The 144,179-nt window shown below is 37.2% G+C and overlaps 1 long non-coding RNA gene across 1 annotated transcript; it reads right to left on the bottom strand.

Moving 5' to 3' along the window:
• Window positions 1–34,752: 34,752 nt before the first annotated feature.
• LOC131493045 (uncharacterized) lies at window positions 34,753–126,201 on the bottom strand. The gene is made up of 3 exons (XR_009252426.1): window positions 125,986–126,201; window positions 118,144–118,236; window positions 34,753–36,178 (listed from the first exon to the last, which is right to left on the bottom strand). It is a non-coding gene; the product is annotated as an uncharacterized LOC131493045 (long non-coding RNA).
• Window positions 126,202–144,179: the final 17,978 nt, after the last annotated feature.

Genomic DNA, 144,179 nt, shown 5'->3' with positions numbered 1-144,179 from the left:
TCGGTATTTAAAAGTCCCTTATGGTTTGCCTCCCTACCTCTCTGTAACTTTTTTTTTCCACTTCTCCTCCCCCCATGGTTCTCTGTTAAGTTTCTCAGGATCCACATATGAGTGTAAACACATGGTAACTGTCTTTCTCTGCCTGACTTATTTCACTTAGCATAATACCCTCCACTTCCATCCACGTTGCTACAAATGGCCAGATTTCATTCTTTCTCATTGCCAAGTAGTATTCCATTGTATATATAAACCACGTCTTCTTGATCCATTTGTCAGTTGATGGACATTTAGGCTCTTTCCATAATTTGGCTATTGTTGAAAGTACTGCTATAAACGTTGAGGTACAAGTGCCCCTATGGATCAGCACTCCTGTATCCCTTGGGTAAATTCCTAGCAGTGCTATTGCTGGGTCATAGGGTAGATCTATTTTAATATTTTTAAACAGATATCCTGAATATTTTTGTTATTTAAGTGTTTTGTTCTTTTCATAGTAGATTTGTAATGAAATTCTTCTTGGTACCACAGTTCCATTCAAATTAAGATTGTACTGTTAACAAAAGTCAGCTTTGGGAACGGGCCTCTTGATGGATGGATCTCTGGAAATGTTGTTTTTATATAATATGCTGAAATATCTTGGCTTTGGAGTGTGTGATTGAGTTGAAGAGATCGCAATTATTTCTTTGAATATTTCTGTGCCAATTTATCTCATTCTCCTCAATGTTCTATGTATAGTGTTTTCTAGAAAAATAAATGTGTCTTGTTTTCTAAGCTACAACTTGCTTTTTAACATTGGTATCCTTCTAAGTAAGTGAGGTTGATGTCCATTTTCCACACCTTCTCAGTACACACTTGGGTATTTCTTTCTCCTGCCATTCTCCACCTCAGTGGAAGAGAGTGTCCTTAAGACTTCTTTATAGCAGATAGTAGGAAAGGAACTACAGCAAGCAGACTTACTTACCACACCCCTTGCTATCTCCAAATTAGATTCATTCTTTGAGGATGAAACAATTCATTAGTATTTCATCAACTGTTTCATTTGTTTATTTATCTGTTTCCAGGAAATACAATTTAATGTCCAATGTAAAACATTGAATCCCTGAACTCCTAATTTTTGGCTTGGCTTTTCTGTGTGTTTTCATTTCCTTCTATTTGGGCAGAATTCTGTAATAACTCAGTCACCCCCTTCTGAGAGGCGCTGATCCTGATATGCTTACACTAATTCGTTTCAGTGTTCACTGGTCCCAACATATATGTAGAAGAATGTAAATGATAGAATGATAAAACTGTGTTTAGTGGAAAAAGTTAGGATACATTCAGAGAACACACGTATTAGGTGACACTTCAAAATTTTCAAAGCGTATCAGTAATGAGTTATTGTTAAAATCATGGTGTAGCTCTTTGTTTTTGATGACCTGTTAGTCCTCTATGTCCTAAATTTCGATTTTACTGATGCTCCACACTCCTGGGAGCTTTCTTGACATGTTTTATCTATTCTATTTTTCTACCTATTCTAATTTCCTTCTAAGTAAATTTTGGTACTGTTCAAGGTAAAGGTATTCTTACTTTCTGTGTTTTTATTGTAGATATTTTGTTCAGTTAGATTGTAATTAATGCCCTTATTTAGTGTTTTCAGTTGCTATTACTACCTAATTATAGGTGACACAGAATGTCTTTTGTGTTTGTATTAAAAAGAACAATTGATTCCAGAGAAAGCGCACCCTTGGATTCTTGCACTGAGGTAGTCAAATACCAAGTAAGTATTTGCATTTTGAAAAGCAAAAATGGATTACGAATGGTAGGATGTGAGACACATATACACACACACATATGCATCCACTTAAGAGTAGAGGGGATCCCTATCTAGGTTAACATTTGTATACGAGAAGCCCATTGGAAATGTTTTGGAAATATTTTCTTTAGAATTACCTTGTCTTTATCCTGCCAGTGCCACATACTGGATATGGTGGGGTATCATATCAAACGTGTATCCCGCAACTCAGGTCTTGAAGATTCAGAAATCTCCCTGACAAGCCCAAATTAGTTATACTGAGAAAGCTTGAAACCAAAATTTAACAGTGGATTTCATATTCTCTGACTTTGGCAGGTTTGAATTTTTTGATGCACTCAAATAACAAAAAATTGTAAAGATAACATAATGTATTATATATAATATAGTATTTAAATGGTTCATGTAAACTTTTTTTAATGTTTATTTATCTGAGAGAGAGAGAGAGAGAGAGAGAGAGAGAGAGAGGAAGCAGGAGAGGGGCAGAGAGAGAGGGAGACACAGAATCTGAAGCAGGCTCCAGGCTCTGAGCTGTCAGCACAGAGTCCAACATGGGGCTTGAACTCACAAACTGAGAGATCAGGACCTGAGCTGAAGTCAGATGCTTACCCACTGAGCCCCAATTCATGTAAAGTTTTTAAAAATATGTTTGGCCCACAATAGGTGTTCAATAAATGTTGGTAATGGTGGAGCACTAATAGTGACTGTGATTTATGATGATGCCGATGATTAGTTCATGGAATCTGATTTTAATTCATGAGAAGCTAATAGTTAAAATAATGCATAGTAATAAAATATTAATAACAAATATAGAATTAGAATATATATAATAGATATGAAGTGCTTCGATCTATAGGCTTAATATATGCTGCAACAGAAATTTTATTCTCATTTTATTTACACTAGAGATCAACCTCAAGAGAACGTTATGTCCGGTCATATAGCAAGTTGTCAATACTTAGGTGAAAATACAAGACCAAAAATCCATTAAATTAGTTTAACTCATTCTAAATTTTAGGTGATAAAATGGCTGCAATATAATTTACCTCTTAATTCATTTTAGGGTATTTTTTTATTGGAAAGAGCATTACATGGATAACTAATATCATGGCCATGTCTGCACAGAGCCAGACCATCTGGGGTAAAGGGGAAGGGAGGGTGGCCATGTCTGGGTCTTTGGTCTTCATGAATGATCCCACGTGTCCAGATACTTAGAAACTTGAATGGGTTTCAATACAATATTTGGATGGTTGCAAACAGTGATCCCTTTACATAGAAATATTTGGATGTTTTTCATAGGTTATCCAAAATACCAGTGGTATAATGTACCGTGGCAAAGACATACTTTGCTTGTGGTATGGTCCGTGTGTTTGCTTGCCTGGCATGACAGTGGCCTTAGTTTCTGAGATACATGGGTACCTAAACCTCCAACTGTGTCAGCAGGGTGGACTTGTGATTCCACTCTGGCAGTCTCACTCACTGCAAACCCATGAAAAACAGCCCCAAAGATTTGCAGAGAATGATAGCATGGTTGCAACAGCACACAAATTCATGCTGCACGTGTTCTCACAAATAAAGTTGCGTGTCTTTACATCTTTCAGTACAGCACCTTTCACTGATACTAAATTTGTGGATCATTTTTGTTTTTAAAAAGGAAGAACTGGGGAAAGAAACAGGGAAATAAGGTGGCTGTGACACCCCCTGTGGAAAGCTACATTACTTATTCTGCTTGAATGAAGTTATATTGGATAAATCTAGTACAAAGTGAAAGCCCTATTTCCAGCTGGGACTTAAAGATGTTTTCCTAAAACATGCTTAAGCAAATGCATTTTGATGGCTCCCAAGCAAGATACACACAGAGCTATCTTTGTAGACGTTCAATACATTGTGTATCGGCAGCTGAAGAAAGATGTTCTCTTTCTGATTTGTACTCATAGATTTGCATTGACTTCATTTAAAATTCATGGTATGCACAGTGGGAATGGTTAAATATGACTTCTGGATGATACCTAACGAGGGAGAGAAACTTTTTCCTTCCTGTTCAGTAGTTAGCCATGCGGCTGAAACTCCACGGGTTCACTCAGAAACCATACTTTTCACAGAAGGTCCCTTCGCCATTGTAAGTCAGTGAAAGACAGTGGAATGGCACCTTCAGCTGGCATCTCTGCACCTTACAGGATCCCCAAAGCTTTCAAATCCACCTCAAGCCCAGGCAGTGGCGACGAGAGAGGAACTGAAAAAGCAAAAATAAATATTAAAGTGCATAAGAATCAAATATTACCTATTTAAATAGCAATTATGCAGTTGAAAACAAGATCATCACACCTGTACAAGAAAAGGCACGCAAGCCAAAAACATCTGCTTGGATCCACCTGCCAGGCACCTGTTTTGCTGTTTCAATGCCATTTGATTGCTGGAGATGTAGAGGCTCTTGTGAGGTAATGAGTGATTTTACATTATGCATGATTGAAAACAGGTGTTCTAATGCTGTACAATTCTATGCATGAATAATTCAGTTTGTTTAGAGCAAGATCTTTAAAAGAAGTACTGCATGGGCTTTATTATTTCTATAAACATGAAGGTTATTTTTTTTAATGTACAACGATTGTTCCTTTTCAGTCAGCTTGTTTATGGCAATTTTTGCGTAATTTTATAGATGAGGAGTAATATCTTGAAAGGTAAAATTGATCATACTTAAAACATGTAAGAAGTAAAATTGAAAGGTCTGTTAGCAAGAGGAAAAGCGGTATTAAAATTCAATGTTCTAAGTGAAAATGCCTGATTATTTCCTTCCTGCTTTGCCTGCTTTCTGATGGTAACAAAACATTCGTCTGAGAGCTATAATTAAGGAGGGGTGAACTATTTGGGAAAATAGAGAAATTGTTTTGTATCTCAGCCCAAACACCGAGCAGAGCCCAGACTTTCTTAAAGATAGAATTGATGCTAGCAGCCTTTCTTTTCTACTTACATATCATGAGTTCACACCCTCTTGTAATCCACTGTAGGCTACCACTGAGAGAGACAACCTCTTTTGCTCCAATTCCTACTTTGAGTTTTGTCCACCCTCGCTTTCTGGTGTCACGAGTGTTATTGTCAGAATGTTGTGTTTCAGATAGTAAGTAGAATCCCTAAACCCCCAATGTTAAGAGTTAGAACCTCACCAAGAAGATATGAGACTTGTTCTCTTAGCGGCTGAAGACACTATGGTGTTTCAGCCACATATCATTACATATTTAAAATTTCTGAGGTGTGACAGATAGAAAACATATCTGCTTCGATTAATGCTCTTTGAGTAACGGCAAGACAAAGGAGATGGAATTATAGTCATAATCACATCACTGTTATTAATTTACATTTGTTGAGTGTTTCGTGCCATATAAACCATAGTATAAGAGAGTTATTGACACATAATAATTCCTTCCTAAAATATACCACCTCAGCAAGTAGTCTTGAGCTTTGAGGTTTGGCTCCCTTCCCTCATTTTAAGAGCTGTGGGGAGCTTCACAGGGGAATCTATTATTGAAAACCTTTTCTGTTAGAAGTGAATTGTAAGACGGGTCCTTCATGTGGGGAGCAACACTGGGAAAGTCACAAAGAAAAATAGAAGATTTGGTATGAAGGAGAACACTTACATTGCTATTGACACAGTGAATTGACCTTATTCCCTCCTATGGGGAAAAGGTTGGAGAGCAGGCCTTTACAAGTATTCACCAAATATAAGCATTGGCCTCATAAACTTAGAGAATCAATGCCAGGAAGGGCTTCAGGGATCGGGACTAAAGGATATAAGTAAGAAGATAGAAATGTTGGTCTGACAATTCTGAGCTAGCATAAAATGACCTTTTTCAATAAAAGTTAAGATAGCAAAGCTTTCTCTCTGATTCTGCTAAATATTTATATAAAATGTTTTTTGGTTTTTTTTACTTCACATCTCAATGTTGATGGACACCTAAAATTTTAAGTTGAATCATGACATTGCAATTCTTGTTGGTCAAAGCTGGTTGAATATTAGACATTTCATATGGTTCAATCTACCTCTGCTAAGCATCTCTCAGTGGAAGGCATTCTGTATTCACGAATACGATAAACCACAACTTTCACTGCATGAAATGCATAACCAGTAATAACAAGCAAACAAACAAACAAAAGCATGTTTCTGGTAGAAGGCAACCACTTTATGAGAAGGCCTTGCACTGTGGTAGAAGTTGGTGCCCCACCTCATACCAAGAGGTGGAGTCTACTCTCCTTGTGAACTAGCTGCTTCGTTTAAATTGTTTTCATGTTTATTTATTTTTGAGAGAGACAGACAGAGTCTGAGTGGGGGAGGGGCAGAGAGAGAGAGGGAGACACAGAATCGGAAGCAGCTTCCAGGCTCCGAGCTGTCAGCACAGAACCCGACATGGGGCTGTAACCCAAAAACTCTGAGATCATGACCTGATCTGAAGTCTGAAGTCGGACACTCAACCGACCGAGCCATCCGGGCGCCCTGTGAATCAGCTGCTCTTAAGGATTGACCACTAAATAGATTGAGGCAGAGATCTGCAGCTTCTGCTGTGTCTCCTGCAATGATAACCGTCAAGATTCTTTGAGAATCCAGCCACCATGCTTGAGATTCTACATAGTGAGATTGTGTATAGGGTAGGCACCCTGGTCAACAGCCTTTCCTGAGCTCTCAACTAATTGCCAATATTAGTTTGCAATCACGTGAAGGAGCCAACTTGGCCGTGCAGCCCAAAGGAGCCTTCAGACGCCTTCAACCCCAGCTGCCACCTGACTACAATTGCTTAATCGATTGAATAGTCTGCAAATACTTAATTGATTGACTATAGCTGCAAATGCTTTGACACTCCTCCCATTGAAAGGTGGCGCCTATTTCCTCTTTGCAAATGTAGGTAGGCAGCCTCTGGCTACTTTGAACATTAAAATGAGGTAAAGTTCCCAGTCTACTTGTAAGAGGAATGCTAGTTTCTGCTCCTTTTCTCTGGGAATACTTGCTCTAAAGTGTCAGCTTTCCACTGTGCTGTGAAAAGCCCAAGTTACATTGGGAGGCTCTGAATGATGAGACACAATATCATCTGCTGAGGCAGCAGGTATGTGAGGGAAAAGTAGATTCTCCAGCCGCTGCTTCTCCATATGATGCCACATGGATCAGAGATGAACCCAGCCAAGCCCTTCCCACGTTCCAGACCTACCAATTTGTGAGTGAAACCAAATGGTTATTTTAGGCCACTAAGTTGTGTGGAAATTTGCTGTGAAGCAATAGATAACCAGAAAGCACTTTAAGAAATAACACACACTCAGCCCTAAACAGGTATGTGGATTTTGAGGAAGTTGGTTAACCTCTCAGCCTCAATTTCACATCTCAAAAATAGAGTACTGATATTATCTGCTTCCAAGGATTGTTTTGAGAATGAAAATGTGAAGTTTTCAGAATTGTGCTTAACACATACGAAACCCCAAAATTTGTGAGCTGTTATAATTCTTGTTATTCAAGGCTTTACACAGAAATAAAATGTGTAGGAAAATTCTTAAGAGAGAATGTCTAAGCCACTGTCTGTAGAAATGCAAAACTCCTTGAGGTGATCCTAGATTGTTACCTTCTGCTTTTTAAGGTGATAACTGTAGGTTTCAGCTAGGAGATATTCACCTTGGGAGATAGAGAGACTGTGCTGGAAAATTGGGCACCATGCAAATGTCAATTATGACTTTAAATGGCAAATTTCACTCAGAGCATGAGTTTAAGGTACTTCTTTGTGCTTGTCTGAGGTGTCCAAAAGGGTAGATATTGTGGAGGGAAATTGAAAGATGGAGAAGTTGACAAAGATATCTTAGTCTTCTTCAGGTCCAGACTCCTTTGAGGCACCTGCTATGTGCCCGTGGGCTGATTATGACCAGTGAGAAGTTTCCTATGGACTAACAAATGGTTCGCAAGCCTATCAAAGTGTCTTTAGTGTGTAATTATAGTCCGCATTTAGGAAAGCTCAATGGCTGTCAGAGGTATGGTCAGTGCTTCGAAGGCATATCATCAGTGGTCAGTTGAAGCAGATGAGTATTATTGATCATTTGACTGTAAGCATCTGTACTAAATTGTCAGCATTTTAACTGTTAGTACTTTAGTACTGACTGACATTGTCAGTGCCTTCAGAGTAGAAACTGTATCGGTTTAACTTAGAAATGCAGAAAGAGTCTAAGCTTGTTTTAACTGGGGAGGCAGCCTTTGTAATGGTCAAGTGCCAGGTGCTGACTCCTAGTTCACAATTTAGTAGCTGTGTGTCCTTGGGCAAATTACTTAACCACTTCATGCCATCGTTTCTTTATAAAGTAGGGATACTAGAAGTATCTACTCCTTGAGACCTTATGAGGATGAACCAAATTAATATTTGTAGAATGCTTAGAACAGAACCCAGCACACTGCAAGTGCCATGCAAGTATTAGTTATATAAATATTTTTTCTTAATATTTGGAGATGAGGAAATTGAGTCTAGAGAAGTTAAGTAGCTTAGCTGTCCTTCATATCCAGGTCATAATAGTACAAGATTTAGAACATGTACTACAGGAAAAATATAATTATCCCAATACTACTAAAAGTATGTGGATATAATAAAAATGAAGCTTGAGGTAAGAAATTAATGATTATATAAAAGTGTTTAAGATCATTGGGAAGTGCTGTTGTATGTTGGTTTATATTAACATATGAAAAGGTAAGATAAAGAAAATTTAGAGCTGCACAAAGTTATGGTTGTTTAAAATGGTTCAAATTAGGGATACCCTGGTGGCTCCGTCCGTTAAGCGTCCGACTTTGGCTCAGGTCATGATCGTGGTCCATGGGTTCCAGCCCTGCGTCGGGCTCTGTGCTGACAGCTGGAGCCTAGAGTCTGCTTCACATTCTGTGTCTCCCTCTGCGCCTTCCCCACTTGTTAGTTGTCTCTATCTCAAAAATAAAGAAGCATTAAATATTTTAAAAATAATAATAAATAAAATGGTTCAAATTAAAGTGGATCCTCAATATTTGCAAACATGGTACTGTTGTTGCAATTCAGAAGCAAATGTCACTACAACCTTCATAGTTTTAAGTTTGGGAAAGCTTAAAGGATGTCAACACAATTGAAAACTTCAGAGAAGTGTTATAAAGTTGAATGATAGCAACACGTTTCTCCAGTAGTGGGTGAGGAACTTCTGCAAAGATAAATAAAATGCCTCATCCTGAATTGATAGGGGTCAGTTGAGGAATGAGGATGTAAATATTTAAGTCAGCCCAAGGATAGAACAGGCAGGGCTAGTTCAAGAAAGGGCTGGAAGAGTTGTCTGGAGCAAATCCACACACGGGATGAGGAGTCTACAAATGGAAAGGAAAGAGTGAGTGTCCTGTAGCTGTCATATACAGAGAGGGTGAAAAAGAAGCACATTTGCTTAAGATTAATTAAGTAAATGTGAAATTCGTAAAGTTTGTGAAATTGCCATCGAGTCTGTTTATGAGACCTGCTCATCAGGCAGGGGTTCATTCTACTCCCCATGCCAGTCTGGCTAACTGCTTCCTTCCGATTCTTGAGTCATCTATCCTTCCCCAGTTGATGGCTTTCTTTGAAATCCATCTCAGACATAGTCCCTTCAGTTTGTTTATACATTGCAGATTATGTCTGTATCTATATCTGGAAAAGTAAACTTTGCTGTATAGTAGGCATGAATGCCAGGTCACAAATTGAGGTGTCTAAGGAATCTAGTTTTTCTATAACTGAATTTATTTTCTCTTTTGAGCTTCCTTTCACTTTGTATTGCAAGTTAAATTCCTATTGAATATAGTTTCCCATCCCTAAACTCTGTTCTTGAGAAAGGAATACCTGGTGTTGAGACAACATGGTAAGAGATGGGTGGGGCAAGAGGAATCTGGTCCAGGTTGTCCTCATCTGATCACAGTGACCTCTTTGTAATGTGACCTCTGCTTCTCAGCAAATGCATGTTGTTCTTTTCTCCTTATTGCGAACCCTAGGCCTCTCCAGTCCAGCTCTCTCTGGATATCGTGCTCTTCTCTGGCTCACAGATTACCTTAATCTGCTTCTGCTATGGAATTCCTGGAAATACACTGCTGCCAAGGTCTTTCTATCTACATGTTCCATGAAGCCGTTTCTATGCTACTGCCCATTTACAAGTCTGGGTAGTGGGGAACACTGGATCTTGCTGGATCACTGGACTTTCTTTAGATTCTAGGGCACATTCACCTTTCTCTGACATCCCAACCCTAGGCAAGGTCTGTATCATCCTTACCTTCCTCTTTGCCCTTCCTCAACCTGTAGAATTTTCTTTGTATTATCCGAGGAGACCTACTCTTACTTATTAGGAATCAGTCCAAGTCTTGTCAAAATTTTATTGCACAATACGTTAGTGTTCACGAACACAATAATCTGATATTCATTGGCATTCCAAAGCCATTTTCAAACTGATGATATTTTCTGTTCTGATTTATCAACCATCTGTTGGCACAACTGATGCCCCATAGCCTAGCAGACAAGGGAGAAGTCACTGATTATAGGAGATAAAAAGGAAAGCACACCCATTAATATTAAAAGCTTATCCAGCTATTTGTGAATCAGCAAATCATAACATTTCTAGATCTGGCTATAATTGACTTCCTGATAATTTCTCCTATATACTTCCCAAACTTTCTAGAGCCCTCAACACGAATCCTATATCACGCCTTTGCACCTTTGCTCATGTGACTCCCCCTATCCCAAACAACTTCCTTTCCCTCTTTGCCTGGGCAATTCCACACTCAACAGTAAAGCTTAATGGAAAAGAGTGTGGTCTGGGTTCAGACCTCAGAGATTTAGCTTTACCACTTACTCCATGTGACGTGATAGACAAATTACTTAACCTCTCCTCACCCCACTTTCTTCAGCTGCAAAAATGGGTATAATAAGAATGCCTTTCTCAAGGGTTTGTTATGGGTATTAAATATATATAATAAATATATAAAAATTACTTAAAATGGTCTATTTACTTAAAATAGTAGTCACTCAATAAGCATTGGCTATTTTTACTCACCTTTCAAGACTTACTCATGCTTACCCTCATACTACACCCATTCATCTGTCCTGGCAGTCATTAAGGCTGGAGGCCATACTGTATCTCCTGAAGATGGAGAAAAAAGGGCCAGGGCATTGACTGGAAAAGGCTTAGGGTGCACTTTCTCAGAAAGCAGACTTTTACATTTCATAGAGTAACCTCTTGCTCCTATATGTGCTGCAGTATCTTATGTTCAACGAGTCTGTTTCCTTCTCCAACCACACATAATATTATAAATCCCACTTCTGCTGCTATGTTAGCACACCAGGAGTGGCGGGGGAGTGAATGTGGAAGGAAGAAAGAGATTTGTACCAAAATACTACTAAAACTAGTACCGCTATCCGTATTTTTTTCAAAGGAAAATAATGGTTAATCGAGACAAAATGACATAGTCAAGTTCATAGGCCACATGATAAGTAGTTAAATCATGACTCTGTTCAGCTCTTAAGACTTCTATCATCTTGGTGTTTAAATGTAATCCCACTTCTCATGGGAGTGTGCCTTCTCTGAAGAATAAAAGTGGTATCTAGGCATAGAAGACAGAGAATATTTTAGTTCTAGAAACTGGACCCTGGCTTCTCTCACTGCGCTGAAGGACCTGCCTGGCTTGTTTGGGTTGTAATCCCACTTCTTAAAGCCTTACTATTAAACTTATTGACTTGAGTTTTGTCCCAAGGTCTCAAATTTCTTTCCTCGGATACAGTTTTTATCTTAAGGCAAATCCTTCATTTTCTTTGCAGAAAATTCCAGGGCCTGGATATCATCTAGTCTTTGGGTAACATCTTCCAGATTTGTTTTAAGCTGATTACATGTTGCTGAACAATCAGATTTTCTGCCCTAAGCAGCACAAAACCAAGTGATGACAGCGCTGGCTCCTGGCCACCAGCAATGTGATGATGCAGCATGGGTCTTTGATAGTCTTGATTTGATCTTGGGTGTTCTCAAATGGCTACATATCCCTAAAGAGCGGGAAAGGGAGTCTCCCTCACGTCCCGACACGTGGTGTGAAAGCTCATCTGTTATGGCTGTTTGTGCCATCCCTGTTCCCCCTCTTCTACACTCGACCTACCTTTTCACATTCCCTTTGCACAAGCCTACGTTTTTATATACTTAAATTTCTAATTGAGGCCCGTTAAGTGTTTTAACAAAACTACTTTACGAAATGGAGTGCCAGTGGAAATGTAGGCAGAACTTGGCATATGTATTTGGGAAATATGAAACCTCGAATGTGAAAAATCTGGAGATAGGTTTTATTTTTCTGGTCTAAGTGTTCCATTCAAGTTTTCCTCTTTCGTTTTGTCAGTCTGTCATTTCCTGAGCTGCAGTTCCCGATGCCGTATGCCAACGCGTGATGGTGATTGCTGAAATTTGATGTTTTCCAATCTACCACAGTAGGGGCTACCTGTAGAGGCAGAAATGCATACCTAGAACAGGCAGCTTTATTCAGCTTCTCAGTACCTGCCTGCAGAATTCTGGGAAGTCCTCGTGGCTTCCACCATACAGAATGGAGCACTACAAAAGAGAATGCAGGGAATGAGAAAATGACAGTCAAGCAAAAGGTTCACTGAGCTTTAGTAAATTCTTACCAGGAGTAGTGTTCTGGGATAGAACATGCAAAGGACACCACATAGAAAAGTGTCAGAACTTCAGTTTGAGGAAAGCCAGCATAATGAAAGCTAACTGGAAATACTGAACATGACATACGAAGTATCAACATAGTTCTGGAGGAAACTATTTCTGGAAAGGATTAGGAAGTAAGGTGGCTTGAAATGATGAGAGGATGCATACGAAATCTGGAACCTAAACTGGGATGTGAAGAGAGAGCAGGAACAAGATATATTAGAAGCAGAGAAAAGGGCATTTCAGGTGAAAGAGAGACCAGAGCAAGATTTCAGAATAGAAAAAAAGTTGAAGGATGAGCATGGGAAAATTGAAGGGATTAAGTGTGGCTAAAGGGCTCGCATAGGTGACAGTGCCTGCCACCCTGTATGATCCAAGAAACATCTCTGAAATCCATGGGCAAGGGTTAAAAAGATGGGTTGATGTAGCATTATGATACATGGCTATTTTCTCTGTCCTTTTTCTAATTGGTTAAAGGTGATTGTTAATGTGATCGAAGCTAAACATGGAATCTTAGTTTAGGCTTTCTAAATACGTCTAAACCTTAATGTGCATCAGCCATGTACAGAAAAGGTGGTATAATCACAAAGGGAATGAGGTAAGATCATGAGAGTGGGTGAGATTAGAGTCATCCGCTTTCACTGGAAAAGAACCAAGGTATGTAAGAAACATCCAGAACACTTGTCTATAAATGGGCCCTGTGAAAGCCAGCACTCTGGAAATGACATTCTTTTCCAGTTTTGCTAATGAGTTTGGCTGCAAAAGTAAGAGGGAATACCCTGCCTTAGACTGGTTTGTTTGACCTTCTTTTCCACTGGGTTCTAAACTCCCCAAGGTAGGAACTAGCCTCAGTGTTGCAACCCTAGCACCTAGCAGAATCCTTACCACATATCGGTGCTCCCTAGATATCTGTTGCTTAAATTGATTTATCAAAATATGTCATGTGGTTCTTTCATCCAGAACAAGTCAAAGTTCTTTAATTGCATCAAGTCAATAAAATGATGAACCGAGACAAACTAAGTACACACAATGGACATGGCTGGATTCCCCTTGTGTGTATTAAACTGTAAACAACTACAACCGAGTGACTTACAATAGTGTCACCAATGTCTGTCTCTTCAGGTATGGGTGAGAGAACAGTATCTAGGTTGGACTTCCCTGCATTTCTCTACTTGATATGTTTTGCGAATTTGCTGATGCTCTGTTTGGTTCAAAAAGGGGTCATTTCCCAGTGTTTGCAGATTTTACAGATTTTTGTAATTGTTCAAAGTTTATTTTTAGAACCATCTTGAAATTCCAAGTCATTTTGTCCTCTCCAATGCCCTGCAATGTGATTTTTATTAATCCTTTATTGTCCTGGAAATGACCAATTTGTTTCTGTATAACAACAGCCTTCACCTGGAATTGGTGTAATTACCAAAGCATCCCTAGTAGTCTGGATTTTGCAGCAGTACCAGGAAGGTTTTGTTATATCTTGATCATTTTCATGACAAAACAATTTCTTGATTGGAGTATAAAGATGATATTTATCCTACTTTAACAGTCGTCTAAAAGTATTTAGAAAAACAAGAGCAAAACAATGAAGAAAACCTGCAAAATATTTTTATACATATAGTCTTTATTATTTGTTTAAAAGATATATTTTATTATAAATACTTAAGAAATAAAGCAAACATAAAAAAATCATACCCCAAAATCAAAGTTTTATATGTGTATATATATGTGTGTGTGTATAAATATGTGTGTATATACATATATATACATATACATATATGTGTAGTCACATGTATATAAAACAAACTATCAAATATAATTTCACTTTAATTTAAGATAAGAATTAAAAAGAAAACCCTGAAAATAATGTTGAAGAAATTGCTGAAGTCCAGATGCATTTTACATTTTATTTCTATTGGGGTATAATTAATATGCAATGTTCTATTCATTTCAGGTATGTACCACAGTGATTTGGTGATTCTATGCATTATTCAATGATCACCATAAATGAAGTCACCATCTGCTACCATACAACACTATTACAATATATTTTTTTAAATTTTTTTCTTTAATCTTTATTTATTTTTGAGACAGAGACAGAGTGAGAGTGGGGAAGGGGACAAAGAGAGAGGGAGACACAGAATCTGAAGCAGGCTCCAGGCTCTGAGCTGTCAGCACAGAGCCTGATGCAGGGCTCAATCTCACGAACCATGAGATCATGACCTGAGCCAAAGTCAGATGCTTAACCGACTGAGCCATTCAGGTACCCCTCCAATATTATTGACTATATTACCTGTGCTGTACTTTTCATGTCCATAACTTATTTATTTTATAAATGGAAGTTTCTAATCCCCATCACCTTTTCACCCAATGCCCACCCACCACCTCTCTGACAACCACCAGTTTGTTCACAGTATTTAAGTGTCTGTTTTTTTGCTTTTTAGATTCCATATATAAGTGAAATCATATGGTATATCTCTTTCTCTGGCTGACTTTACTTAGAATAATATCCTTTGGGTCCATCTATGTTGTCGGAATGCCAAGATTTTGTTCCTTTTTCTGGTTAAATAATATTCCTTGTGTGTACACACACACACACACACACACACACACACACACTAGATTTTCTTTGTCCATTTATCTATCCATGAACAACGGGTTGCTTCCATATTTTGGCTATTGTAAATAATGCTGCCATAAACATAAAACATGTATCTTTTTTATTTAGTGTTTTAATTTTCTTTGGGTAAATATCCTACAGTGGAATTACTGGATCATATGGTATTCCTATTTTTATTTTTTTTTGGAACCTCCATACTGTGTGCACAGTGGTTGTACTAATTTACATTCCTATCAATAGTGCATGAAGATTCCTTTTTCTCCACATTTTCTCCCACATTTATTATTTCTTATTTTTTTGTTTGGTTTTGTTTGATACTAGCCATTCTGACTGGTGTGAGATGATATCTCATTATGGTTTTGATTTGAATTTTCCTGACGATTAATGATACTGAGCATCTTTTCATGTATTTATTAGCCATCTATGTGTCTTCTTTGGGTCTATTCAAATCCTCTGATAATTTTTTAATTAGATTATTTGTGTTTTTTTGGTGTTGAGTTGTATGTTTCTTTGTATATTTTAAATTTTAATTCCTCATCAAATGTATCATTTGCAAATATCTTGTCCATTTCATTAGGTGGCCTTTTCATTTTGTTGATGGTTTCCTTTCCTGTGCAAAAGTTTTTAGTATAGTCTCACTAGTTTATTTTGCTTTTTTTCCCCCTTGCCTGAGAAGACCTATCCATAAATATGCTGCTATGCCAATGTCAAAGAGAATACTGCCAATGTTTTCTTCCAGTTTTCTATTTTCAGGTTTTACATTTAGGTTCTTCATTCACTTTGAGTTTATTTTTATGTATGGGATAAGGAAGTAGTTCAGTTTCAGTCTTTTGCATGTAGCTGTCCAGTGATCCAGCACCATTTACTACTGAATAGAGTGTCTTTTCTCCCTTGTAGATTCTTGCCTACTTTGTTGTAGATTAATTGGCCATATAGGTGCAAGTTTATTTCTGGGCTTTCTATCCTATTCCATTGATCTATAGGTCTATTTTTGTGCCAGGACCACACTGTTTTGATTATTATAGCTTTGTAGTACATCTTAAAATCTGGGATTGTTATACCTCCAGCCTTCTTCTTGCTCATGATTGCTTTGGCTGTTCCAGATCTTTTGTGGTTTTATACAAATTTTAGGATAGTTTGTTCCAGTTCTGTGAAAAATGTTATTGACATTTGGAATTGGATTGAATCTGTACATTGCTTTGGGTAGTATGGACATTTTAACAATATTAATTTTCATACCATGACCATGATATATCTTTTCATTTATTATAAATTGTCTTCAGTTTCTTTCATTATTGTTGTGTCGTTTCAGAATACAAGTCTTTCACCTTTTCAGTTAAGTTTATTCTTACATTCTTTTTGGTGCAATTATAAATGGGATGGTTTTCTTAATCTCTCTGCTACTTCATTATTAGTGTATAGAAATGCAACTGATTTCTACATATTAATTTTATATCCTACAGCTTTACTGAATTTATTCTAATATTTTATCTCATTTAATCTAATATATCTTATTTGAATAATTTTTTTGGTTAAACCTTTAGGATACTGTGTATACTATCATGTCATCTGCAAATTGTGACAGTTTTACTTTTTCTTTACCAAATTTCCTTTCTTTCTTTTACTTGTCTGATTGCTGCATTTAGAACTTCTAGTACTATGTTGATAATAGTGGCAAGAGTGGACATCCTTACCTTGTTCCTGATCTCCGAAAAAAATCTTTTAGCTTTTCATCATTGAATATGTTGTTAGCTCTGTTTTTTTTTTTTTTTTTTTATATGATCTTTATTATGTTAGGGCATGTTCCTTCTATATACTTTCTAGTTTTATCATAAAAATGTACTTTATCAAAAGCTTTTTCCTGCATCTATAGAAATGATTAGAGGACTTTTATAATTTCTTTTATTGTTAATATGATGTTTCCTCTTAACAGATTTGCATTCCTGAAATCAATCCCATTTGGTGAAAGGGTGAATGATTGTTTTATAGCGTGGACATTGTGGTGGATTATTTTTTAATTGTCTTTGAATTTATGTTGCTAATATATTTTTAAGTGTTTTTGCATCTATGTTCGTAAGAGATATTGGTTTGTACTTTTCTTTCTTTTTTTTTTCTTTTTATTTTCTTTTTTTTTTTTTTTCTTTGTAGTGTCTTTCTCTGCTCTAGGTATTAGAAAAATGCTGGTCTCATACACAGAATTTGGAAGTTTTTCTTGTTCTATTTTTTTAGAATAGTTTGAGAAGAACAGGTATTAATTTTTTTAAATGTTTGATAGAATTCAGCTGTCAAGCCATCTGAATCTGGGCTTTTGTTTGTTGGGAAATATTCGATTACTGATTCAATTTCATTACTAATAATTAGTCTGTTCAAATTTTCTATTTCTTCCTGATTCAGTTTTGAGAGATTGTATGTTTCTAGGAATTTATCCATTTATTCTACATTGTCCATTTGTTGGCATATAATTTTTCATGATATTCTTTATAAGTCTGTGATGCCAGTTGTTATTTTTCTTCCTGCATTAAAAAAATTTTTTTTAACGTTTATTTATTTTTGAGACAGAGAGAGACAGAGCATGGACGGGGGAGGGTCAGAGAGAGGGAGACACAGAATCTGAAACAGGCTCCAGGCTCTGAGCTGTCAGCACAGAGCCCGACGCGGGGCTCAAACTCACGGACCGCGAGATCATGACCTGAGCCGAAGTCGGCCGCTCAACCTACTGAGCCACCCAGGCGCCCCTCTTCCTGCATTTTTTAATTTGAGTTCTTTTTTTCTTGACAAGTTTGGCTAAAGGGTTATCAATTTTGTTTATATTTTCAAAGAAACAGCTCTTGCTTTTTTTCTCTTTTGTCCCTATTTCATTTATTTCTGCTCTGATCTTTATTATTTTCTTGTTTCTACTAGTTTTGATCTTTGTTCTTTTCCTAGCTTCCTTGAGTATAAGGTTAGGTTGTTCATTTGAGATTTTTCTTTTTTTCTTGAGGTAGACCTGTATCACTATAAACTTCCCTCTTGGAACTACCTTTACTGCATCACAAAGTTTTGAGACTGTTGTTTTCATTTTCATCTGTCTCCATGTATTTTTTAACATTTTTTTTTTTTTGCTTGGCACATTCATTATTCAGTACCAAGTTGTTTAGCCTCCGTGTGTTTGTATTCTTTCCAGATATTTTCTAGTAATTTCCAGTTTCATATACTATGTGGTCAGAAAAGATACTTGATATGATATGATTTGAATTTTCTTAAATTTGTTGAGACTTGTTTTTTGTTTGTTTATTTTGTTTTGTTTTCCCCTAACATGTGATCTCTCCTGGAGAGTGTTTCATATGCAGTTGAAAAGAATGTGTATTTTACTCTTTCGGACAGAATGTTCTCTGTGTATCTGTTAGGTTCATCTAATCTAATGTGTCATTTGAAACCACTGTTTCCTTGTGATATTCTGTCTGGATGACCTATCCATTGATGTAAGTGGGGTGTTAAAGTCCCCTACTATCACTATCTTACTGTCAATTTCCCCTTTTATGTCTATTAATAAATTGCTTTATATATTTAAATGTTCTAATGTTAGGAACATAGACATTTACCGTTGTTATATCCTCTTGTTGGATTGATATCATTATGTAGTGCCCTTTGTCTCTTGCTACAATCTTTATTTTAAATTTTGTTTTATCTGACATAAGTATTGTTACCCTGCATTTTTTTCTGCATTTTGTTTGTCTTTCACTTTTAGTCTATGTCCTTAGATCTATAGTGAGTCTCTTGTAAGCAGCATATAGCTGGGTTTTGTTTTTTATCCATTGGATCATCCTATGTATTTTGATGGGAGCATTTAGACAGTTTACATTTAAAGTATTTGTTGGTTGACATGTACTTATTGCCATTTTGTTAATTATTTTCTAATTGTGTTTGTAGTTTTTTCCTGTTCCTTCTTCTCTTGTTCTCCTCCCTTGTGGTTTGATGGCTTTTTTTAGTGTTGTGCTTGGATTCCTTTCTCTTTATTTTTTGATTTGCAATTACACTAAGTTCATATATAACATTTTATGTATATAGCAGTATACATTAAGTTAATGGTTATTCACGTTTAAATACATTCCAGAAGCACTAAATTTTTACTCCTACTCTACCTTTTATGTACATTATGTCTTATATTACACCCTTTTATTTTCTGTATCCCTTGACTAATATTTGTAGGTATTATTGTTTTTTGTTTGTTTGCTACTTTTGTGTTTAAACCTCCACACTGGTTTTGTGATTATTCTACCTTTACTATATGTTTGCTTTTACCGTAATTGTTTTATTTTATAATTTTCTTCTAGTTATGTCCTTTTCTTTTAACTTAAGGAATTCCCATTAACATTTCTTGTAAGATTGGTTCAGTGGTGATGGATTACTTTAACATTTGTTTGTCCAGGGAATTCTTTATCTTTCCTTCAGATCTGAATGATAATCTTGTTGGATATTCTTTGCTGTAGGTTAATTCCTTGTAAAACTTTGAATATACCATAACACTCCCTCCTGGCCTGCAATGTTTCTGCTGAAAATCAATTGAAAGCCTTATGAAGTTTCCCTTATTGTAAATGTTCTCTTTTCTCTTGCTGCTTTAAAAATTCCCTTTATCGTTACTTTTTGTCCTTTTACTTATTGTGTCTTGGTGTGGACTTCTTTGGGTTCATCTTGTTGGGGCTTCTCTGTGCCTCCTGGATCTGGATTTTTGTTTCCTTCCCCAAATTAGGGAAATTTCCATTATTTCTTCAAGTAAAATTTCTGCCCCCTTCTGTTTCTTCTCCTTCTAGGAGCCCTATAGTGTAAATGTTTTTAAACTTGATGATGTCACTGAGTTCCCTTAAACTATTCTCATTTCTTTTTTAATTTTAACTTTTTTTTCCAGCTTGGTTGCTTTACATTACCCTGTCTTCCAGATCGCTGATCTGTTCTGCATCCTCTAATTTGCTGATTCCTTTGAGTGCATTTTTTATTTCAGTTATTGAATTCTTCATCTCTGATTGGTTGATTTGTTCTTTTTTATATTTTCTATCTCTTTGTTGAAATTCTCACTGATCAGCATCCACTCTTTTCTCAAGTCCAGTGGGTATACATATGACCATTACTTTGAATTCTTTATTATGCATATTGCTTATCTCCATTTCACTTACCTTCTTTACTGTAATTTTGTTCTATTCTTTCATTTGGGACATATTCCTCTTTCTCCTCATTTTGTCTAACTCTCTGTGTTTGTTTCTATGTATTAGGTAGGTCAGCTATATCCCCTTGTCTTGAAAGTAGTGGCCTTGGGTAGAAGTTCTGTAATGCTCTGTAGCTCAGTCCCCCTGGTCTCCAAAATTAGGTGCTATAGTGGTGTCCCTTGTGTGGACAATGTGTGCCCTACTATTGTGGCTAAACCATGATTACCTTCAGCTCAGCTGGCTGTGATGACCCATTTTGTCTGTGTGGGTGCACTTGGCAAGGTTTTGTCCCTGTACCATCGAGGGGCCTGTCTGGAAGCTCCTTGGTTGGAAGGAACAGCAATCTGACTAGGTATCTGCAGTTAGCCTTCTTGCCACAACTGCAGGTACACCAAAGGGCAGGGCTTATTCCTTGCACAAACAGCTGGATGTAATGCTGGAATTGTAGGCATGCTGGTGTGTGGGGATATTTGCCTTCCTTCCCTGGGCAAGTCACTTTGGTGTGGCACAGTTCACTGCCAAGGCTGCCTGCAGGGTGTGGGAGAGCAGGAGTAGCTCTGGAGGAATGCCTACCAACATGAATAGGTTAGATGGGGCTGGTTCACAGGGGGATGCCAAGGTATGGCACAGCACAGCATGGCATGTGATGCTAGCAAAGTAGAGAAGGTTAGAACTGCCTCAAGCAAGAGTCTGGCTATCTAGGCTGGGGTGTGGAAAGAGAAATGACACCTGGCAGCACTTCTGCTCCTGAAGAAATCTCTTGAAGATCTCTGTCCCTCCAACACACATTCTAAGATTAGTCAATAAATTTCCTTCACTTGTACCATGGGTGCTTTTCAAATTGCTGCTTTTGTTCTGTGTCTAAGGCCAAGTTATTTATTATGCTGACCCGTTAAAGGCAGAGGCTCAGTTTTCTATTGCCTAAAGGCAGAGGCTCAGTTTCTATTGCCTTTTGGTTCTCTCTGGGCATTAAAGTCACTGAATTTTAAAGTTCCTTAAGTTAATACTTACTGGTTTCCAAAGCCAGATGGGGACTTGTCTTCCCAGTGTGAGATCCCAGTGCCAGAGGTGACTGGTGTGAGGTCTGGTCCTCTCTACTTCTCCATGCTTGTGATGTCCATCCCATTTGGAGGTTGCCTTGTGGGTTCACAACCATGTCTCACCCTTCCAACTATTTTTGATGTGTCCTCCTCTCTACGATTCAGTGGGGGAGGTCTGCTCTTCAGGTCATGTTTAGAGTTAATTTTACAGATGTAGATGTTATCTTAGTGTATCTCTGGCACGAGATGGGCTCTGGATCCACCTACTCTGCCATCTTCCCTGGACCACCTCTGAATGCACTTTAAATCACTCACAGACATACACATTACTAAAAATATCTCTCTTAAGGAAGATTATGACAGATATTAAGAAGCTAAGGCCAATATTTTTTAGATACACTATACAAAGAAACATGAAAATGTACTTTTTCTTCCTATCTACTTTGGCTCTTAATGGTTTTTAAATTATAAGTAATCACGTGATGTTAAAATTTATAACGTTATTACATTTCATAATAAAATTCTCAGTTATTTCAAATTAGGTTTACATTTAAATTTATGGAGATGCTTATTCCTGGTTCTTTTATCACAGTTTATTTCTGAGTTAGTTATTTGGAACTAACTCTTGGTTGGCTTGAAACAAAAACGTTCATTGGTGCTTAATTATCTTAGCATTTTCGTGTTTGAAAATGTTTTTTTCTTTTCCTGTTATATTTAAATAGTATCAGATCTGCATTTAATATTTTCAGAACTTTTACACATTGTTCCACTGTCTTCTGTATTGAATTAGTGAGAAGATAAACTCTATGAGGGAAGATAGTTTTGTCTGTTTTGTTTTCTTGTGGTCTGAACAAAGTCTTATTCAGAGTGCTTCATAAGCATTTGTGGAATGAACAAATGAATACTGGTTGATACTAGCCTGAATTTTATTACTGTTCAGGTGCCTAAAAAGTTCTTTAATAATTCTTAAATTTCAATAGCTTAACCAGAATATATTCTAGCATTGATTTTCCTTGTACACTTATTACTGCAACACAAATGGGCCTTTCTTATGTTTCAAGAAAATATTCCTTTATGTTATTGTTAAAAATATAAAGTTAGGGGCAACTGGATGGCTGTTAGTTAAGTGTCCGACTTCGACTCAGGTCATGATCTCATGGTTTGCGGGTTCAAGCCCCACATCGGGCTCTGTGCTGACAGTTCAGAGCCTGGAGCCTGCTTCGAATTCTGTGTCTCCCTCTCTCTCTGCCCCTCCCCTACTTGCGCTCTGTCTCTCTCCACTCCCCTCTCTCAAAAATAAATAAACATTAAAAAATTTAAAAAATAAATTTAGACAAATTCCTCTCTGAAAAATGGGATGGTGATGGTATCTACCCTGTGTATTTAAATGAGTTCATACAAATAAAATATTACACGGTTATAGTTATTTGATCTTATACATCCTTACAATATAATTCTATCACAGATTTCATATTTTTACTATGTGAATGTTATTTAAAAACGATTCACATAAGAAACTATACTTAAGTTTCTTGTATGAACAACTTGTGGTTTTTCCCTGGAGTTAATAGTTATCTTATTGTTTGCTTAGTTTTTTCTTGTATTATTAATTTTTTCCAAAATCTTACCAAGTAGAAACATCATTTCAATATGTCCAAACACATCAATTGTCTTTCTTTGCTTTTTTTTTTTAAATTTTTTAATGTTTATTTATTTTGAGAGAGAGAGAGACACAGCATGAACAGGGGAGGGGCAGAAAGAGAGAGAGACAGAATCTGAGGCAGGATCCAGGCTCTGAGCTGTCAGCACAGAGCCTGATGCAGGGCTCAAACCCACAAACCATGAGATCATGACCTGAGCCAAAGTCAATGATTAACCAATGTAGCCACCCACGTGACGCTCAACTGTCTTCCAATTGTATAATCTTTGGGACATCCCTCCCTGAGCCCACTAATCTGGACTAGATGTTTGTTCTTCATGCTTGCTACACAGCTATTACCCCAGGTCCCCCTCACCATCTGCCTGAAGATTCAATTTGCTTTCTTACGTTATATTTCTGTGTCCTTCTTAGATTACCCTCTTGTTTGCCCATCTTTCAGTAATTTCCCTAAGAGGATGTATTCAAATAGCCTTGTCCACTTTATGTTTGCTTTGTTTGCTAGTTGTCCTTAGTGTTTATGCCTGTAAGTTGCTCAACTGTAGTTGCCTTCAGTTATATTTAATCTATATACAGGATAATCTAGCAATACCCAACATATGCATTTAACTTGCTTCAGTTTACCTTTTTATTGAATTGATAAAACCAGACATAAATTCGTATATATGACTAAACATCGTTAACTGGAAGCTTCTGTTAACTCATTGAGCACTTCTATATGTTCCCATCTCTAATTTGGTAACACTAAGTATTTTTATATTGTCTGTATGTTCATGACTTTGTTAATATTGTTATTTCTTCAGTATCTTTATCTCTTCTCTACAATCACAAAGATTTTATGAAGCCTCCCTTGCTGTTAGGAATATGGGTCATGTGCACATTGTTTTATTTTTTTTTACATTTATTTGTAGTGATGTTCTCTTAGCTACACAAATTTTCAATTAATTCTTTAAGTCCCTCATCTCTGAATAGCTCCAGTTTAAATTCCTCTGCAGTATGAACCACTCATAGGAAACATGATTTTGAACTTTATGTTATTTTGACCTTTGTGTTATATTTTCTTCTAGACTGAGATCTTCATGTGTTTTTTTGCATGTTATATTCCTTTATTTTTTACTTTAAAGTATTTTTACATCTTGTCTTTGTCTTTCTTTTTATTCTCCTTGCTTTGGCTTAACAGAGAATCTTTATTTCAAGCTTTTGTTTTGTTCTAATATGGGTAAGTTCTCCTGTGCCCTTTTGGCATCTTATTTAAGGATAGGTCGTTTTCACCTCAGAACTACAATGTGCTTTTTCCATAGTTGTAATAGATGAAGTATGGGGCTGAAGGGGAGAAAGCAGAGCTCAGCTGGGCTATGTATGTGTTGCTGGAGGTTGTAGATTCTGCTCTTTTCTGAGATTTTGACACCCCAGTAGTTGGGAACATAGGAGGAATGATCCAGAACTTTGAACGAGTCAAACACTCTCTCCTCTTTTCCCCTGTCACCCCTCTATCTTTTCCTGATTAAACTTAAAACATTTGCTTCTATCCCGGAGCCACCACTTATTGATTTTTTTCTGTTTCTTTGCTACTTGAAGTATTTATGGGCCAGCTGAATAAGCATCACATGGAAGCTTGTTAGAAATGCAGAATCTCAGGCCTCACCCCAGATTTCCTGAACCAGAATCTGCATCAAATAGGGAATATGTTAGTATGCCCTATGGCACCCATGTTCACAGCTGGGGGAGAGGAGGTCACGTAGCATCTGGAGTTTCTTATGTGCCCTCCCAATTTTTCTACTTCTAAAGATGTTATCTTATTTATTTTCTCTTTATATTCAATTATAATAAATTCCATTTTACTACCTGAGACATTTAGCTCCATTTGATTTTTTTTTTTTTTTTTTGAGAGAGAAATAGTGTGCACAAGTGTACAAGAGAGAATCTTAAGCAGGCTCCATGCCAAGTGCAGAGCCCAATGTGGAGCTCAATTGTCATGAAACATGAGATCATTACCTGAGCCAAAATCAAGAATTAGATGTTTAACTGACTAAGCCACCAGGCACCCCTGATTTTTTTAAGTGTCTTTATTTTATTTTTAAAGAAACAGTACCAGCAGGGGAGGGGCAGACAGAGGGGGAGAAAGAGAGAATCCTAAGCACATGCCTCACTATCAGCGCAGAGCTCAACGTGAGGCCGAACTGAACTTTGAGATGGTGACCTGAGCTGAGATCAAGAGTCCAATGTCTAACCACTTAACTGACTGAGCCACCTAGGCACTCTTCCCTGATTTTATTTTTAAAGATCTATTTTTAAGTAATCTCTACACCCAAAAAGGGGCTCAAACTCAAAGCTCCAAGATGAAGAGTCCCATGTTCTACCAACTAAGCCAGCCAGGTACCCCTAGCTTCATTTGATTTTAATTATTAGCTGCTACCTCTATGGTTTCACTACTCGGCCCAGAATAGGATCCTTTATGATGGGGAAAGCCCAAGTGATTCTTTCTACCTTGTCCACTGAGATCATGTCACTGTAGCTAGAAACTTCTCCCACTAGCTTTTCTGTGATCACCTCTGACCCAGGCAGCTATTCATGCTTAATCTATTTCTAAGTTGGATAGTTTTCTTTAAATTTTCCCCATTCACACTGTCTCTCCCAAACTATCTCTAGGTAATGAAAACGAAGACTTAGCAGTCCAGCAAAACTACAAGCTACACAAGAATCTTGCGTTTTCTATCCTTGGCTTCTATGTCACGTTTATCTTTTTTCCATTGTTGTTGAGGTAGTCACGGTGTTGGAGGGTATCCTTTTTTATTTTTCCTGAGCAGAAAGGGGAAATTGTGGGGAAAGAGGTACTGTGTTTTAGTTTTACTCTACCTCTATCCTTAGGTCCCATCTAAACTCATTTTAGAATTAATGTTTTGGGGTTTTTTTGTTTTTTTTGTTTTTTTATGGAAGCACAATCTTATTAAGATAAATGAATGTTTGTGAGTGTTGTCCTCTCCCCAAGGAACACTGAAATAAAAGCAACAAAAAGATGCATTGTGAATTTGAAATCTCAGTGTTTTATCTTAAAATGCTTTAGCAATTGGATAATGCTGGTATTTTTAAGACTTAGGTACTGATGGAACTCCATTATTACGGGTTTTGCTGGCAGGTACTTTTTACTTATATCTCCTCACTACATTCCTTTCAGCCTACTCAAAAATGCCCAGTGAGCTGTCCTTACTAAAGTTGTGTTATATTCACAGCTTCCTAAGCTGTGAGCAGTATTAGTGCGAGCTTCCATACATTTCTTTCAACCTTTACCAGGAAGGGCAAACCTCCTAGGGTGAAAGATAATTCTGTTTTTATGATCACTCCTGCTGAATTGTACTGTATTATGTGTGATCTGACTGGAATGGTGCAAGTCAGTAATGTGCCACAATACCTCTAATGCCGAGTAACGGAACACAAAAGGACAAACAAAAAAATATTGTTATTTAGAGAAAGAAAGACCCATGAGCTATATGCTATCGACCTAGCACATACCTGGAATTTTAGCAATTCAGGGTAACATTAAGTAGCTCATGGATTTCATGTTCTTAGTTAAGTTAGGAAAGCAACTAATTTTGAAATATAAAATAAGTGATGTCAGGAAAGGGGGGCAGTGAACGAAAGGAAAAGGTGAAAAGAGGAGGGGACAGGAACAGATAAGGAAGATTAGCATTTTCAAAGCTTATCTGATTGAGTGATGATAGTCCATTTGAGAGTGCAAATAAATTTATGCATAATTCACACTGTGAAATCAAATTGTTCTTATATGGTTACTTCTGGATTAAGCTCAATTTAAAAAAAAAAAATTTTAGGGGCGCCTGGGTGGCTCAGTCTGTTAAGCGTCCGACTTTGTTCAGGTCATGATCTCACGGTCCGTGAGTTCGAGCCCCGCGTCGGGCTCTGTGCTGACAGCTCAGAGCCTGGAGCCTGCTTCAGATTCTGTGTCTCCCTCTCTGACCCTCCCCCATTCATGCTCTGTCTCTCTCTGTCTCAAAAATAAATAAATATTAAAAAAAAATTTTAAAGGAATTTAAAGGAATTTTTTAAAAAAATTATTGAAGTATAGATGTACTGTATACAATTGTACGCAATGTTATGTTAGTTTCAAATGTACAACATAGTGATTTGACAATTCTATACATTATTTAATGCTCGCCATGAGTGTAGTTATAATTTGTCACCATATAACATGATTACAATATTATTGACTATATTTCCTATCCTGCACTTTTAATCTCTGTCATTAATTTTATAACTGGAAGACTTTATTTCTTAATCTCCTTCACCTATTTTGCCCATTACCCCACCCTCCCTTCTCTGGCAACCACTGCTCTGTTCTCTGTACTTATGGGTCTATTTCTGGTTCAGTTTTGGTTTTGGTTTTGTAGATTCCACACATAAGTGAAATTATATGGTATTTGTCTTTCTCTGTCTGAATTCTTTCATTTAGCATTTTACCTTTGAGGTCTATCACTATTAACACAAATGGCAAGCTCTCATGCTTTTTTGTGGCTGAGTACTATTCCACTACATATATAATATGTCTCTATATATTATATAGAGACATACCTATATAGAGAGATATTTAGAGAGACATATCTATATGTAGAGATATAGAGACATATCTATATATAGAGTTATATATAAAACACAACTTCTTCATTCATTTACCAATGAACACTTAGATTGCTTCCATATCTTGGCTATTATAAATAATGCTGCAATAAACATAAGGGGTACATATCTTTTTGAATTTGTGTTTTCATTTCCTTTGGGCAAATACCAAGTAGTGGGATTACTGGATCACATAGTATCTCTACTTTTCAATTTCGGAGGAAGCTCCATACTGTCTTACATAGAGGTTGTACCATTTTACTTTCCTACCAACAATATACAAGGATTCCCTTTTCTTAACATCCCAGCCAACATTTGTTTGTTTGATATTAGTCACCTGACTTGTGTGAAATGATCTCTCACTTACATTTCCCTAATGATTAGCGATATTGAGCATCTTTTTCATAAACACTGAATTTTTCATTTTAGCATCAGAAGGGACATTTTGGTGACATTATTTCCTCTCAAGATTATTTCAATTTTGAAAAGAAAAGTTTATCTATTTTGAGACAGAGATGTAGAAAGAGAGAGAGGAAGCAAGTAAGGGAGGAGCAGAGAGAGGGAAAGCCAGAATCCCAAGCAGGCTGTACACTGATGCAGGGCTCAAGCTTGCAGACCATGAGATCATGAGCTAAGCTGAGATCAAGAGTCAGATTCTGAACCAACTGAGCCACCCAGGTGCACTGTAAAATTATTTCAAATTAATGGTATCTCTCCATTTTGTCGAAATGCATCTTTATTTATTTTTTTTTTTTTAATTTTTTTTTTCAACGTTTTTTATTTTTTTTATTTTTGGGACAGAGAGAGACAGAGCTGAACGGGGGAGGGGCAGAGAGAGAGGGAGACACAGAATCGGAAACAGGCTCCAGGCTCCGAGCCATCAGCCCGGAGCCCGACGCGGGGCTCGAACTCACGGACCGCGAGATCGTGACCTGGCTGAAGTCGGACGCTTAACCGACTGCGCCACCCAGGCGCCCCCGAAATGCATCTTTAGACATGAAATGGTTTGGATTTCTTTTCATGTGGTAAATTTTTTAATACAATAGTGTGTTTCAAGTAGAAGAGTCACAAATCTCCCTATGTATTTAATAAATCAGGAAAAATGTGAGAGTAAAGAGAAGAGGTTTTTAGTAGATTTCATGTAAAGTATGTTTAGATTAGCTTCAATTTTCCCTCTGTGCTCATCTTCCAAATTCTGTTCTTCCCTAAATGGAAGTGTAGCTATCTATGTACAGACCATCTCATCAGTTTAGCCAAAGTTTTCTTACCAAGCAGACAGGTTGCTCAAGCAATTATTACATGAGAGTAGTACTGATTTCACTGACCACTCATCCCTGAGTATTAATATTTCAGAGCTGAGCTTATAGGAAAAGAATTCTACTTGCTTGGAAATATGTCCAGAGTGAAGGGAAGGAAATTCCCTCCCAGAAAATGTATCTAGAAAGAATCACAAAAGGTGATTCCTCAATAACAATGGTAAATATTTTATTTCATATTACAAACATTTACTGAATATCTTTTAGCTTCCAGAAACCATATCAGGAACCAATAAGCTCACCCCTTACATCATCCTTAAATCAGAATATTAGAATAAAAGGGAGAAGTATTATATTTTACATAAATTTAAATCTATCAAGTTGGAACATGTATTGGAAAATCCATACTAATTTACTCTTATGAATTGTTTTGTGTATCAAATTATTCATGTATTTTTTTTTATTGAAGTATAGTTGATATACAATGTTACATTAATTTCAGGTGTACAACATAGTGATTTGACAACTCTATACATGCTTGCCATAATAAATATAGTCACCTTCTGTCACCAAATAATATTATTACAATATCATCATATCACCAATGCTGTAGTTTTCTTTTTTTATGTAAAAGAAAAATTTTAATGTTTATTTATTTTTGAGAAAGAGAGAGAGAGGCAGAGAGCGAGGGAGACAGAATCTGAAGCAGGCTCCAGCCTCTGAGCTGTCGGTGCAGAGCCCAATGTAGGGCTCAGACCCACAAACTGTGAGATCATGATCTGAGCCGAAGTCGGACGCTTAACTCACTGAGCCACCCAGGTGCCCTTGCTGTACTTTTCATCTCAGTGACATATTTACTTTATAACTGGAAGCTTGTACCTTTTAATCCCCTTTATCTATTTCACCCATCCCCCACCCACCTCCCCTCTGGAAACTACCAGTTTGCTCTCTGTATTTAAGTGTCTGTTTGTTCAGTTGCTTTCCTGTCTTGGTTATATAAATAATGCTGTAATTTTTGAATTAGTTTTCATTTTGAGGGGTTAAAGACTCTATAGTATTTATATTTTTATTTTGGGGGGAACCTGCATACTGTTTTCCACTGTTGTACCAATTTACATTCCTACAAATGTTGCACAAGGATTCTCTTTTCTCCACATCCTTGTCAACCCTATTTCTTCTCCTTTTGATATTAGCCATTCCAACAGGAGTAAGGTGATATTGTGATTTTTGTTTTCATTTTTCTAATGATTAGTGATGTTGAATATCCTTTCACGTATTTGGTCATTTTTATGTCTTTGTAAAAATTCTATTTAGGCAGGTCTTCTCATTTTTTAACCAATTTTTTGGAGTCTTTTGGTGTTAAATTTTAAAAAGTACTTTATATATTTTTACATATTAACTCCTTAATGAATATATCAGTTGCAAATATCTTCCCCCATTCCATAGGTTGGCTTTTTGTTTTGCTTTTTTATTTTAATGTAGTCCTAGTAGTTTATCTTTGCCTTTGTTTCCCCTGCCTGATGAGACCTATCTAGATAAGTGTTCCTAAGGCTGATATCAAAGATATTACTGTTTCCTTCTAGGAGTTTTATGGCTTTAGCTCTCACATTTAGATTGTTAATCCATTTTGAGTTTCTTTTGTGTGTGGTGTGAGAAAATGGTCTGGTTTTACTCTGTCCGGTTTTCCCAGCACCATTTATTGAAGGGACTGTCTTTTCTTCCTTGCATATTCTTGCCTCTTTCCTCACAGGTTAATTAACCACATAAGGGTGGGGGGCTCATTTCCTGGCTCTCAGTTCTGTTCTATTGATCCATGCGTCTATATTTGTGCAAGTACCATACTGTTTTGATTATTGTAGCTTTGCAGGATATCTTGAAATCTGGGATAGCGCTACAGCCAGCTTTGTGCTTCTTTCCCAAGAATGCTTTTCTATTTAGACTATTTTGTGATTCCAAAGCAATTTTAGGATTATTTGTTCTAGTTCTGTGACAAATGCCAAAGTATTCTGATAGACATTGCATTGAATCTGTAGATTGTTTTAGGTAATATGGACATTTTGACAATATTAATTCTTCTAATATGGAGCATGGAATATCTTTCCATTTGTTTCTATCATCTTCAGTTGTTTTCATCAGTGTTTTACGGTTTTCAGAGTATGGATCTTTTACTGCCTTGGTTAGGTTTTTCCCCTACGTATTTTATTCTTTTGGTGCAATTACAAATGGAATTATTTTCTTAATTTCTTTCTGCTACTTCATTACTAGGGTATAAAAATACAAGAGATTTCTGTATATTGATTTTGTATCCTGTGACTTCAATGAATTCAGTACTTCTCATTTTTGGTGGAGCCCTTAGAGTTTTCTATGTATTGTATCATGCCATCTGAAATAGTGACAAGTTTTCTTCTTCCTTACCAATTTGGATCCCTTGTCTGATTGCTGTGGCTAAAATTTCCAGTACTATTTTGAATAAAAGTGGTGAGAGTGAATGTCTTTGTTTCCAATCTTGGAAGAAAAGCTGTCAGTTTTTTCCACCACTGAGTATGAGGTTAGCTGTGGATTTTTCATATATGGCTTTTATTATGTTCGGGCACATTCCTTCTAGAGCTTTTGTTTTTATAATGAACGGATATATGTGTGGATTTATTTTGTTATTTATTTCCCCCTTTGTGGATTTCTGTCAAAAATTTGGTAAATACACGAGTCTCGCAATGCCAGAAGTGGAAGGAACCCAAATGATCATCTTATCTAGTCTATTTCAAAAATTGGTTAAGAGATGACACTAACTAGGGACCCAGGAGTAGGGAAGTCTTCATGAGTCCTAAGGTACTCAAAGAACAGATCAGAGAAAGAAGTGCTACAAGATGGAACTGACAAGAAGTAGCCAGTGAGAATGTGGGAAGATAGTGTATTGCCTGTCTGGATTTCATTCGTTAAATATCCAAGCTATGCAAGGTGTCTTTTCTCAGCCTTGCTGGCTAACTTACAATACTTACCTAACTATGCTCTAAGTCAATGATGAAACTATTGACATTTGAGCTGAATAATTATTTGTTATAGGGGCTGTCCTATGCATTGTGAGATGTTTTGTAGCACCCTGGTCTCTACCCACTAGATGCCAGCAACACCACCCCACTCCAGTTGTGACAATAAAAAATGTCTCCAGACATTGCTAAATATCCCTGGAGGACAAAATCACCCCAAATGAGAATCACTGCTCTAAAAAAAACAAACTTAATCTGTAGTTGTATTGATTCCTACTAGCTAAAGGGGTAGAAGAACCTGAAAATAGGTTTCTAGTCTTATAGCAAAATTTATTGAATTATTTTGGAAATGTTTTATGGCTTAATACCATAATATCAATAAATGTGATGTGTACTTTTCTATACACTCAGAAATTGCATTAGTAAACAGTCCTATAAGCTCAGGTAGAATGTTTGGAACATAAGCAAACTACAGCTTTATTTTTGGCTGCCACTATCCCTTTCAAATTTAGTCAAAGAAAGACTTTCCCAGTCACTAGAGAAGTTTCAGCAAGTCCATTTCCCCTCTGGGCCTTCACTGATAAAAGTCCTCTGGGTGCTTTCAGTCACAAACCTAGTCTCAATTCAGAAAACAGAACCTTCATGCTTTGTCATAGTCCTGATCCCTAAATTGACCTGGCACTAAATCTTCTCTCCTCCCAGGCCAGGGCTTACTTGCGGTCAAAGGAAAAAGTAGCACAGCACGGGCTTCTACTTGGTTTTCCCTGCCATCCATTTCTCCTCCTCTAGCATTCTGCTACTTCTGACCCTTCATAGATCAAACTGAGATGCAAAATATCATGGGGAATAGTCTAGCCCGGTGTGGCAGGTACCATTGTCTATCAGCATTGAGACCCTCTTGGGGGGCAGATTTGTAAAGCTGTCATTCCACGGGCATATTTACTAGGTCTTCCTGCCTGCAGGGTTCCTCTGGCAATGCTTTGTGGCATGGATACTGTGTCTTTATTCCTTTGTCATTTCTCCTCACTGCCTAGTCTTCCAAAGTCCACTGCTCCCAAACTCTCCTTGCTGGGGTCCATGCCCTACTGGGACTTGCCCTGGTCTCTGACAGGAATCCCAAAAGCCACGTGTAGGCGCTCTTTTCCAGATGGGTCCCATTGGGTACGCTGGACATCCTCTGGCCCAGGAACACTTTGCAAGTGCAGCCCCAACCTGTACCCAGGCACAAGACTGGGGGACCAACACAGTTACTGAACAGCCACAGGCACCATTGTTCCCTTTCAAAGAAGGATCCTTATGTAAATAAGGTTTTTCGAGGCTTGAGGAACCACACCCAACCCAGCTCCCAGGAGAAGTGTTTAACAGCAGTTCAGAGGCTCTTTTTAAAAACTCACTGTACAATACTATCTTAATTGTGAACTTTGACTCTGTTTTGATTCCCAAAGAAAAGGTGAGTCTCCAAGAATCAGGTAACTGGGTTCTGGATAACCATTTTAAAGGTTTTTGAGTGGCCTGTCACTGACTACATCAAACTGTCATTTTGACCTTTTCATCTGGCTATGTAAGTTTTTGTAACTTTAGTTTTAATTCTAATTATTAGATTATAGACCTTTAGCTCCATGATTTTTAAAAGTTCACTAAAATCTGTCTGATCTCTAGGTAGCAATCTATAAAATGATTGAATTATACCAAATTATTATTCAAGTTCATAAAAGACTTCAAATTGAGTATGTGCTGTAAATTTCAAAACAAGACTGTATAAAAAAATTTCATTGGTTTTCATTAATCTATTTTTTCTTATTAGAAGAAAAATTACATTTTCTTAATATTATGCCCATTCCGGAATTTTAAAGCATGCACAGTAGTTAATCAATACATACTAGTTACTTGCCATGGACCAAGAACTGTGTTTTAGAGTATGTTAATAGTGTGGTACAGTTTAATTTCCTTCTTTCAATGTTTTTTTTAAGAAAATCAATTTCTACAATATTCTCTGGTGCGTAGTAGGATAAATTAACCTACCCTTAAAGCACCTCGCAATGGTAGGAGACATCTTATGTGAAAGTACAATGATCATATTGCCACAGGCTCTGTAAATCTTTAGGACATAGGTAGAGTTGTATTCTTTATTAACTAGAGCTGTCACTGGAAGTTGCTAATTCTTTCTTTAGCTGTGTCTTAGATTTATAACAGTTGCAACAGTTATTCCCCAGTTCAAACAATGTCTCCAGGAAGTTTTTCTAATTTCCCCAGTTTTATTTTTATGTATGTTCTATAGTATCTACTGTCATGATACGTAGTAAGGAGAAACAAAGAATGAAACTAATGGCTTGAATGGCATTACTCAGTGTTCATTAAAAATGAATCCAATTCCATCCCAGGAAAATGACTGACTCAGACATCTTAATCTTTCAAAATAGTTGTATACCAGTTAACCTCTATTTTCCCCAAATACTAAGCAAGCTAAAGAGAATATGATCATTTTATGACACTGAAAATTCTCAACTTGCCATTCAGAAGGACTTCAGATTTTAGAGAAAGATGGGTTGTCTTTGGGAGAGAAAAAGGAAAGTTGTCATGTCTAAAATTTTAATTTTTATACTGATCCACAAGATTCCTCATATCATTCTACATCATTCCTCATACACATTTCCTAAATAATAAAAACTATAACAATAGCACAGCAGCTGGGTGGTGCAGTCAGTTATGCAACTGACTTCAGCTCCGGTCATGGTCTCACAGTTCGTGAGATTGATCCCTGTATGGGGCTCTATGCTGAGAGCTTGGAGCTTGGAGCCTGCTTCAGCTTTTGTCTCCTTCTCTCTCTGCCGATCCCCTGCTCACACTCTCTCTCTCTCTCTCAAAAATAAACATTAAAAAAAAAAATTAGCAATAGCTAATATGTATTTAATGCTTAATATTTTATAACAGCATTTTGTAGATATTATGACAAATTCCATTCTGTCTTCAGTTATTCAGTTCACTTGTTTCCATGTTGATGTCACATTTACACACCTAACCAGTGTGTATGACAATGCAATCAGCACAGCATTAGGCTGAGACTTCACTGAGGAATCCCTTCTATGGATTCCATGGAGTTCTCTATTTTGAAGGGAGTTGTGGCAGCCAGCAGCTATGGATTCATAAGTGTGTAGAGTAACATAATGCAGGAGGGAATAGAAATGTTGAAGCTTTGGCCCTTTGTGATGCTATCTACAGAAGAAACCCCAAAATATATGCATAAAGATCATATTTGCTAGATTTGCTTTCTGTTTACATATTAATATCCTTTTTTGACCCCTGAGGAAATTATAGTTAGAAAATAGGAGATGACCTAAATAAAAAAAGTACCAAGACATTGGCTCATTTTGTTAATAATTAAGATATTTAAGGATTTCACACAGACCTCTTGGATGTACCTCTAGTCTGCCTATAAAAATTACTGCCATCGATTTCATTCCCCTTGGTAGTCTGTTGTTGATGACGGTGCTAATGACTATGCTGTCACACCTTGTATACAAGGGCTGGTCTGTGGGTTGGGGAGTAAACAAGAACCCTGACAAGGACCGCTTTAACCACTTTTAAGTCCATGTATTTCCATGAGCAGATAGAGAAAAGGGGTGGGATGTTGGTTGTGGAAAAGAGAAAACTCTAAATTCGTGATAATTTCGTGTTGGCATATGGATCATCAGAATCTGCCCATCTGTCTTCTCACAACCTGTCCCCACTTCCTCTTTGGAGTTTTTTAAATTAATCATTTTTTGTTTTTTGCACCTTGATTACTCTCTTCCCTTCCTCTCTCCCTTTCTTTCTTCTTCCTCCTCCTCTTTCTTCTCCATTAAGCTCCTTCCCTTCCCCTGCCTTTACTTATCTCCTATGGATAGTCATAATTTGTTCTTTGAACACTTTCTCCCCCGTCCACTAATTTATTTTTAGACTTTGCCTCGGCAGTAGATGAAATTCATTCTATTTAAGAGCACATCAGTCTTAAGCAGAGCATGTAGAACAGTGGCTCTACTCTGGAAAAGAACAAGAACAGAATTTCTTCCAGGGCAGGTAGGCAGATTAACTTGGTTGCTGAAAAATTAGTAGCTCAGGGCCTTCTTTTCTCTGAACAGAATCTTGATTTCTCTCCAGAAATGCTTCCCCACCACATAATGGAAACAATGTGTTCAATTAGGAATTGATAAGTGAATGTATTCCATAATTTATTTGTTATGAGTAAACAAAGGCTCTCTCCAGTGGAAACCTTGATTCCTCTCCTGTATGGATTTGGATTCTTGTGCCAGAGGCATTCATTCTTCTTCTTGAACACACTGGTAACCAAGATCAGTACTTCTATTTCTTGTGCACTGTTGGAAAAATAGACCACACATGTGAGAAACAGGTTACAGAACACTTTGCAAGGCAACATGTCAACAAGTTGAAATCAATTTGGCACAGTACAAATTGAATACAGAAATGCCCCTTACCTGCATTATTTACAACTACATAGCTCCATGAAGTCAGAAGTATAGTAAAGGTTACAATTATTGCATTAGTTAGGGTTAATATTTATTGCAGGGAAGATAACTGAATTTGGTATCAGAAGTGCCATGTTCAAATCCTGCTTAGCTATGCAAACTTTGGTAATTTACTTAAATTTCAATTTGATAATTGGTGAAATGAAAGTAATAACAGCAATACTGATAAAGTAATGTCTTTATTTCTAATGTGGAATAAAGGAGATAATTTTAAAACGTTGATTTAAGAAATGATGAGTAAATGCACCTCATCTAAAGGTGATAGTGAGCCTTTATTCTTTTCAACAGACTTGGTATTTAAATTTTAATCTTAATGGCCTTTTAAACAAAATAGTATTAAATTTCACAAAGTTCTGTCTATTTACTCAACTTTGTCATATGGGAAAGTTTACCTAAAATGTGGGTAAATGTTTGCTTTACTCTATAAAGTAAATAAATTACAGCCACCAGGAATTAATATTTTTATTATAAAGAATCCTATGGTGAAGCTTTTTATAAAACAAGCCTACTGTTTTTTGTTTTTTGTTTTTAATTTCTATAGATCTTTTCTCCAAGCTATTGCAAAGCTAATACTGCAACACCTATAAACAGCTTCACAACAATTAAAAAAAAAAAAAAAAAAAAAAGCAACTACCAATTTGCCACCACATAGGCTCTGGTGTTAAAGGAAATGGGTTAATTGTAAATAGTATTTACAAAATCACCATGTATCAACTTTTCAAAATCGGTTCCTCTGGCTTCAAACCTTTCTACCTAATATTCAGACATATAGATAAAACTGGCATCATACAAGGGAAAAAAAAAAAAAAAGTCTAGTTGGAATCCTTACTGAACATTGTGGGAGGAGACTGCAACTCTTCAGGTAATCAGGTTTAAATGTAGTTAAACAGATCATTGTACATTCAGCATGAAGGTGGCTCCCTTTAGATCCCTAACAGGGACAGTACTGCAATATAGTGGCAAATAGCAACTTGATCAAGTTTTTTTCTTAAGCATCTCCACTTAAAATAGCACCATCCATTGCATGTACAATTCATGTGCCCAGTGTCTTTCTTGATATATTGCATATCAAGTATGTATAGTTTCAGCGGGAAACCATAATGGATTTTTTCTAATGTTCATTTATTTATTTGAGACAGAGAGTGAGCAGGGGAAGGACAGAGAGAGAGGGAGAGAGAGAATCCCAAGCAGGTTCCTGTACCATCGGCACAGAGCCTGATGCAAGGCTCCATCCCACAAACAGTGACATCAGGACCTGAGCTGAAATCAAGAGTCATACGTTAAACCTCCTGAGTCACCACGGTGCCCTGGAGTTTTTTGTTTGTTTGTTTTTTAAAGATCAAGCAGTTAAAGTTGTGGTTAAAAGGAATGGTGGTGTATCAAGACCTTTATAATCAGATACTGATTTTGTATCCTGCACTGTGTAGAAAGCATTTTGTAGCATTTCTTCTTAATAGTAGGATTTCCTCAGAGATCTAGTTTGAAAGCCAGAAAAAGGGCTTATAATGGGGGATGTAGGGGAGATGTCATTTGTAACTAAGACACTCATGTTTATAACATGCATACTTTTAGATGTTGCTAAGTGTTCCAGTCTAAAATTCAGAATAGATTCAAGTTCTTCTAGTAAGTTTTAGAAAAAAATGGCAATAGTCTAGAAGTTCAGCGAAATACATGGATAGCCAGAGAAAAGTCAGCCTGCTTAAAATTTGTTGTGCTAATTCTGAAAAGGGGGTTATGTCTGTAAGATTAGTATTATCACATTGAAAGTCAGGGATGTCCATTACTGTTTGATGCAATTTTTTTAATGTTTTAATGCAATTTGCTTATGTAGGATAAAGTTTTTGGTGCAGTTCAATATTCTGAGAAGAATTATCTGAACGTCTCACCTCCATTTTTGGTAACAAGTTAACAGACCAGGGTCATTTGCTTCCTGACTCGGACTCTGTCCAGATGGGCTTTTGCCATCATGCAGATTTGTTCCAAAGGGTCAGACACTGAGCACTCAGACTGATGGCGAGAACCAGGTGTTAAAAATGGAGGCCATGTGTGTCGTTGAGCTCTTGAATGCAATGGCTATTTCTGTCAGCTGCTGTGATTGACTCTGCTACTTGTTTAAGTTGTTCTTTCCCAGAAGGCTCCTTGAGGATTACTTTGTGGTCCTTATTGACACCTTTAAACTTTCAATAGCCATTATATTTACACTTTTTTTTATCCTGTCATAACATTTTCCATCAGAATTATATTGATTTCTTTTTGTGAAAAATAATCCTCATAGTGACTGAATTTTTTCTATTTCTGCCAGGAAAAAAAAAGCTATTAAAACGCTTACACATCTCTCTCAAAGTGATCCTGTGCATTTAAAATACTTTTGTAATAATAAATACCACACAGACATATGTATCCAGTAAAGGGTTTCCATTTTTATGACACTTGCTTCTCAAGAACAGACATATTCTTTAAAGGAAAAAAAAAGAAAGTTGCCAGCTCTGAATTGATTGACATTTGTTTACTTAACTCTCTCCTTTTGAAATCCTGCACACCTATTTCAACCTTGAACAGTTTCCAACTGTGGTATACTGGAACATTTTTTCATTTATTAAGTTCAGTGTTGCCAACCCAAACAAAGTATAATCAGCGATGATCCGAGCAGACCAAGCTGTCTAGCACCATACAATGTATCTGCATACTAATTTCCAAATTCCCTCACATTTCCAGAGAACTAATGGGATCATTTTCATTCTGTTACAGCAACTCAACAGTTACTGAATCACCATCTGTGTTTTCGTTAACCTGAATCAGATATGAATTCTGTTATTGCAAGGTAGAGCAGCTTGTTTAATGATTCTTAATCTTTTCTTTAATTAAATCATGCAGCCAACCTGAAAAATCTATCTTAATGCAAATTAGGAGGTTTTTTGGCATTCGCTTACAGTAATGCACTAATAAGGTTAATTTATGAAGGTTCTCTTCCAGTCTGTACAGATGATATTTGTTCACTGCATATTTTTAGCATATTGTCCCTTTTTGTAATATTTTAAGTAATAAAAACAGAGTTATTTTTCACTTACACAAATGAGAGATACTGTAAGCAGCACTCTCTGTTAACCAAAACTAAGTACAAAAAACAAAGAATTCTAGGTAAGGGGAGAATTCATTTTGTTGAATTTCAAATGCCAGTTCTCTGGAAATAATGGTCTCTCTTTAACCATTTTCAGTTTCTTAGGAGAAGAGAGCTGAATAATTAGGTGAGGAGGTCCCCTGAACTTTTTAAAAAACCTTTTGGATGGCAGTAATATAAAAAGTGAAGAAAATAATTTTATCTAAACTTATCAAAATGCAATTCATTGACAGTTATGTAACTGATAATTTCAAACGACCTTGTCTAAATTCTTTTCAGTTAGGTATTTATATTTTCATAATGCTAGATTCAGGATAAACATAATTTTGGAGCTGGAAAAGACTATAAAAAATAGTATGGGATAAAATGAAATAGCAACTTCTAAGAACAGTGGGATTAAAAGTTAATAAATGAAAGAATGATACTAACTTTATCATTCTAATTACCTATGAGGCTTTCCTTCATGACCTGGCTCTAATCATCTTATGTGGCAAATCATGTCATGTCATGATCAAGACTTATAGTTAGTTCCTGTATCTACGGAGTCTCTTCTAAATCTACATGGAACAAAAGTCATTTGCATGAGTTTGTCATGGTAACTATATGAATTTCAGGGCCACATATATGCAAAGTATGTTACATACATGTAAAACTGTAAATATAAACAAGGTAGTAGATTTACGGTCAGAAACTAAAATTTACTGAAGGGATTATTAGCTTTGCTCAAAAGGTTTTCTAATGTGATTTCAAGTGGAGTATCAGTATTTCAGGAAGCATTTGTATTTCCCTTGCATGCTTTGGCCAATTTGCATGATTTCTCTCTAGTTAGACTGCTGTTCGCAAAGAATGGACTAAACTTTTAATAAGATTAATTTCTGTTTCACATTACACTTTGAAATGTTCTGTATAGGATAACATGTTTTCTTGTTTTGATCTCATCATTTATTCCTATGACATTTAAGCACAATCTCTAAATGATCGTCTGATTAAATACATTTTTTTTTTTTTAACGTTTATTTAATTTTGAGAGACAGACAGACACAGAGCATGAGCAGGGGACGGGTAGAGAGAGGGGGAGACACAGAATCCAAAGCAGGCTCCAGGCTCTGAGCTGTCAGCGCACAGCCCGACGCGGGGCTCGAACTCCCAAACTGTGAGATCATGACCCGAGCCCAAGTCCGTCCCCCAACAACTGAGCCACCCAGGCACCCCTGATTATATACATTTTAATGTCACAACCTATTTCTTTAGAACATAACTAGGTATGAGCTATTTCCAAAATGAAATTTCCTTGTTTGTTACTTATGAGGAAAATTAAAGTTAACTTTTCTTTAAATGCATTTTGGGAGATTTCATTATGGAATTCTGTGGTATGAGTATGTCATCTATCGCCCAAAGCACTGAGAAATAGTATAAGTAAAAGATGAGTGCTGTGGCCTTAAAAAAAGTAATAAATTGCAGAATACATTGCTTTGGTTACGACTAGGCCCCTAAGCTTTACCTCCTTTATCTATAGTATAAATATATGCAAATCTTGACCCATGGTTTTATTTCTCCTAGACTTTGAAAAGATAAAAACAAGCTGATTAATGAGGTAACAAATGTATTATTGCCTTTAACTTCCAAAGTCCAGTATGGCTGTTGACTATATTTATTATACCTCCAGGTAAAATTCAGTCCACAGGGAACTGAGCCCAACAGAAAGCATCAGTCATTTGAAGAATAATTACATAGCTTAATTATAATTAGAATCAAAGCAAGACACTGGTAGTCAACTGCCACCAGCAAGTGGAATAAAGTATTTCAAATACTTCGGGTCAGAGATTAGAAGATATACAGGCATTAAAGTAGAGATATTCTCTGGCATGAGTGAAACCCAATGACACAGAAATAGTTTTATATAGCAAATTGGTAAGTTACATTGCCTTTTTGCTTCTTTGAGGCGGAATCCATAAAATACTGAATTATTACCTTAGAGCAAAGCTGCTATTTTAAGAATTTTAAACTAATATTGACTGCTGTCAGATCAGTTTCTAGATTTATTGACTTAAGAAGTAGATATAAACTGAGGTGAAGGCAAGGTCAGGTCAATATTTATCTTGTGAATCAATAGATTTTGATACTAACAAAAAATGAAGCTCAATAAATATGTGGTTAATAGGAAGAAGAAAACTCGGATCAAAAAGTTTGTAATTTTGAAATTTCCCGAGCAAATTTGACTCGCCAGTTTCAAATATTATGGAGTATTATATGCCCTCGGGGTATACAGGAGAAAAGAATTCCGACTAGTAGTACTGAGAACTTAAGCTGTATAACAGACATGTGCAATGTTCCTGTCTCTGTAAGACAAATGTTTTTCAATCATATTGTTTTATTAGTTATTAAGTTATTTCCTCATTGTAGCTTTTATTTATCTGCCCCAGAAGAGAAAGAAACAAATAAGAGAATGCTTAATGCTGAAGTGGGATTTTGTTCAATTTTTAACCTAATGTCACTTGAGATGTGGTTCCTGGAATGAACTAGAATTGCTTGGTTTGACTTGTATCTTAATTCATCTTTGTAGCTTCTGTGTGCTCCAAGCTACCTGACTGTCTTAGTCTGTTCAGGCTTCTGTACCAATATATCACAGACTGGGTAGCTTCTGGAGAATAGAAACCTATTTCTCACAGCTCTGGAGGCTGGAAGTCAGAGAGCAGGATACCAACATGAGCAGGTGAAGGCCCTCTTCCAGGTTGTAACCTTGTCATGGTAGAAGCAGACAAGAAAGCCCTCTGTGGTCTCTTTGATAAGGATACTAATTTCATTCTGCTCTCATGACCTAATCACCTCCCAAAGCTCTATTAATTAAGATGACATTGGGCATTAGGATTTTAACAGGAAGTTGAGGGGGACATAAAAATCCAGATCACAGCGCTGGCATACTGTAACACCAAAATGTTTGATTAGTGAACAGATTTATTACTTTTCCATAATTTCGGACTGCAGATTCTTGAGACACTTCAATCCCTCCAATCAGTTCCAGCCAATAGAAAGTTGGTCCAATGTACTGAAGGCCATAAGAAAATTCTACACAACATAAGGTCTCTGCTCTCCAGGTTCTTCCCATCTAATGTGAGTTTACAGAGCATGACAGACCCCGAGGACTCTTTATGAAGGATCATGTAGCTAAATAAGAATTGTCATGTTGTAAAATCTGCACATAAGACCCAGAGATACGAAGTGCAGTTACATCAGGGGAGACTTTTGGGGTCCTAAATCAAGTGAATTGGGAGTAGATCCATAGTCTAGTCTGTATCCGAAACAAAACACAAGATAAAGATATTTGTTCATCTAGTCTATCATCAGAATACTTAATATTTTGGTTAGAAAATTATCACAGAAAAATATGTTAAAAGTCTAAGCTGAAATATAACCTTCAAAATTATAGAGGGTCACGTTTTCCCCAGCCCCTAGGAAATTTCTTTTTATACAAACCACCTTCTCTTTTGTGTGTTATATGCCACCTCTAAGCTTTTACAGGGCAGAGAATAGGATGTCATCATGCTACACCTTCAGTGCCAAGTAAAGGAGTCTGCACATAGTAAGTCCTTACTCAACAAATGTGGGTTGAATAAAACTTCATAAAAAAAATTATTGTAATAGATCACTACTGTCCTCAACTGGAATTGGTTGTTAATGGATTCCCTGACAAAATGTTTCATTACCTAGATGTCTGTGAGAAAAGATAGTGCTGCATATTTTGGAATAAAAATTAAATGCATTAACCATCGTGTGTGTTCCCATAGTATTTTCCACATGACGCCACAGTGTGTCACAATTTAAAGAAATATGTCTACTTGGTGTACTAGATTATTGGACTGCATTTTCTTTTTTATTTATTTATTTACTTGGCACCTATAGGGCCTAACACCATACCTTCCTTCTAGTGAAGATTCAGTCTTTGTTGAAATATTATCCTTATATAGAAACTTGTGATAAATGAATTACTGTAATAAATTTTAGCAAATGAGGGAAAACTTTTAGGACTGCTTCTCTTTGCTGTGAAGATACTCACTTTGTGAAAAGTAGGAGGAAAAATAGACTTTTTATTATGTCATCTTATTTTGTTTCTATTGACAGATTTATCAGGGTCTTTTGCACAAAGTAGATTTAAAGTATATAAACAATTGGGGCACCTGGGTGGCTCAGTTGGTTAAGCATCCGACTTCGGCTCAGGTCACCATCTCACTGTCCATGAGTTCGAGCCCCGCGTCGGGCTCTGTGCTGACTGCTCAGAGCCCAGAGCCTGTTTCAGATTCTGTGTCTCCCTCTCTCTCTGACCCTCCCCCGTTCATGCTCTGTCTCTCTCTGTCTCAAAAATAAACGTTAAAAAAAAATAAAAAAAAATAAAGTATATAAACAATTTTTTTCTAGGTTTACAGACTCAAAAACTCCACATTTTAGTGGGAATGCTAGTAACTTTAAAATGCAGGCTTATTTGGATAATTCAGACACAAACTAACAAGGTTTGAATGCATTTTTATAGAAAAAGAACACAGCAAACTGGACAGTGGCAAGAGTCGCCAGGAAGAAGACAACCATTTCAAGGTACAGAAGTTTATTGCCAATCTGACGATCATTTCTGGTCCACAACCCCCAAGTGCTAATTGCAAACTTGGGGGCTGTGTCTCACCAAGAGGCAGAAATTATGCATTTCCCAAAGTGTGGTCTATGGGTAGGGTGAGCACATTGTCGGGCATCCAAACCTAAACACTTAAAGGGGGGGTGTGCTTAATAATGTCTACTTATTAGTATTAAGAGTAATGGTGGGACTATCAGGCCAGGAAAGATCATTACCCAGAGGGGACCACTCGTATTGGCATTATTATTTGGCGTCCTTATTTTACAGAGTGAATTCTGGGCTCTGGTCTCATTGAATTCGATAGAATCTAAAACTGGGCTGGGACTCCATGTTTTTACAAGCACCTGAAATGGGAGCAATGCAAATTTATGTTGGGTAAGTTGGAGTTGCAGCAATAGGTCAAAAAGGGGCAAACTCACCATAAAGAGATAGTTTACACAACTTCACACTTGCCCAGGACAGTTTCACTCCTTAGCACACCTGAACATGTTAGACTCCTGAGTCTGTAAGATTTGCAAGATTTAGGATATAGAATTTTATAGTGGGGCCCCGAACATATAAATCCCCTATTTTACAAATTTGGTCCATAAAATCAGGCTGAGTAAAGAGAACAAGGCTTCGTACAAACTGCAGTCTTTTACCAGGCATCACAAACGTCTCCCGGTGACTTACCCAAGAACAAATACGGAAATTAAACAGGTAGGATTTAAATTTTTTTTTAATGTTTATCTATTCTTGAGTGGGGGAGGGAGCAGAGAGAGAGAGAGAGAGACAGAATCCTAAGCAGGCTCCAGGCTGAGCTGTCAGCACAGAGCCCTATGCAAGGCTCGAATTCATGAACCCTGAAATCATGACCTGAGCCTAAGTCGGATGCCTAAATGACTGAGCCACTCAGACATCCCTGAAACAGGTGGGATTTATATAAACTACTTTATTATCACCCCTACCCCCACAATCCTAGGAGCCCCAAAACATATATAAATTTAACAAGAGACAAAACTTTTTTTTATCCTCAATAAAAACTATAAAGATTCTTCAAAACTAGTGTTTTAAGATCACATTTTAACTTAAAATACTTTCCAGAAGACTCAAAGGAAATATATTATTCTCAGAAAAAATTTTCAGAGTCCCTGATTATTACACCCATCATTTCACTATGGTGAATTCTGGCCTGTAAAAGGCAGAGTACAGCATTGACCAGAACCAAAAAGAAATCATTTATATTCAACTTTTCCAAAACATGACTTTTATAGTGGATTTTCTAAAGAATGTTATCTGCCAAGAAATAAGCAACGGGAGGAATAACCAAGTGTAGAAAGAAAAAGTTTTTTTTTTTAATTTATTATCAATTGTGATACATGCAGATTTCTATATTTAGTATGAAAACATTATAATTATAACTTAAATGCTTAAATATTATTTGACCCAAAACACAAGGAAAAAATCAAACGTGGTTTCTCAAAGCTGAAAGAACGATTTCTCATCTAAAACAAAAAAGGCACCATTTGTTTGATATTTTGATGAATAATTAATTTTATCACAGCTAAGATGACAGCTAATATTAGAACATTGAATTATTAATTTTCAAATGTGCAATAAAAAGCAGAATAAACAAACTGAGATGTGTTTTACGTATGGGTTGTATTGCTTACATATTCTATTTAAGAAAAATATCAAAGGAAACAGAAGGAATTAAAAATCTTGTCAACATTTCTGATGAATTCTTTTACTCAGTACTTTCTGTGCCACTTTAAAATATAAAGCACAAATAACATTATCTGATAATAAATGTGATTATTGAATGCTAAAGATAGACATTATCCATATCTCACATCTTTGTGTACTAATTCCAGGCAGGAGAGCTAAATTACAAAGCAATAATGAGAAATATCTATGGTCTTAACAAATTCACCTCTAATCTTCACTGGATTAGTTTGAGAGATGAAAACTATTTCTTTAGAATAGGCTTGTTATTTTTTTAGTCATTATCTTTTTGTGACAGTTATTCTTGTTACTTCATGGAATAAAACTCAAAGAGGTCTCAGTCTTCCTCAAATGCACAATGTTCAAGGTTCAGTCCAAAAACAGGCACAGACTCTATATAGCTCTGTTGCACTGGGGGCCAATGCTGATGCCCTAATACCTCCTCATACACCTCCCCTGAACTCTTGAGCCTTCAAAGCCTTAACACTTGATTCCTAATTAAGAAGGTATTTCCATAGTGTTGGCGTCCTAAGCACTTAAGCAGTATAGAACAGGACCACTACTCAGAGCAAAAGGACAACTAGAGGACATGCAGAAGTGGCTGGAAGGCCAACAGACCGACGGACATTTTTAGGCTGTAAGTCCTTATTAGAAGAAAGCAGTTGTTTATCCCTGACCTCACAAGGATTTAATCCAGATAAAAGATGAGTTCATATCCATTAAAGCAAAATGGCTTTTGTTCTTCATTGTGCCATTTACTATTCAGGCACATGGGTCAGGGAATGCATAAAGGAAACTTTCACAATACTGAAGTAGGACCCCAAGTAGAAAGTGATTTCACTTATAGTTCATCTAATCTGGACAAGAATGACTCTAAACAGGAATGCTTCTGTGATGATATTCAAAACAATAATGTTTAATCACTATTTTTGTACTCTACCATACCATGTATGCCCCCACTGAGGAGTCTATGTATGCTACTAGATTTTTTAAGTTTATTTATTCATTCTGAGAGACACAGAGACAGTGTGAGCAGGGGAGAGGCACAGAGAGAGGGAGGGAGAGGGAGAATCCCAAGCAGGCTCTACACGGTCCGTGCAGAGCCAATGCAGAGCCCCATGTGATATAAAACACATGTTTTATATATTATATACATCAAGTGACACACTTATTAATAATCCAATTAACCTATGAGACAGAGAGAGAGAGAGAACAAGCAAGGGAGAGGCAGAGGCAGAGAGACAGAATCCTAAAAGAGAGAGAGAGGGAGAGGGCTAGATCTCATGACTGTGAGATCAGGACCTGAGCCAAAATCAAGTCCAACACCATCCAGGAGCGCCTATGCATCTTTCTTTAAAAGATTAAATAACTTGCCTAATTTTGTATAACTGGAAAGAAGCTGAGGTAGAATTCAAATCCCTTTTCCAGATATTACACCACAATCTATGTTAAACTATTAAAGTGTCTGAGAATTGGGGCACCTGGGTGGCTCAGTTGGTCAAGCATCCCACTTTGACTCAGGTCATGATTTCACGGTTTGTGAGTTTGAGCCCCACGTTGGGCTCTTGGCTGACAGCTCAGAGCCTGCTTTGGATTCTGTGTCTCCCTCTCTCCCTGCCCTCCCTCCCTTGCTCATGCTCTGTTTCTCTCCCTCATATATGTAAAAAAAATTTCACATATATTATTATAATAGCCTCAAAACTGGTTTTCCTGCCTTTGTTCTTGTTTCCTATGGCAGAAATTTCTAGACTTGTATGTCTATTTTACTTGAAGGTGGACACTGAACCAAGAACTAAAATTCCAAGCCTACTAGTCCATTGGTGGAACTATGTGAATAATTATAGCCAATGGAAGGCAACTGGTTGGGTCACATTTCTAAGTGGAGGTTGTTGAATATGCAGTACCTACTTCTCACGTTCCTCTTCCTCAGAAACCATGGAGATCTATTGTGGAAGGCTACTGCATCACAGGATGGAAGGAGTATGGATCCATATGTCACTAATTAAAAGAGCATGATCCAAGAGAGCTACTCATCCAGGAACATCAACATTGGAGTTTGTGTGAACAATAAATACAATTTTAATAAGCCTCTGATATTTTCAGATTGTCACTACCTTTATGCTAACGGACATATTTCCCTACAGTCTATTCTCCACCAAGCTGAGTGATGTTATTAAAACAAAGCTCAAATTACACCACTCTTTTGCTCATGTACTTTACTCCACTCACACAGGCCTCCTGGCTATGCCTGGAATTCACCACTATTCCACTTCAAGCCTTTTTACTTTTCCTATGCCTACTTCCTTGTCTTGTCACCCTCTTAGCCTTTCCTTGACCAAATTATTTAAAATGAAATCTGAGTCTTACTTACGTCTTATATTGCCTTTCCTGTTCGAATTTTCTCCAGAGGACTTACAACTATCACACGATATGTTATTTGTTTTGTGTTTTGGCTGTTTGAACTCCCACACCTTGAAACACATCGAGAACATTGTAGGAAACCAGTAAATATTTGTTAAATGAAAGAATGAATTGATTCAACAAATTCATTACAGTTTTAATCTACTCAAACATTCGACATTCACTGAGTTCAATACATGTCTCTGAGTTAGAGAATCCTAACACACACACACACACACACACACACACACACACCCCATCCTTCATCTCTCACTAACATTTTAGGTATCAGTTTAAATATTGCTTCCTAAAGCCAAAAGCTCAATTCTCCTTTTTTGATGCCTTCGTCCATTATCTATCATGCTCTGCTCATGTTATCATGCAAGTTTTTATATATAGCCTATCTGTATCTATTCCCAACTATATGTACTTTCCATAAGAGCAGGAATCATGAGTATTATTCAACCTTGCATCTCTACCATTTGTCACAGTTATGGTTCATAAAGTAATTAAACTTTGAGTTCACAGATTTAAAACACTATTGCTTTGAATTTAGCAATTTAGAGATTTCTGTTAATTATATGGATTATGGTTTCATGGTATGAAGAGTGATAGGAAGAAGCTAGAAGATTGAGGAGTAATTTTTATAAAAGAATAGAAGCTATTCCCTTCAAGCTTATGTGGCCTGAGGCATGAATCAAGGGTGATTTTCTGGCACCAAATGTTTATAGTGAGGCAAGGAGGGTATGGGCTAAGGGCCTTGAAGGGAGAGAATATTCTCACTTTCTGTGTGAAGGCACAAAAGGACCCTAATTACATGTGTCTAAGCCTTCTAAAGACAATTTTGACCAATATCAAGCCCCTAGAAATAATTACCCTGGTACTTCTTTCTTTGAAAACTTAGTTGGTTATCCACAGGTTTGTTCGTGTAGTCATTTAAATTATTTTTCAGCATATATTTATTCCCTCCTTATCCCTAACTTAGTTCTATGTTCTCATGGACAGAATGTACTTTTCTACTCCTTGACTTGTTTGGACAATTGGATATTAGATTATGAGATGGTGTGATGTTCAGAATATTCTTACATTGTCAGACTTGTGCTCTTACATTCCTGTATTATTGTATGAAAAGAACTTGCCTCAGATACATATTACTGTTGGCCCAAGGAAGAGAGATGTGTGGGACAGATCTGAATCCAGCCCACATACTGAAGCAAAGTCCAACTAAGCCTAGCCTAGATTATCCCAGCTTTGGACACCTGCAGATTGTGACTGAGAAATAAGTCCCTAAGTTTGGAGATGATTTTTATGTAATTATTGTGAAAAGAACTGATAGAGAACTGTCCTTTTTTTCCTTCCTTTCTTTCCAAAAATTTTTAAGGAGGCCAGGCAAGAAGTTTTACTTCTACATCTCTGATGAAAGTACTAGATATTTCAGAGAAGGGCAGGGAAGATGGCAGAGGAGGAGGATCCTGAGTTTACCTTGTCCTATGGACACACAAAAACGACTACTTATGTTACAACTATCTCCGGAAACAAGCTGAATGCTGGGAAAAATCGACCTTCTACAACTGGTTATAGAGCGAAGGTCACATCAGAAAGGGTAAGGGGAGCAGGGATGTGGTCAGGAACCAAACCCCTGGCCTGACTGACCACTAATGAGAAGGATTAGCACCGAGAAGCGAGGGGATCAGATCACATACCAGGTATCTCTGGCCCTGGGGATACATGCTACGAAGACGAGTCCCCATAACATCTGGCCTTGAAAATTGGCAGGGCTTAACTCCAGGAGACGAGGGCAATAAGAAGCTGAGTCCCAGTATGTTAAATAACTGTGCTGGAGGTACAGCACAGAAACAGCTTGAAAACAGTAGCTGGGATATATGTGAAGCTATACTGACCAATTTTAGGACATGTGCCAAAGCGGCAGGGATCTGCAGATTTCTCCAGGAACAAAAATATTAGTGGTGCTATTTCGCTTGCCCTCCTGCAGCCTAGATATCTGGATGCTTGTGGGAGCTAGTTCTAACACGCCCCATTTACCTTGATAGCACTATGTGAGCTACCCTGATGTCCCCTCCAGATCTGCCCCACCCAAACTGCCTGCCTTGGCAGGTTACCCTCCAAAGTGGCTCCTGCCTCACCACACCATCAGGTAGCTCCAGATGGTATTGGTGTTCCTCCAAAATGATTCCTGCCCTGGGGGTCGGAAGATAACCCAACATATGAGCATGTCCACAGGCACCTAAGCTAGCTAAAAAGGGAGCAAGCCCTAACCTTTCGTGTACCCACAGCTGTCAGAGCTGATAAATACAAACAACCAAGATGTGGGCCAGTCTTGTACACTAGCAAGCTCATGGCACCTGTATCTGGGCTTTAACGGTGTTAGGAGCAAACTCTGCCCAGTGTGCCCGCAATAGGCAAAGCAGGTCACTGTAGCCAGCTGGGCTAAGTGCCAGCCCCAACCACCAATGTGCCCACAGCAATCATAGCTGAGCAACAAAGGGATACAAACAGCCCACAAAAGGGACACCCCTGGAGCTCCTAACTCTGGAGACTAGGGGGATTGAGTTACAGGACAGCACAGAATCTCTTCTACACAAAGCCACTATTTTCAAAACCAGGAGGATATAGTTGGCCTACCTAATATATAGAAACAAACACAGAGAGTTAGACAAAAATGAGGAGACAGAGGGATATGTCCCAAGTGAAGGAACAAGACAAAAATCACAGAAAAAAAAAGTCCTAAACAGCATGAAGAAAAGTAATAAAATTGGTAAAGAGTTCTAAATAATGGTCCTAAAGATATTCACTAAACTTGAGAAAAAAGGGGATGAAGTCAGTGAGAATTTCAACAAAATTATAAAAGAAATATATAAAAAAATAAGAGCTGGAGAATTTAATAACTGAAATGAAAACTACGCTAGAGGGAATCAAAAGCAAATTAGAGGATGCAGAAGAACAGATCAGTGATCTGGAACACAGGGTAACAGCAAACAAGCTGAACAGTAAATATAAAAAATAGAGACATCACCAAGTGTAATAACCTTTGTGCTGTAGGGGAAGCCAAGGAGAAGAGAAAAAAGAGGGCAAAAACTTATTGAAGGAAATAGAAGCTGGAAAATTCCCTAATCAGGGCAAGGAAATCCAGGAATCACAGACAGCCCCTAGAAGTTGAAGCCAAGAATGTTGACACCAAGACACGTAATGATTAAAATGTCAAAAGGTAATGACAGAGAATCTTAAAAGCAGCAAGCGAGAAGCAACAGAAAACGCACAAGGGAAACCGCATAAGGACAGTCGCTGATTTTTCAGGAGAATATACAGACCAAAAGGGAATGGCATGAAATATTCAAAGTACTGAAAGAAAAAAAAAAAAACAAAACCCACAACCAACAATACTAGAATACTATACCTGGCAAGGTTATCATTTGGAATTAGAGATATAAAGAGTTTTCCAGACAAACAAAAGTTAAAGAAGTTCATCACCACTAAGCCAACTTTAAAAGAAATGTTACAGATGATTTTTTAAATAGAAAGGCCATATCTAGAAGAAAATTATAAAAGGAAAAAATTCATAGGTAGAAGCAAACACAGAAAAAGATTAAGTACTTATAAAGCCAGTAAAGAGGTTAAAACATAAAAGTAATAAAATTTAAGTACTTACAAAAATGATTCAAGGGATAAAGATGTAAAATATTTAAAAAATGTAAAAATATGTAAAATATGACATTGTGTGTGTGTGTGTGTGTGTGTGTATATATATATATATATATATATATATATATATATATATATAAAACATGGAGGGAGAATAAAAGTTCAGTGCTTTATGTGTTCAAACTTAAGTGACCCTCAACATAACCATTATACCCAGAAGATGTTATATATGAATCCCATCGTAACCACAAATCAAAAACCTGTAATAGATACACACCCATAAAAAATAATAGGAATCCAAGCATAACAATACAGAAAACCATCAAACCATAAGAAAAAAGAAAAACAAAATACAAAAACAACCAGATAACAATTCACAAAAATGGTAGTAACTGCATACCTATCAATAATTACTTTAAATGTATCTGGTCTAAATACTCTAAAACTCAAACAGTGGCAGAATGGATTTAAAAAAAAAAAAAAAAGAAAAAAAAAAGACTCATCTATAAGCTGCTTACAGGAGACTACTTCAGACCCAAAGACACATACAGACTGAAAGTGAAGGGATAGAGAAGGTTATTCCATGAAAACAGAAGAAAAAAAAAAAAAAAAGACAAAATAGACTTTAAAACAGACTGTAACAAGAAACAAAGAACGATGTTACATAATGATAAAAAGAGACAATCCAATAAGGGGATATAACAATTGTAAATATCTATGCACCCAATATGAGGGCAAATAAATACATATAGCAAATATTAACAGACATAAAGGGTGAAATTGACAGTAATACAACAATAGGTAACTAATACCCTACTTACATCAGTGGGTCATCCACACAGAAAAAAATCAATAAATAGTGCTATGAACAACACATTAAACCAGATGAACAGATACAGCCTGAAATTTCATCCAAAAGCAGAATATACATTATATTCAAGTACACATGGAACATTTCCCAAGATAAATCATGTTTTAGACCACAAAAAGTCTCAATAAATTTAAGAAGATTGATATATATCATGTATCTTTTGAGACCATGATGGAGTAAAACTAGAAAATCAATCACAAGAAAAAAAAACACTGGAAAAAAAAAAAAAACACAAACACATGCAGGCTAAACAACATAATGTTAAACGGCCAATGGGTCAATGAAGAAATCAAGCAGAAAAAACAAACAAAAAATACGTGGAGAAAATTGAAAATGAAAGCTATCTGAAATCTTTGGCACACAGCTAAAGCAGTTCTAAGAGGGAAATTTATAGTGATACAGGCCTAATTCAAGAAACAATAAAATTTCAAACAATCTAACCTTACACCTAAAAGAAACAGAAAAAGAACAAAGCCCAAAGTCAGTAGAAGGAAAGGAAGACAATAATAAATGTTAGAGTAGAAATAAATGAAATGGCAACTAAAAAAAAATAATAAAGATCAGCAAAACCAAGAGATCGTTCTTTGAAAAGAAACAAAATGTATAAACCTTCAGTAAGACTCATCAAGGAAAAGAGAGAACCCCAATAAAAACCAGAAATAAAAGAGAAGTAATATCCAATAATACAGAAAAACAGGATTATAAGAAACCACTATGAAAAATTATATTCCAAACAACTGGGCAACCTAGAAAAAATAAATTTCTAGAAACATGCACAGACAATCTAAAAAGACTGTTACTAGTAGTAATATTAAATAATCAAAAAAACTCCAAAAAATAAATGCACAACAACAACAAAAACAACAAAAACACATCAACAAGGAACATTCCAGACCCAAATGGCTTCACAGGTGAATTTTACCAAACATTTAAAGAATTAATACCTATTCTTCTCAAACTATTCAAAAACATACAAGAAGGAAAACTTCTGAATATATTCTACAAAGCCAGAGTTACCCTGATACTAAAACCAAAGACACTACAAAACAGGAAAACTTTAAGTAAATATCTCTAATGAAAATAGATGCAAAGGACCCCAACAAAATGTTAGCAAACTGCATTTATCAATACATTAAAGGGATCATTCACCATGATCAGGTGGGATTTTTTTCTGAGGATGCAAGGGTGGTTAAATACTCACAAAACAATCAATAGGAATTATCACATTAACAAGAGGAAAGATAAAAATCATATGATTGCCTCAATAGATGCGAAAAAAGCACTTGACAAAATTCAGCACCCATTCATTACATAAATCCTCCACGAATATGAGAAACCCACAGCTAACATCATACTCAATAGTGAAAAACTGACAGATTTTCCTCTAAGATCAGGAACAAGACAAGGATGTCCACTATCAAAACTTTTATCAATATAGTACTGAAAATCCTAGCCAAATCAATCAAGCAATATACGTGCATACATACATGCCTTACAAATTGGAAAGTAACAAGTTAAACAGTCAATATTTTGAGACATGATACAACATATAGAAAAACCTAGACTTCACACACAAAAAACTATTAGAAGTAATAAATGCATTCAATTTGCAAGATACAAAATGCAGAAAAACTTATTGTGTTTCTATACCCTAATAACAAAGTAGCAAGAAGAGAAATTAAGAAAACAATTCCATTTACCATGGTACCAAAAAGAATAAAATACCTAGAAATAAACTTAACCAAGGAGGGAAGAGACCTGTATTCTGAAAACCATAAAACACTGATGAAAGAAATTGAAGATAACACAAACAATGGAAGAATATTCCATGATCAGGACTGGAAGAATTAGTAAACATGCCCATACTACTCAAAGCAATCTACAGATTCAAATGCAATTCCTCTCAATATGCCAATAGCATTTTTTCACAGAACTAGAACAAATAATTCTAAAATTTGTATGAAATCACAAAAGACCCTGAATAGTTAAAGCAATCTTGAGAAAAAAGAATAAAGCTGGAGATATCACAATTCCAAATTTCAAGATATACTATAAAGATGTAGTAAGCAAAACAACATTGTACTGGCACAAAAATAACATACAGACCAATGGAACAGAATAGAGGCCAGAAATAAACCCACATTTATAGGGTCAATTAATCTATGATGAAGAAAGAAGGGATATACAATGAAAAAAGATAGTCCCTTCAATAAATGGGCTGAGGAAACTGGACAACTACATGCAAAAGCATGATACTGGACCACTTTCTTACACTACACACAAAATAAACTCAAAATGGATTAAAGATCTAAATGTGACCCCTGAAACCATAAAACTCTTAGAAGAGAACCCAGGCAGTAATTTCACTGACATTGGCTAATGTAACACTTTTACAGTTAAATCTCCTCACACAAGAGAAACAAAAGCAAAAATAAACTACCAGGATTGTATCAAAATAAAAAGATTTTGTACACTGAAGAAAATCATCCACAAAACAAAAAGGCAACCTAATGAATAGAAGATATTTGCAAATTATATAATCTGATAAGGGATTAATATTCAAAATATATACAAGCTCATACAACTCAATACCAAAACAACAAAAACTTAAAGGACAAATAATCTGTTTAAAAAATGGGCAGCGAACCTGAATAGACTTTTCAAAGAAGACATACAAGGTGACCAACAAATGTGAAAAGATGCTCAACACCACTAATCACCAAGGAAATGCAAATCAAAACCACAATGAAACATTACCTTACATCTTTCACAATGGCTAGAATAAGACAAGAAATAACAAGTGCTGGCAAGGATGTTGAGCAAAAAGAATTTTTGTGTACTCTTGGTGAACACATAAATTGGTATAGCCACTAGGGAAAACAGTATCGATGTTCCTCCAAGGAGTAAAAATAGAGTTAAAATATGATCCAGTATCTCCACTACTTGGTATTTCCCCCCAAAAAACAAAAACACTAATTCAAAAAGATATATCCACTCCTCTATTTATTTCAGTATTATTTACAGTAGCCAAGATATGGAAGCCACCCAAGTGTCCGCTGATAGATGGATAGATGGATGAATACACACACACACACACACACACACACACACACACACACACTGGAATATTACTCAGCTAAAAAAAAAAAAAAAAAAAAAAAAGGATGATCTTGCCATTTGTGACAACATGGATGGACCTAGGGGGTATTATACTAAGTGAAATAAGTCAGCAAACAATGACAAACCATATGATTTCACTTACATGTGAAATCTAAAAAAACCAAAACAAATAAACAAAAAGCAGAATCAGACTGATAGAGAACTGATGGTTGCCAGAGGTAGGGGGATGGGCAATGAGTGAAGGGGAGCAGGGGATACATATTTTCAGTTATGGAATGAATAAGTCATGGGAATAAAGGGTACAGCATAGGGAACACAGACCATGACAGAAGGTAGCTACACTTGTGGTGAGCATAGCATTAAGTATAGAGTTGTTGAGTCATTATTTTGTACACCTGGAATTAATGGAATATTGTGTGTCAACTACAATCAAATAAAAATATATATAAAAAATACATTTTAAAAATGCCCAAAGGGCTCCTGGTTGGCTTAGCTGGTTAAGCATCCTATTCTTGATTTCAGCTCAGGTCACAATCTTGAAGTTTGTGAGATCGAGCCCAGGTCAGGCTCTGGGCTGAGGTGTGTGGAGACTGCTTGAAATTCTATTTCTCCCTTTCTGCCCCTCCCTCATGTGCATGCACACACGCTGTCTCTCTCTCCCAAAATAAACTTCCTTAAAAAAGTAAAAATGCCTTAAAAATATTAAAGTAGAAATTCCATATGATCCAGTAATTGCACTATTGTTTTTTTTTACCCAAAGAAAATAAAAACTGTAATTTGAAAATTTATGCACCCATATTTATTGTAGCAGTATCTACAGTTTCCAAGATGCAGAAGCAACCCAAGTGTCCATCCACAGATGAATGGATAAAGAAGATGTTATACACACACACACACACACACACACACACACACACACACACAGAGGAATATTACTTGGCCATAAAAAGTTAAAAAAAAAAAAAAAGAATGAGATCTTGCCAATTGCTACCAACATGGAAGGGAGTAGAGGGTATTATGTTAAGTGAAATAATTCAGAGAAAGACAAATACCATATGCCTTCATTTATATATAAAATCTGAAAAATAAAACAGATTCATAAATACAGAGAACAAACTGGTGGTTGCCAGAGGAAAAAGGAGTTGGGGGGATGGGCAAAATAGGTGAAGAAGATTAAAAAGTCCAAGATTAAGAAGTATTCTTAAATCACTATGTTGTACACTGTATACTAATACAACATTATATATCAACCATACTTTAATAATAAAAAAATACTAGAAATTTTATTGTTCTTAATGCTAAATCACTGGAAAAAGGATAAGTAACCTATGGATCCTTTAATTTTTTATAAAACTCTTTTAAGTACTCCTGTGACATTGTTCCAATTCACATATACATTAAAATGGCTAAAGAAGTTTCCACTTAAAATACAAAATCAATTTTTTTCCCAATTGTGACCAAAACCCACATGTATCCTTTGGAACGGGGGATCAACAGAGTGAAACCACTCAGTTGTGGCTTATAAATGTTGTCAGTTCCTGAAGCTGCTGGCTACACTCTGGGAGTCCAGGAATGTTTCAGGATAATAGCTAACTGCATGGAAAATTGAAAGGTAAAGACTAAACTTCTCTTAAACATGATACAGTCTTTGTGAGAACAGCCTATCATTTATTTCCTCAGACACATTCAATACAATGTTTTGTTGCAGTCGAGGTGCCTTTAGCCATGCAAAGCAGGATGTTATTCTCTTCTATCTGCTGCCAGAGGGACTGGAAAAGCAACAGCCTTATAGGAAATGTAAACATCTTTCATTTAGCTAAATAGAGTGTGAGCTAGAGTTGCTATATTAAAGAAGGAGCCAAAGTAGACAAACATACACACGCATGCATACACACGTGTGCATACATACATATGCACACAATCTTCTGGCTCTCACCTTGATTCTATGAAAACTCGAAAGACAAATTCACAAGTCTATCAGTTTGTCTTTTTATACTTCATGAAGAATACCTTACAGTGTTTACTCTTGCTATGTGATTACAGTATTTTATTTATTTTTAAATTTATTTTCAGAGAGAGAGTACATGCAATGGGGGAGGGGCATAAAAAGGAAGAGAGAGAATCCCAAGAAGGCCCTGCACTGTCAGTGTGGAGCCTGATGCAGGGCTTGAACCCACAAACTATGAGATTATGACCTGAGCTGAAATCAAGAATTGGACGCTTGGGGCATCTGAGTGGCTCAGTGGGTTAAGCGTCCGACTTCGGTGCAGGTCATGATCTCACAGTTCGTGGGTTCGAGCCCCACATCCAGCTCTGTGCTGACAGCCCAGAGCCTGGAGCCTGCTTCAGATTCTGTGTCTCCCTCTTGCTCTGTCCCTCCTCTGCGCGCGCGCGCTCTCTCTCTCTCAAAAATAAATAAACGTTAAGAACTTTTTTTAAAAAAAAAGAATTGGATGCTTAATCAGCCAAGCCATCCAGGTGACCCTGTGATTACTGTTGTATTTTTTTAAATGTTTAAGTTTTTATTTATTTATTTTGAGAGACAGAGAGCAAGCAGAGAAGAGAGAGAGAGAGAGAGAGAGAGAGAGAGAGAGAGAGAGAGAGAGAGAGAGAGAGAGAGAGAGAATCCCAAGCAGGCTTTGCACTGTCAGTGCGAAGCTGGATTTGGGGCTCAAACTCCAACTGTGAGATCATGACCAGGGCCAAAGCCAAGAGTCAGACATTTAAATCACTGAGCCACCCAGGGGCTCCACTACTGTATTTTAAAATAGCAAACATTTATGTAGCTCTTGAGCCATTGTTCTAAGCATTTTATTATTAATTCACATAATTTTCATCATAACCCTATAAGGGAAGTAATTTTATTATCCTCATACAACTCATGGTGTAACTAGAGCACAGAAAACTTAAGTGATTTGCCAAAAATCACACAGTGAATGATAGATTTGTTTCCAGAATCCATGCGTATTAAATCAATGCATAAATAAGACAGGCTGCAGTTTTTAAAATGTGCTTTATTTACGAATTATGATTTCAGATCTCACTCTGTATGCAACTTAGTAAAATCAGAACATTTCAAAGGGTAAGATTCTTTTATCCATCTACTCATTGATTACTCTCTTCTATTTAAGGCTAATTATGAAAAACATTTACCTTTTTCTGTACACATCTTATTACCTAACTGTAACGTGAATTCATCACACACATAGAGAAAGCCTTGTTTGAGATATCAAGAGTGGGGCAGGAAAGAAAAGAGAAAAAATGATGCCCAAATTAAGAAAGACACAATGGTCATTTGTAAAATAGATCAATATTTTCAAGTACTATAAAGTCAAAGGAAAGAGAAATGACAGCAAGATGAATTTAGCCAGCTTTAGCGATAACTGCTATTATCTTTAGACCATTATTGGAGACTCAGCTCTATCTAAAGAGTGCAAGTGCATATGTAAGAAACTTATTTATAGGTAGTTGAACATCCAGTATTTCAGATACGTTAAGTACTTTACACATGGTGTGGAGTTTAAAAATAAAGTTGCACAGACTAAATAAGCATTCTGGTCCAAGATGGCAATGTAGGAAGACCCTGAACTCACTTTCTCCATAGACACACCAAATCAATACCTATTTATAGACCCATTCCTCCTGAAGAAAAACTGAGGGCTGACGGAACAGTTTCTGCACAACCAAAGATAGACCACAAAGAAAAAAGCAAAAGAGAGAGCGCCAGTAATAAAGGAAACCCCCACCCCTGAAGCTGCCAGCTACTGTGGGGAAGGGAAGTGCTGAGGGAGAGTGAGAAGATACATCCACCCTGGGGCATGGAAAAAAAAAGCTGCTGTTTAAAATAGTGATTGGTATATAAAAGACCCAGCCTTAGAACTCCACCAAAGAGCGGGGGAACTGTTGGAAATCTATCTGGGTCAGAAGAGCTGGCAGCACCACAGTTGATGTTTGCCCTCCATCTTGGTAGTTCAGAAAAGAGCGGTGTCTCAGGTGCCATAGCTGGCCTGCTGCCTCACAAGCACCAGACCTCTAGCCCACACCAGCCCCAGCCATACCTCAAAGGCAGCCACACAGTGGCATACACCAGGATGCACCCCTAGTCAGTGCTCATTACACACTACAGCTCCAGTCATTGCACCAAGGTGATAGAGACACAGAGCACCCCAGAACACTCAGGGCCCACACTTTTTGGCTCCAGACAGCATGCTAGGGCACAGCATTCTGGGAACTCCTGGCTCACAACTGCTTTGGCTTCAGGTACCTGGCCAAGGTGTCTTTTCTGTAGAATGCCCAAGGACCCCCTTCCTGCACCCCACCTTGGCCCCAACTAAGTCACCAAGGTGCCCCTTGTGTGGAGGGCCCTAGGATACCCCAGCCCATGCTGCCCCTGGCTCCAATCACATTGTCAGGGTACCCCCTGCACTAAGGACCCCAAGGTACCCTGGCTTCTACCCACTTCAACCTCAGCTGTCCTCCCAGGGAGCCCTCTGTGTGGAAAGTTCTGGCACTGCTGTGGACAGTGCCCATGTCAACCACAGGTGTCCTTCCAGGGTGCCACCTGCCTTGGCTCCAACTGCCCTACCCAGGTGTCTCCTGTGCAGAACACTTGGTACCCCTGGCTCATGCCCTGCCTCAGCCCCAGCTACCCTTCCAGACTGCCCTTCATGTAGAGAGCCATGGGATATCCTAGGTTGCATCCACTTCAGCTTCAAGCATACTGCTAGCATGGCCTCTCTGTGGAGAAACCAGGGATATCCCTGGACCAGGCCATTCCACCTCAACCTGTCTAGCCAGGGCACACTCTATGCTGAGAGCTGTGGACCACCAGGCTCACAACCAATTCAGTTTCAGCTATCCCGCCAGGGTTCTCTCTGTGCAGAGAGCCCGGATTACCACAGTCCATGCCCACTTCAGCTCTGGCTATCCCATCAGGGAAGCCTCAGCACAGAGTACCCTATGATTCCCAACCCACAGCACCCACAGCTCCAACCAGACAGCCAAAGTCACCGGGCACACACACACTATACAGCGGGTGACCATACACAAGGCCATTCTTTTATTTTTAGGAAAAGTAGTTATTCTGCCTAATTCATAGAAACAAACACAGAAAGTCCAGAAAAGTGGGAACACATCCTCCAAGCAAAAGAACAAGACAAAACCCCAGAAAAATAACTAAATAAAATGAAGATAAGCACTCTGTTTGATAAAATGTTTCAAGCAGTGATCATAAAGATGCTCACCAGACTTGAGAGAGGAGTGGAGGATCTCAGAAATTCAACAATGAGATAGCAATTAGAAAAAAGAACCAATCAGATGAAGAAGAATGCCATAAGTAAAATTTTAAAAAATACACTAAAGGGAATCCACAATAGATTAGTAGATGCTGAAGAACATCTCAGTAATCTGGAAGACAGTGTAGTGGAAAGCACCCAAGCTGAACAGTAAAATGAAAAAAGAATTTAATTAAAAGGTAGATAGGGTAAGGGATCTCTTAGATAACATTGAGCAAATAAAGATTCACATTGTAAGGCTTCCAGAAGGACAGAAAGGGGCAGAAGACTTATATGAATAAATAATAGCTGAAAACTTCCCTAACTGGGAAAGGAAACAGACATCTAGGCCCAAGAAGCTAAGAGATTTCCAAAAAAGATGAACCCAAGGAAGTCCACATCTAGACAATAATTAGAAATAGACAATAATTCTAATAATTAGAATGTAAAAGGCTAATGTTAAAGAAAAAAAAATGTAAATCAGCAAAAGAGAAGCAAAAAGTTATTTACAAGGGAAATCCCATAAGACTATCAGTTAATTTTTCAGCAGAAACTTTGTAGGTCAGAAAAGAATGGTATGCTATGTTCAAGGAGCTGAAAGGAAAAGAAAACCTACAACCAAGAATATCCTACACAGAAAGATTATCATTCAGAATTAAGAAATAAAGGGTTTTCCAAACAAAAATTAAAGAATTCATCATCACAAAACCGACCTTACAAGAAATGGTAAAGGGACTTTAAGTGGAAAAGAATAGGCCATAATTGGAAGACAATTATGAGTGGAAAGATACAAAATATGACAAATGCATAAAACCTGAAGGAGGGAGTAAAAAAACTTCTTTTATGAATCTTTTATGAACTTAAATGACCATCTATACATGAACCTCAAGGTAACCCTAAACCAAAAATCCATGATGCTACACAAAAAATAGAAATTCAAGCATGACGACAAAGAAAGGCATAAAACCACAAGGAAAGAACAATAACAAAAATTACAGAATAACTACAAAAAATAATCAGAAAACAGAATGGCAATAAGTGCATACCTATCAATAATTACTTTAAATATAACTAGTCAAAATCACCACTCAAAAGACACAGAATGGCAGAATGGTTTAAAAAACAAAACAAAAAAAAGACTTATCTATATGCTTCCTACAAGAGATTCAATTCAGACCTAAAGACACAGAGAGTGAAAGTGAAAGGATGAAAAACATAGAACATGAAAATAGAAGCAAAAACAAAAACAAAACAGTAGCAATACTTATATCAGACAAAATAGACTTTAAAATAAGGTGAAACAAGAAACAAAGAAGTATATTATATAATAATAAAAAGGTCAATCCAACAAGAGGATATAAGAAGTATAAATATCTATACATCTAGTATGGGAGCACTTAAGTACACAAAATAAGTATTAGCAGACCTAAAAGGAGAAATTGACAGTAATACATTAATAATAGGGGAATTTAACAACTCACTTGCATCTATGGATATATCATCTAAGAAGAGTATCAACAAGGAAACCATGTCTTTGAATGACACATTAGACCAGATGAACTTAACAGATGTATACAAAACATTCCATCCAAAAAACAATAGACATTATTTTCAAGTGCATATGAAATATTTTCCAGGATGGATTACATATCAACCCACAAAACAAGTTTCTATAAATTTAAGAAGATTGAAAGTGTATTGTGCATCTTTTCTGACTACAACCATATGAATCCAGAAATCAATCACAAGAAAAAAAAGAAAAAAACTGGAAGAACACAAACACACACATACTAAACATCATGGTGCTAAATGGCCGATGGGCCAGTGAAAATCAAAGAGGAAATAAAAAAATGCATGGAAGAAATTAAAATTAAAACCTAACTATCCAAATTCTTTGGGATGCAAATAATCCAGTTTAAAAGGAAAATTTATAGCAATATAGGTACAACTCCAGAAACAAGAAAAATATCAATCTAACCAATACACCTAAAAGAACTAGAACAAGAAAAACAAAGCTCAAAGTTAGAAGTAAGGAAATAATAAAGATGAGAGAAGAAATAAATGAAAGAGACTTAAAAAATTAGGAAAAAAAAACAACAAAGAAACCAAGAGCTAGTTCTTTGAGAAGATAAATACCATTTACAAACCTTTATCCAAATTTATCAAGAAAGAGACAAGACCCCAAAAAACAAATTCAGAAATAAAAGAGAAGTTAACAACTTACATTAAGAAATACAGTGGATTATAAGAGAATATTACAAAAAATTACATGCCAAAACCGGACAACTTAAATGGATAAATTCCTAGAAACATACAATTTTCCAAAACGGAATCAGGAAGATATAAAAAATCTGAACATATCATTACTAGAAATAAAATTGAGTTGGTAATCAAAAACTGCCAATAAACAAAAGTCCAGGACCAGATAAATTCCCAGGTGAATTCTACCAAACATTTAAAGAAGCATTACTACATATTCTTCCCAAACTGTTCTAAAAAATGGAAGGGGAAGCAAACCTGCCAAATACATTTCATAATGCCCACATTATCCTGATATCAAAACCAGACAAAAACACTACAAAAAAGAAAATTGCAGCAAATATCCCTGATGAAAATAAATGCAAAAAACATCAACAAAATATTAGCAAACCACCTTTAACGATACTAAATGAATAATTCACCACAATCAAATGATATTTATTCTGGGGATGCAAGGATGGTTCAATATTCACAAATCAATCAACATGATACACCACATCCAGAAAACAAAGAATAAAACTTATATGATCATCTCAATAAATGCAGAAAAAGCATTTGACAAAATTCAACATCCATTTATGATAAAAACTCTCCACAAATATGAGAAATCCACAGCAAACATTTTACTCAATGGTGAAAAACTGAGCTTTCCCCTAAGATCAGGAACTAAATAAGGATGTCCACTCTTACCACTTTTACTAATCATAGTACTAGAAGTCCTAGCCACAGGAATCAGACAAGAAATAAAAGCATCCAAGTTTTTAGAAGAGAAGAAGTTAAACTGTAGATGTTAAGCATTTGCAGATAAGATGATGCTATGTGGAGCAAACCCTAAATATTCCACTAACTATATAAATATATATATACATATATATATGTTTTTTATATATGTAATATATATTTATATATATATGTTATATATATATATATATATATATATATATATATATATATATATATATATTAGGTAATATATATACATACATATATGTTTTATATATATATTAGAAGTAATAGTATATATTTATATATATAAGAAGTAATATATATATATATATGAAGTAATAAAGAATTCAGTAAATTTACAGGATACAAAATTAATGCAGAAAAGCCAATTGTGTTTCTATACACTACAAATGAAGTAGCAGATACAGAATTAAGAAAATGATTCCATTTACAATTACACCAAAAAGTAAAATACCTATGAATAAACTTCACCAAGGAGATGGAATGTTTATAATCTAAAAACTATAAAACAATGATGAAAGAAATTGAAATGCACACAAATGGAAAGGTATCCCATGCTCATGGATTAGAAAAATTAATATTGTTAAAATACCTGTACTACCCAAAGCAATCTACAGACTTGATGCAAATTACCAAAACACCAATCACATTTTTTACAGAACTACAACAAAACTACTAAAATTTGTATGCAACTACAAAAGACTCCAAATAACCAAAGGAATCTTGAGAAATAAAAACAAAATAGGTGGTATTACAATCCCAAAGTTCAAGATGTACTACAAATATGTATTGATTAAAACAGTATGGTACTAGCACAAAAATAAACACATAGACTAAGGGAGCAGAATAGAGAGGCCAGAAATAAACCCACACTCATAGTCAATTAATCTATGACAAAGAAGGCAAGAATATACTGTGGGGAAAAGACAGTATTTTCAACGAATGGTGACGGAAAAATTGGACAGCTACATCCAAAAGAATTAAATTTAATCACTTCCCTATACCATGCACAAAAATAAACTCAAACTTGATTACAGATCTACATGTGAGACCTGAAACCATAAAATTTCTAGAACAGAACAGAGACACTGATTTCATCATCATTGGCTGTGGCAACATGTTTAGAAGTACGTCTCCTAAACAAAAGGGAAACAAAAGCAAAAATAAACTATTGGGACTATATCAAAGTAAAAAGTTTTTGCACAGTGAAAAAAACCAACAAAACGACCTACTGAATAGGAGAAGATATTTGCAAATAATATATCAGATAAGGAGTTAACATCAAAAGACATGAAAAACTTATACAAGTCAATACCAAAATACAAATTATTTCATTACAAAATGGACAGAGGACCTCAACAGACACTTTTCCAAAGAAGACATACAGGTGTCCAACAGACACATGAAAAGATGCTCAACATCACTAATCATGAAAGAAATGCAAATCAAAACTACAATGAGATTTCACTTTTCCCCTTTCAGAATCTCTAGAGTCAAAAAGACAAAAATGTTGGCAAGATATGTGGGGAAAATAAACCTTTGTGCACTGTTTGTGGGAATGTAATATTGGTGAAGCCACTATGGAAAATATTATGGAGTTTTCTCAATTAAAAATAGAAATACCATATGATTCAGTAATTCCATTACTGGGTATGTACCCAAAGAAAACAAAAACATTAATTTAAAAAGAGATGCATCCCTAGTGTATCTGGATAGCTCAGTCAGTTAAGTATCCAACTCTTGATTTCAGCTCAGGTCATGATCTCCTGGTTTGTGAGTTTGAGCCCCATGTTGGGCTCTGCACTGACAGCATGGAACCTGTTTGTGATCCTTTCTCACTCTCTCTCTGCCCCTCCCCACTCATGCTCTTTCTCTCTCACATTCTCTCAAAATAAATAAACTTAAAAAATATATGCACCCTTATTTACTACAGCATGTTTACAATAGCCCAGATATAGAAGCAGCCCGAGTGTCCATCTATAAATGAATAAAGGAGATGGAGTACACACACAAACACGCTGGAATATTACTCAATCCTAAAAAAGTTGTTTTATCATTTACAACAAAACAGATGGACCTAGAGGGTATTAATACTAAGTACAATAAGTCAAACAGAGAAAGCCAAGTACCATATGATTTCAGCTACATGTGAAATCTAAAAAACAAAACAAAACAATATAATCAGAACTGTAAATACAGAGAACAAACAGATGGTTGTTGCCAGAGGGTGGGTGGGCAAAACGGGGAAGGAGAGTAGGAGATACAGGCTTCCAGTTACGGAATGAACAGATCACCGAGAATAAAAAGTACCGTATAGGGAACATAGACAATGATGGTGTAACAGCATTGCATGATGACAGATGGTAGCTATACTTGTGGTAAGCAGAGAGTAAGCTATAGACTTGTCAAATTACTACATTACATACCTGAAACTAATATTAACCTTGTGTGTCAACTGTATTTCAATTAAAAGAAATTTTAAAGATGATGTTGCATGGGTTTGGGTGGTTCAGATGTGTTTACATCTTTTCAGTCTGACCTCTCATCCCATGCTGGGTGAGTGAAAAGCTACCGTAATGCTATGATTTGAGTAATTCCAAAAAACAATAATCACTAAGATTTCTTGAAGACTAGTTTGTACTGAGTACGATTCCCAGTATGTTGCTTAGATTTTCTCACTCAGTCTTTACCACAGTCCAACAAGATAAATGCTGCTGTTACTATTCTCATTTTACAGATAAGGAAGTTGAGGCCATGTAGGTTAACATATCCTATAGTTGGTATATACACCCAAGGCAATTTTGTGCCAGAAGTTGTGATTTTAGCATCATGCTATCTCTTTTCCCAAGCTTTCCCTTCTCTGTTCTTTGCCAGAAGGACTGCATTTTTCAGTGTCACTGATTTAAAAACATGGCAAAGAGACATCTGTTGAATGCAAATATTTCACTGAAGAGAAGGATGTCTGAGAAGTATAAAATGTTACAGTGGAGAACTAACTTGGGAAAAGTCTACGTGGGCTGCCAGAATGATGCATCAAGGCAGCGAAATCAAATGATAACAAATGATAAAGGCAATTTTCCCTACCCCATAATTAACTTCCATGATTGGCCTGAACAGCGATTGAAATCCTTTCAGGTAACAAGCTTTGGCTCCATCAGGTCCTGTGCCACAATACTCGGCTCGCATGACAGTTGACTAAAGCTCCATCTCTGTTGCCAACTGGGGGTCGAATTAAGTTTTCAGCCCTCACGGTATTAGTTGTATCTGTGGGAACCCAGGGAACCTGTCAGCCAGTAGAACTGGGTCTTCACCTGAGGCCCCTCTGCCCCAACTAGGGTCACACATTCTTTACTATTGTATTTGCTGGGTTTCCAACTTCTTCGTAGTAAACACGTCCCTGTGGAAATGAAGAGTTGCTATGAACACTTCATTATGGAACTGGTCCAGAAGTCTTTCAAAGAGTCACACAACCTCTTTCTGCTCTCTCACCTCTTTGCACAGATTAGCAGCTCCCAGGAATCGAATCTTCCTCCAAACTAACCACCTCAAAATGTAGTTCACCTCATGCCTAAGTTTTGAGCATTTCTACTGCTTGGCAAAAATTACTGTCTTGTCTCACCTACCCGATCATTCTCTTTGGAAAAGAGACTACAGAAGATGTTATTTAGGTTCTCAAAGGAGACCTGAACCTGCATCACAGGGAACAGCCATATGGGTTGTCTTATTTTCTTGTTTCTGATGATTTATTTTATTCTTATCTTCCATGCCTCCCCTGGTCCTTTATTTGGGTCCCCAAGCCCCTTGAGAGTGCCAAGCCCACACAAGCTGTGACAGGCTTCCCCTCTATCACTAACTGGAAACATACAGAAAATCTACACTGAAGGAAACCTTTTCAAGTTGAACTTCTGTCAAGCAATTGGAGGAGCATGTGGTTTTGTGGTAAGATTTGTCAGAGTGAGTTGTGGAAGTGGCTAAGTGTTGCGTATAGTAAATGACTAGTTCCGTGTTCACAGAGTTGTGTGGAGGGTGCTTCGCTCTTTACCCATCACTTTCTGATCTTTTCCAAAGCTTAGAAAAATCCCCCAGTTTTAACAATATCACAAACTACTTTTTGATTTCAAAAAGTAGTGTTATAAGTAGAATAAAAATGATCATGTGCTGCTATTAAAAACTATAGTTTTCTGATGGAAATTATGGGAGGAAAATCTCATGTGTGATCAGTGTAGGACTTCTTTGTAAATTATCTCAGTGCAATTATCTTTTCTCTTATGGGTTAATTCAATAAATAAAGACCAGGTTGTATGCTAGAGGCTTACATGCTGCGTTATAGTCTAACTGGGGACAAAAAATAAACAGTTACATATCTAAGTTCTCAGATGGCCAGGTTAAATCACACAGGACAAGCAGGCTAAGGAGGAAATCTGTGTGAGAGAGTCTGGTAAATTGTAACAATTAAAAGAAATTCAATATGGTTGGAGAAGGTAGGAGAGTGACAGTGACAACATGATCTGAGAGAGGAGAGAATGCTCGTGAAAAGTGTGTGAGACCTAGGGACATTTTCCTGGTCAGTGAAAAATTATGGTAAAGTTTTAAGCCATAGCATGACATAACCAGATCTTACTTACCTTTAGAGGATTATGCTAGTTTCAGTGAGGGGACAAGAAGGGGTAACAAGGAAAGAGATGTAGTGGCTTTGACTAGGCTGGTGACAGAGGATATAAAAAAAAATGAATGAGGAGAACAGGAAAATTGGACAGAATCGACATTTTCAGGAGGTTAAATCTTTTAAATATAAAGGATCACCATTCTCATGATCCAAGCAAAGTTTCAGCTGAGACTAAGTCTGCCCTTCCATTCATTATGGTCCAACCACAAGGACCTTCTTTCAGTTCCTCCACTTCAAAAGCTCTTTGTCATTCTTGGTCTTCTTCATATATATTCCCTCTGCCTAGAATGCTCTCTTCACCCCTGTTGTTCCAATTTAAGGTCTTCCCTCCAGGAAGATTGTCCAGAGTCCATAATCTAGAGTAGATATTCCCCCCCTACACTAATTTGTGCGTGCGTGTGTGTGTGTGTGTGTGTGTGTGTGTGTGACTCTAATACTTTGGTATGGGGCAGAGTGGTCTCTCCTCCATGAGAGTAGGAACCTTGTCTACCTTACAGCTTACAGTGTTGCCAGGGCCGGGACAATGCCCACACAAAGTAGACACCCAGTTTATGCCTGCTAAATAAATACGTATAGACTCAGGTAGTGAGTTTTTATTAAGTTTGTCTTAAATATGTCCACCACTGCAATATCAGTGTGACCAAAAATTTATTCTACTTGGATTACTGCTGGAAATAGATGCCTGAGAGTGACTATCTCCTACTTACAGCTGATGATCATAAACTTTAGTTGGTAATACAACTTGGTCTAAATTCTTGTGGCTCCCAATCATGACTGCACAGTTGCCTAACTTGGGGAGATTTTAAGAGTACTCCTGCCTAGGTCTCATCCCAGAGCAACTGAATCAGAATTTCTCAGGATGGAGGGCACTAGTAATTTTAGATGATCACAGTGATTCCAATAGGCATAAGAGATTACCACTGTGTAATATATATTTAGCTATATCTAAGAAATACCAGAAATATACAGATCTAGTGTCAAAAACACATTGCTTTAACCTATTAAGCTCACAAAACTGAATCATTATTGACTTTGCGATTCATTTGTTCAACCGTTCTCAAACATTTATTGGGTACCTATTATGCATCATTACTACATTAGGTAATAGAGGTGCAGCCATTTTCAGGACTGAGACTAACAAACTACTATTTATCTTTTACCTGAGATAACAAAACATAGCAGCTTCCAGATCCATAAAATGTCTGAGCAAAACATAAAATGTGTGAGCAAAACCTCTTCAGTTATCAATATTTCCACCTACTTCACTTTGAAAGCCCTTGTTTTTACATTTCATCTTCTAAGCCAGTGATGTTTTAGGTTTACTTTTTTTCTGCTTGCATGTGCCTTTGCCATATTTCTATAAAGTGTATGATCTTAAAAAGATTTAAAAAAAAAAGTCTGCTAAGATTCATCAGTCTGCTCCTGTGATTTTTTTCCCTTTATTTAAACTATAATGGAGATTACAAATAAATTACTGAGAACAGGGGTTACTTACAGAAATAAAAGGAGCTTATACTTTTGCACAGAATCGTGTTTACTAGAATATGGAGAAAGAGGGCGCCTGGGTGGCTCAGTCGGTTGAGCATCCGACTTCAGCTCAGGTTATGATCTCACGGTCTGTGGGTTCGAGCCCCACTTAGGGCTCTGTGCTGACAGCTCAGAGCCTGGAGCCTGTTTCAGATTCTGTGTCTCCCTCTTTCTCTGACCCTCCCCTGTTCATGCTCTCTGTCTCAAAAATAAATAAATGTTAAAAAAAAAAAAAAAAAGAGAGAGAGAATATGGAGACAGAAATCGTTGCGTCCTCTTTTAGTGTTTGCAAATTGAACAGAACTTTTCTACTCTTTAGTGCTAATTTCCACTCAAACACAAGGAACTCAGAGCTGTACCAATTAAATTTGTTTGTAACTCTGTGACTTTGTAAATGGATTTCAGGATGCAGAGCAAAAAATAGTGGGTCCTTACAAGATTTCTGTGTAAATTTGACTTAACTACATGTTACTGAAAGGTATGTACCAGGACTCTGCTTCAAGCCCTTAGCACTACCCTTGGGTTTCCTGAAGGTTTTCAAGATGTATCTGATTTGCAAACATCATTACCAATGGAATGTTTACCATCATTTTGGGGAGTAGCACTGCTCTGCAAAATAAAGAAGCACTTCTTTGCCCTTTCCATGTCATTTGCTGATGATTTTAATCCAACTGAACAAAGTCTAAGGCCTTGCTTCCATTCAGAACCCTGTCTCATTCATTCCTTCAGGCCAGTTTTTGTTTCTTTTGGTCATGTGAATTCTCTGCACGGGATGGGGTCGAAGGAGGATTGTAATTATAAAAATTATAGGCACCATCTTTCCATTTTTTAAGGACTTTATGCAAATTTCTGCCAAGTTCCAGAGTATTGTCTTGACCAATGAATGTTTTCTAAATTTTAAGTTTTTACAATTCCTCTCATTTTTCTTTATATTATTAGTAAGAGCTCTAATATAAGAAGTAAGGAAATGATGGCTATCTGCTAACAACTCAATTGAATGAAAAAAATCATTCAACCAAATAAATTAACATTTAAAGCACACATTTAAAAAGAAAGCAAAAAAAAAAAAATCACAATAATAATGTGAGAATGTAATATATTACTGAGAAAAGATATAGGGCTTAGAAGCTATACACACCAAGGATTGAATCCAGTCTCTGCGAATTCTGGGCAAATTACCCCAACTTTTCTTCCTAAACGTGTTTACTCATCTAAAAATATAAAAAATAAATAATGACTTCTATTTAAATAACAAATCGATATGTATATTTTTAATATGCAAAATTACAAGTGCAGGGAAACATTGTTCTATAATTGCATAGCTCTATTCTCCTATGGCTGTGGTAAAATAACTCAAGTATGACAAAAAAATATGTATGACATAGAAATATGTCAATAAATGGCCTAAGTATTCATTTAAAAACTATTTAATAAAGCATTTTTACTTGGAAGTCATTCTTGTTGAAAATTAGAGATGTAGTAGTGGTGAGGAAGCACGAGGCAGGCTGAGGGGCCAAGCACAAGCTAGCACACCCCTCCCCCAGGTGGGACAAGTATGATATTCCTTGGATACTCCCATCTACCCCAAAACAGGAGAGGATTAAAAAACAAATGGTTAAATTGACGAGTCTTCACCAGTTTACCAGAAAAAGGCAATCCCATCAACAGCCTAAAATCCAGGAACTCCCTACTGTCTTAATGCTAATGCTTTGCTAGAGGGAAAACAACCTTAGCCTGACAATAGCTAGGCCGCCAGTAACTCTTTTGCATGTGAAAGTCTCTTGGAAACTGCTTCTTGATCCCCTGACTCCATAAAACTATTGCCCCCAACACTTACAGGGTGCAGTTCTTCCTGCCCATGGGTCCTGTCCCTGTGCTTTAATAAAATCACCTTTTTGCACCAAATATGTCTTCAAGAATTCTTTCCTGGCCGTCAGCTCCAGGCCCCATGAACCCCCATCACCCCAAAACTTCATCGTATCGCCACAAATGATCCCTGACTCATGGATTTTATACTAATAGTAGGAAAAAAAATCTATTAAACTTTCTATCAGCTTCACTTTCAGCTATTAGATTTTTCTTGTACCTTCTTTTTCAAGTCAAGATTTAATGGAGGCGCAGAGTCAGCTGGAGTGTACCTTTGCTCTTCGCAGTTCTATCAATGCTCAACAAAATAATCTCTACCTAATTTTCAGGAGATTTTTGAACAATAAGACAAGGTCTGTGACATGAACTCTTCTGAGAAAGCAGAAAATAAATTCAAGAAGTTATAATTTATTGCTTCTCAAATGTTATATAAGGTATTCAACTGGATTTATGCTATTAATAAAAGTAAAGCTGTACAATAAAAAAGAATGGGGAAATGTTTAGAATTTTTCATTACTTAATGGTAGATATTCTGTCTAATTTTTGGAAGCCATTCTAGCTTCATGAGGTACTTTGTCAATTAGATGGAGTGTCTAGAAAAAGTACATGAGCTTTGAGATGCATGTTGAGGCTTTTATGAGGCAAAAAAACCAGAAAATAATATTTTGAGGTATATGGATATATTGGGTTGAGCCATAATGTAATCACTGAGGCAACCATTTTTGTTCTTCTAAAGTGTCAATTTCATATAATTTGCTGTAGTTTATACTTAAAAACTGCCTTGACTTACCCTTTATTCAGAAAAATATTGAGCTGAATTGGTACTGCATTATGAAGAAATTGTATTAGTCATAAGAGATAACTAACTTATAGTTACTCTTATTAATTGGTTATAATTTGTCAAGAGGTTTTGTGAAAACATCGATTCATGAAACTTGTTAGATATTGGATAGGTTATCAGTTGATATTGCTCATGGATTTTATTCTAACCTTTAAATATAATGTATGGGAAGTCCACACCAAGGAGAAGAGGTCTGCATGAGAAAAGCTGCTTTATCAATTATTCTCTGAAATTGGTGACAGAAGGGAAAATCCCTTTAAAATATTTATAAAACCAAGTTCCATGACTGGGAAAAGTCCACAGTTGAAATTTTTTCCATATCTAACATTAGTGACCAAGAACAGTAGACAACCTAATTTAAGCTGGTTTCCTATGACAGAGGCAGAGTCAGAATTAGGTAGATTATGATTCCACATAGTACACTTATATTGCATTCATATGTATATTTTAAAACAATTATATCCCAGGATATCATGTAATAAGTACTCCAGAAAATTATTCAGATCATTAGCAAGAGGTTGTGACATTTTGATGAGATCATTGCCAAGAACAGGGGCACAGAAACATAATCTTTGATTCTTCTGGGATATCATACAGGCAAGATATAAAAAGAGTTGCCTAGGGGAAACAATGGGAATTGTTCCCACCACATTATATAAACTCAATAGTGTAATTTTTATTTAAAAATTATGTATTGAAAAGACATGAATAGATACTTTTTCAAAGAAGACATCCAGATGGCTAACAGACACATGAAAAAATGCTCAACATCACTCATCATCAGGGAAATACAAATCAAAACCACAATGAGATATCACCTCACACCTGTCAGAATGGCTAAAATTAACAACTCAGGCAATGACAGATGTTGGCAAGGATGTGGAGAAAGAGGAACCCTTTCGCACCACTGGTGGGAATGTAAATTGGTGCAGCCACTCTGGAAAACAGTATGGAAGTTCGTTAAAAATTGAAAATAGAACTACCTTAAAACCCAGCACTTGAACTACCAGGTATTTATACAAAGGATATAGGTGTGCTATTTTTTTTAATTTTTTTTAATGTTTATTTATTTTTGAGACAGAGAGAGACAGAACACAAATGGGGGAGGGTCAGAGAGAGAGGGAGACACAGAATCCAAAACAGGCTCCAGGTTCTGAGCTGTCAGCACAGAGCCTGACTCAGGGCTTGAACTCACAGACTGTGAGATCATGACCTGAGCTGAAGCGGGATGCCTAACTGACTGAGCCACCCAGGTGCCCCATAGGTGTGCTATTTTGAAGGGGCACATGTACCCCAATGTTTATAGCAGCACTATTGACAATAGCCAAAGTATAGAAAGAGCCCAAATGTTCATCAAATGATGAATGGATAAAGAAGATGTGGTTTCTACACACACACACACACACACACACACACACACACACACACACACAAAATGGAGTATTACTAGGCAATCGAAAAGAATGAAATCTTGCCATTGGCAAAAACATGGATGGAACTACAGTGTATTATGCTAAGCATAATTAGTCAGAGAAAAACAACTATCATACAAATTTGCTCATGTGTAATTTAAGATACAAAACAGACAAACATAAGGGAAGGGAAGCAAAAACAATATAAAAACAGGGAGAAGAACAAAATACAAGAGACTCTCAAATATAGACAACTGAGGGTTGCTGGGGGGCTCATGGGTAGGAGGATGGGCTAAATGGGCAAGGATTATTAAGGAGGACACTCATTGGGATGAGCACTGGGTGTCTGTTGTATGTAGGGGATGAATCACTGGATTCCACTCTGGAGATCATTATTGTACTATATGCTAACTAACTTGGATGTAAATAAAAAAGCAAATAAAATAAAATAAAAACTAAAAATTATGCATTGATTCCAAATATAGTATGAGAATAAGGTATATACTAACTGCTGACTAAAAGAAAAAGAAAGGTGATGAAGAAATGCATATCTTTTTTCTTATACTTAATAAAAGAGATTTAGGCACTTTTATAAGCTAAGAGGTAGTGCGTCAGGAGTTGAAATAATTCCTTTGATTAATGGTCATTAAGCAAGTTGCAAGAACATTTATTTATATTCAATTTCAGTTATAGTCTTTAAAAATCATCTTTTTAAATGTTTATTTATTTTCGAGAGACAGACAGAGAGAGAGAGAGAGAGAGAGAGAGAGAGAGAGAGAGAGAAATAGAGAGAGAGCGCGCAGGGAAGGGGCAGAGAGAGAGGAAGAGAGAAAATCCCAAACCATCTCCACGCTCTCAGAGCAGAGCCAAAGTGGGGCTCAATCTCATGAAATGTGAGATCATGACCTGAGCCAAAGTCAACAGCTGGAGGCTTAACCAGCTGAGCCACCCAGGCACCCCAAAAATGGTCCTTATTAATTCATTCAACCGTTACTTAACAGTTGTGACAATTAACTTTAAATACATTATTTCTTGTTATCTTTGTAACAGCTATAGAGGACTGGAACAAATACTACCATTTTATAGAGGGGACAATCAAGAATTAAGTAATTCTTCCATAGTTGTCAGACTGCAAACAGCAAAGTCAAATATTCACATTCTTGTGTTTATTTCAACATCAAGTCTGGTGGTATTTCCTGTCTTGTTTTCCAATTCTGTATTTCAAATTTCTTATCATAATTACTTAGATATCGGAGAAGTTCTTTTTTTTTTATTCAATCTCTATTCAAAATCTTCCATGGAAAAAAAAGTAAGAATTGTTGCATCTGTCTTAATCTAACACCTCATAGTAAGATTACCATTTTCTCATTGCTTCTCCCAGTCCTTACTCTACATGATCAATAGTTTAAGATCATACCATTAAAGCCCTGATTTGACTTGTCACAGTAGGAGGCTTCTGTTATTCTCTGTCTTCCTGTTACTTTTGCCATTTTAGAATATTTCATGGTAAGGGTGAGGCCTTCACTCTCTATACAGCATCCTTCAAATTTAAAGCACCATTGTGCATATTTAGTTCTTGGTACCAGATTTTAAAGAGAAGAGGATAAGGATAACCAAACTCTATCTTGAATAAGATATATAAGCTATTTAGAGCCAAGAACACTGTCACGTGCAATTTATTATTGTAACCCATAGGGTACCTAGGGTGACTTAGCATTGAGAGGTGGATAGGATCTTGGTCTCTATGCCAAATTCTGAGAAGTTCAATGGCATCCCCCCAAGTTCTGGGAATTCCCAGGATCTTTGGTTTTTATGATCCCCTTTGGATGGATTCCAGCTGTTGTATCTGTAAACTCTTGTTTCCACACACATGTCCATTCCCATGGCTTATTTCCATTCTCCACGAGATGCTGAAAGCTAGACATGGGACTCAGCTGCTTTTGCTCGATTTTCCTTTGTTCAATTTACAGAGATCATTTGTACAGGGAGAAGTGTGTATTACACGTTTGGGGAGATAATGAAGATAATTAAATCACAAAAATGCAAATAAATAAATAAATAAATAAATAAATAAATAAATAAATAACTCTTAAAATTATTTTAACCTCACCTAAACACCACAGGCTATATTTCTTTAGATAGATTACAACATTATTGTTATCTTCCTGTTCCCATTTTCTCCTACTACACTCCACCCTGAATTTCTCTTTTCTAATGCAGAATGATGGGCCAATGGCTTTATTCTCACAAACCCTGACTGTTAGGCCTCACTATCTATACCCAAAGTAGAGTATCATGTATTTTTCTTCAAAGTGAATTGTTTCTCTAAGAACAACTGCAGTACAATGATGTCTTTTCATATAGTTGTTATAAATTTTGACCAGCAGAGAGGAGAGTGGGAATGTGTGGAGGAATTTAATAAGTTGTCAATATAGAAACTGTGGAAATTTTCATAAAAGCCTGTATCATCTTCTTTGGAAAACAGACATTCTGGCAACACCAATCTCCCATATTTGCACAAGAACAGATATGCTAAATAATGACTGGCCCTGTTAAATGGAAAATATTTTCTCTGATATTCCAAAGCCCTCAACATTCCCCGTCTTCTAGGAGGACTCTCTTTCAGTTGCATGTTTAGCTTATAATGTTTACCAATTTTCTTGTCCTAGTTTAGAATCTCTGAGAAAATGGATACACCTATAAAAGCTTTGTAACTAGGCAATCCATAATGAAAGTGAGTCAATATCTAACAAAAAGGTAAACTCCTTGAAAAGAAAATAAACTGAAAAATGAGTGAAGACTGATAAAGCTTCAGGTACTGCTTATATGAAGAAAAAATACCCTACAGGACTGCAAGACAGATCAGGATGAACTGTGAAGCTTTTTAAACAAACTAGACTGCCAAACTGAATCCGTAGAGATTCTAAATTTAGAACAGGTAGACTGAGGCCTTAGAATTAGTGTTCCCAAAACCTTCACCAAGTGATTTTGATATGCAGGCAGGAATTGAGTATGCATCATAGGCCAATAGTACCTAATGTATCAACAAGTTTTTATTGAGCACTGTGCCTGCTCTCAATATTAAACTACATTTTCTGTTAAGTGCATAGACGCTTCTACATGAAATTTCCAGTCAACTGGTCTCCTAAATAAGAATGATTCTGCCATCTGACCCATGGGCAACTGAACAACAGAATGGCAGAAATCCTACATTGTGATTTGGCTCAAAACAATTGACTGGACCAATTAGATTCTCTCCCTCTGGCATTTGAATTATCAAATGAGAAAAGAATAATGGGGATATCCACATGCACTAAAAGTGAAAAGTCATAACAGAGACACTGGAAAGGCTCTCATTGGGCCATATGCAGTCAGAAATTAGGAAAGAGCACAAAGTACAGTTAACTTCAAAGTTGGCTTTGAGGTGGAGGAGAAAATACACACACACATACACACACATTAAACATTGCTTAAAGACAGGGTAAGAAAATAACTAAAATAAGAAGGAGTTGAGGAGCAGACACACCAATGGACAAATAACTGAAGAACTGGGAATAATTGGCAGCCGAGGAGATCCAGAAACTCCAATGGCTAAGACCTCTTAGCATTTATTTTAATCCAGAACTATGCTTGTATTTCTTATCTGGGCATCTTGTTTGCAGTTTTTCCTGGGATCCTACACATGCGTATCCTTAAAGTAAATTATATGTTATTATTATTTGGCAAAATGAAAATGTGTCCTTGTTCTTTATAACCAATTGTCAGTAATATGTATCTCTTATACCCACAGATAAGGAAGGAGGAAGGAAACTTTTTAGATAATCCAGCCAGCCTATTCATTAAATTTAGACCCTCAGCAATGTTATTGATTCCTCACACCTCCATCACCTTACATCTGAGAACACTTCCCAGGTGATGTATGAAAATTAATGTATTTATTTTGCCCATGTAATTAGGCAATTAAAGTTAGCAAATTTGTTTTGAGTGTTGATTATAGCATTACGTTAATAATTTATAAGAGTAGTCTCATTTTATTCCAAAGTGCCACCATGGGTTAAGGTATGAAATGACACGAACAATGCCTTGTGAAATCAGTAAGAGAGGGGACAGACTTGGAAGTGGAGCAAGACCCAGGGACAGGCTTAGTTTCAAGGACGGGAGGAATGATGCAACTCCCTGTTGGGTACATTACTTGCAAAGAGGGCCTTTTGGAAACGTTCTAATAGTCACCTCCAACAAGTTCAATCAAAATGACTGTATTAAAACATCATATAATCCAAGTATTTTAAAAGTCAGCACCCAAGTACATATATTCAGTGAGAGGAGAGGAAGCTCCATTTACCTCTAGTCACTACAACACAACACCCCTTCTCTTCATAGGTAAACTTTAAAAAAAAAATGAAAGAAAGCTCAACATTTACTACCGCCTTCTTGTACCTCTTACTCTTTGCCACCCCTTCCAACTCAGTTCTGCCTTATTACTACATGAACAGCTCTTAGTAAGGGCAACAGTAATGTCAATATCATTTAATTCAGTACATACATTTTTAAATTTTTTTTTTTTAGCATGCCTCTTCCTTGACAACCTTGTTTCTGTAAATACCTTCTTGCTTTGACTTTGTGACCCAATCATTCTGAAAGATTCTCTTAGATGCTATGGTATTCAGGTTTACCCTCATGTATCCAGCCACAAAATTTGGGAATTCTTCTTGATTTAGTCCCAGATTTCCTTATCCTCTCACTTTTATTTTATCCCTTAGTAATCTTATCTATGTTCATAGTTTTAATGACTATCTTGATATATTGATGCTTCTCAGCCTCTATGTCCTGGGAGGAAATTCTAATTAAACCAGCTTTTTATTTTTATTTTTTAAAACATTTACTTATTTTTGAGAGGTGGGGAGGGGCAGAGAGAGGGGGAAACACAAAATCTGAAGCAGGCTCTAGGCTCTGAGCTATCAGCACAGAGCCTGACATGGGGCTCAAACTTATGGACCACGAGATCATGACCTGAGCCGAAGTCGGATGCTTAACCAATTGAACCACCCAGGTGCCCCTAGCCAGCTGTTGATTCAAAATGTAAAACTACTTCAAATTCAACCTATCTAACTGACAATTAATAAATTTTCCTCCACTTATCCCTTTATTATGCATTTATTCCAAACCTGTTAACTTCAGAATATCTCAGTAAGGGTTACTTCCCTCAGTTTAGTTACATTAGCCATAAATGTCAAGAGTCATGTACAGTGGCCAACCCTTCTTTTATTCTTGTATGTAAATCATCACCAAGTCCTGTTAATTGGGCTTCTAAATATTTCTCCATTTCCAATACCAAACTACAAGACTAGTGGCATTTCTTGGCTAGGAGCACTATAATTAACAACTAATTTGTCCACCACATCTAATCTGATCTCTCACCAATATAATTTCGACACAGCAGCCAGAATAATATTTTCAAAATACTAAAGTGACTGACACCAAGTCATTGCTTCTAACGCCTTCTATTGCATTCCATTATTCTGAAATAAATTCCAAATTATTTAATGCCCTTAAATGTGTGATCTAGCCCTGGACATTTTCCCAATAACATCTTACATCATCTCCTGCTTATTCTTTCACTCTAGCCCTATTTGACCTTAGTTCACATATCATTTGGGTTTCTTTATAACAGGGAATTACAAGCTTCTCCCCACTTTTCTTAAAATACTTCCAAGCTCCTCCTCTTTTCTGGAAATCCATACCTACTGTTCCTTCAGATAGCAGCTAAAATGTCATATCCTCAAAGAAGCCTTTCATCCTGAAACTACATCAATTTTTTTTAATAAACACTCACAGAAAGATGCTCTTTCACTTTGTTGCCCTTCTCACTTCATTATTGTATAATAATTTAACAGAAATAATTAATATTTCCCCACCGAATTCCAAATTCAGGAGATAAGGGACTGTATTTTTGTTCAACATCACCACCCTAGGTTTAGAAGAATCCTTGGCTCCTAGTTGGGTCTCAATGAAATACTGTTGAATGAAAACCTAGTGAATAGAAGAGAGAAAGAAAGTTGGTAATTGCAAGAGAAAAGGGGCCAGCCAGATGTCCGAGGCTGGATACTCCCCTTGTATGTTCCTGGCTTCTATAATCTTGTTTGCCTCCTATATCTGCCAACTGCCTGCATAGCATGACTGGTAAGTACCCCCCTCCCCTTTCTCTCCCCTCCCCTCACCCCTATCCCCTCCTCTTTTCTTTTCTTTCTTTTCTCTTGCGCCCCTGCAATCCCACCCATAAAAAGAGGCTGATGCCAAGGCTTAGGGCTCAGCCTTTGGAGGTGACTCGGCTGGGCCAGCACTGGTGCAAAACAAACAGTATTTCCTGATTCCCCAAGTAGGTGTCACTTGTCTCTTCCTGGGCACTGAGTATTTGCTGTAACATTTTTGTGCATTGGCTGGGAAACCAACAGCCCTGCTGGCCCCTTGAGCTGTCAATGTAGGAGGACGTCAATGTAGGAGAGGCCACTCATCGCAGGCCCTTGACAGGGAAAGGAAGGCGTGCAGCTGGTGATTTCACTGGACCCTGACCCTCGCTGGGCCTGGCAATAGTCGGCCCCTTGCTGCACTTGAATGGAATCCAGGGGGCATCAGAAAATTCTGCCAGATGGAACATCAGATCTGGTAAGTGTCCCCAGGGACCCAGGACTGAGTTAAGGCCCGTCCTAGAGTGGGAAAGGGAGCTTGATCACCTCCTGGGCGACATAGTTACCACACAGGAAAGTCCTGGTAGAAGTGTGCAATCTGTCTGAATGTGTGCATGAGGGCCCGTGCTCCACAGTGTTGGCTACTGAGCCTGAGTGGGTCCTACTCTGTGATTCAGTGATGACCTCATGTGGCTCAAGGCAGAATCAGGTCCACAAAGGCCTGATCTGAGTCAGGAGTTTATACTGACCTGCCAATGCTAAGAGGCATCTAAGTCTGCATGAGGGGAGAGGCCAGGAGGATGAAGTGACCTGTTCCCTGTGTGTATCCTGTGACACTATATGCTGGGAGGGATCCATCTAGGATACCAGGATGGGGAGAAATTCCTCAAAACCAACTGTTTTGGAGTATATCATTAAGAGTTTTAAAAAGGGATTTTCAGGTGACTATGGGGTCAAATTGATCCCCGAGAAATTACACACCCTCTGTGAATCAGAATGGCCTACATTTGGTGTAGGTTGGCCCCCTAGATGTCCCCACAGTCTGTTTATAAAGTAGTTAGTGGAAACACTATCCACCCAGATCAATTCCCATACATTGATAAGCGGCTGGAAATAGCCCAAGTCAAGCCTCTTTGGGTTCAGTTCTGCATTAACAGTAAGGGACACTGTAGGGTCTTAGTGGCACAGGCCGAGAAGAGGACCTCACAGCAGGAAAAAAAACTGCCCCCCATCCTCCAAGAAAATTCAGAAGAAGTCCCTCCATTTCTGCCACCATATGGCCCCAGCACCCTATCAATAGAGGGAGAGGAACCCCACCTGCCTGATAGTCCACCCCCATAAGTTTCACCTCCGCCAGCAGCCATTCTGACCCAACCAGGGACACCTGAACTGGCAGGAAGATACATTAGGTCCGTGGCTCAAGGTCCAAGGCCCTCAATGGCAATGCAGATGCCACTGCGGGAGACTAGGGGTCCCCAGAGAACAGGCCCCAACGGGACCCTATAAGAGGGGGAATCGGTTTTCTACTACGAACCGTTCTCCACTACTGACCTCCTCAGCTGGACACACCACATGCTGCCCTACTCTGAGAAGCTCCAGATGATGATAGATCTCCTAGAATCCATACCCAGACTCACAGCCCTGCCTGGGTCAAATGTAAGTGGCTTCTGCTTACCCCTTTCAACATTGAAGAGTACCAACAAACTGTCACCAAAGCCAGAAAATGGCTCCAGACTCTGGCACCAGATGGGCAACTAGACATTGAGGCTTGGGCATGGAAGGCTATACCCGAAGAGAAGCCTTGCTGGGACCCCAACACAGAGGCGGGAAGGGCCAGATTAGAAAGATACCAACTCATCTTTCTCCAGGGAGTAAAAGCAGGGGCCAAAAAGCCATCAACATGGCAAAGGTATCTGGGGTCATAGAAAAGCAGAAGAGAGTCCAGCTGATTTCTATGAAAGATTATGTGAAGCCTTCACAGTTTACACCCCATTTGACTCAGAAGCCCCCCAAAATCAGTGCCTGGTCAATACTGCCTTCGTGGGACAGGCCCAAAGTGACATTAGACAGAAGTTCCAAAAATTGAATGGATTCACTGGAAAGATCACCACTGAATTATTGGAAATCACGAACAAAGTTTCTGTAAATCGGGATCAAGCTGCCAGAAAGGAGGCAAACAGAAGAATGAAACAAAAGGCAGCTCTCCTGTCTGCAGCCTTGGGATGACCACCCCCTCCAGAAGGGCCCCCATGGAAACCACTAGGGATTCAAGAACAAAAAAGAAGGGCATCACTGGGATGGAATCAATGTGCCTACTGAAAAGAATTTGGACACTGGAAAAATGAATGCCCCAACTGCCAAAAAGGAAAACCAAATCCACTCTACCCAGCTGCTACCAACCAGAACTACTGGAGGCTGACCTGATTGGACTGGCAGGAGTGGATTCTGATTAGGAAGGACCAGGCTCTATCCAACTAGGTCTCCATAAGCCCACAGCCAAAAGGAAGGTAGGGGGCCAGACAATAGACTTCATGATCAACACTGGGGCCAACCACTCTGTGGTGCCATTCAAGGTGGCACCTCTCTCAGGTCAAGAAGTCACCATCGTAGGAGCTACTGGGACGCAAACCCAAAGGCTATTTTGTGGTCCCTGACAATGCCAGCTGGGGGGGGGGGGTCACCAAATAGTTCATAGATTCCTGTATCTACATGGCTGCCTGGTCTCACCATTAGGTAGAGACCTCCTAGCTAAGTTGGACACAGAAATAGCCTTCATCTCAGATGGACAGACACAATTGCACTTAAATAAAAAGGTCCAACCCATGATTTTGTCCTTGACAATTCCACAGGAAGAGGAATGGATATTATAGACTTCCCCTCCCAGAGAGCCAACTGCAGTCCCCGAGCTAGGAACTGAATGCCCTTCAGTTTGGGTGGAAGGAACCACCCCTGGTCTGGCAAAAAACCACCCCCCAATATTAATTGACCTAAAGCCTGGGGCCCAACCTGTCAAAATATGCCAATATATGGTCCCAAAGAGGCACGCCTAGGGATCCAGATGCACTTGGGACAGGCTACGCAAACGGGGACTTCTAAAACGATGCCAGTCCCCATGGAATATTCCCCTGTTGCCAATGAAAAAGCCTGGGACAAATGATTACTACCCCGTACAGGACCTAAGAGCCATTAATGAATCAGTTGTCATGCTGCATTCAGCATCGCCTAATCCATACACTCTCCTAGGACTTACACCCTTGGAAGCAGGATGGTTCGCATGTCTAGATTTAAAGGATGCCTTCTTCTATCTCCCAGCTAGCATCTAATAGCTAACCCCTATTTGCTTTTGAATGGGAAAACCCTACCACAGGGGCAAAGGAACAATTCACTTGGACTAGACCGCCGCAAGGATTCAAAAATTCACCAAACTTATTCATTGGGGCACTGGCATCTGATTTAGCCAGGTTTCTGGGATGGGACCTAGGATGTGTCCTACTCCAATATATGGATGATCTCCTGCTAGCCAGTCACACACAGACCCAGTGCTTGGAGGGAACCAGGACCCTACCCAGGCTACTAGCAGAGGCAGGATACCAGGTGTCAAAGCAAAGGCACAGATTTGCCGACAAGAAGTTAAATATTCGGGCTTCAACATTACCCAGAGCAAACGGCTGCTGGGAGCCAAATGGAAATAGGCAGTCTGTACCATTCTGGCTCCTACTACCCGCCGGCAAGTCTGAAAGTTCCTGGGAGCTTCAGGATTCTGTCAAATATGGATCCCTGGATTGTCACAGTTTGCTAGACTTCTATAGGAGGCAATAAAGGGGGAAGAAAGGGCACCCCTTTTCTGGGGACCTAATCAAGAAAAGGCAATCAAAACCATAAAAACAAAACTCACAGAGGCAGTGGCCTTAGGATTCCCAGATGTATCACAAGATTTTAACCTGTTTGTACATGAAAAGAATGAGGTGGCCCTGGGAGTTCTCACCCAGAAATTTTGACCTTGGCAGAGAACAGGGGCATATACCTTTCAAAGCAGATTGACTCAGTTGCAGCAGGATGGCAATTCTGTCTGAGGGCCCTGGTAGCCACCACACTTTTAATCAAGGAAGCAGACAAACTCACATTGGAGCAAAACCTGAACATTGAGTTTCCCCATTCTGTTATTACCCTGATGATGCCAGAGGGCAACACTGGCTAACTCAGGCTCAGATGATACAACATCAGGAACTGCTATGTGAGAACCCACGATTAAGATTGGAAGCCATAAAAACCCTAAACCCTGACACTTTCTTGCCCACAGTGGTGGGGCCCTGAGAGCCTGATTGTCTAGAGGTACTTGATGAAGTCTATTTTAGCTGATCCGACCTATCAGACAGGCCCTTACAAAATCCTGACTTCATCCTGTATGCTGACAGCAGCAGCTTCATGAACAAAGGCAAAAGATACACTGGTTATATGGTAGTCTCTGATTTTGAGGTCATAGAAGCAAAGGCTCTTCCATAGGCCACAATGGTCAGCCCAAAGAGCAGAACTGTGGGTCCTAATAAGAGCACTAGAACGGAGTAAAGACAAGCGGGCCAACATATACGCTGACTCGTGCTACGCCTTTTCCAATCTACATGTACATGGGGCTCTATACAAAGAGAAAGGACTTTTGACCACAGGAGGAAGAGAAATAAAAAATCAGGAAGAAATCCTAAAACTATTAAGGACAGTCTGGGAACCGAGGAAGGCGGAAGTCATCCACTGCAAGCGACACCAAACAGGAAAAGATTCAGTGTCAGATAGTAACTGACATGCTAACGCCACAGCTAAACAAGCAGCAGGAAAGCAAACAACTCTCTCAAAAATCATGCTGGCCCTGGAACTGCCAACTTCCCCCAAGGTACACAATCCAAGAAACAAAACAGGCACAACAGGAAAAAGGAGGCCAGACAAAAGAAGGATGGTGGGTATTTCCAGACCAAAGAGTCTACATACCAGAGCAGCTAGCCCACCAGGTGGTTCTCCAACAGCATGATCTCACCCACCTAGGAAAAAACCCTCCCTTGAAACCTTATTAAGCTGTTACTATGTAATTGCCCAACTCCCATCCCTCTGTGCCTTGATCTCTCAACACTGCCTCCTCTGCACTCAAAATGACGCCAAACAAAACCCCACTGGGACCATGGCAATCCAACACTGTGGTCAGACACCCTTCGAAGATTTAGAGGTAGACTTTACCAAAATAATGCCATATAGATACAAATATCTTTTGGTATTCATCTACACATTTTCGGGCTGGGTTGAAGCCTATCACACATGCACTGAAAAGGCAAGAGAAGTAACCAAGGCCTTGCTAAGGGATATCGTTCCCAGACATGGAATGCCATTACATTAACCATAGGCTCAGACAATGGTCCAGATTTTGTGGCAGAGGTGGTGCAACAAGTAGCCAAAACCCTAGGTATCCTGTGGAACTTCCACGCAGCCTGTCGGCCCCAGAGTTCAGAAAAAGTGGAATGTATAAACTGGACCCTTAAATCAGCAATGGCAAAACTTTGTCAGAAAACTAACTTGCCCTGGCCAGATATACTATCCCTAGCTCTCCCCCCACTGTATACCCCAAGCAAAAATAGGATTCTCCCCATTTGAGATCCTATATGGAAGACCCCCTCCACTAGTCAAATTCAGGAGGACCTTGACAGAACTAGGGAATTTAGAAATACAAAAACAATGACAAGGATTAGGAGAAACTATTTGAGATACATAGATGGTGACAGACAAGATACCTATTTTCCTAGGAATAAGTATATACCCTTACAAACCTGGGGATCAGGTTTGGATAAAAGATTAGAAAAGGGAACCACTCAAACCTACCTGGAAGAGACCCTATTTAGTTGTGCTAACCACACCCACAGCTCTCAAGGTTGCAGGACTAACTGCCTGGATCCACCATTCTCAAGTAAAGACACCCGGATCTATCACCTGACAACCGCTTGAAATGGAAAGTAACTGCTAACCAGAACAATCCTCTACAGATCACCCTTAAGAAGATAGCAGATGATAAGAAGCCTGCAGCCAACACCTGAGAATTCTCTGTAACCAGAAGCTTGAGGAAATCACCAAGCAACTTAAATGAACTCTATCAAATCATTCTCTCAGATTTCATTGCCATCCCCTACTTTTTTCTCTTTTCATACTTGCTGCTATACTCTCTGCTATGGGGCTGACCCAAGTTACTCCCACAGACTGGCTCCTCAGTCACAAACTCTTGTTAGCCTCCCTCTACTTATGAGTGTCATGATGCCTTATTCTCCTTAGATGTATATGATCTGAGTTATGACTGATGTCCTCCTCTGTATATTGTTCTCTGCCTTTATAACTGTCTCCTACCCCAGGATGGGATCGCCCTATCTCCTATCCCTGTTGCACATATTCCTGTTCCTAACCTGTCCAAAAAGAATCTTCTTACTCCTGCCATGCAAATGCATGACTTATCATTCCCCCAAGGCCCAAAGGGCCACTCTCTGCATACAACCGCTGAACCCCATCTACTGTCTTCATGAGGGTCAAACTTATGGTACAGGCGCACGGGGTTGCACTGTACCCTGTACCCTTCCCAACTTTTACTCCAACCCCTCCCCCTCTACAAATTCCTGCTCCTCCAGTCCACAGAGGTAAAACGACACCACCACCATGCCCCTATGCCACCATGTATCCCTGCATACCGAATAGATGTTATATTACCAAGAGGGTCACTCCCTGTACCAGAAGCAGAAAAAATTATTGGGTGGGAAAAATAAAAATAAAACGCCACTGGGGGCTCTCTGATCCAACCTGCCCTGAAGTTCCTCATGCCTGCTGGGTCACTTCTGCCTAATCCTTCAACCTCCATAAATCAGATAGGTCATTTGTCTTAGATGCCCATCTAGACCAAATATTGCAAATATGCAACACATCGCCTCCTCAATAATACCAATCCCAGCCTGGCCAGAACCTGATGGCTCTGCTTGTCCACAGGATCCTCGTGTTACACAGCTACTCCTATAACACAGGCAACTGTAAACGTTACCCTGTTAGCTAAAGACCCAGACCCCCACATGGTGAGACCCATACTAACTGGAGTCAAATTGTCCCAAACAGCTCCCAGGTGCCTGACAAACAAAATGGGAATGGAGCCAGTCGGCAATCTGACCATTGGCCAATGCAACCAGACTCTTGACTGTCAGAAATTCAATCATCTTCCTACAACCCAACCCTGGTGTCAGCCCCTCCGGGGCTTCTCTTTATGTGGGGGCCAGATACCTATGTGTGTCTACTGGCCAACTGGACTGGCATCTGTACCTGGCCTTCCTCACTCCTCAAATAAACACTGTACCCAACAATCAGTCTCTTATAGTACCCTCGGCAGCATACACTCAGTCAAGAGGAGCCATTCAAGTCATACCCCTGCTGATTCCTTGGGGATAATGGCAGGGATGGGCATGGGAACAGGAAGAATGGTCTCCTCAACCACTTATTATCATAAATTATCCAAGGACCTAACAGATGGCATAGAACAGGTCACCAAATCTAAGACCAAGTAGGCTCCCTAGCAGCAGTAGTCATACAAAACAGAAGAGGGCTGGACCTGCTAACTGCCAAAAGGGGAGGGCTATGTCTCTTCCTAAATGAAGAATGTTGCTTCTATGTCAACCAATCAGGGATAGTCCGAGATACGGTCCAGCAGCTAGAGAAGCAAATCAACAAATGGAGGCAGGAATTAGCAGACTCATGGAACTCCTGGAGCAATATATGGAATTGGGTACGCTGGCTCCTCCCTTTATCTGGTCCTCTAATGCTTTTCATAGCCCTCCTGTTTGGTCCTTGTATTCTTAATATGCTAACCATGTTTTTTTTCCTCTTGCCTAGAAGCTATAAAACTCCAGATGATGCTCCAGTTGGACCATTCTAGCTGTTGCTACACTCCTTTGGATGATGAAGAACCCTAGCTGTCTCACTCCTCCCTTCAACATCCCTGTCCAGCAGGAAGAAGCCAGAACACATTTTGCCCCTCCTCCCATGGCAGCAAAGGTTTCCCTGGCCCCCACAAACTGATTTTCTCTAAGTCTACTACAGCAGCTTGAGAATCAAGATGGGGGAATGAGAAAGAAAGCTGGTAAAAGCAATATAAAAGGGGACAGCCAGATGTCCGAGGCCAGATACTCCCTTTGCATACTTTTGGCTTCTGTAATCTTGCTTGCCTCCTGCATCTGCCAACTGCCCATGTAGCACAACTGATGCCCCTTGTCTTTGTTTTTTTCTCTTGTTTTCTTTGTTTTTCTCTTTGTTCCCTGCCCCTTTTCTTTGTTTTTTTCTCTTGAGACCCTGAAATCCCACCCATAAAAAGAGGCCAACACCAAGGCTCAGGGTTCGGCCTTTGGAGGTGATTCCACTGGGCTGGCACGGGTGTGAAACAAACCGTTTTTCCTGATTCCCTGAGTGCATGCTGCTTGTCTCCTCCTGGGCACTGAGTATTTGCTGTAACAGAAGTGATTACTGAAAGTGTGAAGGCACTACTAAACATGGAAGAGTACAGTCACAAGAAATGTGAGGAGAGATATTCTCATAACATTTTTAGTCAAGGCTTTAATTGTGAGAAATAGTTCAAGACATAAACCAGCTCAGTCAACAAGGTTAGAGGGGAACTAAATATAAGTGTACAACAGCACCTTTTGGAATCCAAAACCAGGAAGCATACCTGGGCTTCAATGGGGACAAAAAATGGACTGGAAGATAAGAAATTGACACTAACCTCCCTATCTTTCTGGGCCTACATCATTTCAGAAGTCTTTTTGTCTCTGTACTTCTATTTTATTCTAATTTTAACAAGACTGAATTTCCCTGATTCAAGTTCCTTTTGGATATTGAAACAATGTAACATCTCATTTTCCAAAGAACTACAGTTATTATAGAACTTCTGCATCTGTTACTTCACATTCTTGAGAAAAGATTATTATTATAGTTTAAGTAGGGTGTCTATACTTAATCCAATAAACTATGGCCAGAGGGCTAAAATCATCAACATGGCTGTCTATTTCTTCTCCTTCCAGAATAGATTATGGAGTCATTATAGAGTTGTGGATTGAGTAACACCACATAATGTGCTCTACTCTGCTTGGCAACAAAGTGTACATGGGGGACGCCAAAGTTGGGGTGGGAGTAGGGTGTTGAGTCTAACACAGGTTGAGTGATTAGTGAAATTACAATTCTGGTGGCCGAGCTAGGAAATAAAATGTAAGTACTAGTGGGGGAAATACTAGTTTGTCAGACCTTGTGAGTTTAGTTTGAAGAAAACGGACTCATTTATCACTGGGTCATAAAGGTTTTTTTCTTCATATGTGAGAAATTAAACCAATTAAAGCTTTGTCTAAATAAAAGTCCCCTCATATCTTCCATATCTTCATTCTTCAATCTAACCTGATAACTCCTTTTCTTTTCTCCAAAATTAATGTAGATAACCTGGTAAACAGTTTCCTCTGGCTGTCCTCTGAGGCATAATTTCCAAAGCTCATCGACTGACATTTGAAATTAAACAACAAATATAGCTGTGCAAATTTAAGCACAATATGAATGTTAAGACCATTCTCTGAAATGAAAAACAGTGGCTCAGTAAACATACTAATGGCAAGATTACATCTATGTGCCACATCTCTAAACATAGAGCAGGGTCAAAAATTTACTCTGAAACTAGAGAAATTGAATCACAGTTCAAAATTGAACCACAGTTCAAAATGCTTATTTTCCTTAAAAAGTGTTTTTAATTGCTAGTTATAGATAGGTGTGAAAAATGTTTGACTTGGCAGCCAAATTGTATATACTATTAAAGCTGGGCTGCAGGACTCTTGCCTTACAATTATATAGGATTTAAAGGATAAGATTCATAAGTGCAATTGCAGTGGACTTTGTGAGAAAGTTAGGCAATATAGGATAGGACAGTATCAAATATTATTGTCACAGGTTTTTTGTTATGTTTTGTTTTGTTTTACTTTTTATGGAGCTTAATAATCTACTCTATTTGCACTCAAAATAAGAGAGCTTTAGTTGTGCTCATTTTATAAAACTACCAAAGTAAAAAAAATAAAAAGTAGAGTAAGTCATCACAGAATTAAATAAAATGACAAAGTACATCAGAAATTGAGATAGGAGAATTTATACACCATACCCTGTGTTTTGTGGATAGTGACAGCCCACTGAAATCTAATTTAATCAAATATTTAAAGAGGTAATAATTAATTTTTAAAGAATTGAAGTGAACCATAACTAGAAAAAATGTTATTGTTTATTTTTAATGCCAGAACAGTATTCCTGATGCAATTTTAATATTTCATTAAGGCAGTTACTTTCATATTGTGGGTTTTATCCCAGGTTTTTATGTTTGATGCTATATTTTTCTTCTTTAAAAAAGTTGGAATTTTATTGCACGGCAGTGGTGGATGCTGACGAGTGTTCTTTCCCTATCCCTTTGAATATGTTATATTATCACTAAATTACCAGGTCTTAGCCAAGCAAATTAAGGAAAGTATATTGGCTTGTGTTAGAAACATAACTTATAACCACGCACAGTGCTCCATATTTTCTGGGAATTAGGCAGAAACCTTTTGCTAGATGTTTTTCTTCAAAACTTTTCTTATGCTGGATAGCTCTTAGGTAAAGTTTAATTTACAATAGGAAATGTATTTTAACATGTTCCTTGCGTATTTTAATTAGTTTCAGAATCTGGTATATTTTTCACATCTTGAGCATTTGACTCTGAATTTGTGGAAATTCATTTAAGTCTCTCTTGTTTCACCCATGATTAAATGTGTGAACTACTAAAATTGAAAGGGTATACACACATTAACATGGCTGTGGAAATAGTCTTTGGCAGAAGGATGCATGTTAAGTAAATGTTTGATAAAAAGCTTTTATAATTAAAAAAATATTCTTCAATGTGGTGAATGAAGACAACATACAGTTGCAATTTTCATTTGTGAGATTTAAAAATCCATGCACATAGAGTTGTATTCATTTTTACTTCCCCCCTGCCCAACACTTTACTCTGACTCCAACTAGTGACTTTTCTGTTTTATCAGTGGTACATTTATATTCTGCCAGACTTGAAAACTTAGTCATCTGTGACTCTTGCTGCTTTAAGCTTTGTAACCAATGTCATAAATCTATTTTATTCAAAGAGAGGTTATTCTTTCATAGGACACTGGTAGATTTCTGAGAACAATCTTTCTCAGTAGTGGAAAATAATTAGTCCTTGGCTAGGTACTGCTTTAGTTCTGCTTAATAAACCTTAAAAGTAAGACCCAAAAGTATCAGACCATTTCTAAGAAATTTGACTGTGTTTCAGAAAATAGCTTGATAATATTTATGTGAATACAAAAATATCTAGCATTCATCGGGTTGAGATTCACAATGTATGCCATCCAATAAAAATGACCAGACATGCAAAGAATCAGGAATATACAACCTTTATGATGATAAACCAATGAGTTGAAAGAGATTCAAAACTGACACAGATGATAAACTATCAGGCAAAGACATTAAAACTGTTATTGCAAATGTATTCCAAATGTTTAAAAAGTTGAACTGAGACAAAAAGAAGTGGAAGATATAAAGATGACCCAAATTAGGACTCTCACATAAGAACCACAATATAGATAGATGATATTATACAATGAGATAGATGGGATTAATGGCATACTAGGTATTGAAGAAAAAAGTAGTGAACTTCAGATATAATAGAAACAATCCGAAATAAAATACAAAGATAATAATTTTAAACATGCACAGAATATCAGGTATCTGTAGTATTTCAAGGAGGCTAATATAGATTTAATTGGAGTCCCTGAAAGATGGCATGGGAGAAAATATATTTGAACAAAAACTGGCCAAATATTTTCTAAATGTGATAAGATAATAATCTATACCGCCAAGAAACCTAATGAAATCAATAAACACCCACCCATACACCCACCCACCCACAGAAAATAAAACCACAAGGTACATCACAACCAATGGCTCAAAGAAAAAGAAAACTTAGGGGCGCCTGGGTGGCGCAGTCGGTTAAGCGTTGGACTTCAGCCAGGTCAGGATCTCGCGGTCCGTGAGTTCGAGCCCCGCGTCAGGCTCTGGGCTGATGGCTCGGAGCCTGGAGCCTGTTTCCGATTCTGTGTCTCCCTCTCTCTCTGCCCCTCCCCCGTTCATGCTCTGTCTCTCTCTGTCCCAAAAATAAATAAAAAACGTTGAAAAAAAAATTAAAAAAAAAAAAAAAAAGAAAAAGAAAACTTAAAAAAAAAAAAAAAGAAAGAAAAATATGAAGAAGATTAAGGATGGGAGATTTATTGCTAGAAACAAGGCGAGTGAGAAAATAGTGGAGCAACATGTTTATAGTATTTAAAGGGGAAAAAAAAGGAAGGGTCAACCTAGAATGCTACACCCAGCAAAATATATTTCAAAAACAAAGGCAAAGATATTTCAATACATAAAAATTTATCACTAAAATATTGACAATATAAATGATGTTAAACCACATTTGACAGAAGTGATAAGAGATAAATCTGCATCTTCAACACAGAGTCAAGACCATCAAGAATGGTAACTTAGAAAATATATATATATATTATAACCTCTAAAACAATCATTAAGATAGTTGGATTATTTCCTATAACTGTACTAAGAAAATAAAAACAAAATAATAAAAATATTTAACATAAAAAGCATTTTTGTTAAACCCAACATTTAAAAATATATCACAAGCTCTCAACTAGAAACTAGGACTGAAAAAAACAAAACAAAACAAAAAGGATACCACAGCTTAAGAAACAGACTCATACAGAAATCAACGAGAGGAAACATGATCCAATAAAAACAACAACAACAAAAGAAATAAAAGGACAACATAAGGAGCAAGTGTAGGCAGTTCAGGTTCTGGAATCTCAGCTGAAAATCTGTATGAGTAGATATTTTTCAACCACTTCCTAAAACACTATTTATTTTTTTTTACATATCAAATAGGAGGTAGAAAACAGAGGTTTATATCAATAATTACATTAAATGTGGTACAATTCCAAATTAAGAGGTATAAATGGTCTGATGGGGGTGGGAACAAGACCCAACTACTTATTGCCTATAAGAGACACAATTCAAATACACAGAAAAATATAGGATAAAAGTAAAATGATGAAAAAAGTTATGCTGTGCTAATAAGACAGGTGGAATACCCATTAAGTGTCAGAAAAAGTAGATTTAAAAATGGAGATAAAGAATATCATTTAATAAATGGGCCAGCTTATTAAGAGATATAGTAAACCTAAGCATATATGCACCTAATAAAAGTTTTTCAAAATATATGAAGCAAAAACTAATAAAACTATAAAGAACAATAAAAGCATAATTATAGTCAGACATTTCAATAGCCTTCCTTCAATCAATACAACATACAAATAGAAAATCAGTATGCAAAGAAAAGATGTGAACAACACTATGAATGAAGTGTGCCCAATTGTCATTTAGATAACACCCAACAGCAGCAAAATACACACTTTTTTCCAGGTGCATACAGAACATTTACCAAGATAGACCATTTTCTGCACCATAAATCAAGTTTCAATAACTTTTAAAGTCTTTTTCTTAATATTTATTTATATTTAAGAGAGACAGAGAGAGAGACAGTATGTGAGTAGGGAAGGGACAGAGAGAGAGAGAAAGAGAGGATCTGAAGCAGGCTCCAGGCTCTGTCAGCACAGAGCTCAATGAAGGACTTGACCTGATGGACCGTGAGATCATGACCTGAGCTGAAGTCAGACACTCAACCGACTGAGCCACCCAGGTGCCCCAAGTTTCAATAACATTTAAAGAGTTTGTGTCATTCAAAATATGCTCTCTCATCTCAGTGATATTAAATAAGAAATCATTAAAAAAAAAAAAAGAGGTCTCAAAAATCCACAATATTTATAAACCAAAGTACACATGATTAAATAGGAAATCAAATAAGAAATTATAAAGTATTTGATCTAAAAAATTAATATGCAACCTATTCAACCTTTTGTGATATTGCAAAAGCAGTACTGGGAAAATTTACAGCACTAGAAAAAGGAAAGTTCTTAAATAAATGACCTCAGGTTTCACATTAAGAAACCAGATTAAACTTAACATAAATGAAAGAAATAATAAATGCTAGACACAGAAATCAGTTAAAGAGAAAAAAATAGATTAATTCAGTGGCACAAAAAGCTAGTTCTTATATTAAAAAAATTCACTAAAATTAATAAAACTTTAGCCAGGTGGACAAGAAACAGAGAAACACAAGTTACCAATATCAGAAATTAGAAAAGTGACATATAATCTAATGTTACAATCTAATGTTATTTATTTATGCCAATAAGTTCAAGTTAGATGAAATAAAGAATTCCTTAAATGACAAAAACTACCAAAGCCTACTCAAGAAGAAATGGACAAATTATACCATATCTATTAAAGGAATAGAATTTTTTATTATATAACATTCCACAAAGAACATTTCTAGCCCAGATGGCTTCACTGGGAAATTCTTCATAACATTTACAAAATAAAATCACCAATTTTACATATATTTTTTCCAAATAATTGAAAAGGAATAAATACTTCAACTCATTTGAGGTCAATATTATCCTGAAACTAAATGAACAAATACATCAACAATTAAAATAAACCTAGAAACAACTATCCTATATGAAAGTAGATGCAAAAGCTGTCAACATTTTACCAAATAGAACTCAACAATATATAAAGAGCAGAATGCAAAGTACCCTTGATTGTATCTCAGCATGAGAGGCTGGTTTAATATTGAATAGGTAAATCAATGTTATTCATCATATTAACAAAGTAAAGGAAAATGTAAAATCATCTCAAATGATGCAAAAAAATCCAATTTCACACAAAATGACATCTCTTTCTGAGAAAAACTATAAGCAAACAAGGACTAAAGGAAACTTCCTCAACCTAAGGAAATCTATAGAAAACCTACAGTTAACATCATAGTTAATTGTGAAATGCTTTCCACTATGAGATCGGAAAACAAGACAAGGATGTCCATTCTTAGCACTTCCATTCTCCATTGTGCTGAAGGTTCTATCTAGCATAGGGAGACAGGTGGAAAAAAATACCCAGATTAGGAAGAAAAAAGTAAAACTGACATTTATATAGGACATCATCCTCTATGAATATTATCCAATGAAATCTATAAGAACTCTTAAAACTAATAAAGGAGTTTAGCAAAAGTGCAGGACACAAGGTAAGTACAGTAAAACCAATTCTATTTCTATATATGTGCAATGAACAATTAAAAGTGAAGTTGAAAAAAAACCCTTTATAATAGAATATATGAAATACTTGAGGTAAATTTGACAACTGATGTGAAAGACCTGCATATTAAATTCTACAAACGATTGCTCAATAAATTGAGAGAAATCATGAACATGTGTTAAAGTTCCCAATATTAAGGATATTAATTCTCTTAAAATTAAGGTACAGTCAATACAATAAAAAACAACATCTTAGTAGAACATTTTGTGAAAAAAAAAAAAATGACAAGTTGATTCTAAAATTCATATGGAAATAGCAAAGGACTTGGAATAGCCAAAATAAGCTTTAAAAGTCAGGACAAATTTGGACGACTAAGACCACTGGATTTCAAAACACTGTAAAGCTACACTAAGAGAGTTGTGATACTGGAATAAAATTAGAAAAAAACAACAACAGATTCATGGAGAGAATAGAAAGCCCAGAAACAGACATACATATATGTGCAACTGATTTTTAATGGAACAAAGAAATTAACAGAGAAAATATTTTATGAAAAATGAGGCCTAAAAACTTGGGTATCCATATGCTTAAAAAAAAAAAATCAACCTCTATGTATACCTTTCACTCTGTACAATAAATTAACTCAAAATGAAGTGAACACTTTAATATTGGAATGATACAACTGTTTTGGAAAATAGTTTGGCAGTTTCTTAAAGCAGTCAAACGCACATCTACCATAGGATCTAACCATTTCCACCCCAAGAAGTCACCCCAGAGAAAGAAAGCCTATGTTTACACAAAGAGTTTTATAAAAATGTTTATATCTGCTTTGTTTCTAATAACCAAAACCTGAAAACAACCCCAAACCCATCAACAGGTGAATGCATAATAGAAAACTATTCAGGGTGCCTGGGTGGCTTCGTGGGTTAAGCATTATCTGTCCTGATCTCATGGTTTGTGAATTCAAGCTTTGTATCAGGCTCTCTGCAGTCAAGAGCAGAGCCTGTTGTTTTAGATCCTCTGTCCCCTTCACTCTCTGCCCCTCCCCCACTTGCTCATATACTCTCTCTCTCAAAAATATATAAATATTTAAAAAAATACTATTCAGCACCAGCAAAATGACTGACTACTGAAATATACAACAATATGGATGGATCTCAAAATAATTATGCTGTGTGAAAAAATCCAGACCAAAAGAAAGAGCACCTAATAATTATACCATGTATTAAAAAAGTTTAGGAAGTACAAACTTACGTATACTGACAGGAAGAAGATCAGTATTTGCTAAATTTGGTGGGGGGGGGATGGGGTACTGAAAAATAAGAGGGAGGGATTATGAAGGGCTAAAATGAAAATGTTTTGGGTAATGGAATATATTCATTATTTTGATTCTGATGATGATTTCATGGGGGGATATATATGTCAACATTTTTAAAATTATGCATTTATATATATGTGCACTTTATTATTTGTAAATTATATCTTAATGCTGTTAAAAAATAAATAGAACTCATAAGGCTCAGGAAATGACAGGAAGCAGAATACTTAAGACACACATACTTTGAAGTCTACACTAGAATGGATGAACTTTGACCATTCCTCCCCATCTTTTTCCTTTTTCTTTAGACTCTAAGAGACAGACACACAGAGATAGACACACACATGTACATGGACACTGTATGCACAAGGAGACACACACACACACACACACACACACACACACACACACAGAAAGAAAGGCACATAGAGACCAGCACATGCATGCAGACGCATGCACGTAGAGGGAGACAGATACACATGGACAGACACACATACAGGGCCACAGAGAGAGACAGACACACATACAGAAGCATGGGGGTTGCAGAAAGACAGAGGGACAGAGAAGGGGGGAACACAGAGACAGAGGGAGGGACTTCAGAGGAACACAGGGAGGGCTGGGAGAGAGCAACACAGAGACAGTGAGGGAGGGGATGACACAGGGGCACAGGCACACAGAAACAGAGATACACAGACACACGCTGAGACAGAGAGAGATACAGGGACATACACCAAGACAGAGGGATACAGAAGGGGAGACACACATGGAGGAGGAGACACACACAGAGATACAGAGAAAGAGACATACAGAGACATGCACACAGAGACACACAGAAAAAGACACATGCATAGACACAGACATGCACAGAGACAGTGACAGACTCTTATTTTCCTCACTTGTGTCATTTGCCTAGGAGAGGGCACACTACTCTGAATACTCAAACTCAATGACCATTGGAGAGAGATAATTTTTCCCCCAAAAAGTTTGGTATATTATGAAAAGAAGAATGAATTTCCAAAATGATATGTTTGCATTTAAGTAAATATATTTATTCCAATTAACATTCCATATTTATTGATGGCCTACTCCACCCAAGACAAGCAGTGTACCAGGGCTTGAGGATACACAGGTGGAAAGGCATCCTTCTCAGAAAGTGGTACAGTGGGGGTATGTATATAAAAGAGGTAATTTGAAGACTCATATGGGTTCTTATCCTCTAAGTATCAGGTCCTGCCCAGTTCACAAGACTACCTTGCAGCATGAGCCGGCGCATATTGGTAGAAAGTGGAGAGAAAGTTACAAGGACACAAAAATAGAAAGAGGTGACATTGCAGGGGTGATGAACACCTGGCAGCGGGCGTTTAGGAAAGATGACTAGAGTAAAGCAAGCTCTGTTAAAGCTTGCAGTGAGCAAGTGAGCAATTACAAACCAAAATTTTAAGCACTTTCTGCGAATAGTAAAACCGACCAACCAACCTTCCTACAAAGAAAGCAGAACAGCATAGCATAGGTGAAAGTCAGTTCAGGATCCGAAGTTGTGATCATAAGAAGCATTATCTGAAGCAGACTACAACAGACTTCTAGAGATTTCACCAGTTCATTTAACAGGAAGAATTCTGTGATAGGTGAGCACATCACATCTGTATTGGGAAAACCTATGCTGACAAACTTCTGTCACTTATGGGTGACAATTGACCTAGAAGTTAAGTGCTCTCCTTATGTTCTGATCAATTTCATATTGATACTATTAGTAGCTACCTTATGTGTATTATTATGAATGCATGACAGAATGTGCACAAATCCCTTAACACAATACTTTATTCAATGAAAGCTACAATAGGTTAAAAATTATTATCAGAACTTCATTCTATATCACCTATAGTTTCTTAATTCTATTTATACTAGCTATATAGTAACATATAATCTATATATGTAATAGTAACATATGATTATATAATACATACATTTTCTTATACTGATCAAATATCTATTAAACTCTCCAGTTATAGTCACTGCTAGATATCTATTCTATAAGCAACATTAGGACAGACAGAATACTTTACTCATTCCTCACTTTCTCCCCAGTGTCCAAGGAAAGTATATATGGTATATATTTGTTGAATAACAAGAATGCTTTGGGTGAATTCCATCTGAATATAGCAATCAGGATTCCATTGGTCATCATCAAAAGATCAGTTATATAATAGCAGGGAGACTATCACCTAGTTACCTGAGCAGTCTATTCCTAATTAAAGTTAACAATGACATAAGGCCACTATCTCTCTAACATGTATAATTCTAGAAGCTTGAAGCTGCTCTTCCAACCTTCAGATGTGATGTTATCCCATGTTTTAATAATGTGTTTTTAATGAATAATTTTCTTCTTATATCTTATATAGATAGAAATATATAATTGTATGTATAGGTTTATAAACATATACATATATGTATATATATATATATATATATGTCATTGTCTGTATACACGTATACACACACACACACACACACACACACACACACACCTTACAATGGATCAATAAAGTAAGCCAACCATTCACTGGGAGATTCTTCAGAATGAGATAGTCTAGGCTAATAATTATTCAATTTTTTAGTTTTATATTTTTGAAAATATTGATCACTTTTTAGAATCACATATACCTACTTCATATATCTATCACATATTTTATTATTAGAAGTTTGGACTATAATAATGCCAACAGTAAAGTCCTAGCTAGCTAACTTTTTTCTCTATAGTTTTTATGGGGGCCTCACTCTCTAATCAGGATTTTGAGCCCTTCAATTGCTGAACTAGCAAACTGTTTGTAAGTTACATATGGTCCTAGCCAAAACTGCAGACTTTGCAAGACTTTCCAAGAATTTCAGAAATGGCACAAAAGAAAATATTAAGTGTATCCAGTAGTAAAGGTATGATGAGGAAGACACATTCAATGGCAGAGTCAATTTGTTCAGAAAAAGAGCAGCACAGGCAATCAAGATAACCAGTGTTACCACATTACCCCGAGAAAGGTATTGAAAATTCTGGCCTCCATCTTTGCTAGAGATAAACTCATCACTTCACAGCTCAAGCCATCCAAAATAGAAAATGCCTGATTCTTACTCTCTCACAATTGGGTGAAATAACAAACCAAGTAAAGGAAAGCTTTTTCAATGGCCAGAAAAGCCACCTTCTACAGTCCCTCACCCCCCTCACAGAAATCCTTCAAACCAATCCATGTACCATATGAAATTAGATGCATTAAATTTATTTTACACCATCTCCATAATAGCTTTGGACCAACAACTTAGCAAACTAATGAAAGTAACTTCTGACTCTGAAGTACTTCTTTCCATTTAGAAATATTTCAGCCAAGGAGTTTAAAATATATATATAGAGAGAGAGAGAGAAGGCAAGTAATGTCATAAGAGAAGTGAATTGTAATTAAAATAGCATCCTGATGACGAAGAGGAAAGATGCATGCCTGACTTTGCCAGGGCCTATGCAGCAGGGGCCTTTTTGGAAGTTGGAAACGATTGGATTGGCCAGAGTTCATTTTGTTGTGCATGGAGCTTCCTGTTGGCTGGCCTGACATAGGGTGTTATTAAGCAATTTGGGCTGGAGCATCATTATTCTCCATGAAGAATTTAAAGAAGATCTTGACTTGAGCCTATTGCAAGAGGAATCATGCTGTGCCATGCAGTATAAAAATATCATCAGTCTTATGCCCCTGGCACATTCAAACACCTAGTGGGATGAGCCAGGCACCAATGTTCAAGGTTTTATATAAGGTAACAGCTGCTTTGGTCAGACAGTTAATTAAATATGTTAATTTCCCATACAACCAACAGTAGCGACAACAGATCAAAGAGGGATTTTATGACATTTCTAGGTTCCCTCCTATACCCAGGAGGATGGATTGTGCCCACATCATCTCCCAGTCTCCTTTGTGCAGTAAGGCTGCATTTCCCCTTTGGAAAGAGCCCTGTTCTATGACACTGCAAATACTGTACATACTTTGGTACCATACTAACCATTGCCAATTGTCACCACTCCAGTCTTGAAAGGCTATTTGGGTCTGATCCCATGCTAGTGTTTGGTTAGTCAGTAAATATCACAAATCATGCTGAAGGTGGGGAATGGGCTGTTTCTCCATTTGTGTCATTCTGGCCTGGCAATTATGTTTTATTTTTGTGAAACTTATAGAGCGCAGATTATAAATCACATAAGAGTCATGAGTAGATGACATCCTAGGTAGGAGGAAGCACCAAAAGATTGCTGAGATGGTGTTATCATTTAATTACATGGAGTGCCCAAAACTGAGAGCACATTGTTTCAACATACTACGCAAATGTGCTTTTCTGGCAGTATGTGGCACTACGAAAGGAAGGAAATGTCTCAATTTGTGAAAAGAAGTCATCATACTATCTCAGAGTTCTAAATGGAACAGTGACATGGAACTATGGAACCGCCTCTAATACTTCTGTATCAGACATGAATCTTCAAAGATTGCTGGGGAGATGGTATTCTCATTGTGACAATGCTACTGTTTTCATGCACCTAAGTGAAAGGTTCAGAGAACGGCTATTAAAAATCAGCTGGAGCAGTCAAGGCTTTGGACAATTGGCATCCGGGCAGAAATATTTATCAGCCTACAGGTTTCTCAAGGGACTTCAAAAAGCTCATGGTTGTTGATTAGGGAATCGAAATACTTTTATTTTCATGCCTAATGTTCCTTTTTTGGGAGGCATGACTTTTGGATAGCACAGGTATTGTCCTTAATGCTTAAAAAAATCCACATATCTACAAATATCATTACATCTGAATGTATAGTGATAAGGTAAGAAAGGCTAACAAACCAGGGTTTCTGTCTTAATTGTCAGCATGTCTATTTTTTTTTTTTATTTGTAAAATGAGGGACTTGAGAGAATAAACTTGGAGAGTATATCCTGGTCTGATTTTCTATTTGAGAAAATGTAATAAAATCATAACAGTTTGACCTATCCTCAACCAGCTGGTGACTTTGAGCAATCTGACTATTCTAAATCTCCAAAATTTTGTGTATCTAAGTACATGATAAATGTGAATGTAATTAATGAATTGCAATGTGCTATAAAATATTACTTTAAGATTCTGTTTTAGATGTATAGTTCATGCTCTCCGTAAAGAATAGGATTTTATTTCAAAATCTCAGAACAACGATATTGGCATCATTTAATCCAAGCCCAAAGGCCTGAGAATCAGAAGCTCTGATGTCCACGGTCAGGAAAAGATGGGCATCCTAGCTGAAGAATACAGAGACAATTTGCCTTTCACTTTCTTGTTCTACTTGAGCCCTAGTGGATTAGATGACTGCCCACATGAGTGAGGACAGATTTTACTCTGTCTGCTGTATCACATGCCAGTCTCTCCCAGAAAAACCCACACAGACACACTCACAAATAATGTTTTACTACCTATCTGTGCATCCTTTTGCCTATTAAAGTTAACACAAAATTAGCCATCATAAATGACTATTAATTTCCCTTCCTTTTCCTAAGGTCATCCACGGGATCAGTGAGAATTCAAGTAGAAGAGAGCATAATCAACACCAGAGGGTTAAGGAGAACTTCTAGGGCACATGAGAAAAGAAAAGTCCAACATCTGTTTGTTTAATTTGATTTCAAATCTCTAAGTCTGGTGTAGGTTTCTCCTGAGGGAACAATTGTGTCCTATTCATAGATTCTAACTATACTACATAATACAAAATATCTTTCTGGTTGAGAGAGGAAGAAAGGAGTGATTCTTAAAATTATGGAGTCAGAATTATCAAGTCCACTTTAAGCATATTAAATATATATGGCTTATAAACTGTTAGGAAAAATGGTGATAATTGATATGAAACTACCTACTCTTTCTTGAATGGGCAGCTGGAGGATAAGAAGTGCATGCAGCTAATAGTTTTCTGTCTGATGTTGGTGTATTACTCAGGGGTCTCTAGAGAAACAGAATAGATGATACATATATTTAAAATAAAGAGATTCATTATAAGGCATCGGGTCATATAATTATAGAGGCCAAAAAGTCCCATGACCTGTTGTCTACAAACTGGAGACCCAGGAAAATGCCACAGAAAGCTTCTTTGCTTTCTATCTGACATTGCATACTACCTCAAAAAATTGAAATTAACATAACACTTATATGGAAAACATTTGGAGTAAGGTCCGAATTAAAATTCAGTCATTTCCCTATCCTTCCCCCATCCCTTTTTTTAAACCTGCTTCCACCACAAATATTTTTAAGTTAATAAGTAGTTGGCACTGGTCTAAATACTTTAGATATATTATCTCTGACAAACTTTGTACTAATTTTATAAGGAAATTTACTTTCCTTACATGGAAAGAATATTTCACTGATGAAGAACCCCAGATATACAGGTGTAAAATAACTTGTCCCAGGTCACTTAGCCAGGGAGTGACTGAAGATTCCAACCAAAGATTATTTGGCTTCTTAACCAATATCCTTAACATTCTGTCCCCCAACTTCCAAAGGCTGAAGCTGGAGAACTCAGCAAGAAGTAGCTGGTAGAAAGTGGATAAAATAATTATCAATACATTAGAATGGAGCCTTAGGTATAACTAATCTAACAGTCTCATATTGTTATGGAGGAGGGGAAATCTAGGTCAAGGGTCTGGAGAACAAGCAAACCAAAGAGGAGAGGATAATGAACTTGGATAAAGGACAAAGAGAAGGTCTCTAGTGAGTGGCTAAAGAACTCATGCTTTCATCCCAAGTTATTCTTAAAAAACTAAATAAAATAAAATATAAAATAAATTAGTTGTGATTCTACTTTATATTTGAATATTGTTTTTCAGTTTTATAGAGTATTTTAAAATAGTTTTCCTTATTTAATTTGATCCCTACAGAAACTCTATTATATAGGGAGGACAATATTATAATCTCAAGTTTATGGATAAAAACCTAAGATTTTAACTACAAAATGATCTTGAAATGGCATAACTAGCATATCTAAACCCAAATATTTATTTGGTTTTTTGATTTGCTTCTAACTGGCAATGCAGTGTTCTTTCTAACCACATTATCCCTTTAAGGTAACACCAGGTTACCAAATGCAAATGTAACAAATACTAAAACGGTAGGATAAATTTATGATTACCTTAGAAGCATTAAACTCAAGTTAGAAAAAAAGGAAAGGAATTGCATTGCAATACAAATAAATGTAAAAGTCGCATTTAGATTTAAAAGCAGACACTGTACTAAACTGAAGGAACTTCCTTGTCACAGGCTTGCTGTGGATCAACAGTGTAATAGAATTGTTCAGAAATTAGGAGAAATACTTCGTTCTGGGGAATGGGAGTGAAAACTTTGTGTTCTCTGTATTGGTCGGAACAAATCAGAGTTTTGAGTTCAGTATTTGGTAGGCCGTTGAAGAGAAATATTGGCAAGCAGAAGTCCAGGGGAGGTGGCAAAGTGGTGAGGTAGAGTCAGGGAACAGACGGGTCTCTTGTGTGAGGCAACTAAGGGCATCGCCCAGCACCACATGTAGAATTCTAAGACTCCCCAAACCAACGTTTTCTTTTATCCACACAACACTATTGAATAGTAGGAGCTAGACTTATTCCTAGTTTGCAGATAAGGAAAGTGAAAAGTGACCATTTCAATACTCAGGGTAGAAAACAATTCTCTTGCCATGAAAGAATTTAAAGATGCACTTGAAAAAGTATGCAATTATGCGAGAGAAATCCTAACATCAACTAGGTCCTATATTTATTTGCCTTGATGTTCTCTTATTACTCTCTGTGCTCTTGGGCCTCAAAATTCAACTGGAGTTAAATTTATTTACCTTAGTTAGCATAAACATTAATAGCGATATATATTTATATTAATAATATGTAATATATACATTTTATAAAATACAGATAACTAAAATTTAAATTGTGTTCTCAATTAACCTAACCATTTTCTAGGTCATGAAATTGTGAAAATTTATATTTCAGCACCTTCATAAAGTGTCCTTTTATTTCAGCACTTGAATAACTGAATCCTTTCTTCGCTATTACAGCTTCCATTTTTTCCAACTTTTGATTAATTTAGAAAAATTGAACCATTAGGTAAACAAAAATAAATTTCAAAAAAGATTTCATCTCTGTTCTGACACCAATTCTGACACCAACTACAATTGAATTCAATTCTGGCATTGGGGCGCCTGGGTGGCGCAGTCGGTTAAGCGTTCCGACTTCAGCCAGGTCACGATCTCGCGGTCCGTGAGTTCGAGCCCCGCGTCAGGCTCTGGGCCGATGGCTCGGAGCCTGGAGCCTGTTTCCGATTCTGTGTCTCCCTCTCTCTCTGCCCCTCCCCCGTTCATGCTCTGTCTCTCTCTGTCCCAAAAATAAATAAAAAACGTTGAAAAAAAAATTTAAAAAAAAAATGAATTCAATTCTGGCACTAACCACGTGTGCCTGATTCCACAAGTTAGAGGCAATGTTCTCCAAAAGACTGCACTCAACTTAGATGCCACAAGTCTTGGGTGCCACTTCCAACTGACAGACTATAAATTGTGTTCCTACAATCCCCTCTGGTTAAGTCATTTTCTAGAATTCACAGAACTCACCAAAAGCATTATACATATGATTATAGTTTTATTATAAAAGATATAGATTGGGAACAACCAAAGGGAGAGATATATAGGGCAAGGTCTTAGGGGAACTTGGAATCCAGGCATATCATCTTCCTAGCACATAAGTGTGTTTATGAACCACGAGGCGCCACCATGTCCATGGTCCAGAGTTTTTATTGGGGTTCCATTACTCAGGCATAATTAAATCATGGACCACATAATTGAACTCAATCTCCAGCCTTCCTCCTCTCTCCATCTTAAAGCAAGGCTGTTTGAAAGTTCCAACCCTCTAATCACAAGACTGGTCTTTTTGGTGAAAGGCTTCTCCTATCCTGAAACTATCTTGAGGCTTCCAGGAGTCACCACCTTGGCAAAACAGAGACACTTCTATCACTCAGGAAATTCCAAGGATTTCTGAAGCTTTGTTCCAGAACTAGGAACAAAGACAAGATATATCTGTACCTTGTTATTTATCTATCCATCTGTCTATCCATCCAGTGGTCTATAATTTAAGCAGTTTAATGTTATTTACTACAAAAATGGAAGTACGTTTTTTTATACAATCTACACAGCCTTTTTACACAACCATATTTAAACTTCAAGAAAATATTTAGTAGATTTAGATCAACTATTTAAATTTTTTTTAATGTTTATTTGTTTTTGAGATAGAGAGATAGACCATGAGCAAGGGAGAGGCAAAGAGAGAGAGAGGGAGACACAGAATCCGAAGCAGGTTCCAGGCTCCAAGCTGTCAGTACAGAGCCCAACACAGGGCTTGAACCCATGAACCATGAGATCATGACCTGAACTGAAGTCAGTCACTCAACCGACTGAGCCACCCAGGTGCCCCAGAGAGGGGTTATTTTTAAACACAGGAGGGGCACCTGGGTGGCTTGGTCGGTTAAGTGTCCGACTTCGGCTCAGGTCATGATCTCACAGTCCGTGAGTTCGAGCCCCACGTCGGGCTCTGTGCTAACTGCTCAGAGCCTGGAGCCTGTTTCAGACTCTGTGTCTCCCTCTCTCTCTGCCCCTCCCCTGTTCATTCTCTGTCTCTCTCTGTTTCAAAAATAAACAAAAATGTTAAAAAAAATTAAAAAAAATAAACACAGGAAAATTCCAGTTAAAAAAATTTTGTCCCTTTGCTGATCATTAACCAAGAAATTAAGGGATAGCTTTTATTGATTAGGCATGCACAGGATGATTCTGAGGACTCCCTATGCCTCACATTCCCTAGAAGTTTGTTATCCGAGGTTAAGGACTAATGGTCACATTGGAGTAAAGCTAAGTTGCACGACTGGAAGGGATTTGGAATGTCTTTCCCAACCTTACTGCAAATGAAGCACTGGCTTTGAGCTTTCTCTTTACTAAAAAGCATTTTAATGTGATATTTTAATTAAGTAGCTCTGCTTAACCAACAACTCAATCTGATGCTTTTCACGAGGATTCTTTTTTTGATCTAAATATATCTCTGGGACAAAAAGTACATTATCATTTCTGTCAGGAAGTGACATGATCTTCGTACTTGTTAATCCATAAATAAGGATATGTCTATCACAGGCAGAGAAAATGAAGGGGTGGGGAAAGAAACAACGCATAGCGGCAGGGTTTTAGTGTGTGTCTAGCAGAGCATGAGAAAATGAGGATGATGCTGGTTTAGCTTTCATTCTATTCATCACTGAAGTTGTGGGAATATTACACAGAGATACTGTAGTTCCTTAAGTCAATATAATGTGCATGCACTTTACCAGGTTTATAGGTTCAAGAACAAAGTCCTGAAAGTTCTGTTGGACGAGATGGAGAATAAAGGCACACTTAAGTGTTGATGCTGATGCTGGAATGGCAGAGGAGGATTACTGTTGTCTGCTCCTCGTCCCTGAAATGACGTATTTTTTTTTTCCCCTGCTAGGGAAAAACAGACTATCTGGTATTTTGACAAGAAAGAGTTTATAAACACTAGAGAAAACTTGGACCTTTGGCAAAGGAGGGATTATGAGAGGGGGTGGGGACAAAGAGTCTGACCAAGAATATCTGGATGAAAAGAAGCCACTGCTAAGCCACACTGCTGAAGAATCTAATGATAGGAGTTTTAGCTGCAGAGAAGGGTGAGTAGCAGGTTAGGGCCATCTCTTACTTATTTCTGTTATCATGGCATTGAAAAATTTGAATTTCTAATAAAAATCATTTAGGCTAATTTCTAATTAACTTGAGACACTGAAGAAGAAAGACTTAACATGAAGGTAGATCTTTATGTCTTGGGAGTAACAAAGGTTCATAACCACAGGACGGACTTGAATGATTTACGCTACCCACCTGGCTGTAGAATTCCTGTAGCTGGTGCTCATTAAGGGAGGAAGGAAGAGGAAGGCAGGGGTCTGAGAAGGCCCTGTTTGAGCCTCAAGGAGGCTACAAAGGGGCGAAGCTACCTTGGCAACACTTGCAGTGTCTTATATTGACAAGTTCTCCTTTAATTTGCTGCATATCCTTCTGTGTCGCCTAGCTACCGTAAAGGATTCATTATTCATTAAATAAGTGATGAATATATACAAAAATTGCAGCCACACGGGCTGCACAAATGCATTTTCATATTATTAACATGGTGCCAACTTGCAACTCTTCGAAGTCTGAGTAAATGTTTTGACAAGAGGAGACAGTAAGGACAAATAAGAAGTAGCAGTCTTGAAGAAATTCAGCCCCACTTCTAACAGCTTTAAAGTCTTAAGAGTGTTTTCACTGGGGCAGTACCAGATAAATTGCTCTTATATGTGCATGCAAGAGGCTAAAATTCCTTTGAAAGTTTATAATTTCTCATGGGAAAACACAACATAAAAGTTACTTTTACTCATAGAAAAACAAAACCATATTTTCCTGTCAACCTTTGCTGTTGGGAATTTCAAACTTTTTACATTTTTTTCCTGTGATTCTTAGCTGGCCCAGGGGACAGGCGTTTACAACATAATTTACTTTCAACGTGTCTCTGTAAATCATTGTAATACTCTCTATTGCTTGCAGTGGGGGGGGGCGGAAAGCTCCCGATGGGGCTTCTTGTCCCACTTTCCCTAGACTCCGACCGCCCAAATATGAACAGAAACTTTCCCTTTTAATGTCCAGCCTCAAAGACACATACACACACAAAAAATCATACAATGAGTACAGGTAAAGATAGAACCATGGGCAGATTTCCAGGGAAAAGATTACTTTTTAAGATTAATTAGGAGAGGGGAGATTTGCCCTAGGTGACATGGAAACTGTAGAAATGCTCAAGTCATTTTAGAGTAGGTAGGTTGCCCTCAGCCAAATGACTTAAATTTTTTTTTTTCATAAAATCCTAAGGACCTGTAGCGTGCTTTTGCCAAGCTGTTAATATCAAGGATCATTCAGTTTTACATGAGAATTTGATGACTTAGACACTGGTTGAACCTTCACCTTTTACAACCTTAATGGGAATTTATTAGCTATTTCACAGTGTGTAAATTTGAATCTAGGTCAGATGAGGAAGAAAAATAGGGCATATCCAGGCCTAAAGAGTAACCTGAAAAATAATATATCAGAGCAAAAAAAAAAGGTAAGGTGCAAAATTAAACAGATGATTAAAAGTATCTTAAGCAAGCAGAGATTTGAAGACAGAACCTAATAAATCAGGACTCTACAAAGACCATTTGAGCCAAATTCACATGACCAGTGAGCTTGATTCCTACACAAATGCTGCAGATGAAGGAGTTAAAATATCATATTAACCTGCTTCTGCTAACTGTCCGTAACAGGAAGTGTAACCCAGGTGGGTTTGATATTCATAAGATTAAAGCGTATGCCTACCATCAAATGGTCACCACATTAAAGCTGTTTTAATGAGGACTTGGAAAGATAATGAATGAATGTTCCTAATTCACCACAGAGAAGACAGCATGACCTCCTGCTGACCTCTTTGCCGCCAGGTATCTTAAACAACATATTAGTTCTGCTTCAAGCCAAAAATGGGACGGTCCGTGAGATAAAAACAAGCCAAATGCTTAAGAGAATGACTTTTGCCGGTGTTAAAGCCAGAAAAAAATTTCTCCCTGGAGTCCTTATAAAAAGAACACTGTGTAACAGGATGAAAATCACCCTCACTGACACCTTTATCTCAGACACAGCCCTCCGCTACATGAGGCTGTTTCCTACAGTGCCCCTCAACACTGTCCAGTGACATCATGCCAGGAAAATAACACTAGGTAAAGGCTTGGGTGGAGAACTATTATTGAAGGATAGGACTCTGCTGGTTTAACTTAATCCTGAGTAAATTTTAGAGGATTTCGAGGGACTGCTTATCTCTCAGGTAAGCCTTCATAAATATCAAGCATTTGATAGATTTACAACAGCAGTGTATTAGAGATTGTACTTGCTGGGAACTACTCAGGGCACAGCCAATTTATTGTAATTCCAGTTGTTTTTCCAAGCAGCAAGAGTAGGGAGTAGGTCTTTGGAGGAACGGAGGACCTAGTGACAGCTTTTCCCAAATAAAAGACAACTTGCCTTCTGCTAAGAGATAAACCAAAGGAGTAGCTATGGTTAGAGAAGAAGAGACAGACAGGAAAAGATTCTAGAGCCTATTTTGGTCACTGAGCACAAGAACTGTCAAATAAGGTAAATACCAGTGAGAATTCACTTTAAGACTTGATCAACACAGATACAGTGAGTAAATACTTTACATTACAATGGTTTCAGATTTTTTCTCTGGAAGAAAACAAACATGTTGGATGGAACTGGAGTTTACATGAGCCTTGCACTGGACTAGTTTTTTCCTAAATAAACTTATCAAGAAAGTCTACAGCTGTATTCAATGAATATTGTGGTTGATCTGTATGTGCACAGCCTCAGCTTTTTAAGGAGATCTTTAGTTTAAAATAGTGAAGAAAATTTAAGCAAGAGGGGAAAATCCTCAAAATTATTTTCCAGGCCAGATTTATTTTGGCAGTCACATTCAGGAAACTATGTAGTGTACCAAGTTTTGAGTATTGTATTTGGACACTAATCCATAACTGTAGTCATCAGTTTACTGACAACCATCTGCTTGGACACTACTCCCACATTTTAATAAGTAATGTTAAATTAAAATGGCAACAGACAATTTTGGCAGCAAAAGTGAAAGTGGTAATAGCACCCTTGAACCCATATAAAGAATTAGGAGTCAAACAGCAATACATATATAATTATCCAAACACATTTAGGTAAAGGGTACTTTTTTTCCCTTTTTCCATTACAACCAAGATTCTTAAAAGAATGATCTGTGTTCATCTTCACTTCTTTATCTGTCACTTTGCTACCCACGGCAACCTTGCTTTTGCAGTACATTCCACTGAGTTCCAGCTTTCAACTCAAACTAAATTTTCTGTCATTATCTTACTTTACCCGAGCCATTCAATGTCACGGAGGTAATAACACGGCTTAATAAATGTTGAACACCCTCTACACTCTGGCGTTTTCTTAGTCCAGCTACCGCATGTATCTCAATGACTCCCCAATAGCCACATTTAGCTTAGACCTCTTAAAGGAAGTATAGACCTACATAATCAGTGACCTACAATACATTTTTAAATAAATGTTTCACAGGTATAGTCAAATAAAAATGTTTAAAACCAACATAGTTTTATCTATACCACCCACTTCTATACAACATTCACCAAACCTGCCCTTCTGTTTAGTTCTGTCAGAATCTCAGGGAAAAGAACCACCATCTACCCCATTACTCATGCCAAAATCCTACAGACACGGTTGATTTATCTTTCCTTTTTCAAAAACCAATTAGTCACAACATCCTGCCCATTAGGTTACAAGTGATTAAGAATACAATATAAATTTGTTTAAAAAATAAAAAGAACAAAAAATCAATGGCTCTTTTACCTGAAAAGTTCAGTCTTAATCAGCTTTATGGTGGAAATTCTTGGGCCTTCTTAGAGGTCTTTCCATCTCTTAGCTTTGCTTTATCTCTGTGTTGTTTCCATTGCTGGTAGGCTCACCAAATTAGATGGTTGCTGAGGGATCTACATTCAACCCATCCTCTTAACAATTCCAGCTAAAAAAACAGTGTCCCTTCCTCAAAATTTTAGATAAAGAAGTCAGAGAACTTAATCTTAGTGTCTCTCTTCAGACTGAATCAGAGAAAGCTCTTATCTCTGATCCAACAGCGTGGGTAGGAAGAAGCAGAGTCTGATTGGCTAGTCTGAATTGCATAATTCACACCTGGAATAAAGGTGAGGTCAGAACCACCACGTAAGTCACAAGACAGAAAAGCACAACAATTAGGGTGCTTTAACAACCAAGGGAAGTGTGTGCTAGCAAAATATTCCAAGAATATGCATTTTCTTTTTTCCGAATATGAGCAAAATATAAAAAAATAAAAATAAAGGTGTTAGTGTTAAACTTTAACCTTGCTATAATGATCACTATACATTTGTGAAAAGCAGGCATATTTTGGAAATCATCTGAGTTCCCTTAGCAAGCTTCTGTCTGTATTTGTCTCCTGAGCCTGCAGTGATTTTTATGCAGAGCAAGACATATTGGTTTTACTCTTTTAAAATGAATTATGGATTTTAAAAATGGATAATTAATTTATATTTTCCTACCTTAAATAGCAGAATACTAGTTCATGAGAGAGACTGAAGTAAGAGTAAAAGGTGCTTTTTAGTTTGAGGAAAAAACTCAAGAATGACTTAAATCATGGCCATTAAGTATATGAAGATTTTTTCATACTAATTTTACTCACCAGCTGTTCCTTGCCACTGCAAACTAAACAAAGAGGAAAGCTTAATTTCCATAAAAAGGATTTAGATTAGGCACAAGGAGTCTGATGTTTCCATGCATACTGAATGCACCTGTAGCAAGAGCAGATCCTCAGGTAGCTGCGAAAAGGAGTCATGCTTAGCCTACTGCAATCACATAATGATGGCTTCATACACCATTCTGTTCTCTGATCCCTTGTGATTAAGGAAGTAGAAAAGCTCTGAGCTGGGTGCTAACATGTAGTCACCAGGGGAAGGAAGTTATGCCTTTCTCTTCTACTTCATTTCTAATAAGCTGTGAAAGATGCTATCTGCCCAGATTGGTTTGTACCAGAATGTTTTCAAAATTCGGGAATTGGAATCACCTGAAAGGCTTGTTAAACCACAAAGGGCTAGGCCCCACTGGCAGATTCTGAGTCAGTCAGTCTAGGATGGGCTTGGGAATCTTCTTTTCTAAAAAGTTCCTAGGGCTCCTGGATGGCTCAGTCAGTTGAGTGTTCAACTCTTGATTTTGGCTCAGGTCATGGGAGGGTCATGGGGGTCATGGGAGGAAGCCCAATGTCGGGCTTCCACATTGAGCATGGAGTCTGCTTGGGATTCTCTCTCTCCTGCATGTGTGCATACTCTCTCTCTAAAAAAAAAAAAATAAAAATACATTTAAAAAGTTTCCAGGTGATTCTAAAGCTGCTTCAGGCATCCCACTTTGAAAACCATTAGCTTCACCATTGCCCATTGTGGCAAAAAAAAAAAAAAAGACTTTGGGGATTCTTTTAAAACTAGGTGATTCTGAAATGCAAGTACCCAAGTAGTTCCCTATACTTAATGAATTAATTGTAAGCTTCTATAAGCAGTATTTTTTAAGAATATGTTGTATCAAATTGGAGCCATATAAGAGGGTTTTCTCAATTTTTCTTCACATTTTAGGGGATCAGAAATCTTACTTCTAGAGAAATCTAACTTGTGGATTCCCCCAGATTTTTCTATCTCTTAGCTCCTCTCTTTCCCTGACGTGTCTCCAGCCAACATACTCCCATCCTCACTTGAAAAACATCAGACTTTCAGAGAATAAGGCCTGGGTTTTATATTTTTACAAGACCTGACACTCAGTGAAAATAAAGTATGCAACTGGCCTAGTGTCTCTCCAGTGGGTCCTTGCGGCTAGGTATAATCTATCCAGCAGCAGTATTCTACATAGATTCCTAAGTGCTACATCTCAGGCAACTTAGATGGAAGAGGAGATAGGGTACTTTTGAAAGCTCTAAGTATTCTGAAAAATGGTTCAGAAAAATGGTTGTGAGGGAGACACTGAAATCAAAATATCATACAGAGAATCTGAATATAATTGTTTCGTGACTTGTGAGCATGGGATAAAAACAGTTTTTCTAAATGGACATCTGACATAAAAGGTGATTTTATTCAATATGCACGAAAAATAAAATTATAAATAATAGGAAATCACAATGAGAAAAACACTTCTTGAAATGAACTCTCTTTTTCTCTTGAATGAACTGCCTCCTGGGTTATCTTGAGTAGTTCACTCAAGAACTTGTGAACTACTCAAGATAGGTCAGAAGTTCCAAGGCATGTCCATAGTAGAAGTTCCCATTGGGTTTGAGAAAAAGTGAGAATCCTTCTGCTTTAAGTGGGTAAAATTCCTCCCTTACTCTTTTGTCTGATGCACAGCAGTCAGTTCTTTGCCAAAGATGCAGAAAGGAGATCTTTGAGTGATTTAACCCAATGTTTGCTTGTCCTCACATCCCTCAACCTTGGAGGTCCCAGGGCTTCAGTTTATTAATAACACTTTAATGTTAACAGAGAAGTCTCCTGTCAGTTGAGAACCAGTTTAATCAACTAGCAAAAAGTGATGTCCCACCAACCATGTTATGTATAAGGAAATTAAGACTGTGAAAAAACTCTGAGATAATACATGTACAGCACTCACTTTAGGGTCCGGCCCATAGGAAGCTGCTAGTGTACAAAAAGCATAGTACCTCTGCAGGAATTTATACAGATTGGACATATAAACCGTCCATGGTGATACGTTCGGTAACAGAATTAGGCTTGAGAGCAATGGAACAGCGAAGAGAGTTAGCACCTCAGTGTGGACAGACTACAGAGAGGTTCTCAGAACCCAGAACCCTAAGTCCTCTGTGGGAGTTCAGCACGCAGACCAATCATCACATTTACTGAATGGATGCACAAGAACACAGACGATCTCACCATGAAATTCACATCACATGAGACCGCATTCTGATGCGATACAAATGTATTTGATCAGAGCTCCTTTCCCCCCCCGCCTTTTGGTTGAATTATAGTGCGTATTCAGTGGTTCTCAAAGCTGATGATTCATGAAAATAATAGAGGAGCTGCTAATAATCACAAACACAGATACTGCGCAAGTTCCGATTCCATTTCACAGATAGAAAAGAAGGTATGGTAGAGTAGCAAAGGGTTCCATGCTTTTAAAAGTCTCCCAGGTGTTTCTGGTTATTGGAAAGGTCTAGAAACCATTGGTTTAATACAGCTGTTCTCCTCACTGACTGAAAACTGGGATCACCTGAGGCGTTTTAAAACTATCCAAACCTAAGCCCTGCCCTAGTCATCCGTATTTCATTTTGTGAGTTCTCCAGGTAATCGTAATGTGCAGGCAAAGCTGAGGGCCACTAGTTGAAGCATATGGGTGTACTGCACTTAGCAAAAAATGGTGGGTGGGGAGATGGAGGGAATAAAAACTGTTAGACTTAAGAAGCACTGTTATGGAGGTTTTATTATGAATTATAAGTACTTTGAATCTGCTTTTGTTATTATTGTTTTACTCTCTTCTCAACTCCCAAAGCTTGTAAAGACATAGGGGAAGGTAGATATTAATTCTGATGCTAGTTTCCACCAAGCAATTCAGCAGTGCCTGTAGCCTGCAGTGAGAAGAAACGAAGACACATTCTTCAAGGATCCCAGGCTGAAATGAAATACAGTCTCTGTTCTTTGAAAAGAAATAGTACAGCTTACCAAGTCCTTTTACCCTATAAATTACAGTGTGTGGCCAATCCCAATTAATGAATGTTCAATATTCAAAAACATGTTTTGGGGAGAATATCCTAAAATTTCAGAATTCTTTTCTTTTTTCTTTTCTTTCTTCTTCTTCTTCTTTTTTTTTCTTTTTTTTTTTTACTTGAGAGAGAGAGAGAGAGAGTGCATAAGCAGGGGAGAGGGGCAGAGGGTGAGAGAGAGAATCCAAAGCAGGCTCTACTCTCAGCACAGAGCCTGGCACAGGGCTTGATCCCACGACCGTGGGATCATGAGCTGAGCTAAAACCAATAGTCAGATGCTCAACCAACTGAGCCACCCAGGAATCCCCAGAATTCTTTTGTTGAATGTAATATGTCAAATTAATTCAAATTAATTTTAAAAGAAAAGAAAAAGATAGCTAAGGTGATTAATAAATCAAGTAATCATTGCAAACTGAAAGCAAGTTTTTGCAAGTTTTGCAAGTTTTGAAACTCAAGGGGACATATTTTGAAAGGGATCATAATTCACTTATGGTAGACCTTTCTATTTTAACTACCTATATGCAATCATTAAGGGCAGGCTTTCAAATGAGGTGTGTCCTCGGTGAGTCCTCATTTGGGCTGTTCTCATGGAAGATGAATGTTCTAACACTTTCCTTCAGTGTGAGCATTCATGGTTCTATGTCTGTTGTTTAGAGCTGTTGTTAGAACCATAGACATAGAAATCCTTGAAGCCGTTGAATAAGAAGAAATTAGATATTGTAGTTAAGATTGTTAAGATAAATTTTGAATTAAGTTTGTGGTTCAAATGCTACCATGAAACAAAAATGTGAAGTTGTTTTCCAAAAGGTATATCTTCTGTAGGTCTGGAGAATTCGATAAATAAACTCATAAGTAGATACAAGCAATAGAAAAAATTTAAGTTTTAATATTTATGGCATGGGGGTTGTGGGAATATTTCCAAAGTAAATAATATATTTAAGATTAGTTAATGATAAACATTCTGCCATTCATCTCTCATCGAATTGGTATAATTCTTTTGTCCTATTTTTGGAGAAAATTTGCCAGTGGTTTCTCCATGGCAGCTGACAGGGCTTTAAAGTTAGAGAACCTTTGGCGTGTGTGTGTGTGTGTGTGTGTGTGTGTGTGTGTGTGTGTGTGAATTATCTGTTATTTATGCAAGGTATTTTGTCTTCCCTCTAAGCAGTCTTTTCTCCTTATCTTACGCTCTTTGGGGTAACCTGAACATCTATCGGTGCAATAGCACTATTTTAATCCAACTAAAATCTGAGGGAGAATGACATTCTTTTTGGCTTTTGTCTGAACTTGATTTTGAGGTTTCTGTTTAATGAGAATACACTTTTTAAGTTTTAAAGCAAGGAAATACTGTTGTGTATATTTTGCGTTAAATGCCAAAAATCCTTTATATAGGTCATAGATGAAGCCTGAGTGTAGGCCATTAGTTAATAAGCAATCATATTTATACTGTATATCATTTATTTATAATACATGAATGTTTTATGTTGTGTAAAGATACTATAGCTGCTTCCTGGTTCATCTCTATGATGAAATTTCCTGCATAGTATTGTAGAGTATGGAGTGTGACACAAGTCAAATGAGTAGGAACAGTGATCAATTCACGACTGCTATCCCACCTCAACCCACTTATGATATTATTTCTCTTCATGGAACTCCTCATATCCCATTAAATAATTAAAGAGAAGGGTTGATTTATTTTGCTTTCCTATACCTATAATGACCTTGAAAGAGGAAGGCAAGAAGGGAAACAGAATGTTGATCCTGTTAATAACTACATGCAGTCTTTGACCGTGGTTTGCTCGAGCAAGAAAAGAGAGCTCAATTGTCTTCTTCCTTAGCAGGCCCCTTGGGGTGGGGAGAGCACTCCAGTTTGGACCGAAAAAAGCATCCCTTTGTTCTCAGCAGGTGCCAGATTGTTTTTGACATATCGCCCATGTATATGTTCGCAGGTGCACGTGTGTATGTCACATATAGAGAAGTTTCCTTTATAGAGAAACCAAATACCAGGTAAACCTTGAAAGGAAAATCAGATCATGCTACTCTGTGGGGTAAAATCAGTATTCTTTCTTTCAAAGGACCATAAGTGCATACATCCTAACTGTCTCATAGTATTCTAGCATTGAGAATCTTCCCAAGATTCTGTATCATTGACTACTTTATATATTATTTTTATATTATACAACAATCTAAAAATAAATTCACAATATACTGTGAATATTGATAACAAGTCTTATATTTTGTGTCATACCACTTGGTTCCAACGGTTGTGAAATGCTTGTAAACGTTTGTTTTGTTTTTTTTTTCCTCCTCAAAAATTTACCACTCTATCATGTTTGGGTAAAATGTCATTTTTGCTTTGATTTGGTTTTGTGTAAAATGAGATGTTACCCACTCAGGGCAATCAGGGTCTAAAGTTTTACCTCCTCTCTGAAGCTTTGCTAGATATTGCTTATTCATTCACTTATTCATGTAACAGGTACACGTTAAATACTCACAAGTGAACTCTGTCCTTTCCCAGTAGAAAACCTCTACTGAACTTCTACTCCTGATGTTTATAGTCACTCTTGCTTCTTCTATAAACAAAAGCTCTGGAAAAAGCAAGCAAACAGATAAACAAACAAACAGTAGCTCCAACATTTATACTATTATTATAGTATTGCTGTCTTTCCCTAACCCACATTAATTTTGTTAAATTGCTTCTTTGTTTTTCATTTATTTTTCATTTCTATATTTTTTGTTGAAGTATAGATGCTAGGCAATATTACACTACTTTCAGGTGTACAACATAGTGATTCCACAAGTCTGTATGTAATGCTATACTTACCACAAATGTAGCTACCATCTGTCACCACACGACACTATTACAATACATTGACTATATTCCCTATGCTGTACCTTTTATTCCCATGAATTATTCATTCCATAACTGAAAGTCTGTAACTTCCACTCTTCTTCACCTATTTGCCCATCCCCCACCCCTTCCTCTCTATCAACCATCAGCTTGTTCTCGATATTTATAGGTCTGATTCTGCCCTTGATTTGTTTTTGTTTTTCGATTTCACATGTAAGTAAAATCATATGGTATTTGTCTTTCTTTGTCTGTCTTCTTTCACTTAGCATAATACCCTCTGGTTCCATCCATGTTGTTGCAAATGGCAAGATTTCATTCTTTGTTATGGCAGAGTAATATTCCATTGTCGGTATATACCACCTCTTCTTTATTCACTCATCTATCAGTGGACACTTGGGTTGCTTTTACGTCGCTTCTTTGGACGTCTACCACAGTGTTAACACACACCTCTCAGATGTTCGTGGAATAGGAGGTCCTTCATAAAGCCTTAGGTCTCTACTATGCTCTGTTATTATGATTATTCCTCATTGGAAAGTAGACCCAGAAACTCATAATGATGGAAACCTCCTGCACTCATCTCCTGGGGCTGCTGTAACAGAGTAGCACAAATGGGAAGGGTGTGGGGGCTTCAACAACAGAAATTTATCATGCCACAGTTCTGAAGGCTGGAAGTCTGAGATCAAGGCACTGTCAGGGTTTGTTCCTTTTGAGAGCTGTCAGGAAGAATCTGTCCCATGGCTTTCCCCTAGCTTCTGGTGGCTTATTGGCAATCTCTGACATTTCTTGGCTTAAAGACACATCACCTCTATCTGTGCTGTCATGTTCACATGACATTCTGTGTGTGCATCTGTGTGTGTGTGTGTGTGTGTGTGTGTGTGTGTGTGTCTATGCCCAAACTTCCCCTTTTTATAAAGACACTAGTCACATCAGGTTAGGAACCCACTCTACTCCAGTATGGTCTAAACATAACTAATTACATCTGCAATGATCCTGTTTCCAAATAAGGCTACATTCTGAGGCACTGGAGGTTCGAATTTCAAAATATGAACTTTGAGGGGCACACAATTCAGCCTATCACACCTTCTTATCGACTGCAAATTGTAGAAAATTAGAGGAGGGGCAGATTTACAAAATGACCTCTGTGTGTTTGTTCTTCACCACCTCTTCCCAGTCTTCTTGTAAACCCTACTGTGTCTGGTCAAGGCCTACATTTTCTCACAATTTTGAAGAGAAGCAAAAGAATATATACTCCATTAGGAAGGAAGGTGACTGGAGATTGTGTTCTGTTCAAGGAGAATGAACGCAGCTTGGGACACATGCTAACATCTCTATAGATGTGTTACTTTTGATCTTAAGTGCTTTAATGAAAAAAATTCTGATGGATAGAATTTTTATTGTTTATATCATAAAAGTATACATTCATGGTTACATATATAAGCTTGCATAAATGTGGTAGTATTATGCACATGCCATGCTTATTATGTTATTATTTTTGCCTGATTTGTATGATCCTAGAAGCCGTATGGTGAGGAGGGGACTTAGGAATGTAGGGTTGCTTCTCTGCCTTAGTAGGTTCATAGCTCTTTGGAGTTACTTATTGAGACACCCAAAATGACTCCAAAGAATTACTACTTGTGTTCATCTTTACGTGAAAACTGGATTATTCTGGGTTTTGGCATCCCATCAGGTTTTGGGTATTTGTCTTTATTTACTTCCTTGTGGATTCAACACTATAAGTAACAATTCAATAAAAATTTACCTTTATTTCAATTTTATAGATACTTGTATCTCCACTGCCTCCAGTAACAGCTGATCATGTTAGTACCAGGTGATTATGAAAAGATATTCTCCAAAAATGTTAAAATAATTTTACATAACTGTTTTCTAGTGTGAACTTCGTGTATTGTCATTGATTGCTTGTGTGTGTGTGTATGTGTGTGTGTGTTTGTGTGTGTGTGCATATGTGAGAGAGAGAGAGAGAGAGAAGATGAGAGAGAAATTAAGTTTACATGCCATTTACTGAGAATTACTGAAGCCACAAAGAAGGATGCTTCTCTATGGATTTTTTTTGTTTTCTTTTGTACATATCTAAATTCAGTACATTTGGCGATTTTGCATGACTCTGTGTCCACCCAGGAGTAAAAAAATATCTAGCTCTTACAGTGTTTATCCTTTTCATAACATTTGCATTAAAAAGGGGGGCACACTGGACTCACATGAATGGAGTTACAGTATAAGGGATTGTTTCTTGCATTGCAATAAACTGATGGTTGAAATCTGTCTGACTGGAAACATTTCAATGGAAAATAAGGCTGCAAGTTTCTGAAAACAATTCCACCGTACACAATGCTTGGCGGGTAACAATGATTGTGTTAGGTGAAGATCTTAGAAAATGTGTGTGTGTGTCTGCAAGCAGTTGGATAGTTCTTTTCCAATTCTCCCAGACAGATTGGCTTCACTACATTTTTACAGTTTGACTGATTTTTTTTTTTTTTTCAAGATAAGATACCACCAGTCTAATACCTTTTCTGGCAGTGAGCAATGAATGTCTTCTCAATAGTTTTGGAGTCTGTCTTATTGTTGTATCTTATAAATGGTATTAACATGGAGTATAAGAACTAAGAGAGAACTAGGGAATACATTTTGTAATATTTCACAAGGTCTTCTGGAAGCTTAAGAAAGCTAAGAAAATACTCTTGTAAAACTTGTCCCCTGACCCAAAACTTCCGATCCCCATCCCAGTAGGTTAAACCACAGATTCTGAACTAAGCCTGAGGTTTCTCATTTTATTTTCAGCTTTTAAGATTTGCATAGTTAAATCTTTGATACGAACAATGAAAGGATAGAATGTAAGCTTCTTTAAGGAACATGTGCTCTGGGTTTCTTTCTTTGTTTGCTAAATTTATATAGCACCTTTGACCTAAGGTCTAGGACACTTTCTTAGGTCAGCTCCATCCCCACCTTTTTAAAATTGATCACTTGAGATGTAATCTGTGAATCACCCCAGCAACTCCCTCTGAGCTCCCACTGGCATCACGCACTCACTGGCTGCTCATGTCAGAACCACAGAAAACCACAGCATGTCAGATCTATGCAACGCCAGCTCTCCGCGGAGAAAGACATTCGTCAATGTCTTATTGCGACCGATGCCCTCTTTGGGAATTTTTGTTGTAAAATGATGGCCAGGAGACTAATAAAAAAAAAATCTACACAACTACAAAAAGGTGCAATTGGTTATTATTTTTGCCCCTGTTTATTTCCATCAAAAAATGAGTATCTTAACAGAAAATGTGCATTGTGTTACTTCTTTAATACTCCTGTTAGAAGCCACACAAATCTTCAAGAAGAGACCCGATCCAGTTGAAAGCAAGTAAGAAGAGACAAATCAGGGGTCTGGGAAAGGAGAGTGATGGCCAAGTCAGAGCAGGTTTACTTCTCAGGGCAAAGCTACTTTTCTGATGAGTAAGCTTTTCTCCCAAGCCCCTCGGTTTCAAAAAAGGAAGGATGATGGAAACTGCCTTGGTTAATTGTCAGCTCACACCTTTCTTTAATGAGTTTCCTAGAAGTTTATGGTTAGGTTACCCTGGTGACTCAGGTAGGGTTTCCGTCAACTCCAGCTGAGGCTGTCAGAATAGGAAAATGGGGGTCCATTTTCTGATTAATGAAAATAATAATTATGTACAGATGAAAGCAAAGAGAGAAAGCAAAGAGCTTCCATGTTACTTTAAACAAAGAAGAGTTAAGGCCTTATCTTAACTATGCATTGGCACCGCAATGCGAAATGGTCATGCAAAATTAATTTTTAATGTGTTCAATTTATATTAAAAATTTCTGCAAGTGTGTGAATTTTTTTTCCAAGGCTGGAGTGCTACTTCATTTACAATATTCCCTGAAGGTGTTTTTTTTTAAAGAGACTCTTAAACTGAAGCCATTTTAAGGGTTTTATGAGACATTATGTGAGCTTTCATATGCAAGTTAGTCGTTAAGTACCAGATATTATATTCTGTAATATGCTTAAGTGATATTAGAGGCTGTATATAGCCTGCAGTAATGGCTATTGCTGCTTTTTTAATTTATCAAGAAAATGTTGCTTAAATAAGGAGCAAATCAATGCTGGGTTGTACAAAATATAAATGTAAGGAAGTAACGGTATTTTTTTTATATACTTGCTTCTTCCAGCTTCACTGAAAGGGAAAAATACAACCTACTTTCAGGACGTACACTGACAGAAATTGTCAAAAAATAAAATCAAATAGCATATTTAGAATTAGAAAGCTGCTAAGAATACATAGAATGACACTGAACAACGGAGATCCACTGCGACTCCACTGGTTCATGATGGATATAAAGATGAATTTTATGCCCTTGATAATTGTTTTTTGTATGCTTTCTGGCATTCAGACAAAGTAAAATCTCTTACTTGGATTTAAACCAGTTAAGGCTTTGACTATTCTGCCTACAAAGGGAAATATTTGTATTAAGCTGGATTCATTGGTCAAGCTTTGAAAAGCATGGATAAAGCCCCCACCTGGTGAGCAAAATTGACTTAAAAAAAATTAAAGACAGATTCTTGGGCAAGGCTCCTCCCACTCTGCATCCCAACCACCACCACCGCCACCACCTATTTTAGAATGTTGATAATTCTGTGGATGTTGGTTTACACAGTCTTTTAACGTGGTCCTAAATGGAAGTTTTTGTTTGTCAAGAAATATGACATGACCTGTTATTGACAAGCTATCTATTGTATCCAAGGGATTATCATTACGGAAACACAGAAGCTGGGCTTAAAAATAAATCACATCTCACTCAAATGAAATAAAGACTCTCAAAATAGTGAATAACCCTAAGTAAAACAAAGATTCTCTCAACCTGGCAGTGTGAAACGTATGTTATACTTACATTTTCATATTAAAAGCAAATGATTCCTTAGTTGAGATTATTCCCTTGAACATCTCTCCCCTTTATGGGCATTCTCAACACACTTATATATATCTTTTGGGTTTCTTAAATAGTATCTTAAATATCATCAATGTGCCGTGGAAATTTCACACTTTAAACAACTCACATTACTCAGAATACCAAAAAAAGAAAAGAAAAGAAAGTTCAATTGAGTTTTTCTTGACACTGTATTTTGTGAGACAAATAACAAAATAACAAGCCGATATACAAAACAGCTTTTGGAGAATATTGTAGGCTCAGTGTATGTTTTGTTCTACCATATCTAAAATATAGGTTAATGATTATTTATTAATTTTTACTTTCATTCCACAAACGTTTACCAAGCCCCAACTGCACTTACATAATGTTCTAAGAGCCCCTAAGCTTCCTTTAAAATCATCAACTAAAAGAGTACATTATATTCTCTATAATTTCAATGATCACTGTATTTTTAGTTTCCTAATTCTTAAAGAATGATAATAAAACTCTTTTATATGAGAGATAACTATCAAATAATCAGCATGTTTGTTTTTATTAGAGCACTCCACAGCCAACACTTTCTTGAGTTTTCTGCTGCCTTTTCAATCTTGGGATTAATCTCATTTAAATTTACTAACTATTCTTATTATCTTTTTTTTTTCTTAATGTCAACATGGGCAGGCAGAGTTTTCTATTTGCAGCCCCCTCAAGCTATAAAACCTTTCCTTGTATTTGCAAGTTCCCAGGTCCCCCTGGGCTCCAGGAAAGCCAAAGCTGCGTATTTGAAAGAAAGACAATCTTCCAGCTCAGCCCTCTGCCTTCCTTGGCCCAGCTGCAGATCTCCTTCGTTCTCCACTTTGCATTATGATTAAATACATTTAAAATCAAAATCATCTTTTCCACTCGCCTTCCCTCTCCCAGCTGCTGATTCCCACCCGATCCTTCTTCTGGAGTCAGAATTAATACGAATATTTAAAATCAAAATCATCTTCTGTTTCCTTGCCCTAGCCTAGCAGCTGCACATTTCTGCCCCCGGTACTGTTCTCAGTCTGTGGCTCCCCGAAATGTTTCTCAGAAAAATAATGTGAAGTTGGCTTTTCCTGCCAGAAAGCCTAGCTTTCATGGCCCTCATTTTAACCTGTTTTCTTTTATAAGGGTGGTGAACATGATCTTGCCAGAAGTGAAGTGTGTCAAATTGTGGGTGTGGTACGTCAGGGGTAAGCTTGATTTATATTAATTAATAATAGTATAGCATGGCGTGGGGACTGTCTGTGCCATTCATTCTTACAGAACATATTCAAACACATATGTACGCCCTGTCCGTTTGTGACCAATGCAGGAAAATAAAATGGAATAGAGCTTAGCTCTACCAGATCTTAAAATAAACATGCAGGAGAAATAAGCAAATAAAGTTTTTTGGCAGAGAGTTTATTTATTTAGCAACAGTGATGTAGTTGCTTACACTTTCTACAAATGTTTTATCTCTTTTTCCGTAGCACCTGTCCCTGAGTGAATAGAACCACATCTGTCTCATCTTGGCATAAGAAGTACACATCTACATCTGTGAGTGATGACTCCATTTTTGAAGGAAACAGTGTATACTTTTGCACTCCTGCAGTCTGGTTTTATATATATATATATATATATATATATATATATATATATATATATTGCACAATGGATTTTGTGTCTTGTAGGAAAGCTTCTAAATAGTGAATAGGGATTTTGGAACTGGTACAAAAATATTGAATTTGCAATTTAGGAAAGCTACGAATTTTACCTATATCTGGGTATGCATGTTGTACATGTAAATGTATATGTTATCAGATTAGCACAAAATATCAGATAAAGAATTCACTTAGTAGAAGATAGAATGTAGAAAAGAAAATACTTTAGCAAACACTTCAGTATTTTACAAGCTCATAAGATGTCAATGGTTTGCACATTGCTTCAGAAATATTTTCTGACAGAAAAAGATTAATTTTAGGTAGGGAAGAATTCAGGGTCTTAATTGATACCAATTAGAGTTACTGATTGTGATAATTTAGGGCATTTTGTATTTCGCACACTTCAATTTTAATACAAATATCCAATCTCTATGCAGAATCCTCTAATAATTAATGGAAGGGTTGAGAGGAGGTGGAGGGATTTCGGAAGCCGTATCTTCAGACAGAGCCAAAGCAAAAATTACAGTTCGGAAGACGCACTTTCTTTCCCCCAAACCTACCCTCATTGCTGTGGTCTCTATGTGAAACCACAAATGTGGCTTTCACCCTTTCTCTCTTTCTCTCTCTCTCTCTCTCTTTTCTCTCTTTTCCCCAAATCCGCTCTGATCTCCTAGTCCTAGTTCATTTCATTCCATGCAATTTGCCATCATTTCTTTTCTGGATTCGGCCGAAGCTTCAAAATTGACCTCTAAGCCTCAAGATTACCTTCTCTCCAACCTCTGCTCTCACTGCGCCCAGAAAGAACATTACAGAACTTTATCTCTGGGAATGAATTTCCCTGCTTAAAACGGTCCATTGGCTCGCCATTGCCCTCATGAGAAAGCCCAAACCCAAACTCTCACCTGGGTTTAGAAGATTCTGGAATAGTCTTTGCGAGGCGCCGGCAGCCTGGCCTCTATCCACTTCTCTCTGCCTTTCCCCACCCACCACTACTACCTCGAGCCATTGCTGAATTATTTTCACTTGCGAAAACCCTTCCCGTGTTTTTCTCTCTTCCTCCTCCTCCTCCTCACCTTTGAGCTTTTTCTTACATGTTACTCCTTGAATCTGCAACACTGTCTCCTTCTACCCCTTCCCTGCCAGCCCCCCACGTTACTTTTCTGAGCAAAATCACAAGGGGATGGGCGGAGCTCTGTAACACTTGGGAAGTCCGCGCGTGCAGGAATTATGAACTCAAACTTCATGAACTTCCCAGTTTTGTAGTTTTGGTGGATACGCACTTACTGTGTACACAACACTGACTTAGGCACTGTGAGACTACTGTTAAAACACCCCCGAAGTTTGATGATGCACTTAGGAAAATCTGATATAGGCAGAGCATGCTCATATACAAAATAGAAATGACACAGGAAGATGTACAGGAAACAAATTATTTTGCTGTTTGGCCAAGAGTTAAGTTAAAATTTGTTTGACATCTTATTATACTTTGATATGCCATTACCTGCCCCACCAAAGAAAACAGCCAGGTTTTTTAAATAATGCTGATATAATGATTTGAGTCTTTTAAAGATAATCCTTTAGGTGATTCCATAATCTCCCTTGTTACCATTTCCCTAAATTTCCCGGGTCCCACATTTTTTGAATCTCAGCTTTATTCCCTTCTGCTTCTCTGGAAGTCTATTTGTTTTTTCTTGATCACTTCACGGGGAGAAGCAAGAACAGCTGCGCTCCTAGGCTGCGTCTGTTCATTTCACTAGAGTCCTGTATCGCACCTACCTTTCAAATAGCATTAGGTTCGTGAAGGAAAAACTGAGTCTGCAAACTTCACTGGGTTTTGTTTTTATTTCAAGCACGCTGCTTGACCCAGAGCGGTCGCTGCGCTGCTGCATCACCATCTATCTCCTAACATTCCCTGAAAACCCCTCATTGCTTTTCGGTCTATACCTTGCTTTGTATCTTGAGTTGGACATGCCTCGGGGCTGCCGCAGCGCTGACCATTGGCACACACGTTTCTAAATACTTTTTTTTTCTCCCTTTCATCTGAAGGCGAGAAGAGCAAGCTGCATAATTTACAATCACTTCCTGGGTGGCCACACCTTCCCCTCTCTCCTGTCTGGCCTCACCCAGCTGCCATCTGTTCTCCTAAGCACCCCAGGCCCTCCTGTGTTTGACAATGAACTGCAGTGTTACTCGCAGAATGAGCTGTGATAGAAATCGGAAATTCTTTCTCCATCCATAGTGTGTCCAATTTCCTGTGTTTTGTTGGTTGTGGCCAGTTTGTATATATAGGTACACTTCTAAGTTTCCTTTTGCTTAGTTTTATTCCAAAAGAAAAAAAAAAAGACTTTTTAAAAATCAACCAAGATGGTTATTTAATGTGTATTATTTATTGATAGGACTCTGGATATTAGATAAAAATAAAGGCAGGCGGTTTTTAAAAACTGCCAAGACAATAAAAGGAGTTGTTTCAATCTAGTGGGAAAAATTATAAGTTTGGGGAAACTTTCAAAATATGTTACTCCATCACTCTCAATGGAGTGAGAGTCAATGGAGTCTGGATTTAGATGCTTTAAAGACACATGTTAAAAAGAATATAGGTGAGAAGGATTTTTATCTATTGGATATGCTTTCTCTTCCTAATTTTAGACATGCCTATCATTTACAAATTCCCCAAATTTGATTTGATTTGATTCCTGCTGTTTGGTTTGGAGTTAGCATTATTATCTAGACAAAAAAATCTTCAATAAAATACTTAATAATGAACAATGAGCACTTAAAAGTTGCAGTAGATACTTTGGGTCAAGTCTTTCATACTCAACATAATTTACTTCTAAGGGGAAAAGCAGCATAGTGCATATAAGTACCACATATACATGTTCCTAATTAGTGATTTTTAACCTCAAAACATTGATTTCAATGGACTCAAATTTACTCTATACTCAAACCACAGAATTGATCCATCAATTTTTTTTGAAAAAAATCTTGTATTTCTTGAATGCTTCACTATGTTTTTCCTTTTATGGCACTTCAGATAACCAGTAAAAATTTAGAATGATTTGCATTCAAATTCTGGATTGAGGAATATAGTAAGAAATAATCTTAGGCCCATTGTGTGTGTGTGTGTGTGTGTGTGTGTGTGTTTCTTTTTCAGTTTCAGCTAAGTTGTGCTTTTGAAATGTTGAATGTGTATTTACGTTAGTTGTCTGTAACTTAAGGAAAGGAAATGGTAAAGAACAGGAAAAATTAAAATCAGGGCTATATTAGTTAAGGCTGGAAAATATTACAGTGTTCTAAAAGTAAAACCCTTCTATTTGTGCCCATGAAATAGTCATCATTTGATATTGGATGCACCAGGAGTTTAAGTGCAAATAGCATATATCTACTAGTATATCCAATAAGGCATTTATAAACTAGCTGATACTCCAGTGACATCGCGAATCATAGTTAACTATATAGGGTTTATTAGAAATGCTCAATATTTATTTCCTCATTTCATGACTTCTAAGATTTAACTGCAATTCATTTTCTCTTGCTAAGGTCTACATGGTTAACTGAAGTCCTGTGCCACTTATTAAGTATATAACTTTGGCAGATTAACCTAATTCCTCTAAGTCTCAACTTCCTCTTCTGTAAATGGAAATAGTATAAGTTCTACTCTGATCAAAGTGGGTCAGCAAACCATAGCCCCCAGGCCAAATTCAATGTGCCACCTATCTGGGGGCAGCCCAGGTGCTAAGAATGGTGTGTATATTTGTGATGGTTTATAAAAACAAACAAAGAAAACAACAACAAAAGGAATCAAGACCGTGTAACAGAAACCCTATGTGACCACAAAGGCTAAAATATTTGCTGTTTGGCCCTCTATAGATATGTTTTCCAACCCCTAAATTATATCTCAGGGTTAGTTTAAAGATTAAGTGAGATAACGCATGTAAAGAGCTTGGGGGAGGGGCGCCTGGGTGGCTCAGTCGGTTAAGTGGCCGACTTCGGCTCAGGTCACGATCTCGCGGTATGTGAGTTTGAGCCCTGCATCGGGCTCTGTGCTGACTGCTCAGAGCCTGGAGCCCGTTTCAGATTCTGTGTCTCCCTCTCTCTCTGACCCTTCCCGGTTCATGCTCTGTCTCTCTCTGTCTCAAAAATAAATAAATGTTAAAAAAAAAAAAAAAAAGAGCTTGGGGGGATACCGGGTGTATAGAAAGTGCTCAGTAAATGTCACTTGTTAGTGTTTTTAGTAATATTCATCAGGAAATGATATTAATATTCTTAACAGGCCCACTGATTGGTCGAGTCTCATTTTCTTCTGGGTCATCTCTTTCTCTGTCCTATTGTAAATACTATCTTGTGTTGGATAAAACTGAAAGCCATTCTTTTTTGGGAAGATGTAAATGGTTCTACTTTTTAAAGAAAGCTTAACAATGTACATTTTCTCACTTATTTTTATTAATTTATTAATTAATTTTATTGTTTTTTAATCCAACTCTGATGCGAGGAGCTGTATCTTGGGAGAAGGGAAGTCTGGAGATATGTTCATAAAAACATGTCAAAGATCACTGGAAAGGAAATCACTTAATGTTCTCTCTTTGTGTGTGTGTTATTTTTATTTTTCTTGCAAAAGAAAGAATGTTAGTCACTTGATTTCTCCTTTTCTGAAGAGAGTCTTCAATTTGGAAAGAGTGATGTTTTCCCAAAGGGATGAAAAAAAAAAAAAGTTGGAAGGAAAGATACTAAAGGGAAATAAGTTTATTGTTTTGTTTTGTTTTACCTTCAGAGAATGCAGAGCATTAAATCCCATGCTTTCAGAATGCCCTGGGAATCTTACAAAAACCCACCACAAACTAAGGTTCATACAAGTAAACATCCCTTCCTTCCTTAAGCATTAGATTAAAGTGTATTAAAAAAAATAAACCTTTGTCAGCAGTCCTGATAGTGGAATGCTATGGATCCCAGCCAATGGGTCCTTGGGAATGCCATCACAAGGGGACCTAGCCAGCTGAGGAACGCTGCTATGGAATCCACTCAAGGCAGTCTTGTTTGGACTCAAGCTTGAGTTCAGCTAAGTGTGTGGGAAAAAAAAGAAATGAGGATACCCTCCACAAAAATAAATAAATAAAGTAGGAAAACCAGTAGGGGTTCAAGTTAAAAGGGAGGGCGTTATAAAGAGACCCGATTTGGTCAGGCAACAGCAGGATTCATGAAAGCCATGGGTGGGTAGAAATGAAATAGGCCATGAATTCTCCACCAAATTCCTGTGTGAACAGGATTTTGGCTTTCTTACTAGGGTTTTCCTTGTTTCTCCACATCTGGATAGTCAAGTCACAGGATTCTAGAGTCCTCAGCTAAAAGAATTACCACAAGTCTATGAACACTAAATAGTAAAGGACATCCATTGGGCTTCTTATTAAGCACTAATGTGTGAACATTTTTATTACAAACTTTTCCACAGAAGGAAAGAAAAATGATGGATTGTCTGTGTTTTTAATGAGATGGAGAAAATAATCCCATCTTTCCATGATTTGAGTGTTCATGTCAAGTTCTAAAAGTGTAACCATGGCCAGTCTCCATAAAGTCAAAGCAAGTTTGAGAAGAGGCAAGATGGCGTCAGAGGAAGCCTCACAGATAGCAATCAGATCCCAAAAGAAGTGAAGCAGACAGAAGCAAGAGGGTCTTGGTAGGTCACAGAAGGTGCCTGCTAGAAGGCCTATGGGAAGAATCTGTCCTAAAGCCTTGCTGGATAAGGTGAATCCCTATTGGTGTAAGTCCTTTTGAAGGGACAAACTGAAATCCCTCTAATGGCTGCTCCATCTATCCCATGCACTTGCACTCCAGATTCACACAGTTCCTAAACTGAAGAACAGATGTACATTTCTGAAGACCCAGGACTTTCCTTTATTGCTTTTCACCAAATCTGACTTGAACTCACAGGATGATTCTTAAAAACTCTTCCAGTTCAAAACGATCCCCTTTGGAGAGATTTTAAGATAACCTCACTAATCAACTTGGTAACAGTAGTTACTTATTTTCCAGACTGTTACATGAACAGACCAGCTAAAGCTCATTTAAAGTTTTGATATTGTTATGCGATGTCATTTTGTATCCTGAAACCTTATTTTTATCTGCGATGCCATCTATCCTGGTTCCACGCCATTGGCCTGGCAAATGTTACCCAAGAGACTTGTCTATTAGGAGACTCGAGGCTATTCCTCCTATTACAAATATACCAATAGGGACAGAATAGGGATACTGAGAAGAAATAAAATGGCTGGTGCACTCACCTAATACTAGAAACAGTGGCCCTTTGACATGAGAGCATTTTGGAGCATTTCAAATCTGCTGGTAACCTCTAACTTATCTATATGTGTTGCTTCTATATAAAGAGGGTTCCAGGAATCGTCTGGACTCATGTCAAACATCTTAGCAAAAAATATTTCCTACTAAACCCTCCTTGAGAATCTGAAATATGCCTCCAGAAATACCTCAGAGGCTTTTGCTTTAAGAAAATTCTTTCTCCCACTACGTCATTAAATATGCTAGACTATAACCAAGTTCTAAGATGCTAAATATTGGGTTGTTTTGCCTTTAAATGTCCACATTTCCCGTCCCTTAAAAACATGTAAGAAACTAGGTGTTCCTTCAACATAAAACATCTGTGAAATGTTCACATTGGCCAAAACACTTGAGAAAATGATGCTCATTTCTGAAAAATGACAAGTTGCACTAGCATGTAGGGCCTGGCGGCAGGTAGTCGAAGCAATCAACCAACAAGAAAGAACTGCCTGTATGTTCCGTGTGTGTGTTCAGTGAACACCAGGCCAGAACTGGAATGGTCTGTCAGTATCTTTGCAAGATGCAAACCCTTTTCTTTCTTTCTTTCTTTCTTTTTCTTTCTTTCTTTCTTTCTTTTTTTCTTTCTTTCTTTCTTTCTTTCTTTCTTTCTTTCTTTCTTTCTTTCTTTCTTTCTCTTTCTTTTTCTTTCTTTCTTTCTTTTTCTTTCTTTCTCTTTGTTTCTTTCTTTCTCTTTGTTTCTTTCTTTCTCTTTCTTTCTTTCTTTCTTCCTTTCTTTCTTTCTTTCTTTTTCTTTTTCTTTCTTTTCTCACCTTTCCCTCCTGTGCTTCCTGCCTCTCTTCTATTTCCTTTGTGTAATTTTTCTCTTCTTGTTTAAATTTTGTGATGTAAAAAAGCAAAGCTTCCTGCTTGGAGATTTGAAACTTAAAAAACATTTCTATTTCTTAACTTTCATTTTCTAATATGTTGCTGTGATCCATGAACTTGTAAGATAGTGGTGCTTACAAGTGCCAAAGACATAAAGAAGACAAACATTTATTAACTGGTGGCTGAGTGCCAGGAATAGAGTGAATCATTTCTACAGATACTATTGTACTTAGTGGTCACACTGAATCCATGAGGTAAATATCACTTTTTTCTTTATCAAGTGAAAGGAAAAATTTTAAATTAAAAACACACCCAAGATCTTGGAGTTCATAAGTAGCAGAGGTGGATAAGAATCTAAGTCTGTTCAATTCCAAATTGTATGCTCTTTCAGGTAAATATACACCAGAAGGTGAGGTTTGTATGAGTGTGCAGGCAAAGGAATATTGCGAAACTCCGTGTAATATACACTTCTTATTTCTTAGTATCATAAATATGTTAACTTCTGCTATGTGCTAGGCTCTGTGTTAATATCATGGATGTGATGCTGAACAAAAAAGCTTACTTCTAGTAGGGTAGACAAAGAATGAATAATTCAATAATTAATAATTTAATTATTAATTACTTCTGGATCATGCCAGGAAGCAAACAAGGCGAGATGCTAGATAGTAATTGGGAGATGGGGGTCACCTATTTATATCAAGTGGACACAGAGCATCTCTCTAAGGAGATAACATTTATGCTGAGACCCTGAAGGATAAAAAGGAGCCAGCCTTGCCAAGAGTTAGAAGATGAGTGTCCCAAGTGGAGAGGAGAGAAGACCAGGGTGAAGGAACAAAGCAAACAAGGGGGAGAGGTGGACATTATGAGACTGGGGAAAATGGCAGGAGTCTGACGATGCTGACATGTATGTGCACCTTAATACATTTAGTGTTTATTCCAGGTGTAGTGGAAGGAATTGAAGAATTCGATACAGAGTAGTGATATGATATGATTTGCATTAAAAAGACATCTATCTGGCTGTTGAATGCATCTCTCTAGCCCTCTAGGAAGTAAAATATATCTAGAAGTTCCATGTTATAAGACATCCAAGAGGATGGAAGCAGAGTATGAGTTTTACTCTTTTTCCTTGTTTCAGATCCATTTCTTAATTTGAATGCCATTGCTTTCTCTTACACATGTAACAGTGGAAACGCGACAGGTTTCTGATATATGAGATTACAAGATTTATTTCAAAATGCCATTGTCTCTCTCTTGTCTGTGTAGGAGTAGATAAACAACAGTGATCACCTTTCTGTTGGTCAGGGCCTCTGCATAATTTATGGGAAAGAGCCACTACAGTTGTTTAGTGCCACAGTCCTGCCGATAACATTATTTATTGATTAAAACATGATGTAGCATAGTTGGTAAGAGAATGGTCCTGGAACTACATTGCTTTAGTTTGAATTCTGGCTCTACCAATTGCTTGCTGGGGATCCTTGGATGAGTTAGTCAACTTTTCTATGTCTCAGGTTTCTCCACCTCTCACATGGAAATACAAATATTATCTAATAAAAACTCTGCGTGGGCACCTGTCTGGCTTAGTCAGGAGAGCATGGGACTCTTGATCTCTGGGTCAGGAATTCAAGCCCCATGTTGGGTGTGGAGCCTACTTCAATAACAACAGCAGCAACAATAACAAAAATGACCATATCAATAGATGCAGAGAAAGCATTTGACAAAATACAACATCCACTCATGATAAAAACTCTCAACAAAATGGGTTTACAGAAAACATACCTCAACATAACAAAGGCCATATATGAAAAACCTACAGATAACATCATACTCAATGGTGAAAAATTGAAAGCTTTTCTCTAATATCAGAAATAAGACAAGATAAGGGCTCCTGTTTGGCTCAGTTGGTTGTCTGACTCTTGATTTCAGCTCACATCATGATCCCAGTGTTATGGGATCAAGCCCCATGTCAGGCTTCGTGCTGAGTGTGAAGACTGCTTAAGATTCTCTCTCTCTCTCTCTGCCAAATAAAAAGAAAAAAAGGAAAGAAGAATACAAGGATACTGACTCTTGTCATTTTTATTCAGCATTGTACTGGAAGCCCTAACTCCAGTAATCAGATAAGAAAAAGAAATAAAAGACATCCAAATTGGTAAGGAAGAAGTAAAACTTCTTGCAGATGACATGATACTATATATAGAAAACACTAAAGATTCCACCAAAAAATTACTAGAATGGATAAGTTCCATAAAGTTGTATACAGAAAAATTAGCATACCGAAATCTGTTACATTTTTATATACTAATAATGAAAACAGAAAGAAAAATTAAGAAAAGAATTCCATTTACAGTTGTACCAAAAAAGAATAAAATACTCAGGAACAAATATAACCAAGGAAGTGAAAGACCTGTACTCTGAAAACTACCAAAAAAAAAATGGCAAAAGGAACTAACGATGACCTAAACAAATGGAAAAATACATCATGCTCACAAATTAGAAGGATTAATGGTGTTAAATTGTCTATCCTACCCAAATAAATCTACAGATTCAATGCAATTTCTATCAAAACACCAGAAGTATTTTTTCACAGTTCTAGAACAAATACCCCTAAAATTGGTGTGGAACCATAAAAGACCTGGAACGGCCAAAGCAATCTTGAGAAAGAAGAACAAAGCTGGAGGTATCACAATCCCAGATTTCAAGAGGTACTGCAAAGCTATAATAATCAAAACAGTATGGTATTGGGACAAATATAAACATACAGATTAACAGAATAGAATAGAGAGCCCAGAAATAAACCCACACCCATGTGGTCAAATAGTCTACAACAAAGGAGGCAAGAATATACAGTGGGGAAAATACAGTCTTTTCAATAAATGGTGAGGGAAAACTGGACACCTACATGTGAGAATGAAAGAGTGAAAGAATGAAACTGGGCCACTTTCTTACACAAAAATAAATTCAAAATGAATTAAAGACATAAATGTAAGAATTGAAACCATAAAACTTCTAGAAGAAAATGTGGATATTAATTTATTGGACATTGGCCTTGGCAATATATTTATGGACAAGTCTTCTCTGGCAATGGAAACAAAAGCAAAAATAAACTGTTGGGACTACACCAAAATTATAATCTTTTGCACAGAAAGGAAACCATCAACAAAATGAAGAGAACAACCTAATGAATGGGAGAAGATATTTGCAAATGATATCTGATAAGGGGTTAATGACCAAAACTTATAAAGAACTCATACAACTCAACACCAAAAAAAGAAAAAAAAAATTACAGCAGAGAACAAAAAAAAAAAAGTGAACAGAGAACTTAAATAGACATCTTTTTTTTTTCCAAAGAAGATATACAGATGGCCAATAGACACAGGAAAATATGCTCAACATCACAAATCGTGAGAATAATGCAAATCAAAACCACAATGAGATATCACCTCAGTTAGAACAGCTAGTATCAAAAAGGCAAGAATAAGTGTTGGCAAGGAGGTGGAGGGAAGGGAAACTTTGTGGACTGTTGGTAGGAATGTAAATTGGTGCAACCACCATGGAAAACGGTATGGAGATTCATCAAAACATCAAAACATAAAAAAATAGAAATACCATGATTCAGTAATTCCATACCTGGGTATTTACCTGAAAAAAAAAACACACTAATTAAAAAAGCTATATGCACTATGGTTATTGCAGCATTATTTACATATCCAAGATATGGAAGCAACCTGTGTCAATCAATAGATGAATGGATAAAGAAGACTATATATATATGTATACATATATATATATATATATATATATATATATATACATGTATATATATACATATATATATATGTATATATATACATGTATATATATATTACATAATATATATATGTATATATATACATGTATATATATATTACATATATTATATATACATGTATATATATGTAATATATATACATGTATATATATAATATATATATTACATGTACATATATGTACATATGTAGTGTACACACTACATATATATATGCACACACATATGTGTACACATATATACACACACACCATGTATACATACAAAGGAATATTACTCAGCCTTAAAAAAGAATAGGAACTTGATTTGCAGTAACATAAGTGGACCTAGAGGGTATCATGCTAAGTACAATAAGTCTGACAGAGAAAGACAAATCCTATGTGATTTCACTTATATATGGAATTAAAAAAAAAGAAATGAACAAACACACTGTTAAATACAGAGAACAAACTGATGGTTCCTGGAGAAGAGGTAGGGTAGGAGTGAAAAAAAGGTGAAGGGGATTAAGAGGTACAAACTTCCAGTTATAAAATAAATAAGTCATGAAGATAAAAAGTACAACATAGAGGGTATAATCAATAATATAATAATACTGTATGGTGACAGATAGTGACTGGTGAGCATAGCATAATGTATAGAATTTTGCACTCACTGTGCAATTCACCTGACACTCATAATATTATATGTCTGTTATGCTTCAATAATAGATTTTAGAAATAATAATATCTGTCTCATGTGATTATTATGAGGAGCATAGCACTTGAAACAATGCCTGGAACTTAGTGATGAATTAATAAGGGCTAACTGGATCTAATATTGTCAAAATAGAGCAGGGATAAGGTTTGCTCTTAGAGATAGTTTACCAAGACTTATATTATTTATCCCTTTGCAAGTGAGCAAGAAGTTAAATCATCCTATTCCAATATGTGTTTATCAATGAAGTATTTATAGGTCAGTGAGTTTGAGGATATTGGGACAGCTACTTGGAAGAAAGGGAAGAAAAATAAAACAAGACTTTGAGAAACATCAACATTTAAGAAAAGGAAAGAAGGGGCAATAAAAATAGACCACCGAAAAGAATGTTCTAAACAGGTAAAAGGATAGGCGAAAGTAGTGATAGAGAAACAAGGGATCACAAGCCAACATTGATAAAGAGATCAGCGTGATGAAGGTTGAAAATAGATCTGCACTGATTGTACCATTAGGACAATATTGACCTTTGCTCAACTGGCCTTGGATAAACTTGCAACAAGAAATTGGTTTGTAGGCAGTGTTTAAAACCTAAATTTAAGGTGAGAATTATGAACAACTCTTCTGATGGGAAAAAGGAAGGAGAGAGGGGAAGTGATAGCTTTGGAAGAAGGCTGGAGTTGTGAGAATGAGAACACAGTTGTCATGTGGGAATATAATGTAATGGAAATATATATATCATATATATATATGATATATATCATATATATATATCATATATCTATGTATATATATGATATATATATCTTAAAAATTAAGAATAAGATTAAGAATAAGAAAATAAAGATTATATATATAAGAGTATTAGGAAGGCAGTTAAGAGCATCCTACCTGGGTTTGTACCTCATCTCCACCATTTCCTAGCTGTAACCCCAGGCACGTTGTTAAGGCTGTCCATGCCTCAGGTCCACATCTGTAAAATTGGGAACATAATAAGACCTAACCTAGGTGGCTGTGGTGATGTATTATTACTGTATGTGTTCCAAGCATATCGTGAATGTGATAGAAGTAATAGCTATTGTTATAAACAAAGAGAGACACCATTTTCTTAGAGACTGAGGGGAATTCAGACAAAGGAATAAGCAATTGTGAAAGAGAGTGGAGAGAATTAATCTTTACTGAAACCCACTTACTGAACAAATTAGAGGAAAAACTCTCTTCTAACAATTAGGTGGGCATGCACAGGGTCTGAAATTTGGAGGAAGTGGTAAAATTGAGCATTGGTTCTGAAAAATGACAAAGAAAGAGGAAAGAAAAAGATGATTAAGGACTGAGGGCCTGGTTGAAGGTAATATGAAAACACTTTTCAAAGAATCAATGCCCAGTTTGTGAGATTTTCTCAAGCAGGTTTAGCAGCTGCTGGATGCCGTAGTAACCACTTTACAAAGACTGTGCAGGTCAGAAAGAGAGGTAGTGATGGTTTAAAGGATCTGTTTCCACAGTCATTCAGTAAGACATTCTATCGGGTATGCCATCATCTTTTAAATTTTTTATTATTGTATTATTTTAAAATATTTTATTTTTATTATTTATTTATTTGTTTATTTAATTTCTTTTTTTCTTGCAGAAAATATAGACAATATGGAAATTTACCCATTTCTAAGTGAACAACTTAGTGGCATCAAGTGCATTTACATTGTTGCACAAAAAGTTACCAGAATCCATTTGCAGAACTTTCCATATCATTACCTGCTTATTATCCCTGTTCCCAGCCCCTAGTACCCACTATTCTCCTTCCTGTCTTTATTAATTTGATTCTTCTAGGTACCTCATAGAAGAGGATTCAGACATTTTTTTTTTACCTTTTGTATCTGTATTATTTAATTTAGCATAATGTATTAAAGATTCATCCATGTTTTACCACATATCAGAATTTCATTCTTTTTGGATGCTGAACAATTTTTCATGGTATGTATGTCTTATATGTTTTTTGTTTGTTTGTTTGTTTATCACACCTGTCCATAGACATATAGTTTGTTTCTACCTTTTGGTTATTATAAATAATGTTGCTATGAATTTTTGTATACAGATGTATGTTCTAGGTCCTGCATTCAATTAATTTGGATCTATACCTAGAAATGGGATTGCTGGACCATATGGTAGTTCTATGTTTAGGTTTTTGAGGATCTGCCATAATGTTTCCCACAGGGCTTTCACCATTTTGCATTCTCAAATATATATATATATATATTTTATATATATATATATATATATATATATATATATATATACACAAACAAATATATCCATCAAGACCAGGTGGACTTCATCTCAAAAATGCAAGGTTGGTTTAATAGCTAAGAATCAATCAAATCATTCCACCATATTAACAGACAGCAAAAAAAAAAAAAAAAAAAAAAAAAAGGCAAAAAGCATGACCCTCTCAGTAGATGCAGACAAAGCATTTGACCAAACTGAATATTCATTCATAAAGGGAGAAAAGAAAGTACAGGAAATTAGTAACAGAAAGAAAAAAAACTCACTGTGATCTAATAAAAATCATCTACATAAAACTCAACATCTTTTTTATTGGTAAAATATTGAATGCTTTACTGCTAAGATTAGAAATGAGGGAATAATTTACTTTGTTTCTATTTAGTGTTTCGTTAGAGATACTAACAACTGTAGTGTGACAAGAAAATAATAGAAAGTTTAATGAATGCAAGGCAAGAGTAAAATTCCTTTCATAATATATGATTGTGTTGTAGAAAATCCTAAATAGTGTACAGAATACTACTTAAAATAATAGTGATTTTAGCAAAGCCAAGAATATGAGGTCACTGAAATAAGTCAATTGTATTTTTACAACAAATATAAATGAAACAATTGTAGTGAGTATTTGCAAAGTAAAACATGATTTATAATAATAACATAAAACACATGGAATAAAATTAGCCTTTCATTGATTGTCTTGCAAGCTCTAGCTACATTAACTATAGGTGGTTTATATCCTTTCATGTTTCTGCACCTTAGCATAGACTATTTCCCTTTTCTGGAAAAGTCCCCTCATAGGCACTGAGTCCATCAAAATCCAAATAGTTAACTAACATCTTTTAGGAAGACTTAGGTTATTCTGTTCTGTGCATGCTTCCCTTCAATGAGTTTTCCTTATTATTACACATGTCATTTTGTCCTTTTATCTTCTAGATTGTAAACTCCTTAAGATAGGGATTACAATGATCTCTGTACTCTAATTGCTAGCCCAGCATGTGACCCATTGTAAGCATTCAATAGATATTTGTTGACTGAATGTTACATGAGAAATACTTACAAAGTAGTCACACCTTGTCTGAAATGTGTGTGTGTGTGTGTGTGCATGCACACTCGCGTGTTTGTGTATGTGTTTGCTTCCTTTTGTTTTATTTTTGGTCTTATTCCTTTATTTACAAACGTATACACACATTGAAAACCATTAACAACTGTTTTTGAGGGAAAATGCCAAAAGAAGTAAAGTATATGGGTACTTCTCTGTAGTTGAAATTTTTGCTTTTTATTTTTCATGAGAGAGACCGTGAAACCATCTTCACTGAAGTCAAAAGTAGCTTTACCTCAGGAACCATATTTGTAAAAGTAACGTTGAGAGACTGGTTAATATTCTCTTAAGAAGATGATTTTCTTTTATCCAGTTTACTTGTGAGCAAATCACTGGCCCACTTTGAACATGATGAGGATAATAGGGAGGTTTGGGTTGGTATCAAAATTAAAGCCAAAGTCTGCATCGAAATTATGAGCCGCTTGCTTGTGAGAAATTTCCTAACTGGGACTGCTTCCAAAAGCACTTCACTGTAGCTTCATGGAATTTTCTCAACTGTTTTATTTGTTCCTTCTCCACACCTCTCCCCTGGTGCATAGAGGCACATCTGTCTGTTTTCTGCCTTATCAAGCATGCATCTACATCTGTGAGGAAAACCCCACTTCCTCGGCTAGAAACCTGTATCTGATTGTGGTAATAAAGCTCTACTTCCTCAGTTCAAAACATACATCAGACAAGACCAATTACTTCCAATGACTCATAGTAACAGGCAGGGCAATAGTCGTCTTTTCAAAGCCTTTGAACTTCTGCTGCTTCAAAGGTGTACTAAAATGTGGTTATGAGGCGATTGTCTAAAATTGCCAAATTACTAGTTTCCAAGCTTTGACATTTGTTATTTTGCATAACTAGACAAAGGAAATCAGTGAGATTACCTACCAGGAGGAAAAGAGACAGAAAAAGAAAAGATAGACCAAAAAAATAACCATGACATAGGTAAGGCTGGTGGCTATGAAGCCTTTCTTGAAAGCAAAGGGCAGGAAAATACTGAAATTGACTATTGATAGAATTAGGCTACTAACTTACACAAGCAGATACTCTTTATCCTTATTCTAGCTCTAAAAAGCATTTAAAACATGCATTCCTCTTGAGAATGATTAGCAAACAAGATTTTTCTTCAAGGAAGCCACTGTCCAGAAGTACTGTCTGGTACTTTGAATTCTGTCAAAGACTTTCCTGATGCTTGTTTGCGTGTCTGACATGTCAGCAGTGACGAACAGTAGTCAAAACTCATGATTGCCTGCCAGCTGTTTGGGGACTTGTGTGAATTGAATTCGCGGACATACCTGTTCCTGTCCTTTCTTTAGCAGTGAATTTAGCCTGACTTTCTTCAAGGGAAACATTTTCTGTAGGTCTATTCACTTCCAGTCACACCTTTTGATAGCATTTAGGCTTTTTATTTTACTTTTTGTAAACATCTTTCATTTTTTTTTTTTAATTATTTTTGAGAGAGAGAAAAAGAGAGAGAATGCACACACCAGCCAGGGACGGGCAGAGAGAGAGGGAGACACAGAATCCAAAGCAGGTTCCAGGCTCTGAGCTGTCAGCACAGAGCCCAACATGGGGCCCGTATCCACAAATCGCGAAATCATGACCTGAGCTGAAGTCGGGTGCTGAACCAATTGAGCCACCCAGGTACCCCACGTAAATGTCTTTAAAAATGTCTATCTTATTTATAAAACTTCTTTAAAAATTGTAGATTATAGAGACAGGCAGCAGAAACTAATGGTTATGGGCAAATTTTCTAGAGCTTCAGTTCAAATACTGACTCCATCCATGCCTTCAGCTGGATGACTTTGGGCAAGTTACTTGCTTCTCTCTGTCTTAGTTTCTGCATCCTTGAAATGGGATAACATAAAGGTAGCTACCTCAATGGGTTGCTCTGAGTATTAGATACATTAATCGTTACAATGTATTTCAAATTGTACCTGACACATAGTAAGCTTTATGTGTGCTTTGTTAAATATTTTAAAAGATGAAGTGTGGGAGTGCCTGGGTGGCCCCTTTGGTTAAGCGACTGACTCTTGGTTTAGGCTCAGGTCATGACTGCACAGTTCCTCATGAGTTTGAGCCCTGCATCAGGCTCTGCACTCTTGGTGCAGAGCCTGCTCTGGGATTGTCTCTCTCTCCCTCTCTCTCTCTTTCTGCCCCTCCCCTGCTCATTCCCTCTCTCTCTCTCTCTCTCTCTCTCTGTCAAAATAAATAGACTTTGAAGAAAAAAGATGAAGTGTGTATATTTAATATCCTTTTTAGAGTATGATTAAATTGATTGCACAATGATTTTGTTTTTAAAAAGTGATGAGGAAACATTTTGAACCCCACTGCCTGAATCTAAGGAGAAGCAGTTGGTAGCTGAAACCAGCCCATTTCTTTTGTAATCTGTACTACAGTGAGCCACAAAAGCAGCTAAAAGTCCTACTTGAAAGTCCAGAGATCCTTACCGAATCTCGAGAACTATGCCTTGCCTCCGAATACCTTTGCTTATTTTCTTGGTCTGTCATCCCTATTAAAATAAGGAGCAAAAAAATCCCAACCTTTGAAAGCATAGCCTTTCTTAGCAATAAATGAGCAATTTTGATGAAGTGATATTATTCACACTTTATAAATACCTGGCAGTCAGGCATGTGCTACTACCAATTCTTAGAAATTTAGATCAAGAGAGGCACGTTAGGTTACTTAGTTCAAGCCTCTCACTTTACAGAAGAAGAAAGAGACTTCAATGAAACAGACATTGGTAGGCTTTCCAAGATCATAGTCAATTAGCAATGGATTCGGGCCCTCCTTGTGAAGAGCGTGACTTTTGGAATTAGGCAAGTGCTGAGTTCAGTTTCCAACAAGCTCACTTCCACACCACTGAAGACATTTTAATCTCAGTTTCCTGGACCTTAAAAAAAGACGATGAGGGGCGCCTGGGTGGCTTGGTCGTTTAAGCGTCCGACTTCGGATCTCATGGTCCGTGAGTTCGAGCCCCGCGTCGGGCTCTGTGCTGATGGCCTGGAGCCTGTTTCAGATTCTGTGTCTCCCTCTCTCTCTGACCCTCCCCCGTTCATGCTCTGTCTCTCTCTGTCTCAAAAATAAATAAACGTTAAAAAAAAATTAAAAAAAAAAAGACGAAGAGATAAGGTTTGTAGATGAGATTGATAACTGTAGAGCAATTAGCACCTTGGCTGGCTTGTAGCAAACTCTCGATAAATCGTACCTATTTTTATTGTTACTCTTATTATTTCCTTGTCTCCTATGTGTCTTCCGTCATAAAACCAAATGCCAGATGTTCAAGTTAATGCTGGCCTCCTCCAAGTGCTTATTGTCAAGTCATACCCTCTGCCATATGCTCATCTTCCTAGTCTGCTCAACGTAAGGCAGTTTTGCAAATGTCCATGTGGCACCTGACTTTTTGGCCAAATGGCAACTAAGTCAAACTTTCGTAGTCATGTTTAAATATAGCACAGATCCTGTAAATAAACCTGCAGAGTCAAGTTTTATCTTGTCCACTTTGTGTTCTCCAGCTCTTGTACAGGAAATGGAGTGTATTTAATATTGATGACTCTGTATGTGTCATTTAATCGTCTCTATTGATTGGATTTCATCAGAGTGTGGGGCTTGGGCAGAGCTTTGATTAGACTATAAGGATTCTTTGCCGTTTTCTTTTACCCGACACCATATCAATGCACCTTCTGGTGTGATATCACTTTCACAATCAATATCTGAAAAAAGCCCTCACACAGGCCTCCAGGAAGAGAAGGCATTGCCTTTAACTCTCCTTATACACATAGATTAAACCTCTCCAATTGAAAAAGGTTTATTGCATGTTTCAGAGCGGGATAGAGGAGAAGAAAGGACTGAAGGAGTCTCCATAGATTTCTCGTGTAATTTGTGCATCATTTTTTATTTAAAAGTGTCAAATTCTCCCTTTTAATGTTGGTTGACGTTTGAGAATGGATCATTTTTATCAGGGAAATTTTACAGTTTCAATCTGGTGCTTTTTTTCCCTCGATGTAATAATAGTCTATAAATATATTATTTGGGCAAATTGATATCTTAGACAGACTATTCTTGTCCAAATTCATTTTGCATGGATTTTACTG

This window comes from Neofelis nebulosa, chromosome 2, assembly GCF_028018385.1.
Source record: "Neofelis nebulosa isolate mNeoNeb1 chromosome 2, mNeoNeb1.pri, whole genome shotgun sequence".
NCBI classification, from domain to species: domain Eukaryota; kingdom Metazoa; phylum Chordata; class Mammalia; order Carnivora; family Felidae; genus Neofelis; species Neofelis nebulosa.
The sequence above is the reverse complement of the archived record's forward strand: the minus strand, read 5'-3'. Positions and strand labels throughout refer to the sequence as shown.